The sequence below is a fragment of the Sprattus sprattus genome (assembly GCF_963457725.1).
Source record: "Sprattus sprattus genome assembly, chromosome: 13".
Classification (NCBI taxonomy): Eukaryota; Metazoa; Chordata; class Actinopteri; order Clupeiformes; family Clupeidae; genus Sprattus; species Sprattus sprattus.
The window spans coordinates 20,072,784-20,205,883 of NC_137911.1; the positions used below are offsets into that span (position 1 = coordinate 20,072,784).

Consider the following 133,100-nt stretch of genomic DNA (forward strand, 5'->3'; position numbering starts at 1 on the left):
TGAGTGATGCTCCACACAGGTGTTACTCATCCTAGACAACATGAAGTCATCTGAGCACTCTACTTACAGAACCTTTCGTATTGCTTTGTTTTCCTTTTGCCTTATTGTTGACCATTTACTTCATGGTACATTTCCTTTCCTCTCAAACTGAAACATCTGTGTTCAGTGAAGAGAATCGATGTGCTAAACTGACGTGTGTAGGGAATGCTGCGCTGATTTGAAACTTGTTAGGACAGATTCAGCCAGCAGTGCATTTTCTTGTTGACTGGAATTCCGAGGAGAAATTTCAAAAGGAGAAATGACAGATTGCTGGAAAAACGAGACACAAGTAGATTTTAATGAAATATTCAAATGATGAAAACATTGCATAGAGTGTTTCATTGCCAACTGACATCTCAGCATCAGCTTTTATAACAAAGAATGCCAATAGGTAACTAACTAGTAAACACAGCCTGGCAGCTGAACAGAGCCACACCTGTGAAGTGAAGGAAATAACTCCATTGCTGTGTGGGTAGAGGGATAGTGGGGATGTATCTAAATGGAAGCATTGGTTTAATTTGCTAATTACTCAACATCTCTCTCACTTTCCCTCTCTTTTCCTCTCTCACTCACTCCCTGTCTCTTTCTCTCATAGACTTCCTCATCATAAACAGAAATACTGTATATATGTGTATCACATAATGGATGTTTTTTGTCAGGAATTCGTAACAATTTAGAAAGTTTTACATTTTTTAAAGCAGTTGTAAAGATAACGTCATAATGAATGACACACCTTTGCACTTCCTGTCTGCTATCTCCCTCTGCCTTGAACTGAGTCAACTGGCCCCTGGGGTTATAAGTCTGGCAGGGCGTGGAAGCAGTGATGACGGAGTTCTGGGGAATTTTCAGCACGCCTCATAATAGCACAGGTACCCTCGTCATGTCAGTACACATCTGACAAGCAATGGATACACACCAGAACAGCTCGACCCTGAAGGAGGGATTTTTAGTGAAGCGGGTATGGACCTTCTCTTCTAACCTGTTCTATATCTATCTGCCAGACTAGAGTATGTGAAATAACTAATGTGTGGTCACAAATGTATGTTGTCTTGACTTTGGACCTGTTTATTTTCATGACAGGGCCATATGGTTTTAAACTGGAAAGCTCGCTGGTTTGTACTTCTGCCAGACAGGCTCATGTATTACAAATATGAGGGTGGTAAAAAGGATTCCTCTAAGCGTGGAACGATTCTTCTGGCTGGTTGTGTGATCACCAGTCCATTCCTAGTGCATGAAAACAGGCCGGTGAGTCCTTCAAATCCCCTTTACCGTTACCCTAGATTCAGTAACAACGTAACTAACGTAGGTTAGGTATATAGATATGTAGAGAGAGATGGAGAACCTCAGTATATTTCCTAGATACATTGTCTCTTCATACCCCTTAATTTCCATTATTGTTGGAACACGTTCTCCTGGGAGTGTTTAGATCTTTGTTCAGACCAGTCGGTGCCTGAGGATGTTTTTGTTCCCAATAAAGTGTCAATTATGTCATTGTAAATCTGGAGAAATATGTGGAAGTGTGCATGCATGAACTGCTGTCAAAGACAGCCATACCCATGGGTGTTTCCATAATCTATATTGAAAATGAGATGATAAACTGTAAAACAGTCAACTGAAAATAAGAGTCCGTATCTCTATAAATGGAGTAGTTTGCTGTTGACAAGAGTATGTAAATGATGCAAGGTATTGTAACTAACTCTCTTTTGTTTCCATATGTGTTGTATATTTGTGTGGGTCTCTTTCTGCATTGGTGCTGTACACTTTAGCTGGTGCTGAGGCTCCAGACGAACACGTCGGAGGAGTACTTCCTGGAGGCATGCTCCCGAGAGGAGCGCGACGACTGGGCTTCTTGCATTAAAGCTGCGGTGGAGAGGCTTCGCTCCAGCGATGGACAGTCCCCAGGCTCTGAGGCCCCAGCCCAGCCACAGCGCAAAGGGTCCAGCTCTCTCAAGCTCCATAACGTCAACCTCAGGTAAGCCCTGCATTGCTTTACAAGATCTGATGTGCCATTGCCAGTTTTGCTATGATGATCCATAACTCTGCATAAACAGTTAAACAGAGTGTGTTTGCATGTGTGTGTCTGTCTGTCTGTGTGTTTGTGTGTGTTTGTGTGTGCATGTTTGTGTGTGTGCGTGTGTGTGTGTGTGTGTGTGTGTGTGTGTGTGTGTGTGTGTGTGTGTGTGTGTGTGTGTGTGTGTGTGTGTGTGTGTGTGTGTGTGTGTGTGTGTGTGTGTGTGTGTGTGTGTGTTTGTCTATGTGTCAAAAGTACAATTAGTGTGCGTAATGGACATCACAAGTTCCTTCTGTCTCTTAAGTCAGGTGGTGGACTCCATGTATGATGTGCACAGTGGAATCAAACTGACCAGTCACATGGAACAAGCCAGTTCATTCAGCAACTGCTTCTCTGGTGAGTCTGCTGTCGCTCTCAGGGCCATGGGCATCAAACTATAATGTGATGATGTGAGCTCCATCACCGAAACAGACAAAGATTTGATCTGAGAGTCAAACTGCATGTCATTTGAATTATAGAAAAGAAAAGATGCAAGTGCCCCATTCATGCAAGCTCTAGGTTGCCAAAATCCAGAAGATCTCGCAAAGTGTGTGAAAGTACGCCAGCATGCAAACTTCCAGAACATCTTGCGAAAACAGGGTTCTTCACGTAATACAGGGTAATTCACGTTCCTAAGTAATCTCTGAGTGCCTTAGCCATAACCGCAGGCTCACTTTTTTCAGCAGCCACAGACAACTCCTTGATAGACAGCTTCTTTTGAGTGACTGTCCTCGAAAACAAAATCCAACGGAAGCAATGTCTATCAAGCGATGTGGTTGAAATTAAATTGAAAGGAATGTATAATTGCGTACGTGTGTATGTGTGTATGACCGTGTATTTTCATATATGTCTGCGTATGTGTGTGTGTGTATGTTTGCGTGTGTGTGTGTGTGCAGGCTCTGCAGTGGTAGACTGGCTGGTGTTCATGCAGCTGACACTGACGCGGGTGGAGGCGGTAACGCTTGCCTCGGCTCTCCTGGAGGAGGGCTACATCAGGCCTGTAGGGGTGCGGAGTGTGGAGGCCCTGCGAAATGTAGCCCTCGGGGAGCAATTTCTGGATGATTCCACAGCCCTCTACAGCTATGTGAGTGTCCCTAGGTCCCCTATCTCCCCTTCCAATTACTACATGTGCAGAGAGTCATAGTCATTTGTGCCTCTTTCTTTGTCACAACAGTTGTTACGGTTGCCATTTGATTAATAAGGGGACATTTACAATCCCACAATTTATCCCACAGTTGATTTGTAGAGCTGTTTGTAGAACTTTGGGCAATGAGCTTTTAGGCATTTAGCCTTCTCCAACAGTAATAAGCTCAACCCTTTTTTTGCAGGAATGTAAGATGTTTTACTAAGATTTTGAGTAATGCCACTTTCTTAGCAGCAATATAAATAACCTATATTTACTCTTACTAGTCTGAAAACCTCAAGAAGAGAGGAAGCGTGAAAGCAGAGACATCTCTGTCGGCTATGGAGCTCAGTGGCAAAGTGCAGAAGAGAGGTTACCTGCTGAAACAGGTGAGCACTGATGTGGTAGCAGCACACACACACACACACACACACACACACACACACACACACACGAACACACACACACACGTGTTGCATGGGGCTGTTGTTGTTGCACGGAGACTGATTTCTTCAGAACTAAATCTTTTACTGATAAGTTGACATGTATTGCACAGGGGCACAAGAGAAAGAACTGGAAGGTGCGGCTGTTTGTGCTGAGGTCAGAGCCCGGATACTTACACTACTATGATCCCAGCAAGGTGACTGCTTACTTCATAAATACCATGTTTGGCTGTTCTATTTTTAATCATCATTGTAGGTTACTTTTATGATCACCACAAAGGGAAAAAGTGTGCTAATTCCATGTTGAGTGTGCCAGTGTGAAACTTACAGTGATGAAATAAGAGATGCCTGTGTATTTGTTATCAGGTAAACACCTGTTCTCTCTAAGTAGAAAGACTTAGTGTGTGTCCTTTTGAGCACCCTTACTTGTTTGTGGTTTTTCTCTGACTTATCTTTGTTTCCTCCGTGACCTCACCATACAGGATGACCTAAGCCCTGTGGGCGGCTTCTCTCTGCGGGGCTGTCTGGTCTCTGCTCTGGACGACAGCGGCGTGCACTCAGGTGAGTCATAAACATAACAGTTACACCCAGCAGGTGTGTGTGTGTGTGTGTGTGTGTTTGTGCTTGTGAGTGTCGTGAATTAAGTAGTTTGCCATTGGTCAAAATAAAAGTACTGAGTCATGCGAACAACCATACGTGTTTCACAAATGCAGTTGAACACATATTCTTTATCCTATTTCCTCATATCTGACTGTTTGCCCTTATACTCCACAGGTGTGAAGGGAAAGGTCCAAGGCAATCTCTTTAAGATCATCACTCAGTCAGACACAGACTACTTCATCCAGGCCCCAAACAGGCAGGAGAAGATGGACTGGATAGAGGCAATCAAGCAGCTGACAAGCTGAACATAGACTGTTATTCAGAACACTGTCCATTGCCAACCAGCACGGAGCCACCCACAAATACTTCTAAAGTAGTTTGTTATCATTTCAGCTATTGGAGGAAGATTTCTGTCACTCTTTTGAACTACTTTATACTGTCAATGTTACAGTAATGATGACTGCATTCAATGAATGTCACAAGCAATATCATGGCACCTATAACCACAGTCTAAAACAGACATTAACATGTGGGTACTGCCCCGATTTAAATTAAATTGTTTTCTCAAGTGAAAGAAGTTGGTCCACTGGCATCTGAGACCTCTTCATATGAACACAGATAATTAAGCATAATTACACCTTGTTATACCAATGCATATATAGCCTACTTTATGCTTTATGCTTATGCTTCCACACTTCCAATACCATAAAGCATCATACACACACATCGTACAGAGAGAGAGAAGGAGAGAGAGAGAGAAAGAGAGAGAGAGAGAGAGAGAGAGAGAAATGTTACAAATGAATGTCACCTCCTCCTACTCATACACCTACATGCACACATACTTAACCCAACCTTGGTATATCAAACATTACAGTATAGCTACTCATAGCCAACAATGTTTTAACCTGACCTGTACACCTACCCACACATGAGCAGAAAACACAACAACCACCACAGATTTGGAAAAAGATTTTAGATATATTTGCTCATTAAAGTATGATTATCATGTCATTCCACTCAGCACTGTACAAACTAAATGAATGAGCCAATACAAGAAAGAACATTCAATGATTACCTTTTACATATGATTGCTGTGGCAGAAGATGGATTATAGCACCAATGCATGAATTAACCTGACACATAGCCTGACACATTCAGCAGTTTGGATGTTACCATCAAAAGACTTGCCAGGAGGTTTTCTACTAACTATCTAAGCTTTATTCTTGTCATCCTGTCAGGACTGCCATTTGGTTGTTTAAAAGATAAGGCAATGCTGTACATTCAATTTAATTAATTTAAGCACTGGAATTGATCTCATCTGTTATTGGGAGAGGTATTATAGCAGGTATTATTTAAGGTAAACAATTATTGTCATTAAATGACATGAAAAAAACATTTCTGTGCATCATCGGTAGCCTCATATATGTTAAAAAAACATTACGTCCAACAAAGCACTCCTCACCATCTAAAACATTTTTTTTTGCTAGCTACTGTTTAAAGATTCGGCCTAGGGAATCTAATTCACATTCTCAATGACTACATCTTAGCCTACCATTCTTCTGTGTACATTAGTCAGACCAAAGCATGGTATCCTATGAAGGCACTTTGCTCATATACCATAATATCAAAGGTGCCATGGAAACCAAAAACAACTAAATGGGTTTGCTACTCATCTCATCTCATCTGACAACATTAGGGCCAAGACTGAAAGTATCCAAGCTGTGTCGTCTGTCTCTGCTCCTTCCTCAAGCAACTTTAGTGATCTGTAAGTCCCCCATGATCCGCAAAGCATTGAGGGATGCTAGATGCTTCAGACGGTGGGCAAAGCCACACAGGGGCTGACCGTCCACCAGGATGCGGAACTGCTGGTGCTCACACATAATTTCCATCTGGATGAAAGCGGACACAAAGAAGAGAAGAAGAATAGAAGACAGGCAGCACATGGAGAAGAGCAGAGAGGAAAGTTATTGAACTGACGTCAGTTGAACTATATTATGAAAGAAACTGAATTATGAAAGAAAGACATTCAGCCAAACAATTTGAAAGGCAAACACACACTTGCTTTCACCATGTACTTTGTTGCCAATGCATTCATCGCTGAGGTAAAGCTTCAAAACCACTCTGTACCTTGAAAGGCTCTCCTGCTGTGAAGGGGAAATAAGAGAGGGCATTCTCAGAGGGACCCCATTTGCCTTCCAGCCGGGCGTTCCTCAGCACATCCCTCTCCCCGAAGCTGACAGTGACCTGGAGGCCAACATCTCCCTCTCTGTCCTCCTCGGATTGACATGCCAAAGCCACCACCATTCTGCAGGGACATGGCAAAGGTCAGATAGCACTGAAGCTCTGTCATACATCATGTCTCAGATTTCATGATGTGCAAGGATTGCTAAATTGTAGCGCCATCTGGTGTTTGACAGCGACCTCTACAGGTTTTATATAGAATGTCAGTTAAAGGAAATAAATTTCACTGCGCAGCGCAGTCACAATACTTATTTTTCTCAAGTAAGCACTAAAGACATGTTCAAAGTAGTGGTTGTTATCTTCACTTGCAATCTTGTGTTTACTTTATCCTATTCATTTAATGAATGTTTACAAAACAAAACGCCATTTAAAAGATTAGATGGCCACTGAACTGTGCAAACCTCAGTGACTTTCTTTGTAGACAGACTCCCAAATGGTGGGAAACGATGGTATCTCACGTCAGTCCCAAGCCTTAAATATAATCTAGATTCCCCCCAGTCTAGCTTTGTGTGTTTGTATGCTATAATTTGACCATGGGACTGGACGTTGATTTGTGCAATGCATGCCAAAAGTTCAAAACCAAATATCAAAATATACTAAAAGGATCAACAAAGATCACTCCCTGTGACCAAATTTGGTTGGGTACAAATTTTCGGAATTGTTTCACACGGGAGTCAAAAGGACACTGACACAGCGTTCACATTCTTTCCTGTTGATCATGGACACCACTGTGTCGCACAGTACAATCCCTACATTGTGTCTCATCTGCCCGCAGGCTCTCAGCTGTTCACTACCGTACATAAATCCATACCATCATCTAACGATCCCTTTGAGCTACCCAAAATTAAAGCCAAATATTAGCTCCGTCAGGTCTTGCGCTCATCATGGTATACACTTCATCATCCAGAGGTGCCAGATTGGCACAGGCCCTACCTCTTTGCATGTTTATGAACAATGCCCATCACTGTTAGCCTCATAGTCGGCCTCAGTCCTCCTTTGATCTCTCCAACATATTCTTCCCCCTGGAAAGAAAGAGAAACAGTCCACGGCCGGTATATGTTACTACTACTTTACAACCCACTGTTTTTACAGTTTAATGCTATAACCATTTATAGGCTAGGGAACGTGACGTCTGAATTCAGCTCCCGATTCCTCGTTAAACTTGAATGAGTCCCCGACATTAAAACACAAATTCATATTTAGCTGGCAAATGTAAAAGACCGCCAATAAGGAATTGATAGGCTACAAGAGAAAGCCGTTCATTCTATCATTTAAATCCATTGACTGCTCCATCATTTAAAAATGAAACTACAATGAAATAAGCCTACTGTAAGAATGACTACAGAATCAGAAGGTTCCATAAATAGCCACTTACATTCAGAATTTTGATGTCCACTGCCATCTCCCCCTCGATAGTAATTTTGGCTGTCGACGTAACCCGAAGAATACAGCGATGACAATGCCTGTCAAAGAACAGTATACACACAGCGCACTGCCTGATGCAGCTAAACCCCGCCTCGCCTATTTCATGCTTCTGTGTTCCCATAGAGACGGGCTCCTCTGTGTAGATGGCACAGGCACAGCATCTTATGCTGTAGCATCATCTTTGGTTATGACTGGTTGGTCATAAAGAACCACAAAGATGGTAATAATGGTTATGAAATGCACTGATAGAAGTGGCAATCGTTGTCAATTCAAAATGCTGCATTGAGTGCAAGGCAGCAGAATTTTCGTGGATATTCACTAGGTTTCACATTTCACCATGCAAACCTTGCACTTGTTGTTGGAAGCCAGCACAATCGACTGTCCCATAGGAACAAGACAGCCCAAGGCTTGGGATTCGCTGGGCAGTGCTCACACAATTGGGAACAGGACACGATAAGCATGGTATGCATTATTGTAAAAAAAAAAAAATAGGCTGAGGGTTGGCTAACTTACTTAATGAAATGTGTAGGCTACAATGTTGCTATTCCAATAAAAGTAATGTCCTTACACCACTCAGACACGTATGTACACAGTGCCCAAAACCCCATGATTTTAGTCACAGTCAGTGTCATGTTGTGGGTCAGTGCATTGTGCACCTATTTTCTACGTGAGTGGCCATGCATCTGCTGCCAGAATTGCAAACCAGTAGGCTTATGTGCATAACACCCTAACTTCCTTCTCTCTCAGTCTCGATCTGTGCAAAACCCTTTCATCACATGAACACTCATTTTAGAGGATAATGCAAGTTTAGATTCTTTGCTCATTGACTTGTAGTGCATGCTTGTAGTTTTGTCTCTGTAAGCAAAACTGAGAGCATAAGGTGCTGTTCGTATTAATCAGAACATTCTTAAAAGATAAAAAATGTATGTGTGGATTCAAGTTGGGATGGATCAGTTTTCCTCTGAACCTAATCCCCTTAGAGGTGACATCTGCATGTTTGGCTAGGTGTGTGTGTCACAGAAGTGGGCGTGTTTTAAAAACTTTTCTGGAGAAAACTAAATTCTTCACTGTTTTAATTGGAGGTATAGGAAAATAAAAACAATAGCCTCTTATGAAACACATATGTGTTAAATGACACACCCATTAACCACTGTGAGTTTCTTTTATCCACCTCCGGGCTCCACCATTACACACTCAACCCTATCTGTCTTTGGTAATGGCTGAAAAAATCTTTAATGTTAGACTGTATAGCCCTGGAAGCAGCCATCACATCACGTCCACTACTATTACACAATTACATAGCGGTTTGGACAGTAACTTCTACACAAAAAAAATATTACAAAAGTACCATGTTAAAATTAATTAGAAGTAGTGAATAAAATATACACGATCAAGAGGCTAAGAAAGCGGTAATTAACTGGTTAATATGGTTGTGTGAGAGAGGGGTAACAGGCTTTGAGGGAAAAAAGAAAGCAGATTATTCCAGCTAAATTTCATAGTTAAGTGAAAGAAGTTTATATTATGTTGATGCCATTTGCTGTATTTGGTGTATTATGATACAACTCTTTCCCCTTTTGTTCATGACTTCAGGAATAAACAAGGCCGTTGGATTTTGCTAAACAGACCCACATAAATACATACAAATATACAATTGTTACATATTTCATTTCATGGCATTTTTCTCATTTCTCCTTTATTTTGCCAGGGTAGTTGGATACTATTTACCAGGTGTGCCCTGGCTTAGGAGGCACAATACTTAGATATGTTAAACATACATAGACATAGATGTTTATCACACTCTTATACTGACATCAAATATTTCTTTATGTCCTATGCATGGTACCTTATTTTAAATACTATTTCATAATAAGTTGTAAAATAATAGCCAGTGCATCCCTCATTACACCTTTGTGGTGCCAAATCTATAACCCAAACTGGTACATTCATAACCTTCACATAGTACCCCGTCATGACTCCAGTTCTCTCAATAAGGGCCTAGTCCACCTGGGCCCCATCATTAGTCCATATGGACATCCACATGTGGGCGAAAAATGTGTCCTGTGCCAGCTGCATAACATTATGCTAGGTTCCATGGGAGTCTCCAAGGTAATGACCTCCAGGTGGGAACGGGACAAAAGATGTCATTTTTTTTGTGTGAGAGCAGATGTAAGAATAGAATATTGTGATTTTAGAAGTTCCAGGCAGAGGTCTACCTCTAAACCACAACTAGGGGCCGTTTGTAATCCCATTTCCCCTTTACTAATTACACCATGTGGTGTGGTTTAGATTAGAACACTCACATGCACACAACCAAGAAGTTCAAAATTGAAATATTTAGACAATGGACTCAGTTTGTACAAGGTGGACCAATATGGCAGCCTATATGCAGGTGAATGTGAAATATCTAAAAATAAAACTGTACATAAAATGCATTGGGCATTAGTTAGAAGCTTGTTAGATTGGGTGGTTAATGTTTCACCAAAAGTGATCTTTTAAAATTGGGCTTTGCATGAAGAGGTTTTGTGGGGTACATACCATTCGATTTAAATTAAAAAAAAACATGTTACTACATTCTTTTTACTCTATTATTTTTGCTGAGGTTTTGTAGAATATAACCATATATGGCACTTTTGCATCAATGTTTTTCGTTAGGTGAAATATACAAAAATATCAAGGCATGTCAGACTACCTACAAGAGTTTAACATACCTTGGACTCCCAGGAGTCATATGTTTCCGTTCAAATTGTGGCTGTGGCTTAACATGATGGATATTCTAGTGTAGGCTACATGTGGTTAAATAACCAAACCAGGTCTGAACACAACATCATTAAATACGAAGTGAAGTGCTTTCTTGTTCTTCTGTAATACTGCATTCAATCTATTAAATGTCTGTCCACTGACTTGGAATGACAAGAAATCCATATTCTCAAGTGAAAACATGAGCTAAGCAATTTCTGTTGGCTCCCTCTGTGCTCTGTCAACTGAGCGCGGACGACCTCTGAACTGCTTTTACATCAGCTGATTCAGTCACATGACCAGACTTGTGCATGGCTACAGTGAAGCCATAACAAGCAAAACGTAAGGAGAGTCGAATTAGGTGTTGGCCGCAACTTCGTGAAATTGGCTATACAACCTCATGCAAGAACAGTGAGTTCTCACTTTACTTTCGTTGTTTCATCGTTGCTATGCTAACGATATTCAAACTGAGCTCTATGTTGTCTGCTGGACAGACGTGTTTTGTCATTTTAGGCAAGATGTGTCATCCGCCTCCGTCTCAGTAACAAGTTAACATACACATATTGTCCTTCACCATTGTGTTTTAGGGACCTGAGTAACCTAAAGGTATAGTCAAACACGTTATTGTATTAAACGTTGTGCCGGAGGGGTGGGTTGGGGCTGTAATAGATAGTAGTGCTTGGGCTCTTAACAAACTTTCCACGAATCAATGACTTGACCGTTTAATACAAAGCCGAAAGTGTGATGAGGAACACATTACATAGACAGAGGGAACGTCTTGTTCTACTGGTCCCCTGCTCGTTCGGTTGGACTTTCCTTGTTTTGCACTTTCAATATCGGTTTCATCATGTCATTCGAATATTTGGCATTTGCTGTGAACCATGTAGGCTACATCAGCATATTATTTAACTGCAGCAATTTTACCGATTTGCTTACATATTTTAGCATAAAAAAATAACCAGGTGTTTCTGAAAAAGAACACCAGTCTTTGCCGGCTATATAAGGGGAGAACGATTAAAGCTAGTAGAGCAATTCTTCAAAAATGTTTCTGTCGTTTCAGTCATCAATTAATCCTTGTCGAAGAAACCGTCTCTGTGGGTAGACCGATTTGTTAATAGCATCAGGGCTTTATTTACTATGAATGCACTTATTCTAGTAGCCTACTGTCAACACAACCTTGTGTCTCACATTGACTAATGCTGTTAGATTAGGTCCAGCACCTGGTTTACCGATTTTAACCTCACTACCTAATGAGAATCCACCAACTCCTATTTTCCTCCGTCAGTCACTACTAATGAACGATCAGCCCCCTCTCCGGATGAGGAGAGCCTGTGGTGGTCACCTCTTGGTGCTGTAGTGCGGGGCTCTTCCCTCTATTGCTCCGCGTGAGGAGAGGGAGAGGGGAGCATGTTCCCGTTCGGCCGTGAGGAGGCGAACTCTTTGGAGGAGCTCTTCCGCTTCTTCAAGCGCTGCCTTAAGCATGGCGAGTGGGAGCTGGCCGCCGCCTGCGTGCCTCAGCTGGGACAGGCCCCCGGCGGGGTGGCCCAGGAGTTGCGGGACATCATCTGGGCCATCGTTAAACACCCCTACCCACTGGCGTGAGTACCTCTATAATCCACACACAAGACAGGTGGTGGGTTGTTCTGTCAAATGGACACCCATTTACGTGCTGGTATTTTTGATGATATGCAGACAATGTAGTGCATACAATGTCAATAATACAATAAGAACAAAATATTTAAATATTGTGTTTTGGATAAGTTTGCAAGTTAGATTAGAGTTTTTGTTAATTTTATTTGGTTTTATATATATTTTCAAAGTCTTGATCGATTGATGCATTTGAGACTGTAAGCATAGTTTTGGCTGCTCCTGTCTTCATGTTCTGTAGGTGGGGAAAGATGGGGAGCCCTCATAAACTGGCCTGGTTCTGGATGCTGGTCCTGGAGGATTGGACTAAAGAGAAGGTACAGCTCTTCTTACTCATCCAGTGTATGCATATGGTAAACTAATGACACAGTGACTGATACTGAGGGAGAGGAATGTGCTTTAGATTAAATCAGACCCCAATCACAAATATATTCAGATTCTTATGACTTGAATGAATCCCTCCATGACCTACTTTCCCATCATCAACGTAACCTTTTCAGTGCACTATATTAGTTTTTGTGTAAGTGTGTTTGACTGACCCTCTTTAGCGCAGATGAAAGCTGATTGGATGAAATGCCGGTCGGCTACCAATTTAATTAGGAATTGGTAGGGGGTTTTGACGCAGGCAATGGGTTGTGTTAAAGTTGCATAAATGCATTTTCAACGTTTTATCAGTGCAAAGAGAGTAGCTTGGCTTTTTGCAGGGGGCAAACAGTGAAATCCTTTTACTCTTTGAGAAGCCTCATATGTTATTTATGTTGGTCAATTATGTTTCATGTTCATGTACATGTTCATATCCTGAAAATCATGCAGCTGAAAGCTATTGTCTAATGCCCTTCAAACATTTGTCATGTGGTGTGATAAGAATCTGTGTTTCTGATCATATCATTCTATTATGAACTGCACCTAATCTGTAAGCGGTATTTTGTACCTTTGTCAGTCAGAAACACACATCAGTTTTACAAGGCCTCTGATGTTAGTGGAGCATACTCGGAGTATAAGTGTGTTTGCTGTCAGAAAGCTAGCTAGCTAGATAGATGGACACTAAAGACAGACAGAAGGATGTATAACTACTACGCTAGATCAACATAAAAAATACTGTACAAAGAGAATGTGCATTGTACACTGTCACTCAGTGGAGAAAAATACTGTAACAGTCATAAGCAGAGCTGTAATTATTAGAAGCATCAGTGTGCGCCATCCTTCAGGACTGGAGGAAGTAAAAATGTATATGCAGCAGTAATGATCCTGGTAGGGGAACTGTTTCTTGTCATGCAACTCTTGTGGTTTGGCCATGGCAGTTTGTGTCACATGGCACTCTGTCTCTGTGTTGGCATAGGTCCCAGAGGCAGTCAGGACTGAACTGGAGTTCATGCTGGTCCTGGAAGAGCTGGGGGATGATGTCCCAGAGAACGTGCTCAAGGTCAGACTCTCTGCACTGGTGGTCAGTGGAAGATGGGAAGATAGATACTGGCATAGTGCCAAAGATGTATCCCTTACATATTAATGGTACCTTATTTTGAGAGCTTGCAGAAATTAAATTTCAGTTTTCAGATTTATTTAGAATATTTGTATATTTATTTATCGGTTTTTGAACAATGATGATGTCCGAGATGGATTGTCCATCTTTTCTACCACACTGTCATACACACGGTTCCAATCGTCCGTCCCCCCCTTTAGGAGTTCCAGCAGGCCTTTTGGGACTCTCGGTCGGACAGGAAGACATCGGTCCCCAGTGCTGAGGTCCAGGCGTGTGTGAGAGATCTGCTTAAGCATGGGAAGCCTCGGCTGGCTGAGGCCCTGGTCTCCTTCCTGCGACGGGGCTCCAGTGAGGGCAGTGGCTGCCCATGGGACTACTCCTTACAGGACATCTTCATCCAGGACCTTCTGGAGAAGCTCCAGGAGCCCCCGTCAGAGCCCTGGGCTGGGGAGGTGGCCTCGGTCCTGGCCTTGATGCCCTGGAGTGCGGAGAGGCCCAAGGCTGAGCTGGAGGGCATCTGGGAGGAGCTGTGGAAAGCCAAGGAGGGGCCCCTGAACGAGGGCCGGGTGCTGAGCTCACTGCTGAGGCCCAAGGACTACACACTGGTGACGCACTACAGTTCCACCAGTCTGAGGTTACTCAGGGAGCAGATACTGAGGGAGGCCCCACACACTGAGGGTGAGACACACACACATATTCCCCATAGCCCATGTTCGATGTCTAAATGCATATAGTTCATGCATAGAGGATACATCCTAGCAGTCATTACCCAGCTGCTTCTTCACATCTCTGTGTGTCGTTATGATTGCTACGCGCTGTGGTGGAAGATCCGTCAGACGTCAACATGTGATCTACCCACTTTAAAATCCTCTTTTACCACCCACCAAAATGGCTCTGTTCATGTTTGTGACAATACATGTGTTGTGTCCCTATCCCTTCCCCACAGAGGAATTACCCGAAGCTGAGAAGTTAATGCTGGGGTTATGCTGTCATGGCGATCGGCCCACAGCGTGGAAAGCCATCTATTTTGAATGTCTTAGCAGTGGCAAGCACTTCCTTGAGCAAGTTCTGGTAAGCTAAGTGTTAATATCGCCCTCGAAGATTTTGAAAAAAATCAAGCCTGATTATCAATTATAACAAACTTGATGTAGTCAGACTACCATAGTGTTACTTCAGCGACATAACTGGAAAGAAATGAAGTAACAGTCAGACTCATTTTAGTCATTGTTGGTCAGTTAACATGGATACCAGCCTGAACCCCGCCCACAAAAAAATGTGGTCGGGAAGTTCAGTCTGGCTCTGCGACCGTTGGGGAGAAATTTTTCCTGGTCGAAAACAGTACAGCCAATTAAAGTGCCAGGGCGGGCTTTATACGATGATGGACAGATGATCAAGCGGTAGATTCGAAATCCAACAAAGATGGCGGCGTCTCGTAGGAAATATTTTATGTGAATTAAGCTATCTACACGACTTTTTAATGTCTAAATTGACTCGGTTAGTTGTGTATGTGCAATACGAATGTTGCAGAATATTGTTGGTCTTAACTAAAGCTCTCTATACCATTATTTTTAGGTTATTGCTAACGCTTACACCAAAAATCCATTGAAACACATAGTAGCTAGCTAGCCTCGCTGCTAAACGTATAGTATAACGTGATCAAGCATATCTCACAGATATTGACGGCGCATTCATTTTGAAAGAGGAACAGAGAAACGCGATTAAGGCATTTGTCGATCGAAAAGATGTTTTTGCCGTCCTTCCTACGGGATCCGGTAAAAGTTTAATGTATCAGATGGTCATACTACGTTGTTCTGATTAGTTCTAGGTATCCAATTGAGCGAAGAGGCATTTTCTTTCCTGGTTCGTTGAAACACGCCCTATAATCACAGCTCAATAGAGCAGACTCAGACTCATATTCTGACTAGAATTATGAGTATGACATCGTCAGGCTACAGTTAACAGCTTGTAGTTGTCCTAAATAGTTCTTAAACATTTGTAATCTGTTGTGTAACTCCCTTGTTCTGAGTCTTCATCTTCTCTTGTCTCTGCTGTTCCTCTCCCTCCCCTACTTCAGGTGACAGGCCTGGATCTGGTGAAGAGGCAGGAGTTTGGGCGTCTGGAGGAGATGCTCCGAGGCGAGTTCCAGCCTCTGGCGCGGCTGCTGCTGCTGCTAGGCTGGTCTCAGTGCCTCAACCCAGCCTCCGCCCACACCATGCTGCAGGTCCTCCACCACCAGCAGGTCAGACTCACAGCGCAGCACCATACATAGCCTGGCCTGACCACCAGTGTGCACATTACTCAGAAGAGATAAGCTAAAGCTATACATTAAGCTAAACAACCTTTTTATGGTTGTGTTTTAAACTACCTTCTTTTTTTGCTTAGACATGCCAGCCATGTTGTAGATATTTTGAAGACATGTTCCCTCGCTTTTGTTGCACCCATATTGTATGTGGTTCTGTACATTAGTAGCAAATTAACTGCATTTGAAAATTGTATGACTTGCTTTGTCAATCACTATCCAATGTTCCAATCCAATCCAGTCAGAGATTTTTGTCACATGCAGATTCAAAACGTCTGTGATGTAAGACATTTCCACTGATTTAAGAAGTTGAAAACCTTGTGACCTCAACAGTGTACAGTAAAACATCCGGCTGCGCAAGTTGTTCATTGTTGGCCAGATGCTTTACAGCTACAGTAATTGTGGTTGAGAGCATCCCGCAAGCCATAATTAATGTTCCAACAAAGCCAGCTTTGTGTCCACAAATGCCAAAATGCAACATGCTGCTTCATCAAATCAGTATAGGGCTTTTCTCTCATGCTGCCTCAGACTTTTTGGCAAAGCTACCATGAACTCAGGTGGTCACTCCAGGGGAGGTCAGGCTAATAACCTGAAGTTCTGTCATGACAAAGCCGTCACCGTACAGCGCTCCATGCTCACACCCATGTCTGACACTTAGCGGCGGCGGCCCCTTTGAAGACTTTGTTCCATACTGTGGTGAATGGGTGGATTAGACGCTAATCTGGATGTTAACTCTTCCTCAGCCCTCGGCCAGCGACTCAGTCCTGAGCCAGTTTGCCGACAGCCTGGCCTCTCAGCTCGGGGTGCTGGAGTGGTGTGCCAAAAACAACCCGTGAGTACCGCCAAACTAGCCCTCTGCCCAGGCCTAATAAGTTTGAGTCTGATTAGAATTTTTTTTTTTACAGAATAGCACATGTTGAACATGGCATGTTAAGAGACAAATTCAATCTTGTGTTCCTGTGCTTTGGTGTGTTTGTGTGTGTGTGTGTGTTTGCGTTTGTGTGTGTGTGTGTGTGTGTGTGTGTGTGTGTGTGTGTGTGTGTGTGTGTGTGTGTGTGTGTGAGTAGCAGTGTAGGTGAGGAGGCCCTCCAGTCCCAGTTGCTGACTCTGGGTCAGCACTCTGCTCTGTACGTGCTGCACTCCCTGACCCCGTTGGCCCAGTATGACGAGCGCCAGGTGCTGGACCTGCTGCACGGCCTCAGCCCCTCCAGCCACACAGGTGCTACACAACAGCAACAACACCATCTCCCTCTGTCCTCATTTCACTAACTCTCATCATATTATGATGTTACTCTTTCATCAGCTGAGGATCCTTTTCTCTGTCCATCCATCTTTATTTGAGCCTGTCTATCTATCTTTCTTAATTTCTGTTTTTCTTTCTTCGTTAGCCTTACTTCCCATCTTTCTTTCTTCCTTCCTTTCGAGCATATTTGTCAATCCTACAATCCTAACTCCCTCTCTCTGGTGTTTCCATAGCAGAGTTCTCGGATGCGGGGGATGCACGCAGCCTCGCCGCCCAGCGGAACATAACTCTGTTCCAGGGCTTCTGTGCCATGAGGTACGCGCTGTATGCCATCTGTGTGAATGCTCACACACACACTGACTGCAAGGAGTGTGGGCTTACATCACAACAGCACAACACCCCTGGGTCTCCGGAGAAGAGTGAGGCGTCCAGCTACTCAGAAGGTAAGTTAAGCATGAAGGACAATGTACATGGTCTTGATATTGTTTTTGACAGCACAGGTATTTAAAGAGGTGTAATAAACCGTCTACAAGGTATATCATGCAGAAAATATATACAATTTAGAAAATAAGGTTTAACAAATTCAAATTATGTGATTATTGTGTGTGTATGTGTGTCTGAGTTGTGATGTGTGCTAACATGTTATCCTGTCCTCCAGATGCCAAGAAGCTCTTTCAGCATTACCTGTCAGAGTGCCAGCTGTACCTGGAGGCGGTTCCTGCCCTGTTCCGTCTGGAGCTCCTGGAGAACATCTTCTCCCTGCTCTTCCTCTCCAGCACTGACCTGGCCTCGGTTACGGAACCGAAACCCTCTAGCCCGACTTTCAGAGATGCAGAACCCGGGAACGTGCAGAACAAAGGGACAAGCGAAAGTGTGGAGAACCAAGAGAGGACCTGTGGTGATGTACCAGCCTGCCAGCAGGAGAGACCAGAGGGGGTCCAGCGGGGTGTTGGTGAGCCCAGCCGAGCTCCCCTTGATCTGGGTCATCTGACACAGGGCTGCTTGGGCTTTTTGGCAGACGTGCGGGCCATGGAGGGCTTCCTGCGGCTGCTCAGGGAGGGGCTGGAGGGCCTGAACTTGCCAGCGCCGGGCCAGGACGAGCAGGCCGCCATCGCCTCCGAGAGCCTGGGGTGCTCTGTCACGGCCGAGACGTTCGAGGCACGCCTTCAGAGGCTGTCCAAGCGCACGGCCGAGGCCCAGTGGAGGCTGCAGGTGGTCACTAAGAACCAGCACAGTGGAGACGGAGGTGAGAGCAGTGGACAGGGATGCTACGGGGGGGGGGGGGGGGGGGGGGGGGGGGGGAATTGTTATTGATCGGAGAGCTATGAGAGGGGAACATGGTGTGGTCCTTGCATGAATTTTGTAGAGGCGCTTTGAAATTATATTTCCCTAATTTGCAATTAATTATAACAGGGTTGATTTGTGTGTTGCGACTAGGAGTGGGCGAAATTCTATCATGGGGTTTTCACCTCTATGTAAGGTATCATAATTAAGAAGAAGGAATGCAAACTTCTTTTTAATTAAGTTTCTCTAAATTAACAGAAAGGCCTCCAATAAAACAAAATCATGATTAAGGCCCCTATTTAATTATCTACAAGGAGTTTACCATCTATTTCTATGTATGACTGGGGGTGTAGACAAAATAGATTCCAGACCGTTGACAGGACCAGTTTGCTCCTGGCTATGAATGGAGCAGGCCCTTTAAACAGTCAGACCAAAACCGTATGAAAGACTGTATGGATAATATTATCGTTCAGAGTAGCCTACATAATATTTTTCTCCCAATATATAAAAATGTGCAAGTTAAGAATATTTTGAGTTTTTATAGCCTACTAAACCATTTATAATTCATCACACTAATCAACCTAAAACCTTGCCTCTTTTATGCTTTTTTATTATCTTTTATGCACATTGTTAAATCTTTCGTGCCCATTGTATCGTAGGCTATCTGTTTGCTCCGATATCTACCCTGTGGCCTCCTCTAGTAGCCTATCCTATAAAGGTCATAAGAACAAAAAACAGCCTGAAATATGTTCATAAACATTTACATGCAGAGATTGTGGGATTTATGAAGGACAACTAGACTGCATGCTCACAATTTATACTCAGTTGAAGTTGGTGATAAATTGCAAATGTCAAGGAAATGATTTTTGGAAGATGTTACTCCTGGGTTGTGCAATGAGTAACGTTATGAGTTGCTCACCTTTGACATATGTTTTGTGTATAACCGCTGATCTGTGGTCAGGCTCTGACTCGCTGCAGATGCCCTCTCCCCTGGCGAGTCCCGCTCTGCCTCTGAGGCGCGGCAGCACCACCTCCACCAGCAGCAGCAGCAGGAGGCGGCGGAGGCCCGGGCGCCATCGCCCTGAGCGGCACCTCCCCGCCGACAAACAGAACGGAGACTTCAGCCCCGGCACGTCTGGTGAGCAGCCGAGCTCTCGCCTCATTTCCCACCAGTCAACATTTATCAGACTCTGAGCTCTGAGAGGGCCACGGGTCTAATGCACATGTCACAGTGCATGAGCACTTGTAGATGATGGCAGTGCCTTCCTTGCATAGAAATGTCTTTCTGCCCTCTCTCTGTGATATTTTATTCTGCCCTCTCTCTGTTATATTTTATTAAGATGACTGCAAAGTTGGAACTTGTTGCAATCTTTTGAACAATAATGAATATACGTAAATTGGTGTTAGTATGCTCAAAGGACTCAAAGTTATCAAATGAATATGTGCAATTTTAGATGGAGGCGGAGGGACCGCCTCAGGCCGTCCAGAGCACGAGGCTTGTCCCTGTGGAGGTCCCCATAGCTGGCTGGTCCCTGCCATGCTGGCCCCCCCTGAGTCCCTGCTGGTGTCCTGCATCCGCAGGGGGAACTTTGTGGAAGCACACCAGGTGAGAGCAGTTTGTCAATTAGAGTGGTTCACTTTTAGATGAAAACCCATCATTTTCATAGGTGGATGAATTTGAATGATGGAACATTTGAGTATTTTGCTGAATGGATGAAAGGCAAAAGGGGAAGGGTAAGAGCCTGCGGTAGATAGCTTCATCTGACTTTAAGAAGTCTGGAAGCAAACAATGGATAGCTTCATCTGACATAACCAGTCTGGTGACCTCTAAATGAGGAAGCAAACAATGGAAGGAAACTAGGAGAAGGACAGAGACTGCTGGTCCTGAAGTCTCCGTTCTGTTTATCGTCGGGGAGGTGTTTTGGAGTGGCTGGGCAAGAGAGGAGTACATGAGTGGAGTAGGGTGTAGTGCACAAGGAGAGGCCAGGTCTAAAATGGGGATGGTGAGGGGCCAGTGAAGTATCTGATTAAGTGTGTGTTTTTTCGGGAGGCATGTGAAATAGTGAGAGCGATGTTAAGAGCCGGTGGAAACTACTGATCTGTGTGAATGCAGAGTGATAACTTTGGTGATGACTATCCATTAGGGGTGGGGGAAAAAATAGATTATTCGTTTTTTTTCCATTCTCTCTAAAACGATTCTGTCTCGATTCAGAAAAGTTCATAATCGATCTTGCAAAAAAAAAATGTACACATCCATTTTATGTTGAAATTCAAGCTGCATCGATTATTGCATTGTTCATTGAAAGTCAAAATTGTGACAAGGAAAAGCTTTTTCTCTAATAAAAAATAGAGAAGGTCTTTCATCTGTTGATTTTCTTTAATTATCAAACACAAAGTAGGAAGTAGGACTCTGAGTAACAAACTCGAATGTTTTAAAAGTCGAAAATGCATCGATAATCGTTTTATGGGTTTAAAATTGATAATCGATAATCGGTTTAGAATCGAATCGTTAACCTCTGAATCGGAATCAAATCGAATCGTAAGGTGCCAAGAGATTCCCACCACTACTATCCATAAGCAAAAAAGAACCGTGACAATACATAGGGTGCACCAAAAACATTCTCGGCTCAACTAGGTATAGATCTGGTGCATACTGCCACTTCTGTGTGCCTCTGCCCTGCAGGTGATGCTGATGTTTGGCCTGGAGACCTCAAGCTGTGCGGGGGAGCTGGTGTTTATGGAGCGCTACCGGGAGGTGCTGCAGGAGCTGGCTCAGGTGGAGCATAAGATTGAGAGCCAGTCTCTCTCCTCCTCCTCCTCCTCTTCCGAGGGGCTGGGGGCTGTGGCGGCCGTGGTGGCTGGTCAGGGGAGGAGCCGGCTGGGGAGCAGTGGAAGGTCCACCCTGCAGGCCATCGGGAGCGCTGCTGCTGCTGGTACTTCACCTCAGAACACACATACACACTGCACTGTGTTCGCTATACTGTAGACTACAAACTCGTTTACTGTCCATACTTTGAGAGAAAAATTAAGCAACATGATGAGAATATTAAGTTTAGTCAGTTCATCAAATCCGCATAATGCTTTTACTGTCTAAGAGGTGCCCTGCAGATCTCTCACTCCCTCTCTCTTTCTCTCCTCCTCTCTTTCTTTCTCTCTCCCCCTATTTTTCTTTCTCTTCTTCCCTCTCTTTCTTTCTCTCCCTCTCACTCCCCCCCTCTCTTTCCCTCCCTCCCTTCCTGCAGGTATGGCCTTCTACTCCATCTCAGATGTGGCGGAGCGTCTCACCAGTTCTCCCCAGCGACCCATCCCAGCTCTGGAGGAGGACTACTGGCTCTCTCAGCTCCCGAGCTCCGTGGGCTCCCCGGACCCCTCCTCGTCCGTCCGCCAGCTGCTGGAGGAGCTGAGCCCGCCGGCCATGGCTGCCTTCGACCTGGCCGTGTGTCACAGCCAGCTGTGGAAGAGCTCGCGGCAGCTACTGGAGACAGCCGAGCGCAGGCTCAACACCAGCCTGGAGGCAAGAGGTAAAGAATCGCCTATGATACCCAAACGTTAAGGCTAGACAATATTTGGGGGAATATTTAAGGATATTACAGGAATTCTACACTAAATACAGAAGTTTAATTTAGTCAAATGCAGATTAAACTGCTGACCGCTCACACTACTTTATAATGAATGTATGTACAGTTATTCTTTGTGTCCATGTCCTGTGTTCCGGCAGGACTGAGGTTAGAACCCAAAGTGCCTCACGCTGATGGGATCAGAGGCTTCCCTGCGGTGCTGCAGCAGATCAGTAAGATCCTGAACCGCACGGCCACTGGGAAAGGACCTGCTGTAGGAGGTGAGCATCTGGGAGACATACCTGAGGAGGAGCAAAGCTATGAACTGCATGTTGGAATGGATTCCATGTGTCATGTATTGTATATTGAACGTGCTCCATCCATTATAAAATGTAAAAAGTAGGTAGACAAGCTTCAGAGGATGGGACTGGTCCTCTTGTAAGCGAGAGATCTGTGGGAAGATCCTTGAATACAGCAGATTACAAACCTCTGCCTTTCTGTCTATCTCATCCATCTTTCTTTCTCTCTCTCTCTCTCTCTATCTCTCTATCTCTCTCTCTCTCTCTCTCTCTCTCTCTCACTCTATCACTATGTCCTTGTAGACGGTGCTGGGGAAGAGGGCACGTTGGGGAGCCCGTTTGGCTGCAGTGCCCAGGAGGTGCTGCTCTCATGCCACCCAGTCCTGACGGAGGAGGCCATCTCCAGCCGCCTGAGCCTGGGCCAACGCCTTGAACACATTGCCCAGATCCTCAACACTGCTGCTGATGCCACAGGTCAGATAGCCCACAGCTTACCTCTGTATCCTATCAAACTAAGCAAAAAGCGAGGAATCTTTTCCATGCTGAAGTGGGAGCATTTTTAGACCAATTCCTTCACCCAGGCCCACCTGTTTATTAGGTTGATCCACAGCCTTGTGACATGGGAGATTTTCATGTTAGACTTATAAAGTTGCAGCAACTAGCAGACGTGGGGAAAACCAAGTTTGAAATCAGTGTGTGTGTGTGTGTTTGTGTGTGTGTGTCACCCCCCGCAGCTGAGGGTCGTTCCTGCGGTGCTCTGCTAGTGGCGCTGGTGGAGCAGGCCAGCCTGAAGCAGGCGGAGCTAGATGCCCACCCAGTGCGCTCGGCCATGAAGCAGCTGCTGCGGGCGCTGGACCAGCTCTGCCCCTTTGAGCCCGACGGGGCCACCAGCAGGCCCGACTACGTGCGCACATTCCTGGACTACGTCAACACTCTGGCCTCTGTGCTGGTGCGAAGCATGGGATCAGATGGTAAGCTCTAACAAACACACAAAACCACACAAATCAATACATGGATGTAAAACATGGTGACTGTTTGAGAGGGTGAATCCATAACAATGTGGACATACCAGAAAAGGATTTTGTATGTGGCGCCTATTTGACTTAGCCATGTACAGGCTCCGTCTGCAAGCGCGTGAAACTGACTTTTTTTGTGCTTCTCCAGCGGACCAGTCTGCAGAGGTGAAGCTGGGGAACCCTCTACTGGTGCTGCAGCAGTCTCCCTCTCAGCTGCTCTCCTACCTGCTGTTTGAACGACAGGTTTCTGCAGAAAGGTATGAACACACACACGCTTTTACATACACACACACACACACACACACACACAGATACAGAGACTTTCATGTCGGATTTCTGTCGCCCTAGCGTTGTCATTCAAAGCAAATAGAGCCTGAACTTGGTTGATGACATAGATGGGAATGATCAGTTTCATTTCAAAATAGTAGGGTTGTAATGTGGCGCTGTTTGTGTTCTGTGTGTGTAGATTGTCATCTCTACTGCAGCAGGAGGGCTTGGGTCTGAGCGTGGAGCAGGTAATGGACCAGCACTGCTGTGAGCCACTCCTCCTCTGGGACGCCCGCAGGCGCAACGAGAGTGACGAGGGCGGGGCTTTCAGCCCTGCACGAATCGCCGCACTGCTCCAGAAACACGCCTACAAACACAACCTCATCCTGGACCTGCCCCCCTCCCTCTGCTCCGAGCTCAGCTCCCACGAGTCCTCGGAGTGCTCCACCGAAGAGAGCCGCACCTCCTGCGGCACCCTCTCCACCTCTCCTTCGTCCTCTTTCACCTCTTCCTCTTCTGTTTCGTCCTCCTCCTCGCCCTCTTCGTCCTTCTTGCTCACGCCGTCCGCCCTGGCCTTCCTGAAGTCACGCTCACCCCTGTTGGCCATCCTGGCGTGTCTCAGCGCCACGCGCGGCGGTGTGGTGCGCCCTTCCTCCAGTTGGCCCGGCCTGCCCTCCTACTTCCGCAGCGGCGGGCGCAAGGAGGCCCCGCTGGATGCTGAGCAGATCTCCCGTGAGGCCGAGGCCCTGCTGCAGGACTTCCCCATCCTCAGAGACTACCTGCACACCATGGCCGAGCCCGTGCTGGGGGCCCCTCTACAGGGCCTGGAGGCCGAGGCAAACGGAGAGGGTCTCGGAGCTGCACTCTGTGGGACACCGCTGGCAGCGCTGGTCCTCTCCGGGCCGCAGAGCGCAGCAGCCCAGGCTCTGGTGGTGGAGGCCTTCCAACAGGCGTTGAGTGGAGGGGAGCTGGAGCGAGCCCTTACCCTGCTGGAGCTGTATGGGCAGGGAGGCGACCAGCAGGAGGCACTGAGGGACCAGCTGCTGGCCTGTGCTGCACAGGAGGGTGAGTGGGTGGGAAAGCTGGGCATCAAGTCTCTCCAAAGAATGTCTCTTGATGGGTGTTGTTATTTGTGATAAGTGATATGTTTCTTCATATTCCTATCATGATGGATACGGTGACTTAAGTCTTAAAATGAATAGCAGAAGGAATTAAATCAAAGTATGAAATGTTTGTTGTGCTTTAAACCTTCGATTCTAACTTTCCCTCTTCTGTCTTTCCTCTCTCACTGTCAGCTGGTGAGCAGGGCTGGGAGCATTTGTTCCGGGTGCGGGACACAAACCTACAAGCTCGGGTGGCCCTGCAGGTACTGGACCAGTGGCCCTTGGGTGCCTGCCGGGAGCTGCTAGAATTCTGCCTGAGCAAATCCAACATGGACGCCTCGCTGGAGGACCAACTGCAGAAAAAGAAGCAGGAGATGGACATGTACCATACTGTAAGCCCTCCAACAGTCATGTCCAAAATGGCTTAATACAGATAATGTTTTGGCATGGATGTACAAATGTACCATGTAGTCAAAGATTTCTAAAATGTGGAGCTTCTTCAATCTAAATGTTAGGCAAGTTTGTCTGAAATACCACTTTACTATTCACAAACCCTCTTTAAATTTGGTGCCTTTGACTGAGAGAAGGTATGTCTGGCCATTAAGGTTTGCCCTCTGCTTTAGATAAGAGTTAGCATGAATCCATGCTGCACAAAGTTATGACTCCTTCCTCATTGCTATGGATCCTTCAGATGCTGGGCCTACAGCCCCCGTTGCCATGGGAGATGTGGCAGGAGTTAAGAGAGGAGTCGCAGAAGGATCCGGAGGCTGTGATGGCTCTGCTGTTGGAGACCAGGGTAAGTGTCTAATCAACACACACACACACACACACACACACACACACACACACACCACACAAACACTCATATTGACACACCACCATAGAAATCACCAATTGCATCAGCAGCACTTGCAACAAAGTGTTGCCAAAGTCCAAGACTTCTCCCTGTGCCCGCTTAAGCTTTTGTTACAATATACTCTTCTTATTCTTTAAAAAATAAAGAATTTGTGGACCCAAGTATTGTATGGTGTATTTCTGACAAAAATGTTCTAAGCACTTAATCGGGACCTCATGTGTGTGTTCAGGAGTTTGAGCTGTGTGCTCAGTGGCTGCAGCTCTATCCCGTATCGGAGCAGTCCAGACTACAGCTGCAGACTGAACACCTGCTCCACCTGCTGGAGAAGGGACTGACAGACGAGGCCTGCCAGGTGTGTGTGTGACTGAGCTGTCAAAGATCATTGAAAGTGTGGAGACCTGTGTTAAACCTATATGCCTTATGCATGAAATATGAAGCTGATAAAGTGTGGCATCGCCCTCTAGGTCTATGACTTTGACGATATGTAGTGTTAGAAACCAACACTGACAGTTGAAATTAAGTGTATCCACGATTTAAATATATATAATTAAGATATAATACATTTATATTTTGTAAATTTGTGTGGCTAGAGAGTAAGATTCTGATGTGATCAGTTCAGTTATGAGAGGAAATGAGAGATTAAACCTGAACTCTGTGACTGACACAGGAAATGCATTTTGAATTTTTGCAACATTAGCTTATAGGTGAGGGCAGTCCTCAGGCCTAATTGAAAGCCTAGCTATGATTTTAGTTGCTGGAATACCTGAAATTGTATGTTTGGCCCGTGCCTTTTCCATTGTTAGTGAGCTCACCTCCTGTTTTGTCTCTGCCTTTCTCCTCCAGCTGGTGGAGGGTTTGTCTGACCCATCTCGGGGCCTGGAGGTCTGTGAGCGTGCTCTGGATCGCCAGCCCACATTGGCTGCCTGTCACTTCCTGGCTGACTACCTCACTGTGCACTTTGAGAGCCGTGTTTCTCCCGCCCGCCGCAGGCACATCCACGCTCTCCACCTGGGCTCCAAGGTTTAACACTCCCTCTCGTCCTGCACACCTACACCAGAGCACGACAGCCCTGCCTTTATACACACTGCAGCCTTTGCATGTGCATGCATCTGAGTGTTTGCTTTGAAATTTAAGGATAAAGTTTGTTTGGTTTGGTTCAGGAAAGCTGATATTGATCTAGTTGTACATTGCCTACTGTATTGAGAACAGGGGATGAGTACTGAGGGCTGTAGCTGTCCATTTCTCCTTTTTGTTATTTTCATTAATTTACCTTTTCTGTCTTTCTCCTTTTCTTCTCTCTCTCTCTCTCTCTGTCTCCCTCCATTTATCGATCTCTTTATCCTTCTCTCTGTCTCTCTATCTAACTATATATCTATCTCTGTCTCTCTGCCTGTCTCTCTGTCTCTTTGTCTCTCTCGTTCAGGTGTTGTTGACTCTGCCGGAGGCGTCTCGGCAGAGCTATTTCCCGCTGCTGTCGTCCCCTCTGCTCATGCTGGAGCAGCTGCTGATGAACCTGAAGGTGGAGTGGGCCGACGTGGCTGTGCGCACCCTCCGGAATCTTCTGGTGGACCAGGAGGGCGGCTTCAGCAACGAGGACATAGACATGCTCCTGTCCAACTACGCCCAGAAAGCTCTGGAGTTCTCCTGCGCACCCAGAGAGAGGTTACGCTCAGGTGGGTCGCTCTCGCCTTCCCCCACTCCAAATGTTATTACAGCCAGCACTCAACCGCAAAAATCCATTGCACTTCAGACTTATGTAAAGGCTCAGAACTTATGAAAAGTGCTGAGTACCCTTTTCTCTACATTCACAACACAAAAGAATGAATTGAGATAATCAGATCAGGGAAGATCTAAGGCAGTTGAGGCAAACAAGCTTAATCAGATTTGTCCTGCTGCGGTTCTGTGCCTCTTGAGGAACTCGATTGAGAACCACTGGGTCTGTAGGTTTGAACGGGATCCATGTGAAGACTGTGTTTAAATGCCTCTTCTCGTTCTCTGCAGACTCGGTCATCAGTCTACAGGATGCATATCTGCAGTGCACTGCCCAAGGGAGCCTTCCCACGTCCCCCAACGTTACCCCACCCTCCTCCACAGGTCAGTTGAAGCCATAGTTAACCCCTACTTCCTGTGAAGTGGTACCTTCGTTGCAAACACAGAAACATGACATAAATGTCCTGTAATTTGTCTATATTAGTCTATTCTTCACTGTGCAGCAGTTTGCTGCTTCTCAATTGCTGTTCTGTTAATGCAGCTGTGTTTTAGTGTAATTGCTGTGTTGGGATATGGTGGTGGGCTGGTCAAGTGAATAGTGATGATTGATCTTGTTGGTTTCTTTACTGTTGTGGTTGCCCTCTCAGTCAGCACACCCATGCACACACCCTCCAGCAGCGGTTGGGATCGGGGCTCTGGCGGTAGGAGGGCGCAGACCCCCGCCACCCCATTCACCCCTCCACCCAAGCCCCCGGTTCGCAAGGACTGGATCCCCGACACCCAGGAGCCCGTCTGCATGGTCTGCCAACGCGAGAGGTTCACCATGGTGAGGGTCTGAGAAGACAAGAAAAACACTGTGCTCTCTCTATATAATTATAGCAACTAGCAGTAGCGCTTCTGCTTCTGCTTTTGCTTCTGCTTCCCCCAGAGCTTAAAGGAGTGGCCGGCGTGGGCGGTGGATTTTTTAGTCCCGCTCCCCCAGGATCCTGTCCTGCTCCCACAAAAATATGAAATATTTTGTCCCGTTCTCGCCAGTGTCTTTCATGTCTTGTTCCGTTCCCACCCACAAAATCCCACAGGTGGACTTTTACGTGGGATGGATTTTTCAGTCATGCTTCTGCCTGCTGTCTTAAAAATTTGCCATGTGTAAAAAAAAAAAAAAAAACCTTCAGCCTGTTTGTGTAAATCGATAGTTACGTAGGAATTTCGGATGACCACCAGAGGCTGACGACCAGTAGAGATGTACATGGGTTTTTACATGGGCTGCTCTCCTGCAAACAAGAATAACATTCCATACTTAAAGAACAAAAAACTCTTTCTCCCGCGCTCGAACACGCATCAGCCTGTTACCTCCCGCAGGGTACTCGCATGCAAGTGTTATGATGTCTAGGAAGTTGAAGGGAGGTGTTGAACTGAGGTTACTGTGTGTGTTGTCGTCTGTCATAAATATAGCAGGGTTGCGTAGGATGAAGCCTGCTGTGCAGTTTGTTGCGGTTAATGATGCCTTTGGCCTCCCCCTCTCTCTAGTTCAACAGGCGTCACCACTGCCGCAGGTGTGGGAGGCTGGTGTGCCATGCCTGTTCCAGCCACCGGATGGCAGTAGAGGGCTGTGAAGAGGAGGAGGAAGTGCGAGTGTGCAATCACTGTTACAACTTCTTTCACCCTGAGTAAGCCAACTTTCCTGCACAACACTAATCTAACTAAGTGTAATTATGAGGAACAACAGATATACCATGATATTCAGATTTATATTTTTATGGTTGTGTCTTTTCTGATTTCTTTTTTACAGTTCAGATGATGAACTGGAGCAGGCTGAAGGTAAGAAAAAAAAGCTATGCATACTCTGATTTATGAAGCTTGTAATTGGCATGGTAGATACACAAGGTTGCCAAATCTTTAATTTGTATGTTTGGTAGATAGTGTTTTTTAGTTGTTTGCCCAGGCATGTAGTTTACTGTGCAGTTGTATATATAGTATGTGAGTATGAGAGAATGTACCTCTGCATATGTGTCATGTTTAACTCACTTCCTGTCTGTGCGCAGTAGCTAGTAGTCCTGCTGCAGCCCAGGGTGCACTGGAAGGGGTGCTGCGACTCCCAGAAGTCCCTGAGAGGCGGTTTAGGCTCAGCATTAACCCAGAGGACAACCAGAAGCTTCTGAGCGAGTTCTACTATGAGCAGGTACACTATCAGTTTTCAAATGCTTTTTGTTTAGCTCACTCCAAGCGGACCCAGATGCTTTTTTGTATACTTCCACACACTCAACCTCACAATCAGAACACTCAAAAATAGTTCAGGCAGTGCTTTATATGTCTCATCACTACCAACAGACCACTATTATCACGGAGCAATTTGATGCCTTCATAATAGTGTTACAATACAAAGAGTTACTGCTTACTGCCATACTAACACTACCTTAGCAAATACACAAGTTCTTTATGGAACGGTCCATCATAATAACAATGATATTACCTTGCTACAGCAGCAATATCAGAATCTAAAAGAAAACCCCATCCTCCCTTTCTTTGGCCCTCCAGGCTCCGAGCGCGTCCCTTTGCGTATCGATCCTCTCGCTGCACAGCGACCCTGCCGCCTGCGGTCACCAGCTGATAGACCACTGCCGCTCACTCTCACGCACGCTCACCAACCCCGAGGTGGACGCCCGACTCATCACCGATGTTATGCGCCAGCTGCTCTTCAGTGCCAAGGTCATGTTCGTCAAGACAGGCCAAAGTCAGGATCTGGCCCTCTGCGACAGGTTGGGACAATGACAGATATCGCAGATGTTATATACAAACACACACACACACACACACACACACACACACACACACACACACACACACCTCATGGCAGGGTTAATCTGAGTTGGACTACTGATTTCAGTACAGTTATATCTTATAGAGATGCAGTGTTATATTTTTTGCACAATGTATAGCCATAGTATAGACTTTTAGCTTTTAGAGATTAATAGGATCAACATAACAGGAAAATGACATGTCATGTTGTTTTAATTCTTATTTGCTCACACAGCTACATCAGTAAAGTGGATGTGCTGACGATTTTGGTGACGGCCAACTACAAGTACATCCCATCTCTGGACGACATCCTGGAGTCTGCTTCTGTGACCCGGCTCAGAAACCAGCTGCTGGAGGCGGAGTACTACCAGCTAGCCGTGGAGGTGAGGCAGAGGGGGCACAAGGTTACAGACAGGGAATACAGGGTGATTGAAGGGATATTAGGCTTAATTAGGTCTCAGACATTACATCTCAGTTTTGTTAGACCCCAGTTACTAATCAGTAGCCATCATTATTGAATCAAGAATTGTTTCCTATCAGCATGATTGTTTAATTGAAAAGCATATTGTTGCTGCATAGTCAGAATGCATGTTAAAAACCTAAAACATCTTACCATATTATATCATCATCTTTTCACGCTTAACATACATGTAGTGTCAATACATATTCCCTGCATATGTGAATTATGCATGTGACCCAACTGCTGAGTGGTAATGTGTGTGTCGTCTGTCAGGTCTCCACCAAGAGTGGCCTGGACCCGTCTGGCGTGTGGCACGCGTGGGGCATGGCGTGCCTGAAGGCAGGCTTCCTGAGTAGGGCACGGGAGAAGTTCGGCCGCTACCTGAAGCCCCCGGTAGACCGCGGCCAGCACACCCAAGGCCCACGGCTGCTCCAGGAGATCCTGCAGCACCTGGAGGCCAACATCCGCCCAACCGCCATCCCCATGGTAACAGCTTCCTATCTCTCCCTGCAGTCTAGATTTCTTTTATTACAGCCAGCTTATAAAAGAGATTGATCTAAAAAAAAAAAAAAAAAGCAGATGGATGAATTGATTTATTTTCTACTTAACCGCCTTCTTTTTTTATCGTGAGTAAGTACAATGAAGTTCCTGACGTGTGTTTTGTATTTTTTTGCGAGTGTGTTGTAAGGTCCCTCTGTCGCCCTGCTTTATGTTTCTTCTCCTGTTGGTGTTGGACACACGGTGGTGCTGGGTATACAGGCCTCTGCCACAGCCATCCAAGCACACGGAGGCGTAATGTTCCTTCCCTCCTCTGTCTGTTTGTGTGGGAGGTGGCAAGGCCACGGAGACCGTCTCTGAGGAGAAGAAAAAAAAAAGCGAGCTGTTAAATGCTGTGATTCATTAGCTGTGCCCACGTCTCCCAGCAGCGCGTCTCCATGGCGAACAGTGGCAGCGCGGTTTGGATCGGTCTTGATCATGCCGACTCGTAGCCTCGGCCCCCGGGCGCTTCGGAACAGAATGTGTCTTGCAGCGAGGCCTTTGTCTGCTGTTCTGAATCTTCCCCCCATCTACCAGACACCTTTTGAGATGCAAGTGCCTGGCTCCCCAAAACTATTCTTAGGCTGGCCGAGATAAACTGTGTATCCCTCCCTAAATGTCACCTTACGTAACTTCAGCAGAAACATGCAGGGTATGAGGCTGAACACAAAAGACCCAAAGGCTTGACGTGGATCACAGCAGGTTTAATCAAGCAGAGGGATTATGTAATGCGTCGCTGTAAACTGTTACTCAGGCTGGAGGCTCACTGCACAGCTTTTTAGGTCAACAGCAATTGAGAAGCTATGGTGGTCGTGCATGCCTTGATCTCACAGTACAAGGAATGATTCATTATGTTTCTGGATTAATCCCAAAATGTTACTGTGTTAATAGGTTGTACTCATGTTCTGTGTGTGTGTGTGTGTGTGTGTGTGTGTGTGTGTGTGTAGTCAAGTTCGGAATGTTAATGTGTGTGTACATGTAGCGTGTGGTGTGTGTGTGTGTGTGTGTGTGTGTGTGTGTGTGTGTGAGAGCGAATAAGTGAGCAGAGCTGCATATGTGTAAGTGCATGTGTGCTCACCTGTGTGTGCATATGTGTGTGTGTGTGTGTGCGTGCGTGCGTATATGTGTGTGTGTGTGTGTGTCTGTGAGAGACAGAATAAGTGAGCAGAGATGCATGTGTGCTCACGTGTGTGTGTTCACCTGTGTGTGCGTGCGTGCGTGCCTGTGTGTTTGTGTGTGTGTGTGAGAGAGAATAAGTGAGCAGAGTTGTGTGTGTGTGCGTGCCTGTGTGTTTGTGTGTGTGTGAGAGAGAGAGAATAAGTGAGCAGAGTTGCATATGTGTGAATGCATGTGTGCTCACCTGTGTGTGCATATGTGTGTGTGTGTGTGTGTGTGTGTGTGTGTGCTCACCTGTGTGTGCATATGTATGTGTGTGTGTGTGTGTGTGTGTGTGTGTGTGTGCTTACCTGTGTGTGCATATGTGTGTGTGCTCACCTGTGTGTGCATATGTATGTGTGTTTGCAGCCTCAGCGTCCTGAGGAGGACATCCTGGCCTCCCTGTGGGAGCTGGAGGAGCTCCTGGCTGAGCCCCACCCCCTGGAGCGCCCAGAGGGCCATGTGCAGAACTGCCGTAACTACCAGGAGAGTCTGCACTACCTGCAGGCCTACGGCACACACCTGGGCCTTGTCAGCTTCTACATGCGCCATGACGGAATGAAGGAGGCCCTCTCACACCTGCTCAGTAAGGTGAGCTCAGCTCAGCTCAACTAGTCACCCAGCTCAGCTCAACTCACCTCATCTCAGAGGATGAGATCAATAAAAAGAAGGGTAAACAAATAAACATGATAATAAATGTTTATGAATAAAGTTATTGTTGCATACACTTTGCCTCCTTATAGCTGGTGATGCTTGTAGTAAGCAACCACAATGAAGAATCATGTACAGTATAGAATTTCAAACACCATAGGCTTTTGTGGCATATACAATATTACTGATTAGTGCTTAGTTGGTTGTTGGTTATATCTTTGAGACTGCAACAATGCCTCACCAGAGGATTCACACACGTTAAGCCTGTAAAGCCAGATGTTGCTATTCCCCTTTAAGTACAAGTACTGGTATGTTTATTTATCTATATGCATTCTGTTATAAACTCGCTGTTACGTGTTAGGAGTAAAAGCTGGTCCAGTTGGCTCCAGGCTGAGATTTGTTGATTCAAACGTGTCTGTTTTCCTCTGTGCTGCCCCCTCGTCAGGAGTGTCCTGAGGAGGTGTTCCTGGAGGCGGTGCTGATGCCCAGTCTGGAGCGGGGCAGGCTGGGGGTGCTGCAGGCCCAGCTGGAGAGTCTGGACCCCACGCTGGAGGGCTGGAGCCGCTATGTCATCGCCTCCTGCCAGCTACTGCAGCGCCGCGGCCACTTCCACACGCTCTACCAGCTGCAGCAGTTCATGACGGTCAGACCCGACGAGATACTGTGCAGGACAGTGTTGCATACTGTTGCAATATTGCCATGGATGTCTGGGATTTAGATACGCTTGATAATTCCGCTGTCACTATCTCCAACTGGTATTGACACAGTTGACATTGACACACTTGCAGTGTGGTCCTGCTGTAGACTAGGCTTTATTTGGGAACAGTGTGCACAGGGCTGTGAATACCATTAAGAGTGGTATTGTTAGAGGTTACTGCTCAAAGCTAAAGGAGACTCTTTGTATTTAGTATGTTTTTATTTTTTAATGTTTAAATAAAATAAATGTTTAAAAAAAAAAGCTTAAATGAGGAATCTTCCCACCATTTTGCAGGACCATGTGCGTGCTGCCATGACCTGCATCCGCTTCTTCACCCACGGCGCTCAGTCGTACCAGCAGCTGGGCGAGCAGCAGCGTTGGCTGGTCCGGGCCAAGGAGCACCTGAAGACCTACCTGCAGGAGCAGCAGGGCCGAGGCTCCGGCCGCAAGAAGTCGCTCTCCAGCAGCTTCCGCAAGAAGATGTCCTCCAGCGACGTGTCAAGGTGAGTGAGTGTGTTTGGATGGAGGTGCTTGGAGATGGTAGATGGAGTTGTAGAGGCTGGCATAACATGTTATTTTAGACATAATTATCTTTAAAAAAAGTTTAGTACAAGAACATTTATACTGTCCTTATCCTTCACACATTTTCCACACACATTTATTTCTTTTCTGCCTGGATACTGGTTGGCACGTCTGAGCATGTCTCACCCGTTTGAGAAGTCCATGGCAGCTGCTCATACATTTTTAACAAGGGTCCCTCCTCCTCCTCCTCCTCCTCCTCCTCCTCCTCCTCCTTCTCCTCCTCTGCCTCCGCCTCCTCCTCTCTCTTCAGGCACATGAACACCATAGAGCTTCAACTGGAGGTTACTCGCTTCCTGCACCGTTGTGCGACCTCCTCCCCCTCGAAACCCACTGGGACTCCCACCCCCACCTCCACAGGCAAAACCAGCGCTCCGCCAACTCTGTTTGGGGGAGGGCCCATGAAGATAGATGTGGCCTGTAAGGTGAGCCAGTCAGGGATTTTTCTGTGTTTCTTGTTTTCTGAGCAAAGCACTGTAAAATGGCTCAAACTATTATTGCTGAACTCATGGTGTTGAATGATCTGTGCTGCAGGTGATGCTTGGTGGAAAGAACATTGAGGAGGGATTTGGCATTGCATACAGAGTCATCCAGGTAACCAATGTCTGTTTCATTCATAGCCATTGTAGGTAAAAACCTTGAAAACTCGTGAATATTGTGTCACATATGCCCACGCAATCCTTCCCCTTCTATTTCTGCTTCTTCAGGACTTCCAGCTGGAGGCACTGTCCGTGTACGTGCGTGCCGGCCAGCGGCTGGTGCGCCAGCGGCAGTACAGTGCCGTGCGCCAGCTGCTGAAGTGTGTGGGTGAGTCGGGCACGGCCACCAAGAACGACTGCGACGCCATCGTGCTCAGCTGTATCTCCCTTGCTGACAAGGCCCCTGCTGATGTGAGCCCATATCGCCTATGTTCTGATAGCTTGGGTGGTAGTGGGGCTGCTTTTACTAAAAGTATGTGTTTTTGTTCTGTGCTCTTAGGCCAAAGAACTCGAGGGTCTCATTCTTGAGTGTAAAAGCCCGGAAAACAAGGTATGTGTCCAAGGAGCTCCCTAGGCTACGTTTTTCAACATAGATACCACTACCTTTCCCATCTTATGCGTGAATACTTATGTTGCCTCTCCTCTTTTTCTCTTTCTCCCCCCCTCTCAGATCAAGGCCTACCTGCAGTGCAGTAAACTGCGCGCTGCCTATTTGCTGGCGGTGAAGCTGGAGCAGGCCCGGGCGGGGCCCTTGGTGCAGGAGGTGCTCCAGGCGGCTGAGAGCTCGGGGGACTCCGTCATGGAGAACATCTGCCGCCAGTGGCTGGCTGAGCACCAGGACCGTCCGGCCAGACAGCGGCAGGGCCGACCCAACGCCAGGTAGCCGGCACCCAACTGCCTCGTCCCAGCCAGGCCCGCACAGGCCCTTGCCGCACCCCCAGTGGACCGGTTGTATGTTGGACTATATGCTGGTTGACCTCACATGAAAAACTCTGTTCACCGCAGTGCCATCCTCTCCTTCTGGTTTGGGCACTTAGTGTGCCAGTTTGCTTGGAGGGGGGAACAGTGAGAGTTACAAGTTAAAAGCCAGAGACTCAAGTATGCACATCAAGTACATATCACTCTATTCTGTCCTTTTTTTAAAGTTCACTTCTACATACTACCTCGCCAGAAAGGGATGCTTACAACACCCTGTGTTTTTGAGAGGACAAATGTACTGAATTGTAAGAGGTCACAATTTGTTTGCCGATGTTACAGTCGGCAAAAATCGCCGACTGGTGACGCAGGTGACGCAGACCTCGATCCCTAACTTACAGTCTTCTTAAAAGGCAGGAGATTTGTGGTAAGTTTTGTTCTGTCAGCTGGTATGGCACTGTGTTGGAGTCTGCCTGCAGCGTTTAGTTGGCTTCACTCATCTGTGTGGCCAGTGATTTCTGGCCTATCAAAGGGAAGCTGAAAGCCTTGTGTGTCACTTACGGGCATTAGCCACAGAGAGCAGAGAGGACATCTGATATAACTTTCATAAATAGAGGGGAAATTGGATTAGAAAAGGGACCTCGGCAGACTTCTGTGAACAGAAAGGACTTATGAATAGATGAAGTATTACACAACAACAAATTACCTATTATTAAGAAATATATATGAATGTGTGCTCATGACCTGTTTATGTACAGCATAAGTTTAAACACATCTTACCAGAAGAGTTGACTGTGTCAGTAATACCGTCTCTGATTCTTGTGCACTGTTTTCTCATCTATTTTTGTGTGTGTTTGTGCGTCTGTATGGACTCGAATGAGCACATATTTTGTGTCTGGCATCTTGCTGTGCTTAAAAGCTTGAGGTTAACCCTGTTTGTTAATGTCTCTTTCCCCAGACCATGTGAATACAATGGCGTCAATGTGTAGCCAGTGCTTAGCACCTGTTTTACTCACCATGGGAAGATAGCTCTGGAAAAGGGACTTGTTTTTGCAATGTTAACAAAGTTTAAAGATGTCTGCTCAATGTCTCGTTTACACTATCTCTGACATGTGTCTGGCTCCTCAGATATAGCACCCTTTTGGTCTCCAAGATTAAGATAGTGTTGCAATTGTAGCCATATTTGTATTTGCCTTTGAATTTTGTATTTGTAGTTGCCATGCAACTGAGCCTTGTGTGCCCCAATACTATAGCTTATTTGGAAGGATCCTTCACAACATATATGTATGTATGTATAATGGCCACTGAATCACTACACTGCCTTTAATAACAAAACCTATACCAACAAGGATCCTTTCGCTACCACTCTATTCTGTAGCGTAGATCCACTATTCCTCACGTACCTGCTCACAGACATCAGACTAATAGTGGCACTTTTTCATTTCGGTCCGAAGAAGAGATGATTAAGGCAGAAGCGCTAGGAGACTAGATCACTATGCTTACATCTGATGGAGCTGGATAAAACAGAAACAATTATTTTGTGTTTAAATGTATGTTTTGGCATAATAATTTCAGGAAATCAGTGCCGTAGATTAGTTTCAGGAACACCTCTTTGATTGAAATGGTCATTAAATGGTAAACAAAACAAGCCGTCAAGTCCAAATGTCATGTTGGAACTTTTCCAATTAGTGTTTGCTCCCAAGCCAGTCGGTAGTGTGCTCGTGGTCTGTAAAAATGCTCTGCTCATAGCAATGCCAATAATGTCAGTCTAACTGAATGGAAAAAAAGCCAAGAAAGTAAATAAATTGTTCGGTTATAAAAATCATTCTGGTCTGACTTTTGTATGGCTGTGTGTGAGGTGGAAGCACTCTGCTGTAACAAACCATTTCACTCAAGCGGCTGTCACTATTGAACAGTGGTTTTGTAAATATATATTTAAATATTCAACTCTGTAAACACAATGTAAAGGTAGTAAAAGTCATGTTCACATATCTGTATAAAAGACATCAGTAAAATCCTAGGCAGCTTTACATGTGGTGAATGCTGAGATGAATGACAAAAAAGCAACATTCAAGTTAACGGGGCAGGAGGTGAAGTGAAGGAGGAAAAACTCATCTTAAGATAGTCCATAAATCCATGAACAAACAGCGATTTACATTATTAACCCCAAAACTTGGTTTATAACACTGAACCCTTCACAGCTGTTCACAGTGGTTCAGCCATCCACTTATTTTGTGGGAGACTGAACGCACATAGATGGAATGGATGAAAAATTGGCAGATTTTGGCACATTTGAGGGGAGGAAATTCAAAATGGAAAGTCGGGGGAAGGGGGAGGAGGGTAGAAAGACCGATCAGTCCCACTCGATTCCCAGCAGATCACAGCTGATATCCCACAGTTTTCGCTTTGTGTCTTCACTCCTACCCTGAGGGGCTACAAAGGCTGGGGTACAGTCACTGTGGAAGAGTAGAGGGCACAGTAAGTAAAGCCTGCTGTGGCAAAGTTAATGTCCAGTAATAAACACAAGCTGAATGATGAGGTGTTATTGGGTGTACCTGAAGTGCTTGCCGGAGATGGAATCCAGCTCCTCAGCCACAGCGCAGTAGATGGAAGTCTGCGCTCCTTCTTGCGGAGTCTTCAGGAACATGCCAAAGAATGTGAACAGCAGGGACATTACCGTCGAATGGCGGACCAACTCTGAGCGCACTGATCCTGGGTGCACCGAGTTCACGGTCACTTTGGAACCTGCAATCAGTCATTTAAAAATTGACAGATCATCAGGTAGCAAACACTAAATCCTTGTTCCTAATGATATGATCAACACCTGATGAACTTTGGTGTTTGTTTCATTGAATTTTTACGGTGTATGTCCAGTTACTTCAGACCCACCAGTACCTTGTAGCCTGGGTCCCAGCTCTCGGGTGAACAGTATGTTTGCCAGCTTGCTTTGACAGTATGCCAGTCCACTGTTGTAGCTGCCCTGGCTCATTAGGTCGTGAAGGCGAATCCAGCCAAAATAGTGAGCCAGTGATGAGACAACCACAATACGTGATGGTGCACTCCTCTTCAGAAGACCAATCAGGAGGTATGTCAGTAGAAAATGGCCTAAAACAGAGCAGTGAAAGGATTGGGATGAGCTTTAAGTTATGGTGGAGGAAAATAGTATTAATGTTAAGTTTCAGTTTGCATCTGAATAAGTAGTCATAACTCAACACGCATCTAAAGAGCTCTGCTCCAGTTGCTGGGACCAAGACCAGTGCTGAGCAGCTCTCCACTGTAGTTTACAAATATAGTCCCTTTCTGTGTACTGACTCACCAAGGTGGTTGACTCCAAGCTGCATCTCAAAGCCATCTGCAGTTTTCATGTAAGGGCACATCATCACTCCAGCATTGTTAATCAGGATGTGCAAATGGTTGACCTCTGAACAATGGAAAACAAAGAGACAATACAGTTAACTTTTCTGTCCTGAATATAACTGGTTTATGGTTCACAGTGGTAGTTGTGAGAGCCTGGCACTACCTCTGAGGAACTTCTGAGCAAATGCTCGTATGGAACTTGTGTCTGCCAGGTCAAGCTCCCGAACCTCAACCTTGGCACCACCAACTCTAGTGCGGATCTCTGTTGCTGCTATCTCGCCTTTCTCCACATCCCGGCACGCCAGGATCACCCGGGCTCCTGCCAGCATAACAAGTGACAGATAAAGTAAAGCAGCCCAGTATAACTTGAGCATGTGATGATGATGATATGGTTCCTGATTAGAACCAAAGAACTACTATTCTGAAGTTCAAAACACTAATGTTGAGCTGAGGGACAAACCCTTCAATGTATGTTTAGTTCTTATTGCAGTAAACTTATAATTTCAAACACAATTAATTGAGTCAGCAAAACTGTAAAAACCTGAGGGCTGTAAGGACTTACCACGGCTTGCAAGATCTACTGCTGTCTCCTTCCCAATTCCTGTATTTGCACCAGTGATTAGTACAGTCTTTCCATCGAGGCGGGCCTTGGAACGACACACTCCGCCAGCCGAATATTTCCTGTACCAGAATAGCCATTTAAAGTGTAAATTCACCCCCAGCTCTGAGACGAATTCAACCCACTGCATATTTTTACAAACGCTAAGAGACAAGGGGCTGAGAGTTTAGTAGACTGAGAGTCATAGTACCAAAAGTACCAAAAGGTTGACTCTAGATCAGCATCAGCCTTGCAAGGTCTAGGAGGAACATTTTTTAATTAAAATTGAAATTTCGTCAATGCTAACCACAGCAAATAATTTAATTTACAGCTTTTTATTTATTTATTTTTTTAACTATAGTGGCCTATGGCTGAATGGTAACACATATTTTTAAATTAGGTCAAATGATTATTTTCAGCATGTGACAGGTTAATACTTGAATGAAAATGAGGGCATTAAGTATTTAACCGCAATGTATCAGCCGACAGCATGAAAATAATTCAACTGATTCCAAATGTTGACGCTGTGAGAAGATTATAAAACATAAGATTTTAAGATCATGTGAGCAAAATGTGTTACCACTGAAATTGAAATCACAACTTTTCAACTTGTCAGAACTTTCTGTAGCGTCAAGTCGCGCGGTTCACGGATAGAGATAACCTGAAACCTATGTAACCAATGATGAGTGGTTACATTATGGTAACATTGTAACTCCGCCCATGATCAGATCGCATTGGTGGATCTCCTGAAGCGCACTATGCAGGGCAGAGGCGGTTACTATCCCGGTCAAATCTCCTGTGTGCATTTAAATGCGCTATTATACATAAGATCATCAATATCAGTATTGATTTCACCGTTATTCTACTAGCTGTGGCTAGCCTACCTCCAATCTAGTGAGTGTATAGGCTAGATGTCTGACTACATTCTCATCAAAATAGGCTAAAGAATATTAGCAAACATAATTTCCTGGCCTCGCTCTACACATCTCAATACAGCGGACGGCAGTCTGTATAATGTCGCCTACATTACAATGCAAACGACTATCATTACTGCAGCTCTGCACTTAGATCAAGAAATAAAACATTAAGTCACCAACACGCCAATCCATTTCACTCACTGCTTACCTAATATGCGGAAACAGCAACATCATAAGCAGTCCAATTACCCCAAAGCTTATGCAAATGAATACGAGCACCATGATGACAAATATCTTGACGGCTGTTCTAGAGCTGCACCGCAGCTAGATTGTTGAATGAGCTTCTGCTGATCCGAAATGTGTAGATACTGCTGCACCTTCTCTCGCTTCAGAGATGCGATGTCCAGAATGGGATCCTGGGATTGTAGTTCCCCGAGTAGTCTGTAGGCTTTGGCAGAACTACACATTGGTTTTCCTATAGGATTTCTTGTTAATGTTTGACCGTTTGTGCGTAATTACAAGAAGGACCCATTCCATTGACAATATTAAGCTATTAGTTCCAGCTCACAAACAGGCAGTCAAGAATAAACCATGTCAAAACATTTAATTGTCTGAATAAGTATCAAAACACCTTGATGTTGTAAGGGGATATCAAGGATACTTCAGCTAGTAATAATGTTGTAGTAGAGCCAAAATCAGTTGAGACAAGCCTGTCAAGATTCTGGATAGTGAGCTACACCATTGACCACAATGCACCTCTTGAGAGGTCACTGATACCATGCCTGAATTGAGCATCATGATTGTTATTCAGGTAGGTCTATCCGTTGTGTTCTGTACAGTCATAATAAGTACGGTAAATTGAGAATTTTGACTGAGGTTGAAAAGCATGACTATAAATTCCAAGTATGGTTTTTATTGAAATATGAAATGTTAAGGGCACGGCAGGCAACGAGTAAGTCACCTAAAATCACGAGGTTCACGCGGAAGAGAACGCCCCGATGATTTTATGTTAGTAGGGTGTTTGTGTTTCTGCTTGTTTTATGCTAAATCTACTTGTTGTTGTTTTCCATGGACACTGGCATGATGTCATCAGAGGAGTTTGAAAAGTTACATGAGATTTTCACATCTCTGTATGAAGAACTCCAGCTGATACCTCAGCGGATCTTGCGATGTCACGGAGGTAAATACAAGTAACGTTATCCTAATGACATTAGCTAGTTTCATAGAAAGAAGCTTGGTAAGATCATTTTGCGATATTTGGTTGTACAAGGCAAGTATTGCGATTTGCTCAAGGCACATTTTGGAAGCGATCTTTTTTGTTATCACTGGCCCACACAAATACTAGTTACAAGCTAAATTGAATCCCAGCATATCGTTGTTCATTGGCGCATTGATGGCAAACTGTTGTGATAGGGGTAGCAACTGCTTAACATGACTACTTGTTATCCCCCATTAGTACTTAGTATTGTTGGTTAGCTTGGCTAATATGTGCAAGGAAAGCATGATTATATCTAGAACGTGTAATCATATTTTGTTGTAAACCGGTTTAAGAATGTCTTGTTTAAAGTTTACTCTGTAGTTTACTAGTTTACTCTTCCAGTCTTTCGTGTAATTTGGAGTGGTTAAGTATGTTCTGAAGGAGGAAGAAGTAAACTCCGTGTAGGGAGGTTACCTGTTCAAGAAGTCAAGATTTAGTTGAGGTTTTCTAATGGAAAATGTGCCTTCTTGCAATATCTTATTGCCCATTGAAAGCACAACGATTGGATAGGGAACTACTCATTATTCTAATACAATTATAAAATAATATTGACCCATCAGATCCCAAACCATCTGTGGTACAAGCCTCAAATCTGAGTTAAATTGTGCTGCTAACCCAACAAGCTGGTGTGTAAAGGACTCATAACGTACTTCTTTTTGTAGAAGAGAGAAAGCGGTTGGTGCGAGTCTTCGATGAGAGGATTGGGGAAGCAGAAGAAGTTGTGAGTACATTAATCCTTTAATAATTATCTGCAACAGCTCTTACAGATTCACATTACGGCATTTGGTATGCAGCCAGTATGTGGAGTTATTGTACCGTCCCTGATTACCCCTTCACTTCAAGCCAGCCTTAAGTCAAGCATCCAGCTTTAGACAGCAGGGGGCGCTCCGCTTCTGTCAAGACAGACCTGTCCCACTCTGGCTCACCATGTTTCTGTGCAGCCTCAGCATTGAATGATGTTAATTAATATTCCTGATGCTTTAAAATTACCAGCTGCAAAGTATGGACCGGGAACTCATTGGAGCCCCATCCTCCTTCCGAAACCCAATGAGCACCAAGGTCCGGATGTATAGGAGGGACCTGGGCAAGCTGCAGCGGGATGTCCGAAGCTCAGATCAGGGTTCTGGCCTGGCAGTCCGCCCTGGAGAGAGCAGGCAGGGCATCTATGCCACTCAGAATGACCATAGTGTAAGTAATTAAATCTGTATGCCATCTTACGATTCATTTACCAGAGGAGAATGTGGTTTGGCCAGACTTTTGGCTGCATTGTTTTTAATAAGTTGCTGGGACATGTTGATCTTGTCAGATACTGCCTATGTAGTAGTATGTATAGTGGTTGGTTGTTAACAACCAATTAATATGCAAGGATTGTGTATGATGTGTTACAATTTGTTATACAAATTTAATGTTACCCTCTCTCTGTTCTCTGTAGACTCACCTGCAATCACAGAGGGCCATGCTCATCCAGGGCACATCATCTCTTAACAACGCCACAGCCAGCATTGAGCGCAGCCAGCGACTTGCTGCAGAAACGGACCAGATTGGTAATGAAATCATTGAGGAGCTGGGCGAGCAGAGGGAGCAATTGGACCGCACACGTGACCGGGTGAGACGAAGAGAGAAAGGGAAAGAAGGAGACTGACAATGTTATGTGACAATGGGAATGACTGTAATAAGGAAATGTGACTGAAATTAGGATCGGAAGAGTCATAACCACAATAGCTCATTGTGTTCCGTTTTCGTTTTTACAGATGGTTCATACTGGAGAGAACTTGAGCAGAAGTCGAAAAATCCTCCGCTCAATGTCCAGACGGTGAGCACATTTTTGGCAATCCTCCAAATTCCAGTCTGCCAGTCTAAGCAGGTGGTGTTGATGTGTTAGGAGTGTTGATAAGCGTTATCAGTCCTTCCTGATGAATGTGTTTTCGCTTCCAGAGGTTGAAGTAGATTATGTGTATATAATATTTCATAACAGCGGAGGGGACTACCACACCCCTTTCTTTTAGCCAATGTAGGTCGCATGGACTTCCATAGAAAAACACTTGTCTCTGTCTTGTTTTTCTCAGGCTTGTGACCAACAAACTACTTCTGTCAGTCGTCATTGTAATGGAGCTGGCCATTCTGGGGGCTGTGGTGTACCTGAAGTTCTTCCATAAAAAATAGGTCACTTGGTACTCAAGAAGAGTACAGCCAAGAGACAAGAGGCACCACACTATCACTGTCATCTCCCCTCCTTCCTTCTGTCCCTCTTTATCTTGAGTGTACACTGATTCCAGGACACTAAAGAGACTCTATGTTACTCCCTATAAGCTCTTGCTCTCCTTCAGGGAGCTGCTGTTGTAAACCCGCAGCAGCAGTGGGAGGGAAAGACTCTGTGCTTGGATGGTGTGTAATTACATTCAATCAAAAGACTGATTCTGGGCCACATGGACAAAATCTCTCAGTGATTATAGACTGGGGCCCTTTTTCTTTGCTGGCTGTCTGCTGCACTCCTGGCCACCCTGGAGAACTGAGCCATGGGGAGCACAGAATGATGAAGACAGGGATGCCTGAGGAGCCTGTGGACTTGGGTCGAGAGAGGCCCAGAGGAGACCTCTAAGCCATGAATGTGGGTTCACTTCCTGAGGCACTGCTACCGGCTCTGCATTTTTAAAGAGGAGGATCCCTCTCCTGGCTCCCGTGTTTTTGTGTGGGTGTGGGAGATGATATATGGGGCAAATGTTTATACTAACAGAGACTGACATTAATCACCATGCACTAATAAATGTTAATGTAACTTAAAATATAATGTATTGTTCTAGGTTTGTAAAATAATTCCGCAATGATTTTGAAGAGGAATAATTGTTCTGTTCAGTCTTATTCTAGGTATTAAATAGGTCATTGAATGTCAGGTGTGGTACACATGGAGGTTTCTCATGGTGTATTTTTTTATTGGTGAAAACAAATGCAGGTCTGGCAAGAAGATAATTCTAATATAAGTAAGGTATTTTGGCCCTCAGATTTCTGTGTACAGGGCACCTGCTACTATGAAATACATTCTCATGGGTGTGTGCAGACACACAGACCTGTGCCCTGCTTGCCATCTTTGTTTATCTCAGTAGTAGGAGACTGATTTAATGGGTTTGAACCACAGCGTGCCACGTGCCATCTTTGTTTATCTCCGTAGTAGGAGACTGGTTTAATGGGTTTAAACCACAGCGTGCCACACGGCAGTTGTGGGACATCATATAAGAGGTGTTATATTTCACAGAGAATGCCAAGAACAATTCTTATCAAGGAATGAATCAGTCTGTAGTTCACTTATCAGTATTTTATTGAGTTCTGAATTATTCAGAAAGATAAGTAAAAGCAGTTCAACCATAAATCTGTAAACAGACATAGTATCTCTATTTCTGGTAGGAGGACAGTTACTTGCCATACTTTTCATGTAATTTCCAAGATAGGGATATGTCCCAGGAAAATTAAGCTCTTTACTTGGATTGGTTCATTACAACAAACGTAATAAAAAGATTTGCTCTAGGCTATATAAATTAAAACCATACTTTGCAAAAAGTCACTCAAGATAATTTTCGCACACTATAATGTACAACTATATAAAATAACTATATTAAAAAAACCGCACCTGGTCCTAAAGTGCAAACATTTCTCATTATTGCGAAGGGGTCCATGGCACAGCCAATGTGGACAGGCAGCCAAGGTTTTAGGCAGACAGCAAAATTTAAAGCTGTCTTTTTTTTTTTTTTTTGCTTTTGTATTTTTTTTGTATTTTCCAGGAAGTTTCACTTCCCACAGGTAAACTGTATTATTTTGTCCACATCCGACTAATCACCTGTTAACCGAGCTAAAACCAGCAGTCCTGACCGCCTGGATACTCAGCATACTGACACAAACACACACACTCACTCGCTCACCGGACCTTAAATGTAAGTACCTGTAACCAGGCAGTCATTTGTTGTAGTCATTGTATGAATTCGAGATGATGCACCACTTCTGAAATCAACACCTTACGTGGGCAGCAAAAATTGTTCCAGCCACATTTGTGATCTGGTCTCAATATACAGACTTTTAAAGAATGTTTGGAATGCAGAATTGTGTGATGTAACAGTTCATGACTTGTGCCTGCAGCTCTAAAGTCGCAGCTGCTCCGTGTCTTCCTTTGACGTGGACTCGTCCTGGTAGGTCACGGGGGCACCCTCACGCGTCTGTCCCAGTGATGAGACGATCACGTCCACTGCTAGACTGGCTGTAATCTCCACCGCCTCCCTGCTTGCACCCAGGGTAGGGTTCACTTCCACGAGGTCCATGGCAGACAGTAGCCCTGCATCAGACAGAGGCTTTCATTATCAACATATACCACCTTTATGATGTGTCTCGGCTTTCTGTCCATTTGATAAATAATTGAGAGTCAATCTTTAATGTTTACCTGTGTTGTGAATTTCCTCTGTGATGTAAATGCCCTCTCTGTAAGTGAGTCCTCCATTGACTGGGGTTCCAGTGGCTGGGGCCAGGGAGGGGTCGAAAGCATCGATATCAAAGCTCAGGTGTATCGGTCTTTGTTTCCTGTGTAAGAACAAGCAACATCCTGAATTTACAAGGCAACGGTAAGCAATAGTGCTCTAAATTACTCCTGCTGCTTTTAGCATGGCTGCATTAGAGCAGAGTATCTGTGAATTCATTTGTAATTTTTTGATCAGGTAATGAATTTACTTTATGCTCTACTTTTCTCTTACCTTGCCAAAAGATGATCAAAAGTCTCTTCCATAACTCTCTGAATGCCCATTCTATCAATGTCTCTCATGGAAAAATACTGGATTCCCAGGTTCTTCAGGATAATGCTGAGGAAAAAAATAAATAAGTAAGGACATTATCTGAATGTGCACACTTTGCCCAAACACAAATGACAAAATCGCCCCAATTAGATAAGATGGCCTTTGTCAGCTGATTGCAATTCCATGCTTACTGTTCACCAGGATCCACGTCTCTCAGGCCAATGTAGACCAAATCCCTGGCGGAGAGGAAAGGCTTCATCCAAGAAAAACCTGGGATATCTGGCATCTGTGAGGACAAATGCAACTGTTAATGTAAGTATAGACAGCATATTATGTAAGCTGGTATCATTCATTGACAGCACTTGCAAGACATTTCTAAGACAACAGGTTTCAAGAAAGAACAAATTCTTAGAACTTAATCAGATAACCCCTTAGGGGCAATGCTTGACTGGAACATGAGGCTTCCTGTTACAGAAGGTTACGTAACAATCAAGGGTACACAGAAGCACCTAAGGGCTTAAAGATAAGTGCTCCAATTACCTTGTCTTGGAGTTCTTTGAGCATGAAGGCCACCGACTGGCCGTGGAGGTTTCCAGAGGGGGAGGTTATTGGAGTGTTGATGTCCGCATGGGCATCAACCCAGATCAGACACAGATCGGGACACTGCTGGGCATGACCTTGCACAGAACCAATGGCCAGGCTGTGGGAAATGAGGAGCTGTTAAGTTCACATTTCTACCTTCAGTTTCTGAAGGATGTTCTTTCCTTCACTCAATAGGTGAGAAATAGTTCTCGTGTTACCTGTGGTCTCCTCCGAGCATAACGCTGGTGTGTCCTGCATCGATGGCACGGCTCACTGCGCTTGCCAGAAGCTTATTGGCCTGGCCCACAGTGCGTGGAAACGGCACGTGCCTGAACGGCTCGTCCTTCTCCAAATGCTGGAACTTTAAGTCTCCAAAGTCATGGACGGGGTAATCTAAAGATATGACATGTATGACAGTGAGTTTCAATAGTTGGTGTATAACTGTGTTGTTATCATCAATAAACCGCTCTGAACTTCATCACAGCAGTCTTTCCACCTGTAGCAAACCCTAGCTAAATCCTGTGATTGACAGGACTAGTGTTGGGAAGTGGGGGTGTCACTTAATATAGTCCCAAAGGTTTAGGGGGGCTGTGTGGTCAAAATAAACATTTTCCATGCGTCCCATTTTCCCATGATCAGGTTTCCATTTTGGTCTGACCAGCCCGTGCTCCATGTAAACAGACAGGAATTCCATGGAAACATTGGTTGCATTGCGAAGGCTGCTATGCATCAACACATTAAGTAAGGTAAGGGGAGTGGTGGGCAAGCATGTAGTAAACAAGTTATTGAGGGCAAAGGAGGCACCATCTGAAGACGATTAGTTTAGCAGCCATTCAGAGAGGTGTCGTATTACTCTGCCAGTGCTTAAGAAAACTGATGAGGCATCTTTTTACCATCCATCCATAGTCATCATGACAAAAATAGAATGGAAATGTTCTGTCTACCATAACGAAATGAGTAGACTGCATTGCAAGAGGACACTGATCCTCTGGCTTGAGATTTGTGCCATGTATCAGATTTATATTAAGATCTTCAAACAGTGAGTTAAAATTCAGTTTTAATATTGAAACTGAAACCACATCTACAAAGCCTTATCATCATATGAGCATCACCGACTTGTTGGACACTGACATGTTCGACTTGTGGTGAGACATTTTCTCAAGCTTTGTTGCAATGGCAGAGATGTCTAAGCAATTGTTTCCTAGTTCTGTTTTGAGTCACTTTTAAGGAAGGTATTCTGCTCAATTTGTATCTCAATACAGTCGTTTGTAAAGCTCAAAAAGCATGTTCAGTGCCTGCCGATGTGGCAAAAGTATGTCAGTCGTCCACATCCGACCACGGAAAAAAGTGCCCTCCTTATAGCTCCACTATCAAATTACGCGCTACAGTTCTTGCTCAACTATTAATACGAGACGGGCGACGCAATGTTTATCTGTTTCACAGCTGACTACTGTTGGAAGAGATGCACTATTTATACCTACAATGACTTGCACATTCCGAGGACCAACCATGGGTAGATAAGTTCAGACTGGGTGTGGAACTTCCCATGATTATTCACAATACTTCTTAATTGTACAACGAACATAATATTATGTATGCCGGTGATAATACACAACTTACTTGAATGTTGTTTAACTCTTACACACAAACCCATAATAAGTAGTTTTAGAGGTGCCAGAACACGTTTTTCCACCAGGGTGAGGAATCAGTTTGGTGTGGAATTATATAACATTAGCCCACCCATCCATTTTATGATCGTCTGGTTTTCACAAGGGAACATTTTGTGGGTGGTAACTTAAAATGACGATGTCTCAAGCAATTTTTTCTATGGCTCTGAATGGGACAAAACCGTGTGCGTCAGTGGGCGGGAGGTTGTGTATGACGCATGGCCGAACCCATCTCTCAGTCCATGTGGTCGCAACATTCGCCTAATTTCCCCCAATTTTAAACAATCACCTCTGTCACCATAATCCCCCTAAACTGTAAATCCGTTGTAATCATGTAATCACCACAACACGGAAGATCGAACAATGCCCATATTTGTTCAAATCGTTTTACTACTTTGCAAGCCTATGATGTAAGAGCCAGCTATAGCTTACTTCCGAAAGGATGTCCTACAGAGAAGAATTGTTATAAGGCTTAAGACTTTTAGTTCCATTTACATCTTAAATGCCTACTGTACTTACCTAGATTTGACAGTCTCTCAACTAGACCAGCATCCCGAATGGCTTTTGGTCCGTGCTCGACTCCTCTCCTTTTCTGAAACGTGAGAGTGCGACATGATGACCCGGTACCAAATAATAAAGGCCTAAATTTTAAAACATTACAGGTTTTACACATTCGCAGGATTTGTAACATTTCTTTACCTGTCCTTTTGAAAACGGAGCTCCCAAAATAGCGACTGAATGTGCCCGACTCTTTTGAATAGCATGAAGTTGTGTTCTAAGAAGACGAGAGAGCGGTCCTCTTAAAGCCATTGCGAAGGAGTTGGGAAGCTTTATGAAGCCTGCAAGTTGTCTTGAAACGAGAGTCGATGGTTTGGCCGAGCAAACAAAAGCAATACTGTCCCTTTCAGATGGATGCTGATTCTGAAATTGACGAGGGCGCGTTTTGTCTTTTGGACCAAATGTTATTAATATTCATGAGGAAAGGGCGTGACAAGGAAGCCCCTGTGAGAACAGAACAATTCTGACATGTATTTTCAAGAATCGTTGGCAGACCTAGTGTTTCCAAAAAGAGGCAGTACCTTAGAAGCACTTAACTGTTTCACCTGACCTTGACCTTCCTAAAATAAAGTTAGTTAAAGTTGTTTGGCATACATTCATTAATTATATTCTGTGTGCCCATTCATGGTGAGGGGTTGCGTCAGGTTTTGTGGCACACCTTCACTTCACAGCCAATGAAAAACCTAGTTTGCGAGGGTTTGTTCGGAGGGTGTGCTCACTAGGAGGGCCGCATGCAGATGTCTCCGATTGCTCACAGTGGGGAATTTCCAACAGCAATGCCTCTGATGTTTTCCCCATCTACACGTCCAGCTGGTCACAAAACAAAACCTAGTCAATTTCGATTTGGGTATTTTTCACCTCAACACATTTCGGCCCTTTCCTTTTCTGTAAAGTTGGAAGAAAATAAAAAAAAATACATAATTATTTATTTAAAAAAAAAATACACCATAAAGCTTGAACTGATGAGCAGAATTGGGCAAAAAAAATGTTTTATTGCAATAACAGAGCATGATGTCAAATAAGTCATATATCTAATTTAGCCTATAGATCGATGGTAAATGGGGGGGGGGTTACCTTTCTGAATAGTCACATGTTGATGGAAATGTACTCTATCCATAAGGAGTTTTCCACGATGGTTTGAATGTGCGCTTAAGGATGTAAATTAGGTCAAAGTATGTGTCGCCACCTGGTGGTACAAATACAGAAATACATTTTTGTCTCCATTTTTCCGTCAAAACACCCAAAGTGCATTGCGCCACGGTCACGGTGGTTACCATAGACATCATATAGGTGACAGACACAATACCAGAGAGCATTTCTCCGCTGCCGGCCCTGCTACTCATAGACATGTATGTGCCTATACATGTCTATGCTGCTACTACCAAAGATTTTAGATAGGCCGAGCTTCTTCATGGCAATGCATGTCTATGGGAGCAAAAGGGGGACAGTTCTGGTCTGTAAAAAGGGCGCGAATTCTGAGCCTGAATTGTCGTTGATAAAGGTCGAATGAGTTGGAGTAGAAATATATAAATGATAGAGTACGTCTACAGATCAATACATTATCAGACACCTCATCATAATACACATGTCGACAATGTGTGTCGTTTTTTCCCGTTTTGCCTTTGCTTTGCAGCTAACGTAGTTACATAAATTAGTGTTTGCTACTCCATTCTAGCTCTAGAGTTTTATTAAATTAGCTTTGCTATCTTTATTTTTTCCTCACTGGATCTAGTTCATTTCAAATGAAGCAATCCTTTCAGAGCTTCTTATGCTGGCTCCTAGTTATGAGACTGACTAATATCTGTTGTCAAAATAAACTTGTCTTTCTTCTAAGAAGTAGCTACCATATCCAACAAAGTCGAAATTTGTTTCAAAGAGTCAGAAGGGTTTGGGGATCATAACAAAGTATCCGAAATGTATGAACCTAACCACAGAGGGACAGGAAGTTATTACTTTATGAATTCTTGACATATTCCCATAGACTTGAATGGGGTCGTGGATTCCTCTGGTTTGCATAAAGGAATATTTGTGACTCCCCTCTCGCGATCTGGGCTCCAGGAAGTGGATCATCATGAAGTATCTTGCTCCGCCTATGATCTTTGCTACTACCCACTCTACCGACTGCTACTCAACTCACGTTCGTCCATCTTATGCTGTGCCTCATACATGCGCATATTGCTAACTGGCCGGCGTATAATATTCTAACGTTTTTGGGGGAATTTCTCATGAGTCTCTTATCTTGTTAGTTGTTAACACATACAGTTAACTACGTTATCAAACAAAATTGGTTGAAGTAACCCTGGGATAAAGGAAACGTAGGTAAGCTCAATTGTTTCTTGCTGTTAGCTTCATACTAGCTAGCGTTGCAATAGCTTGCTAACATGGTTAGGCAGTTGTGGCCAGATTGGTAGCACTATAGGTAGCTACTAACGTTAGCTGAACCAGAGACTAGTGCTCTTAGCGACAATGACATACATAATTATGTCCATACCGTTCCTTTAGTATTGCTGTCATATTCTGGATGGGAAAGTTGTCCAAGCAGAGTATGGTTTATTTGACAGCTATCGTAACTAGCTACCGGGGTAGCCAGGTTAAAATAATCTGTTGATTTATAGCGAAATAAAGCTAACCAACTAGCTAGCTATAGCTAGGTAATGTTTAGTGTGAATTAATGATGGACAACACTGTGTAAAACATACCTAACATTATATAACTTTAGATTGGTAGCACCAATATTCAGTTAGCTTGCTAAAATAGTGGTTGCAGTATTTTCAGATGTATTCAATTGGACCGGTTTAATTGTCAGGCTACACTATAGTTGTGAAACGCCGGTGAAGCTAATTTCCACGGTAGGGGCATCGAAAAGAGACTGGACAGTTTGACTGACATCACAAATAGTCTTAAGAGGTGTTAGAATTGTATTTTATGTCGGCATAAGCTATTTGACAGAATTGCTTGTGTAGGTGAATGAATGTAAACCTCAGTGATGTCTTATTAATTGGCTACATTATTTGCAGTGAGGTATCGCTACAGTAATGGTGAAAACAGACTAGACCAGCTAATAGCATGTGTGGTAACTGACTACCTCATGATAGGCCGATTTGCAGTGGCACTTTGTCCTAACTGAAATATAGTAGTAGGTGAAATTACTGATATCTTTACTTTAGGTTCCTTTCCATCAAGATGTCCTACCCCCCTCACCTAAATCGGATTCCACAGCTGCCTCCTGGAATCCCCCCTCCACAGTTTGGAGGGTATCCTCCCACAGGGCCCCCAGGTGAGTGAATGAGCATCACTTCATTATCTGATGGAGCATCACTTAATCTTTTAATGTGTTGGTTAAGAAGGCATTCGGGGTACTAGAGCTGATTAAATTGAAGTGGTTCTAGGTGAAAGTCAGGACAATACGTACAACCAGAGTTTTGTATACTACAGTTAGCCAGTGTGGTGTGAGGGTTAAAAAAAATAGCTCTTAAACTTGTTGTGTGTTGCCCTCAACCAAGTCACATTGAATATCTTTTGTCGTTTTATGTGAAGGAGCTCCAATGATCCCAGTTCACATGGGCATAATGACACAAGGACCAACGGTAAGCCACAATGAAATGTCCATCTGTCCTAAGACTTAACTTAGACTTCTAACTGTGCACATTTGTGGGATGTAGCCACTTCAGGCAAACACCTAATGTATGCGTTTTTTTATGTATTGGATGGGTGGCTGTAGGTCCTGCTACCTAACCCAGTGTCTATGACACAGAAGCCAACAGTTGTAAGAAAGGAGGCAATCACAGTGCAAGCGAAGGCGTCAGAGCAGAGCATCAACAACACCAACACTATTACTACCACCGGCGGCCCAACCACCACAGTGTTTGTTGGGAACATTTCGGAAAAGGCTTCAGATATGCTTGTCCGACAGCTTCTATCGGTGAGTAAAGTCTGATGCAAAGGTTCAGCACATTGATTGACAGATCTTGTCACAACAGCTAGGCGTGGTGAACTTACTGCAATGACTGATGGGACATTTTATGTTTTGTCTTCACAGAAGTGTGGCTTGGTTCTCAGCTGGAAAAGAGTCCAGGGAGCCTCGGGGAAACTCCAAGGTAAAAACAAAACAGGTAAAACCATTTCTGATATATTTATCACCCCTCCCCATCATTATAATTCACCATTCTCCAAATGGCCCCACCCCAATGGTGTCCCTACCCCCAAGGAGATGATGCATGCTGGGGTGGCCTGTGTAAGGGTTGGGAGGTTGCACAGTAGGACATGTGGAGCATGTTGCTTATGTGGGGTTTGGCCTGGGAGAGGGAAGGGAACCTAAAAGTTTTTATTTTTGTCTTGTCTTTGACTTTAAATGCCTTTTCAAACCACACCCCTTTTTCATTTCCAAAGCCTGTTCACTCCCCCTTCACACTTCGGCCCCTCACCATAGTGTGCTCATCATAGTGTAAGCGCAACAGGCTCAGTCCCAGGCACATGACTAACTCTTGCCCTCTCTTCTTTCTCCGCTCCCCATAGCGTTTGGTTTCTGTGAGTACAAGGAGCCTGAGTCCACCCTCCGATCTCTGCGGCTGCTCCACGAGCTGCAGATCGGGGACAAGAAGCTGCTGGTGAAGGTCGATGCCAAGACCAAGGCCCAGCTGGACGAGTGGAAGGCCAAGAAAAGAAATGCCAATGGGGTGTGTGTTCTGCCTGTTCTATTTGGTCTTGTGTTTTGACAATGCAACCTTAATCCAGGTGATTCTCCTTTCAGTCGCTATGAAGACACCTTTATCGTAACTCCCTCAGGGTTCATGCGTTTACATCATTTTAGCAATTTTTAAATCCAGAATAGCTTGCTTAATTGTGCAGATATACAGTCTCAGCAGTATGTGTGCGCCCTGGTATTTGTATACCAGGCCGCTGCCTCCTTGCAGGTTGTTGGCTCCTTGCTTTACTAGTTGAGCCATAGGATCACCCAGCAAAATATCAGCTTGATGTTTTAGGTACTTTATTCTAAAACTATTTATTTTGCACCCCCCCAAAATTTGTACTTGGGTTGTTTTTGTCCCCGAGCTGATACTTTAACCTCGTCCCTCCACACCTGTCCATTCTCTCTTGCTAGGCAGCAAAGCCTGAGGATGGTGCAAAGGACGAGGAGGACGAAGAGGAGAGCTTGGATGAAGATACAAAGCGCCGGGACCTGATAGTGAAAGGGGCAATCGAAAGCCTAATTCGTGAGTACTCCAGTGAGCTCAATGCCCCTTCTCAGGACTCGGATTCACACCCCCGCAAGAAGCGAAAAGAGAAGAAAGAGGAGGTACCATTCACACTCTATACGACCACATACCATTGTTTAGATTTTAACACTAGCTGCCAGTACCCATTACATAAAGGAACACAACACCAGTTTTTATGGAGGCGCATATAAACAGTATTTTTGGAGATGCCCTCACTTTATTAAAATGAGGCAGTATTCATGATAACATTGCAATGTTCATCATGGAATGTACTGTGTTGTCAACTGTTACATGTAATATGGATGGATGGTACCGCAACCTTGGGGTTCGTTGCTCAACTCTACTACTCTAAACTCTATAACTTTAAACTCGTAGGTGTGCTAGCCCTGCTCAGTCTGTTTACTTTGTTTCTGACCTAGGAGGATATCAATGCCATCGAGATGGAGGATGATAAGCGAGACTTAATTTCCAGAGAGATCAGCAAATTCAGAGACACTCACAAGGTAACCATTATTTCGTTTTATTTTTGGACTTAGCCGTGGGCTGTATAAACATTCACTGCCCAGCCGTGTGTTGCCTTAATAAGCATAAACACAATCTTAATCGCACCAGTGCAGAAAACATCTGACAAATAAAAGAAAAATGTAGAGCAGGACCAATTCAAAACACAAAAGTGCATGGTTATAATGTAAACTTCACTTAAAGCTAATCTATTCATTAAACCCCACCATTATGATAGAGATCATATGGTGACTAAAGCAAGATGAATCTCAGAGCTTTGGGAAAACTTGCAAGGATAGGATGTAAGTATGAGCTTCCTTTTCTTCTCTACACGTCTTGGGCGCCCCCTTCTGGAGGATCTGCAAATGGGGCAACTGGCTCAAGGGCCTCCCCTTGAACATCAACAGCCTCAAAGCACTTGGGATGCAATGGTAGTTTTGATTTAAAGAATTTTACCTCATGGGGTTGTGGTGGTTACTCAGTAGTCATGGACATTTTTGTCATCAGCCATAGAGCTTAGTGAACCATTGCGGGTCCTTCTTTATGAAAGATTTTTCCCCCATAATTTTTCCCCATTTATGAGTAATTGTCTTTTGGGGGGGACAACTAAATAACCACTGCGGCCATTTTGCCTGCAGTCTGTGCTAGAGTAGGGGGCGCCCTTCCACAGCACTCTGATGTTCTGAAGACCTGACAGGTAAGACCACAGTGTGTCTCCTAGCCTCTTGTCATTCTCCTTTATTTCCCACTGTTACCTGTTTTCTTACCAGTCCTCTTCACTCACTCTCTGTGTCTTCATTTGTGTCTTTGTCCATTCCATTTGGTCCTTTTTCTGTTTTAAGCTTTACAGTGTCCATGTGCTGCTTAGAAGGGTGCAGTGTAGATACTGGTTTAGACTTGCTGGAGGTCCATGCGTTATCCAGATGGTTTGTTCCATTCGCTGTTCGTTTATGTTAATATGGCATCTGTGGTCTTCTGTGATGGAAGGGTTTATATGTAACACAGTGGCTATGCTGAAATGAGGAGTCATATTTTCTCAGGAATAAGGTCCATTAATCAGAGGGTTCCTGCATTTGCATTATGACGAGCCATCTCATCAGTTTCCACGACAGGCAGACATTACTAATCCATTGAGACTGCGCTTAACAGTCAGAGGTGCAGCTTGAAACATAAAGGTTACTGTCAATAATGTGACCTTCAGCCCAAGAGGCCTTCTAAACATCCAGGACTGAATGGTCAGAACCTATTAATAATACTGATAACCCTGTTGATAGGCAGCAATGCATATGGGGCCTTTTCATTGCAACAGAAAATAAGAACGGCAGCATATTTAGAACCAAGTTACTGGCTTGACAAATAATCAGTGGTAGAGTTAAATTGCCCTCTGTATCGGCTCACTGACGGTAAGTCCAGACATGCACATAAGGAAGGATTTAAGTATCAGAGAAAGAGTCTCTTCTTATCCGGCTTTCTAGGGATATTCTGTCCCTGTGTTTGTGTTTCCTTCCCGATTGGCTTTCCTATCTTCCCATTCCATGTCTCATCTTCCTGACACAAGACCCCTCAACTCTCTCCTGTGGTCATTTAGGGCCTCTCATAGCTTTGGAACAGGAGAGAGAGAGAGAGAAAGTGATCCTCTTATATGTGAGGTCCTTTCTGAACGCTCTGATGAGTTGTGGGTTCTCTGGCTGGCTGGTGAGTTTTTGTCTGTGTGTTTTTAATGTTGGTATTGGAATCTGGAGATCCAGTTGAAGACGGGGTAAGACTGATTCTTATATGATTTCAAATGGGTTTTTTTCTTCCATAAAAGAAAACAAAGCAAAACATACCGTGGATTTAAGTGCTCCTACACACTTACTGTTAATCTGTGTGCCCACTGTCCTCTCCCTTCCTTGATATAGGTATTTCCCTGTGTGTGCACTTTTGTCATTGACATGGGTGGGTAGTGGTAGGGTTTACTTTTGTGTCCCCAGCCTTCAGTATGACTGAATGGTTTGACCTGCTCGCCCTCCTAGGCCTAGCATATAAGCAGCTAAAACGCAAGTGAAGTGCTGAATCCGTAGTTCACCGTCTGTAAGTCCCAAACTATTTGTTTCATCCAGATGAAGCTGTTCTCTTACTGCAGTGACTGAAATGCGTATCATGCCTTTCTGTATGTGTAGGTACTTAAAGATTGTAGACATTTTGTCCATCTGATCCAGTTCTGTTTCGGAAACCTATTATCTCTGTTGTTTGTTCATCTGAAATGGTTCATATTAAGGGGGTGGGGGCGGGGGGGGGGACACGCAAGTTTCGGTGTTTACGTAAAGTGGTTTCCAGTATCTGTGCGTACAGCTATTGTGTGTGGTAGGCAGACATATACGTATGGAAAAACAAACAAACTTCAACCCAGTTACATAAGCCTCTCAATGAAATGTTATTACGAGTAAGTGTGTGAGATGGCATACCATTGTGTAAGTGACCCACTGGGGCTCAGTAGTGGCAGGATTGTGTTCATGCCATTGTGTAAGCACAGGTTTTTGCTTGATGGGTAGCTGTTAGGGGCCTAATTCTTTTTATATTGAGTCACACTCACATGTGACTGCTGCAGCTTCTTCCCTTTGTTGATGTACCTCCAGTGGACTCCATCGCCTAACGAAGCTGAGCAGATGGCATCCAAAGGGGCATCTGTGGCCATCATTCAGTAGAGAGAAAGAGAGGGAGAGTGTGTGTGTGTGTGTGTGTGTGTGTGTGTGTGTGTGTGTGTGTGTGTGTGTGTGGGGTACCACTTTCAGAAAAATGTTAACAACATTACAGTGACACATATCCTCTTGTTGTACTGTTGAAGTCTTGTTGTATTCTCTTGCTTGTTTCTCTTCAGCTACCAAAGCTGGTCTGTTGTCCAGTGGCAAGTTAAGCTAAACTGCTTCCCTGTATTCTTCCTGGGTTCCTGACAGAAACTGGAGGAGGAGAAGGAGAAGGAACGGGTGGATCTGGAGCGCGAGCGCAGAGAGCGGGACAAAGAGAGGGAGCGTGAAAGGGAACGGAGGGACCGCGAGCGAGAGAAGGAGAGGGAACGTGAGCGCCTGAAAGAGAGGGAGAAGGAGCGAGAGAGCCAACGCGAGCGAGACCGAGAACGGGACCGGGACCGCGACCGGGACAGAGAGTGGGAGAGGAACAAGGAGAGAGACCGGGAACGGGAGAGGGAGCAGGAGAGGAGCCGCGACAGGAGCAGAGACCGCAGCAGGTCCAGGTAAAGGCACACGAGTGATTCTGTTCAACCGGGCCTCAATAAGTCAAAATGCCGTTGGCATGTGCTCTCTGAAGGTTTTTACACAACATTTTAAGTTTTTTTTTTTTGCCCAAAGGTACGGTGGGCAATATTGGAGAACCCAGCAAGAGTAAACTAGATTTTGAAAGTATTCAACTGAAAAAAATCCTCGCCCCCTTCCTTCAGGTTTCCCTCAAAAACATATGAGGCACACTGCCTTACTACTCCAGGAGGACGAGTCCACGATAGAGAGTGTTCTGCTACATAGTTCAGGGAAATAACAAATTCACCCTTACACGAAACAAACCGGATAATTCCCTGCCCAACAGAAATGGAGAAACTATGGCCCCACTTCTCAGCCCCTTCAACCATCGTTCAGTGCCATTGTTAATGTCACCTCCTGACTTGTGCAGGCTGCATTGGTTTGAAGAGCTACATTAACAAACAAACAAACAACTGCCTGGCCTCCTGCACCTGTGGTGGGTGCTTTTACTGAACTGTCAAAATTGGCTTCCAGACCCCTTCGATCCCATCTCTTTAGTTGCCCACAGACCACCTTGGCTCATGGTCGGCCAGACTGAGAGGAGGTGGCATGTCGGGTGGATGTGCTGTTACCCATATATTAGACTGTGCTTATACATTTTTCACCGAGTTGGTGTGTAGTAACCATGGAAACCTGTCTGTAAACAGCCATTGGTCCTTTGTGGGTCTTCTTCACCACTGAGGCAGGCACATAGGCCATCCAGTAATTTAATTCGGGTTGAATTAAAAGATTGAACAGGCTTTTAACAGCCATACGACTCTGTCAGAGCAATCGATTTATTTGTTGATGTTGGGACGTGAAGAGAATTTCAAGATATCTTCTGAAATACATTGCCTACCCCAAAAAAAAGTCAGCCTAGCAAAACCCTTCGAAGCAATGTGCAGTAGAAACCATTGTCTGGAAAAAACCTTTGATTGAAGCCTTTATGACTTAAAATGTTTAGGCAGCCCATGAACTGTCTACCCTGAGGCTACCCTCTTGCATCTGTCCGTCTTTGTGATGGAAATGCAGACGTCATCCCCATGTTCTGTCTGTTCTCAAGGGAACGTAACCGGGAGGACAAAAAGAGAGACCGGGAGGAGGATGAGGAGGAGGCGTATGAGCGGCGGAAACTTGAGAGGAAGCTCAGGGAGAAGGAGGCCGCCTACCAAGAGGTACTTTTTATACATTTTATCCCCCAAACAGGGAAGTATAGAGAAAGTGTTAGGAGTCTGGCTCGTAGGAGTTCAAAGAAAAAAGTTTTACCGTGAAGCATTATGAAAGCAGTAAAACAGCAGTAGAAAACAGAGTTTTGAGTTGAATAGTCAGAAGGATGGACAAGTCCATTGTTGAGTTAAAAGTTTTTACTGAAATGTGTGAAAAGTTGCACTTGAGAGCGATGCCAAGCTAACAGGGTGACCTGTGTTTCTAAAGCGCCTGAAGAACTGGGAGATCAGGGAAAGGAAGAAAGCACGGGACTACAGCAAAGATGCTGAAAGAGAAGACGAGCGACGCAGAGAAATGGTAAGAAAAAAAATCACACTGAAATGTATATCAGCAAGTTACATGTCCTGCTAGTCTAGATGCAGACGTACATATTTGCTTTTATGCTTGTACACCATTTGAACGCTTATGTTCTGATTCCTAAGGCTAAAGAGGCCAAGCGGCTGAAGGAGTTCCTGGAGGATTATGACGACGATCGAGACGACCCAAAATACTACAGGTGGGTCCACTCATTTGGCTTTGAGTTCCATAGGAGTTGTCTGAATGACAACGTTTCTTTGGCCACATGTATCAATAATGCATTCACACTAAAAGCGTATGTGGCCTATGCAAAATATTGGTAATTTTCAGATTGGAGTTTAAATGCTGATGCAAAGAGGCTAAACAGTCTGTGTATCGATCATTTCTGCAGTGAGAAATTCTTGCGCATGTAGTTGTGATTGTATAGGCCTATTATTGCCATACCTGAAGGGTAGCATCTACCATAGCTAGCATGCTAACTGAATGGGAAGGAATCACTTGGTTGACTTGAAGGTCTATTTAACAGTACGAAGGCTATTAAAAAGCATTTTGCATTTTGTCAGGTTTTCCCAAAGTGGTTGATACACCATTTAGCACCATTTAGCCTCCTTGCATTAGCATTCATTACTCCAATGTGCAAATCACCAATATGACCTGGTGGAAAAACCTCCACAAATGGAAAAAATTAAGAATCTTGGAATTGGGTGTACAGGTGTTGCCTAAGGCAGGTTGTACGCAAAGATTGACATATTTAGACCCAAGTCTTCCACACTTATTGAAAGAAAGGTATAAATGTGACGCACATGTTTAAAGCTCTAAGAGCACTTATACAGGTAGAAACTTTGTCTTGGGAAGAGGAGGAGGAGCCTCGTAGCAGCTCATGTAAGCTGACATGTTCCGTGAATTCTCCACCAGGGGGAGTGCTCTGCAGAAGCGTCTGAGGGACAGGGAAAAGGAGCAGGAGCTGGACGAGAGGGACCGCAAGCGAGAGAAGGAGGAGCTGGAGGAGATCCGCCAGAGGCTGCTAGCTGAGGGCCATCCAGACCCTGAAGCCGAGCTCCAGAGGGTGCGTATTAGAGATGAGCGCTCGGAACTCATGGGTAGAATTTGGATTGTAAGATTGTTTGTTAGTCTGTGTGAATCAGGCAGGTGCTGAGAAGAACACTTTGGATGGAAGACAGTAACTGGAGATTTTCAGCCAAGATTGCGATTCTATTTAAGCATATTATTACATACCAAAACACGATAGGTCTGTTTGAAATGCAAATGCATTAAGATTATGAAAGAGTGAGTGATGGCAGATTACATAGATTAGAAAAACGATTGATACCTGACAGTCTTTCCTTAGTTGCTTAATTGCTGTGAATTGCCTATAAGGCATCATATTGTAGGTACATGTTCTGTCCTCATGCAGGGGTATCAAATAATGTCAGTGCATTGGTGCCATGGTTGGGCGTCAAATAAATGTGGGTGCAGTTTAACATAAATGCTAAGATAATGCTGGTAGTGTCCTGAAAACGGCAAAAATAAGATGTTGGGGATCTCACCCAATTGAATAGGCACCGACTATTCAACTCAACAGCAGGTCAATTAAGTTGATCGCATGGAGGCGCCATGCAAAAAAAGAGGTCAGTTACAAATCAGTCTCATAAAAATATAATAAACTATCAAGTTTGAGCTCTGATTTAATAATTAAAATAATAACTACAACCGAAATGACCATATCCATCGCTAGTTCTGAGAGTTCTGAATAGTACAGGTTGGCAGCATTCATGCTGTAAATATTTATTCACACAACTGTCAAACTAACTAATGAACAAAATGGCTCCCGGCCGTGACTTTTATTGAACTTGATACAAGCACCCTGTGTGTTCTAACATCCATAGTTAAATTGTTCTGCAGCACTCCAGCTATGTTGCAGGGATGAGAGGGGAAATCTGTGGCATAGTTGTTTTGTTTCTTTGCCTTGGATGGTAGTTTGACGGTCAGGCCTGGTCTCTCCTCCCTGTGCAGATGGAGCGTGAGGCGGAGCAGCGGCGGCAGCCTCCCCCGAAGCCTGAGGAGCCCGAGGAAGCACCCAGGGAGCGCAGCAGCCACAGAGAGCAGCGTGACCGGGACCGCGAACGTGATCGCGAACGTGATCGCGAACGTGAAAGAGAGCGAGAGCGAGAGCACAGGTCTGGAGGCGAACGGGCCCCCCCTCAGCGCTCCGATCACAGCTCTGTGGAAGAGGAGGACGCGGATGACGGCCCCGACATGGACGAAGATCCCGGGGATGAGGAGGAGGAGGAGGAGGAGACGGCGGAGGTCAAGCCCTGCCTGAAGCCCACACTCAGACCCATCACCGCCGCGCCCTCCATCTCCTCAGCCAGTGGTAACGGCACCCCCCTCACGCCTGGCAACGAGTCGCCCTGCGGCATCATCATCCCCCACGAGAACTCGCCCGAGGCCCAGCCTGCTGAGGAGCACCGACCAAAGATTGGCCTCAGCCTCAAGCTAGGTGAGCGGAGCGCTTATGTAATGGGCAGCAAAGCCTTACTGCACTGCATACAGGTTGTTTTTTTGTGGGGTGGGTGTGGGTTCAAATGCAGCCTGGGTTCACAGCACTTCTGTTACTATAGCTTATATCACAACAACAATCTTGGCAAAATCAAAGCCGAATTAATGTCTGTGGGGAAGTTTAATGTTACCTTACACAAATTTAATACAGGTACCTGCCTGAAAGTTAATCGGTTGGAATTAGCCATCGCAAACATTAGCAAACGGGACAAAACAATACTGACCTGTTTATTCTGTGAAACATAATAAAACTATAGTTACCCACCTGTCAAACAGAAGCAGAACCTCCACATCAGTCTTCATGCCTATCTACTCTTGAGTTCTCTCCTCTGCTGGAAAGCTTCTCTGAAGCATTGCTTTTCACCCATGTCTAATTGTTTTCAATTTTTGTTCTTCTGACCTTCTTCTCTTTTCTGATTTAAACCACTCATGTCACTAAAAAATCTTATCTGATGTAGATTAAATCAGCTGAGAATCTAGGAACCAGAGTTTGGAGACCCCAGTAAGATAGGGTGAATGGTGTGGGGATTTAAACCTGTTACCCTGTACTCTTTTCTGTTCAGGAGCCACAGGCAGCCCTAGTCAGCCACACATTGTCAAGCGCAAGAAGCTTGCAACCGTGGAGAGCGTCTTCAACCGTTTCGATGAGGAGGAGGAATCGGAGGCGCCCCGCAAGCGCAAGCTGGTGCCTCTGGATTACGGTGAGGACGACCGCGGTGGCAACCTGGGATTGGACGGGCTCGATGTGAGTGCGACCAAGGGGGGCGCCAACAGCGAAGAAAAGCGCAAGCACATCAAGAGCCTGATCGAGAAGATCCCCACGGCCAAGGCCGAGCTCTTCACCTACCCACTGGACTGGTCCATCGTAGACTCGGTGAGGACTGGTTAAACTCTCGCTCTAAAGTGCACATAAGACGGCAAATAGTGGAATGGTGTTCTGATTGAGTGCATTGTGTCTCCTCCTCAGACTCTAATGGATCGGCGGATTAGGCCATGGATAAACAAGAAGATCATCGAGTACATCGGAGAGGAAGAAGCCACACTTGTTGACTTTGTGTGCTCAAAGGTCAGAATAAGAGTGATGAACAGATATTTGAAGTGTCATTATGTGTGTATGGAGACTTGATTTAGAGTTTTTTTTGTAAATACGGCATGCTTGGTGAACCGAGTCATTTCTGTTTCCAGTGACTGACTGGCTTTGTGAGAGCTGCCTTATACGTGCTATTAATGGATGTGGAATGTGTTCCCTGCTTCATTCTTCACAGGTGATGGCACACAGCACCCCGCAGACTATACTTGATGATGTCGCCATGGTGAGTTCCTTGTTCAGTTAGTTCCGTTAGTTGTTATGAAATTAATTAGTGCTGTCAAAATTAATGTGTGAATTTTTGTGATTTCATTTGAAATATTTAACACGTTTCAATTTGAGAAAATATCGCAATTAACACAACTGTTTTTGTATTAGTTCTGGTATTGTATGTAATGGTTAGGTTAAAAGCAATCACAGGAAATTGTGCGATGAATCACTTTTTTTTAATTAATAGATTGGAATTCATACAGAACATGTTTTTCTTTCATGTACATTATAACTTAGTTGAATCGTACTGTTCATTACGCCTTGTGTTTTGCTTTTCAGGTGCTAGATGAGGAAGCTGAAGTCTTTGTAGTGAAGATGTGGCGGCTGCTGATCTATGAAACTGAGTCCATGAAGATCGGGCTGGTGAAATAAAGATGAAATCCGGATAGAGGGGGAAGGCCTGTTTTCCCTGGCTTTGCCCTCTCCGCTCCTCTATCTCAGACTATTTATTTAACCCCGTGCAGACTATGGGTCCTGAGAAACAGCACGACCATGAGAGCGTTGGCCTACACACCCCTGTCCTGCTAGAGAGAAGGCTCCTGTACAAAGCTGTGGCTGCTGTGTGTGTGTGTGTGTGTGTCTGTGTCTGAGTGTGTGTGTGAGAGTGTGTGGGTGTGGGTGTGCGTGTGTCTGAGTGTGAGTGAGACATAAATGTGGAATTGCTAAAAATGTGACCTGACTGCACGGCCACTGCAAGTCTGTTGCCCAAACGGGGGGGGTGAGGGGGGACCGTGGGACAGTGTTGAGGGTTTTTTAAATATGGCACTTCCACCAAAGTTCAGCCTCCTCCGCGATTCACTAACTTTGATTTTGGACGATCGATAAGCACCCAGTGCAACTCTTCTGACAAGTGTAATTAGGAAGAAAGCACTGGTTTATCATGGCCTGTATTTATAATGGGCTTCACAGGAGGCCAATCGGGATCATTGGAAGGAAGGAAGGAATTAAAGTTTGTTTTGGAACGTGGGGTCCGTCTTTGAAATGTTTTGGTTTATGAAAATGTTGGTGCTTTGCACTCCGACCCACTTAAAGACTTTTGTTTCCATAGTAAGTGTCCATGACTATAAAATTAAATAATGTTTTCCTAAAAATGCTTTGAGCGTTTTATTCCCCATGGAATAGGTGTGATTTAATGGGCCGTCCAAGATGACATGACAACGAACATGAACTTCATTGCCTCTCTAATGAGGAGACATCTTTAATGGTGTTAAAACAGTAACACATAATGTGGAGACATCATTCACCTCACCACTCATCTAATTAATTACTGCAGAATTGCTCCAGGATGTTGGCTAATGAGACAGCTGGCTCAGCGTGAGTCATATGGCTATGGAAGAAAAAAATGGATGGGTTTGTGTTGAATATACGTTTGACATCTGTGAACTTAAACAGCAATACGTGATCCAAAGCCACATATACCAGAGGGGAGATGTACTTTTGTGTCATGTACCCCTGGCAGTCAAACCTTTGATCTTGTCAAAACTTTACTTTAAGCACAAGGGTTTTCAATACTGCTCCTGAGGCTGTGTGCTTAACCTGTTTGCCTTTTCTGCACACCTTGAGGCCGTGATCAGTTACAACTGATATTAGCTACTCAAGAGCATTCTAATCGCACTGTTTATCAGATGTGCACCAATCAAGGTTAGAGCTAAGATGTGTTAGCAGTGGACGCCGGGAGAAGCATTGAGATCACCTGCTCTATCAGATCATGGTACAAAGCATCGAACCCACTGCTTGTCTCTGGGAGGTGACTAATTATTTATTTGTGTATTTATTATTAGGCAGTTAATTTGAATTTGATTTTTGACAGAACAAGGAAAATCCTTGGTTAAAATTGGGACATGATGTATTCAGCAATGACCGATGCATTGGGAGCAGTTTGTCGCATTGTTTCCGATGAGCCAGTGGATGGCGCAATTTGCGTGAACTGGCATAGTTATGTCCTGAAAGATAGTCAACTACTGATTTTTAAATACCGTTAAAGCTTTTTGGTCTAACGCTGTCGTGCAAGTTATGTTCTCTAAATTATCCGCACCTAAAGGCAACACACATTTGTTTTGTCAACGATATAGGCACACATGCCACCCTTGGGTAACCACCAATTAACAAAACTTTGCACCATTTGCATCGAACTACACTAGCTACAATTGTGTTTTCAAATGTCTTCAGTTTAGATAGCCTATTGTGTTTGTCCTGGGTTTTGGCGCATAGAGCCACACTGAATAAATCAACTACTTCAACTGCGGCGGGAGGAGGGGAGAGGGGCGAGTCGATGATGAGTGAGTGAATAAGAAAGGGGAGAGAGAGAAGAGACCTGTTACTGGATGACAAACTGGTGTTGAACGGTGTCGGAAACACGCGCTCTTGTAACGCCAATAACGGGATTACATTTACTTTCCTATGCTTTTAATTTGATCTTGTTTTTAAACACTTTACTTTTTCTAAATATTATTCTTTCAGGACATTTAGTTATTTTTCATTTCTTATGGCTAAGAACGCGCGCTGGTCCTTGGTGAAACGACTGAGAACCTCTCTTAAACATTTGTGCGATTATTGAACGTAAAGAACCCGAAAAACGCCATCATGTGGACTTTACCTAAACCGCGATATGCCAACTGCAAAACATCCGAAGCGAGCGAGGACCCAGAAATAGCTGTCAACATCGGTGGTGTAAGGGTGGTATTATGTGGGGAAATGTTAAATCGCTATCCGGATAGTCGTTTGGCAGAGTTGGTGAACCTCTCCACGCGAAGTTTTGACGTGATCTCGGGTCTTTGCGATGACTACGACCCGGGTAAAAAGGAATTTTACTTTGACAGGGACCCTGATGCGTTCAAATGCATAATCGAGATCTACTATTTTGATGAGATCCACATGAAAAAAGGTATTTGTCCCATCTGTTTTATAAAGGAGATGGAGTTTTGGAAAATTGACTTGAGTTACTTGGATGAATGCTGCAAGTACAGTTTAAACGAGAAAGAGGAAGAGTTAGCTGAAATTGCCGACCAAGTTAAACTCATCCTGGATGATATTGAGGGGGATACAGAATTGAGCCGATCTCAGCGTTACCAAAAGTTCCTGTGGAAACTGATGGAGAAGCCAGAGTCCTCGTTTCCCGCGCGCGTTATCGCCATTGTATCTTTTTTGTTAGTTCTTGTGTCCTCTGTGGTTATGTGTTTAGGGACTATCCCAGACCTTCAAGTGGCGGACGCCGAAGGAAATCTTTTTGAGCACCCAACTCTGGATGCTATTGAGACTGTCTGTATTGGCTGGTTCACGGTGGAGTATGTGCTTCGCTTTGTTTCCTCTCCAAATAAAGTGCGCTTTGCGCTCGCCTTTATGAATGTAGTTGACTTTTTAGCCATCATGCCCTTTTATGTGGTGTTGATCCTGACCTACCTGGGCAATACAATGATGGAGCTGGCCAACGTGCAACAGGCAGTCCAAGCGCTGCGTATAATGCGCATTGCGCGGATCTTCAAGCTTGCGCGCCATTCTTCGGGGCTGCAAACCCTCACATATGCTCTGAAAAGAAGCTTCAACGAACTTGGTATGTTGCTCATGTACATGGGGGTGGGTATCTTTGTGTTCTCCGCTCTGGGATACACCATGGAACAGAGTCACCCAGAAACCCTGTTCAAGAGTATTCCACATTCTTTCTGGTGGGCTATCATCACCATGACGACCGTTGGATATGGAGACATCTATCCAAAGACCACGTTGGGCAGGTGCAACGCTGCCATCAGCTTCCTGTGCGGGGTAATCGCCATCGCGTTGCCAATTCATCCCATCATCAACAACTTCGTCATCTACTACAATAAGCAGAAGGTGTTAGAGACGGCTGCCAAACACGAACTTGAGCTCATGGAGCTCCAGTCTCTTGAGGTTGCGACGCGCAAATCTCCGAGGTTGGATAGCACCGCAGGGGAATGGGGGAGCAGCATACGCGCCACACGCAGTGATACCCACATTCCACTCCTGACAGAAACACACAGGACTCAAAAACAAGCCGTTAGGAGACATTGTTCATCATAGGGACAATGTTTCAGACTTTAATCATGTTACTAACTACTGGAAGCCCGTGCGTATTTGCTGCGCTTATGTTTGTGGTTTTTGTCTCAAAGAAACAAGTTGACCATCTTTACTGTATATTTTGGTAGATGTCTGTTTCTTAATCAGTGCGTAATGCTTACTGTAAGTTATTTCATGCTCGATCAATAAAATGCATGCAAAGCATCTCGGTGTTTTTAGAGGCAAATAACAGCAAGCCCACATCTCCATCACCGACATATTTGCGACTGCCCGTCAAATGCACTCACTCAGCGTAAACCGATGCGGTTTTCAGGTAAAGTCTGGCTAAACTTGTCTATAAATCATGCCGATTCAATATGATTTTCAGATCAAGGATCACTATTTTGGTAGTGCACTGTTTAGGTGCATGGGGTTTTATAGAAAAAACGAAGCAGCCTTCTAATCTCAAAAACGTCTGAGTATACTTATTTCCACTTCTAGTCAGCCAGATAATTTACTCTGGAAATGTGGGGTGTTAGTTTTAGTTTTAATCTGAGTTTTTGTCTGCAGTTTAATGTAGCCACAACACTCAATTCTATTACCAAGAGGACAATGAATGGTCTTAGTATAAAGTAGAAATGTGGGTGGAAAATAATGATCCTATTATCCAATTTGTATTTGAAACTATAGCATTTTGCCCTGCACACTCATACACATAAAGGGTAGCTCTGCTTACAAGTACATAGCAGAGATTGATATTTGTCATCCGCTTGTGTGTATGTTTGGGTGTGTGTGCTTGTGTGTATGGCATGAAGGCCTTTCTCCAGCCCCAAGCCCTATTGCTCCTTCAAACTGTTCACTGGTCAGTATCCCCTGAGTGCGCTACCTCTGCCTCGCATACACCCTTAATAATCCACATCAGCTGCTCTCCATTTTTAAAGGCCTGTTCTTAGTTCTGTGCTACTACTTTTCCACTTGCATGCGCACACACACACATGTTTCTTAATTTCTACATGCAGTTTATACATTTATATCCACATGATAACCAAAGAATATGGAACATTAAGGACCTGTACCCCCCAGGTGTCTATAGTAGCTCAGCATTGACTAAGGCAGGTTCTTGATAGTTAATTGGTAAAGACTAAAGCAGGTTCTTGATATTTAATCGTTAATGACTAAGTCAGTTTCTAGATATTTAATTGGTAATGACTAAGGCAGTTTCTAGATATTTAACTTGATATTAAGTTTGGATATTTGTGACAAATGCCTCTTCAAAGTTGTTGTCAAATATACAGCCTACTTAAAAAAGTACCTGAACATATAAAAGGCATATCTATATCCTCTAGTCCTTTTCTGTTTGTTCATTGTTATCTATATCAGCAGGACTGGAAACCACAGCACAGAGGAACAGTGTTATCAAGAGTATCTCGTTTTTATTGAGCACTGGCAGATATGGTAATGCCTCATAAGATGTCCCCGGATGAAACCTCTCCTCTCGCCTGAGTGCCGCTGCAGCTGTGACAGCTGAGCTTCCTGGACCCTGTTCAAGCCCACCCTTATCACACAGATGAGAAGAATGAGTTTACGCACCTGCGCCTACACACAGGCTGGAAACTATGTGCATGTAAACAACACAGTAATTAAGCAAACACATACACACACGCACAAGCGCGCACACCCACACACACTGCAGAGGTGCCCTGTAACTCTTTCAGTGTTTGGACCTGTCAGGTGTGTCTAGTTGTCTGTCTAGTTGTGTGTCTCACTCTTGTCTGATTTTGCTTCTCTTTTGTCCATCTGCTTTAACTGCGTGTGAGTGAACTCAGGGAACCCAGACTGCCATGACCTTCTATCAAAGATGATACAGCTCTGTCAATGCGGTTGAGCCAGTGCCTGGACGCTCTCCTTCGCCATTTGGCCGCATTTTTTTCCTGTGTTGTTTTTTGTGTGTGTGTGCATCCTCTCATCTTGTGCGGCTCTGTTTCCAGTCATCTTGGCTATTCCCTGCATCACCATGGGAACAGCCGAGCTGCTCTGGGCATGGCGTACAGCCATGTGGGAAACTTTCAATTAGCGCTGAGCTCTGGTGTGCTAATTAAGAGCTGCTAAATGACTTACAAAGCAGTGAAAGGCTGTTATTATCTGCATTATATTAGTCCATCTGGTGTTTCTGTGTGTGTGTATGTGTGTGTCCGCAGGAGCATGACACCACATTTTGAGCCATGTGCACAGTCTGAGGGCTCCCCTCTCCACGGACAAGGGCAGTGTGTGTGTGTGTGTGTGTTGAGGGGCGGGGGGGGGGGGGGGGGGGGGGTGTTGATGTGTATATGTGTGTGCGTTTCAGATTATTGGCATGAGCCTGCCTTAGGGTTCACTACTTTTTGTCCCCTCACAAAGGATTCGCTACAGTCTCACTTTGTCAATACAGTCTCAGTTACTACCCCTCTACTAAAGTATATGCATTTGTGTATGTATCTGCACTGTGGAGTATTTGACTGAAAAAGTGTTTCTTGAGTGTGGTGTCGAGCAATTAAAAAGCTCAATACCTGCTCTGCTCCCTACATCATGTTCTCCACTTCCTAATAATATATATATTTCCATGTATTTATATTCATTTAGATGTATTCTACCGGCTTATTTTCAGCTGAAATGATTTGTTCCTGAACCGGTGGTTAGCACAGGCCATCAAATCAGTCAAACACAGAACAATACTGGGTTCTAATTAGTTATGTTTGAAAGAGTGAAATGGGCTCTTGTCTGGCAGTTTAGGGAGTGTGTCTATTATAGAGTGCCAATCAGATTTATATAAGCCCCTCTTAGTCTCTGTGATTACAGCACAGAATCTTTAGATTTTTTCTTTTTCTTTTTTTAAGAAAGTAACAGCAAGTGATGGAACACGGCTTCAGTCTCTGAGGCGGGGGGGTGGGCTTCAGTCGGAGCGGAGCGGAGGTGGGCTACAGTCGCCTACGCTGCCTGCTTCTCATTAGTTCTCCCACAGCAAAAATAATTAGGGCCGCTGTTCTCTAATTATGGGTGCGCATAATTACTCAGCCAAAGCGGATGGTTTGAAAAGTTAAGGAGAACCTGACCTCTCTCTCTGGGGGGGGGGGGGGGGGGGGGGGGCAGAGGGAGGAGAATAAAAATGTGAAACAACCTCACACCTCAAAGCTATACATGTTCCTTCAAGGCTACATGTGAAATATATCTGACATATTGTACCAAGGCACATGAGTTAAGTAACTCCATGTTTTTACATTCCCTCAGATACTTGTTTTAATGCTCAAGAGAGTGAAGGACATTGCTCCATTCTTAAGGGTAAAAGGATAACCTGAAGATCTTATGCCCTCTTAAACCTTAGCTTGCTGCCAGCAGAAGGGATTCTATGGTGTATTGATAATCATTTCCAATTCAGTTGAATACAAATAAAATAATACTGTACAGAGGTGCTGATACCTTTCCCATCCCTCTGTCAGTCTTGACAGCCTTGTGAAAGCTCTGCCTTGTGTGAAACGGGACAGAGGTCCACTGAATGACCTTTTGTCTTCCAAAGAGGATATTACAATAGACAGAGGGCCCTTAACTTCACACATTAGCGTGATGAAAGGCAGTACTTCCAACATTTACATGGTGACTCAGAGTGAGAGTAGAGGGGTCAAGAGAGACCAAATGTATTTGACACCATCCATATGAAAAAGGACCAGGGAGAGAAATGAACTGCAAAGTCCACAGAGAAACATCCATCAAAGCTGTGGACATTTGCTGCAACACATTTCACACCATTAGGTTCATGAAATACACGCACACACATACGCATACACATACGCATACACACACAAACACACACAAACACACAATGCATTTACAAATTCCACACATCACACTGAGAGAACATTTTAGCACAGCCCATATCATTTAAGGTGTGATGTCGCGTGTGCCCTCAAGCAGTAAGTATTCCTAGTCACACTCATTTAGCCGCGTGTGTGCATCGCTCGTATGGATCGTCTCTATGTGTGAGCGCCAGTAACAAACAACAAAAATAAGTCTTTTCCTGCTGCTGTGCACATCTGCTCTTTACTGAGGACATATTTCAGCTGCCCAGGCCTCCACTAATAGCCCTGTCTGAGGCGCACACATAAATCACCTCAGGTCTCAATTAAGACACATCCTTTACGAAAAAGAGAGAAAGAGACTTGCATCACGCCATCCAGATGGTCCAGTAGGTAAGGTTAACCTAGGTCTTGGTGGACTGCACAACTATCTGGCAGCTAGCTCAGTCAAGATCTAGATGATGTGACAGTGGATACAAATGAGGAGTAAGGGGAGAGATGTGTTTAGGTTGAGAGAGAAACTGACAGTGCCATTGACAGACACATCAGTAGTTGAGGAGAGTTAAAAGAGCAGAGATTGAAGGCTTCAATGTCAGCGTTTTGCTGGATTGACTAAAAGACTGGTTTCACCTAATTAACACTGACCTCCATTCTGTTCCTTCTCAAAGAAAAAGATAAGGCTGGTTAGAAAGTGTGAAGGCGGCCAAAATGATAAACACCGGGCTGGAAGGTTTACACATGTCTGAACATTATGGAACAGTAAAATGTATTAGAGTGGCAAATATAGCAGGAAAATACAATAAATCTGACTCAAATTATTATATTACCTACAATATTACCACACTGTATATAGATAGTTGTGAGCAACAAACTTCCCTATTCAGTTATACAGGTTGCAGTGCTTCCCGCCTGCTTCTTGTTTAGATCTTCTGTACGAGACTTGTATATGGAGTTGTTTTTATTTAAGATGTCTCCAGGAGCTACCAAAAATGACAGTTACCGATGTCAATCGAATCTCCAAATTGACTTCTAAAACTCCTGCCACCAAGAAAGGGTTTAAGCTATAAGCCTAATTTTCCCAGTCATTGTGCACTGAGGCACACAGCAGAAATCACTGTTTGGATTTTCCTGCTTCTGATACTTCATTGGCCTTGACAAAAGCCATTTTTCTTCTAACTTACGCTAAAATATTAATTGAACGAAAAATGAAAAGCACCAAGAACCAACAACCGGATATGATGAGACCTATTATCAGGTTTGGTTGTGTGACTAAGCCTAGGGCATGGCACACAGGTAGCTATATATCATCTGTTGCTGGACAATTTCAATTAATGGACAGTTTATTAATACAAGAATGTAAGTTAAAAACCAAACAGATGAGTACGATTGTAAATAATAACAATTGAATAAACAGGATGAATACTAATTATTAGACCAAATACACAAATGACCAAATTTAACTGATAAACCTGAATGCATTAAACTGAAAGAACATAAACCCAAACCTGACATGAATGAATGAGAAAAATGGTGAAAAGAGAAACAAATAGACATGATTGAATGATTAGATCTTAAAGACAGGAGAAGAGAATAAGAGCAAAAAAGCAAGAAAGTGAATGTTACAAAATCTGGTCTGGTCTGATTTTAGATCTCATCACCCATTATATATTATATTCCAACATCCCTGAAACAAAGGCTGATTGAACTTTCGTAGGTTTCAGTGTCACTTCAAAAGTCTATGGATGTGCAATCAGCCCCTTGCTTTTGTGGACAGAGTGCATTCTGTAACCTGCTGACACAGAATGTATGGACCAAAGACCTTTCGTGCATATGATGCTTTCCGTAATATATCAGAACTGTTATGTGAACATGTGAAGATTTGATGGCCTACGATATCTATTACCTAGACCAAATTACTTTTGTCCATGGAAAATTGTTTATTTTGGCCAGACGGTGAGCACAGAATGCGTTCTGTATATGAAATAAGGTCTGTTACACTTGTTGCTCAAATGAGTGTGGCGCAGTCTGGCGCCATTTGACTTGTGATTGAAATTCAAATTGGCTTGGCACAGCCTGGCTTGATGTGGTCAAAAGTGCCAATGGAAAAACCGCACAGATGTGTCTTGGTGGGGGGTTGCTTCCTAAAAGTCCTGTGTTGTGATATCAGAGAGAAGTCCTTCGTTAAACTGCCCTCTGGACAAACCATTTTGAAGATTTGATCATTTTCAGAGTGCATTTCACATTACAATGGAAGACGGGAAGGACACTCTGGCTATAGTTTGCCACAAACTCCATTTATTTTACTCTTACTTGCCTTCATGGTAATTAAACAAATTGTGGATTCAGACAGAGCATTCACAGAGAGTACTTACTATTTAAGCAGGAATACAAGATAACAGCAAAGAAATGCATAGGTTCACTCTGTGATTAATCTCTCTCTCTCTCTCTGCGTCAGCATGTTAAGCTGAGTGCTCGTGAGCAGTAATAAGCAGTTCCATTAACTAGTGAGTTGAGCTGGGATAATCAATGAAGCATTACCATGGTACGAGAAAGTAAACACTTGTAACATCAATCCTCGGGTCTCACACTAGAGGACAAACACACAGTGACCAAAAAGGTCAAAAGCACAGAGAAGCAGTTTGCCATTTGTAAAATATATTTTATATAATTTATTTGTAAAATATATGTATCATTTAATGGCTCAACTTCCCTTCTACCCTCATCTTGTATGTTTCTGCATGCTAATAGAACCGGAGTGCTGTATTGAATATGCGCTCTTTCTCTGCCGAGATCCCTGATTCTGCATTGATGTGTTGACCAACAGGACCACCTCAGGGGATTGATGGTAGGCGGAATCCCACGATCTTTTGCTCTCTTCTGATCCACCTTGTCCACCCCTCATGCACCCCCGACCCCTTCAAGTCCACTGTTGCTTGTAGTGCTATGCAACTCGTGTGTGAACCCCCACTGCTGGTCTGCACTTTGATTCTACCATCTCATGCTTCACAGAGCAGCAGCTGGGCTGAGATGTGCTCTGATGGACTTATTCGTCTGCAGTGCTGCTGGTATTGACAACATGTTTCTCTCTCTCTTTCTCTCTATCTCTCTCTCTGCCGAAGATTCTCGTTCTCTTTGCAGATGATTCAGGGTCTGACCTGACTGACTAAAAGAAATTGGACCTGACTTAAATGTATCCTACCCTTAACTAGGCTAGCTCTGACAGCTAGGCTAGCACCCTCTCTCCTCTTCAGAGGGTATTTGGCTTTGATTACAGGTTAGCATAAACAACATAAACAGATTAACAAATAAACAAATAAATGGGCTGCAATCTATTTCTCCTTATAGACAGACATCAGTCATGGGCATTGCAATGCTGTGAACATTACCTTTGCATTCAGCCAATCACATGAACACTTTGGTGTTGCATCGCTCATGAATGCTGACCCAGTCTGAAAAAAAGGTCTTATGGATGTTTTCGCCCTTCTGTGTCTGTTATTTAAGTGACAGATTTAATCAATATAAACATAAATTATGGCCAGTCATTGATTCAAGGTGAAGAACAGCATCACATCTGTTGCCTCTTTCAGTCAAAGAATTAATGGAATTTAATTTACTTGATGTGGCGGTGACAGATAAAGAGTTATGTTTTTTTTTCTTTCGTCAGTCAACAATTCCATTGCTATAAATCCAAGGTGTCGTTCATACAAACCAAAAATCTTGAATTTCTAGGGCCCTCATAAAAACACAAGCCAAGACATTATTTATTAACTGTACAGTCAGCGTAAATGAATGTCTCAAGACTTGGTAGGTGGGCTTGACACACAACAATCATCGCCTTGCGCTGGCCATAGATGGCAGGTCTGGTATGAGGAATGGCAGGGGTATGGCAGGTGGTTCCCATTCCGAGTGCATCGTGGTTGAGAGGTCTTGGCAGCACAGCGGCTGACTGGATGCGTTCGAAGAACAACGGCAGCATGGTCACGATTGACACAGAGCCGGACGGCCATCCATCAGTGGGATTAACAGAGGGCAGTGCAGGTCCATGGTTAGTCTGCTTGTAATGGGCATTGATCCAGGCAAGGCCGGCAGACTGACAGATGAACACATCTGCGGATTGTTTCTTACAGTTTTTCACTGTTGCTAAAACCCGTTTTTCAAAACAGTAACGTCTTTCTCAAAACTGCACACAGAAAATTGAAAACCTCACACACAAAATGCTAAACCTGACACTCCCTTTGCAAGATGACTCTTTGCTATCAAATCTCTTAACTGTTCACAAAATGGAACTCGTGTTTTCATTTGGTACACACAGCCATATTTTCAAAACACACACACATACATTCATTTAGTACACACAACTAAGCATTAGCTGCACACTACCAAGCATTTACAGCACACAGAAGTGCAAAATTGAAAACACAATCATCGAAACACACCATATGAATGACAATGACTCATTGAGCCCTTTCTCCTTTTGTAAAATGTATCAGTGTAGGCCTACATTTTTCATAGTCAAACATAAAACAGCAATACCGTTGTTCTCACAAACCATATTTACAATTTTAGTCTCCTGTTCCACCAGATTGTATTGACATAAAATTGTATACAAAATGCTTATAGTTTTTCTAAATTGCTTACACACATTTTTTGAAAGCATGCCTCGTTCTCAAAACTCTAAACACAAATTCCAAAGCAACTAACTGAAAATGCAAAACCCTTTATATCTCCTGGAAAATGCTACTTTGCTTTCAAAAAATATTGAAAGTGTGTTTTCTTCCTCCACAGTGTGGTTATCTTTCAGTCCTGCAAAATACAAATACTGTGAGCACACTACGTATATTATATTGATATGCAGTATTACAGTACACAAGGCAAACAGATTTCGTACTTGTTCTACATCCTGAAGGTTCTAATGAAAAACCATGAAAACATGGTCTACCACAGCCGCCCAAATCTCATTAGAGATGACCATTCTCCTTCTTCTTTCTCCTGATCCTCCTCCTTCTTCACCTTGTCCTCATTCTGTTCCTCCTCCTTGTCCTCCTCTTCCTTCTCTCTGTCCTCCTACTCTTCAACCTCCTACTCCTCCTCCTTCTTGTCCTCCTCTTCTTCCTCCTCTCACTCTTACCCCTCTCCTTCTCTGGTTGTGGATCTTTTCAAAGTTTTCAATAGTTTATCCAACAAAACAGAGGCTCAAGACACTTTAATGGTGCAGTCCTCACTGCAAATTGGTCAAAAGACCTGAAAGTTTAGAGATTTGACTATTTGTGGTTTGCAGGTTGATGCTTTGAGATTTTACTTGAAAATTGTGTGCAACAACAGAACTTTGTGTACACTGTTTTGACAACAACGTGATGTGTAATTGACATCAGTGTGTTCACAAGGAAAATCGGACTCTAATGTAGATAAGGGAATCTTAAGTATTTCCCACTTGGGGCGAGCGATTGATACATGACGTGAAGGTTGTGCAGATTGTGCCGAATTTTCGCTTTATACTTTTTAACAATAGTGAAAAACTGTAAGATCAATGTGTAATGTGCGCACAGGGGCCAAGAGTTTTCAGTCATAATTTGCATGCAGAGTGCATGTTTGTGTATGTGTGTATGTGTTTGTGTGTGTGTGGGTGGGTGGGTGCATTCATTCCTCTCCCTCTCTCTCTTCCTGTGTAAGTGTGATTCAGTGATTAGCCACCAATGGGACAGTCTTCATTAGCATGTACTGTATGTGGCATACAGCAGCCTACGTGTACGTGCAACTGTGTGTGTGTGTAGTTCTGTGTGCTGCTGAGTGTCAATTTGAGTGTTTGTGCCTGGGAGACCATTTCTTCCGTTCGCATGATGGGTGTCCAGTGTGTGAGGGGGGGGGGGGCGGAAGTCGGTGCGTGGGCGGATGCTCCTCTCGTCTCCTCTCCGGAGCCCCTCATTCTAACACCTCCAGCAACCAGGGCAGCCAATGCCGGAGGTGGGCAGTGTGTGTGTGTGTGTGTGTGTGTGTGTGTGTGTGTGTGTGTGTGTGTGTGTGTGTGTGTGTGTGTGTGTGTGTGTGTGTGTGTGTGTGTGTGTGTGTGCGTGTGCGTGTGACAGAGTGAGAATGACTGAGTGTTGCACACACAGAAACACATTCATCACTTTGACGGAGCACGGACTGAGTTGTGAGTTGTGTCTTAATTTGCAGCTAAAGGCCTCCTGCTGCATTCCCTCCACCTCTGATCCAGACTTCACCCCTGGGGATCGGGTGTCCCCCTCTGCTCCACATCCTTATCTCTCCTCATTAGTCTCATACTTAACATGGCTCTCTTTGTGATAGTGTCCCCTAAAAGTTCGACACAGAGTTGAGGTGACCTGTGATGGTTTGGTTCATCCCAATCCTATGGTCTACACAAAAGACCCTTGAAATCTGATTCTGCAAATATATATAGAGAGGTGAGATGATTCTCTTCTACACTTTCTGTCATTGTTTTGCATAATGAATGCGGTTTAATGCAGTTCTCTCTTCTCAGCTCGGATACATCCATTTGTATTCTAAAACTTGTATTTCTCTCTCCATATCTCTCTCCTTTGTTTTACACACACACACACACACACACACACACACACACACACACACACGCAGACTCACTCATGCGTTGCGCTGGCAGCACACACAGTCACTCTCCTTGCGCTGTGGAAGCCTCAGCGGGGTTCTCGGGTCTCTGGAGAGCTCCATTGCGCTCGGCGTCGCCCTTCATCTCCTCTTTCCCATCAGGCACCCTGTTTCATCTATCCTCGGGAGGAGCAGACTGCGGCGCTGCCGGTGGTGTGTGTACCTATCCACACCAGCCCGCCGCTGACATGATGAGATGCAGAGGCAAAGGCAGGTACAGCAACAGTCAGGTACTGCCCATAGCAAAATCAGCTCCACAGGTCATGTGTCTGTGTGTTCACCAGGCGGGCAGGACTGAGTTGCTGTAAACACTATGATTATGGAGGAGATAAGGTGTGCGCGTGTGTGTGTGTGAGTGTGTGTGAGTGTGTGTGAGTGTGTGTGTGTGTGTGTGTGTGTGTGTGTGTGTGTGTGTGTGTGTGTGTGTGTGTGTGTGTGTGTGTGTGTGTGTGTGTGTGTGTGTGTGTGTGTGTGTGTGTGTGTGTGTGTGTGTGTGTGTGTGTGTGTGCTTGTGTGCTTGTGTGTGTGTGTGTTAGTGGGTGTGCATGTCACACCACAGACCCCTCTCTCCAGTGTCATCTGTCTTGGCAAAACACACCACACACTCTTATATCACTCAGAAAGTCATTGAGCACAGACACTCCCTTAACACTCCCCTTCTCCCATTCTAAACCCCAAGTGCAGTCAGGAGGGATGAGAGTAAGACACGCCCAGCGACGCGTGGTGAACACCACTCAAAGTTTGCTGCGCTTGAGTTGGACCAAAGATCTGGGGTAAAATTACTACACGATCTTGATTCCACAAATGATTGTGACTCATCCCTCTCCATTAACATTGCCCATCTGAGTGCTACATTTTAATATGAATCTGCATGTTTGATCTGCCGACAAGCTCCACTCAGTTTACATTTAGCGAACGCTTTCATCTGACGATACTTACAGATCAGAGAATTCACACATCCTCACAGTATGCCTGCTTCCTCTGGGAGTGACATCCTGCATAGATGCCTTGAGATGTGTTGTAAATAAGCAGCAATGTTGAGCGCATATCTTAACACAAAAATTATCTTTATCTTTTACAAAATTTCACAAAACTAAAATTCACATTTTATATAGGCCAGTTAATAGTATGTTAAAGGGTTATTTGTCCCTGTTTAAAGTATACTTTCTGTTTAAATGTTCTACAACATACAGTACATTCCTATTCCTTATATTCCTGAATTATTTAAAATGTTTACTCTGACTCAACAGGAAGCCACTGGATGTTAACTTGAAATGGCTCATTCAAAAAGGAATGTTGATGGTTGGAGACAACAACCTCGTTAAATGCAGAATAAAGTGTCTTTGATGTATTTCTTGAAAGTAAATAATCCCCCACAATTTAATCAAATACATCTCACTGTAACCTTGACCTTGAGGTCAAAATGCTTACCATAAATTAGACCGCCCAAGCATTTTAAACGTCTCCAGGGCATTCAAAGGTATAATTCCACCAATCCACCATTCTCTCCTCGCTCATATCTGTCAATTTCTCGTCCCTTCCATCCATCCTCTCTTTCTCTCTTTCTCTCTCTCTCGCTCTCTCTCGCCCTCTCTCTCTCTCTCTCTTTCTTTATCTCTCTATCTCTCTCGCTCCTTGCTCCCCTGCAGCATTCTTCTACCCCTATGCATGTGTCAGTTTCTCCTAATGAGGGCTTGTTACCAGCTCTCCCATGGTAGCGTCAGGCTAATGATTTCAGTTCCCTCACTGAGTTGTCACTCTGGCTGACAGACCCGCAGTGGGTTGTCTTCTCGAACAGAAGGCTCCGGAACACCGTGAGTCACGCTTGGCTCTGCTCTGAGATTTGCACCCTCACCAACAAGAGAGGGACAATTCCCAAACAGCAGGTGTCAACAATGGAGAGAGGAAAAAAAGAAACTGAAATTTAACACACGTGTGCATTCATACACATTCATACATATTTTATATTCACATTCACATAGTTTATCTGGGACACTGTTGTCTTTTGATTCGGAGATATTCAGTTTTCTCAGAATACACTTTAGAGCTACAGGTATAGCAGGATTTACCTGCATATAATTAATGATTTAATTCATCCTGTCAAGCTGTCTGGCCTCTGGTCTTTCTTCTACATCTATGAATATGCTTATGTAATGTAACCACAATGTAAAATCTGTATAAAAAAAACCCGCATTATACAAACACAACTGAGTGCCTTTTACAGTTAGGGTTGGAGATGAGCGAGCAAGCAAACAACATAAATGATGGGGGTAGGGAGCACTTTTTTTTCTCCTACAGGATGACACTAAACTTGTTTTTAATTAACTGAAAACAAATAGCTCCAAAGCAGAGCCATGTATCAGGAGCCCGCGGGCTGGAGCTGGGAAGTGTAATTACTAGGATGGGTCAGCCATTAAAAGGATCCGCTACAAAGCAGATATTTTCCCTATGAAGCCACCGTGAATTTTTCATGTTTTTTTTTTTAGACCAACTTTCTTAAAAACATTCACCCCCTAGATGAAATATTGAAGGGGAGGGGAGGATATTTCCTTTTCCAAATATCTTCAAATAAGTTAAAATATCTCCACAGAACTTTTGCTCAGTATAATGTGCTCCCATGGTTCAACCTTTGCTTTGAGGAACCAAAGTCGACCAAAGTCCCAGTGTTTTTCAGTGCATCTGTTACCCTTCAAATGAAAATATGATATTCCTTTAAGTATAATGATAAAAAGCAAAACAAGTCTGGCTTTTCATGATAGCAATTGTGTTTCCTTTGTGTTACCGCACTTTTACCCATCAATGTAGGCTATACTAGTGTTGTAACACAGAAGGTCTTTAATGACATGCACATACTATGATGGGGGAGGGGAGGGAGATATTAGACTCAATGTGACTTTGTTTGTTGTTTTAAATTCAACTTCAATTAAATCATATCAGTTTACATACAGAAGACATACTGTATGAACACATGTATTTATCTCTTTTCAAGCTTGAAACTGAATCTTCTCTGAAATGTCTTCTAGCTGAATCTAAATGCATTATTTAGTTTCCTCTTGCCTCACTTCATGCTCTCTGAGGCCCCGTCACCAGTTTCAAGCTATCAGACACTTTGTGTTGTCATTGTTTTCAAAAATATCAGTTTTAGCTTGTCCACACAGTGGCATAAAGGTTGCGTTTTCAAAAGTCTCCTACCTGGAACACGTTTTCAAAAGTATGTGTTTTCAGGTACAGGTCTGTGCAGGATCTTTTCAGTCCTGATCCCACATGCTAAACAATGTAATATTTTTAGGCCTTCCTTTTCAATGTTTTCCCTTCCATTTATCAAATAATTTCCCCCACTCTTGCCCTGCAACAAAAAACGAATTTAAAGCAAGGTTAGAGGTGTGAAATGAGAAAGAAACAGATTCTAATCCCAAAGAGACTAGAATTCTATGAAAGAACAAAAGTTGTTGTTTTGACCCATTATATGTTGTCAATGGCCAGAATACAATGCACACTTATAAATATTTATGCTTTGTTATTATCATCAATAATTACAGTGCATGAAATGCCCTGTATTGTTATTCCTATGCTTCTTCTTCTTCTTCTTCTTCTTCTTCTTCTTGTTAACTTTTTCTGTGATTAATTCAGCCCGAACCGCTTAACGTACAAACTTCATTCAAACTTTGTCGCGTAGGTCTTGTAAAGGACACTTATGCTATGTATTTTTCACTTTTCTAAACTTTATACTTTTTAAGATATTAAATAAAAACGAATCAAAATGTTCCCATTGACTTACATTGGGCCATTATGACATCATAATAGGGTCTTTAAACTGGCTTGCACCTGTGCTTCACTGACACCTGCGCCAAATCAAAGGAACCTCTTCTCTGTCCCTCTCAATTTAACTGTAACTAGGAACATTAAGACACCTTCCATTCTCTACTTTTTTTTCTCTCCATCTCTCCATCTTTCTCTCTATCCCTCTCAGTCTACTTTCTCTCACACTCAATCTCTCTTCTTCACTCCATTTTTATCTCCTTTTTTCAATATTTTCACTCTCTTTTTCTCTTTATCCAGAGCCACTCTTGTTCACTCTTCTTTCCTTCTTCCACTCTTCTTTCCTTTCTTTTTCCACTCTTCTTTCCTTCTTTCACTTTTCTTTCCTTTCTTCACTCTCCTTTCTTCTTTCCTTCTTTCACTCTTCTTTCCTTTCTTCTTTCCTTCTTTCACGCTTCTTTCTTTTCTTCTTTCCTTCTTCAACTATTCTTTCCTTCTTTCCTTTCTTCACTCTTCTTCCCTTTCTTCACTCTTCTTTCTTTTCTTCTTTCCTTCTTCCACTCTTCTTTCCATCTTCCACCCTTCTTTCCTTCTTTCACTCTTCTTTCCTTCTTTCACTCTTCTTTCTTTTCTTCTTCCTTTCTGAACTTTTGCATTTCATGCACTGGTATTTCCTTCAGGAAATGCATTTTCTAGTTTGCATATGTTGTTTGCTGCACCAATCGTTTTTTAGAAAAGTTATATTTTAACACAAGGTGCAACAGTATCTCTATTGTTTCTGACTATCCAAGCCTTTGTGAAGCCGTGTCATGAACTGTCAGATGTGATGCTGTATCTTATCTGTGCTGCTCTCCCTTGTGTGGTTCAACACCCAGAACAATCTTAGAAGGAGGATCGTATCATCTCAGAGGTCACCCGCCTCCGCATCAACTATACATGAGTAGCAGACACTGCATCCTCTGAAATGGTTTACACTACATTTCTGAGATGGAACATAGTGAGTGTGCATTTGCTTATGTGAGTAGCGTATGCAAACGAGCGTATGTAATCTCCTGAACCCTGACAGTGCCTCAACGTTCACCCATGATGCAATATTTATAAACACTGCCCCACCAATTGCATCTCGTGCAGAAAAGTCAAAGGACTATCTGTTAACGCCCACGGCCATGGTTTTTCTTTGAACTGGGCAGCAGCTGTCGCCATTCATTTTTGAGTGGCCATATGAAATTGGCCTTTGGAAAGATGGGTAGTTTGATGTTAGTAAGCTACTTGGTAAGGCAAGGCTGAGATTGATAACCTGTCTTTGAGATAAAATCAATATTGTGTTCACATCGCCAGTTTAACTGAGGTGGCAGAGGCTGTGGGGTCTCTCTGATATGTACCTGCATCCCTATCTGAAATGGATACCTGTGGCTGTATTTCATTATTATCTGAAAATGGAATCTTTAAAACGTCAGCCTGCTTACATCCAAATATGTATGATAATGTTGACATACTTGGGTAGGATACACTGAATGATCTTTCCATCCATCCACTTTGTATGTTTCAGTCAGTTCGGCCAAAATGACAGTACAGTTAATTACGTTTTGGAATGCATCATGCTACACATGCACGGTATGCATGTTTTAAAAGGATTTTGTCAGTCACTGCACGTTTGTCTTATCCATTTAGCTATTCTTTTGGAAAGTTGGGCGGAAAAGTTTGAAAGCAAAATGAGGGAAATAAGTAAAACAGGAGAAGCAAGGTCTTATCAGAGAGGAGTCAATTTTTATTTGCATACTGATGTGGCACTGAATGTCCGCCACTGTTTCTTCGTAACTTGCCGATGTACTATTTCCCTGAAGCGTGGCAAAAGTAGAAAATATCACAGACCGAGGAAACATAAATGCCACAGGGTTTTCATTACATGTCTGCATTTCAACTGGGACATTAACTTTGAGTCTTTTGCACTTTTCGCATTCAACATTCAAAAAAGAAGAAATGTTGTGCCTTGGTTAATGTCACACCCTGAAGGGCTGGAGATAGCCGTCACTGTCTGCTGAGCATTTATTCCTGGCCAGTTTCCTCGACTGAGCAGCAAGAAACTATTTCAATACATACAAATGAACATTTCCAAAGCTCCAATACCCTGAGGATGTTCAAGACCCTACACTTGTGTACACAGACAGAGCTGGAGAGAGAGAGAGAGAGAGAAAGAGAGAGAGAGAGAGAGAGAAAGAGAGAGAGAGAGAGAGAGAGAGAGAGAGAGAGAGAGAGAAAGAGAGAGAGAGAGAGAGAGAGAGAGAGAGAGAGAGGGGTGATGCTCATGGTAACAGGGCATGAATAAACTAACATTTCCTCTTTAATGTTGCTCTGTTACATGTGGGTGTAACCCGCTGGCTATGAAGGGCAAACTCTTGTCAGGCTCAAAGATACACACAGACACATACACACACACACACACACACGCACACACACACACACACACATAAACATAAACATAGCACAAAAAGTAAGAACATTTGTGTTTGGTAGATCATTTCTTTGTTGTAACAATGCTTCTTGGCAATAAATCTTATATCGTTGGGAAACCTGTTTATTTCCCTTTTAAATGGTGCCACATTTGTTGGGAACATGCATTTGGGGGATGAGCAGCAGAGCTGAGTATGTGGGTTGCGCCCATGAAGAATTTGCAAGTAGCAAATAAGGAAGTAGTTTGTCATGGTCTTGTAGAAGGGTTATAGCCTTTTTCATAAATCCATTTAAGGCAGAAGAAATCCAGGAAAATAGTCCAGATGTATGGGAATATGTTTTTTTTTTTCAGCAGCTCAGCATTGTATTGTTAAACCTGATAACAGACTTGGTCTACTTTACTGGAAGAGGGCCAAGAGTAAAAAGATCATTTAATCTAACGATGTGTGTCAAGTGGTTTGTGAAAATCATGTCAGGTATGTGTTTGGTCATGTCATTGTCAAGTGTCATGTCATTTGAAAATGCTGGGAAGTGAAATGGCCTGGTGTACTGCACTGACTTGTGAGTCACTGAAATGTATTGCTTCCTGGAGACTTAGTAGGAGAGGTGAATTGTGTTTATTCCCTGTCTGACCACTGTAGTTGGCATTACTGAAACACAAGGGATCGTGATCAGAGGGCTCATCTTGATCAAAGGAGGCAATCAGAGCAGGGCGATCAGGCACGGGGCGTGTAATAACCATCTGCACCACGAAAAGGCCTTGAATCATGACAATTACTATTACACACACACACACACACACACACACACACACACACACACACACACACCCATACACACACCCACACACACAAACACACACACACATGATTGCCATTGTCAGGATATGGAGATCAGTCGGGTGAGAAGGATAACTGCCGTCTATGAGATGCCACAGTGACATAATTTACCTGTGTCAGAGAGCACCTGCTATTTCCCTTCTGACTAATTTAGGATTGTCTTCTCCCTCATCTGTGCCATTGTCCTACGAGAAAAGAGACATTTTATTTGTTTGAATCTCACTACACACAAAACCAAAAGTTTATTTATTGTTTATTTAAATAAAAATGAATTTAATTGAATTAATCTGACCCCTTGTTGGGCTCAAGCTGACCTCATTACTCCAAGCAGGGTTAGTGTGTCAGCAGGTTTGGTTAGCTTCTATGTTACAGATGGGAGGCTTAGGCAAAATCTCCTCCCTGAAACAACACTGTCAGCTCTATAGCTCTGTATAGCTCCAGGGCTCCCTGATTCATGTCATAACCTTTAATAAAACATGATATTTTCTGTCCCTACTGAAATGAGTGAGGATAATCACTGAAATGTAATAAAATCTCAAATGTATGTCCTTGCTACACTCACTATGGCAGCAAAGCTATTTAAAAGAAGCTTGGAAAACACAGTGAGCTATCATGATTTGTAAACTATTTACTAGCTCCTCTGTGATAACTTCCTTCATTTCAGAGATGAATGGCCAGTATTTGTCGTAAACGGCCAAGGTTAAAATAGCCTGCAGTCTCCGGAGGACGCCCATCAGCTGTGAAATACTCTCATCGGTATTCCATCTCCTGCACACTGTTAAATTGGAGATAAGGGCTTGTGAGAGATGATTAGCAGCGCGAGGTTCAGGTGGTGGGTTCGCTCAGGCAGATCTGACCACAAAAACAAGCGTGTTTCTGAGCGGAGCCAAAAAAAAAACAGAGTGGAAATAAACGACAGAGACTCTTAACGGGGGTGAATAACCTTATCGCAGAGCAATCACCTCGCTTTAAGAAACTCCACATTCAGCACCGGCTCACGTGTAGCATCTATTAATCACCGGATGGAAGAAGAAACTGTAAGAGGGACCTGGAAGTTGTTCAGTAGTAATTGGGCTGTGATACAACATGACTGTGTAAGCTTTTGTTAAAGTGGAACACACTGAGCAGAACACTCTGTAATGAGCAGGCCTGGATACTTGGCACTAGTTTTAAACAGCTTGCTCCCTCCCGTTCAGAGCCTGTGTTTTTCATAGTGGAATAAACTAGAGCAGAATTAACCGCGTCATTTCAGCGCAATCTGATGTTCTGATTTACTGAAATCACATTGTTCCCCTAGATACGCTGTGACCCAGACTGTAGCGCAGAGAAAATAGAGACACCATTACATTAGGAAAAATACAACATTATGCAAGTCATTAGGTGGGGAAAAAAAATATGAAAAGTAATTTACTGCGGACCTAGATGTGCTTTGTGTAGTTAATGTTGCAGAAAAATAAAACACGTCTTTGACCAACACAAATGATCAAAGGACAAAATAAAAGAGAATGAATGTCTCTGGGCATCATGTTTCTTGTATATGATTGCATCTACATTTTATAAAAACACCTGCAAACATAAATGTAGAGGAATAATGCATAGGAATATTGGGAATTACACCACTCCCCATTATCATTGTATACACAATTTTCTGGTAGCAAAATCTACAAACTGCACATTTAATGAACATCAGGTTTTTGCAAGAGTTTTGCAAGGTCACCTGTTTTTTTTCTATACATTGCAGTTGGAAAAGTGTTGAATACCAGGGCACAGATATCTTCACAAAGTTGCACACAGTCTAATAAATGTCTGCATTGTTCTCCAGCCTGTAGGTCTGACTAATTATTATGATCAGACCGGCAACACATCAGCCTCCTGAGCACCCGAAGATTATACTCTTTCTGCTCTTGGCTTGCACTAGCTGTAATTCACCACGTCTAATTCGCCCTTCCATCAACATATCCTCCACAATGTAGCATTTAGGGTTGAGGCACTTCTCATTGTGAGATTAATGGAGTTTAATAACATTTTAAATCATTATTTAACCCAATTTAGCCTCCTAATGTTATGCTGCCTCATGGATTTGTGGACAAGGGTCATGCATATCCATGAGTGGTGTACGCAGTAATGAGATTTCGGCAAGCAGCTGATGCCTGCCGATGATTCACAGCCGACATTACAAGTGAGGCGACAGGTACTGGTGTCCAAGGCGCAGCATCTCTGCGGCAACCAGGAGCTAGAGGATGGATTCAAATCATTTTGGTGTGATCACTATGGTGTTTGTGGTGGGGGATAATGAGCTGGGTCAATTGTCAAGGTCGGAACTGTTTAGAGCTGGGTTCATGTTCACTGCCTCTTTGGGATGAGATTTAAAGTGGAGGATTTGGTTCATTAGGGGCTTATGGGACTTTAAGGGCTCAGGGACCGCATACTCACATCAAATTTCACTCACAACAGAGAGCTGTGGTTGATTTGAACCCAATTGAAGAAGGTGTACATAACTCTGCAGTAGCAGTGATTAACGGAATCGTTGTGGCTCAGTGCTCCGGGAGAATGCAGCTTGGACACACTTTGAAACAGAGCATGTTCCATGGCAAGCTGACACTCTCAGGGAATGATGCCACTGCCATCTGACTCGCCCCATACGATAATTTCATTAATTTATGGAGCGTCTATGAATAAGTAAGTGATGGAGGGGAGATAGGAGGTGGAAAGCAGTTGGGGGACGTCTGCCTCGGTGGGTAGCAGTGAACATGCCATTCAGCCCGTCGCCCGCACGTGTTATTAATTAAGGGCACCATAGTAATTATTATTAATCTGACTGTGACTGACGTTTAGAGACTCTACTCTTGTATGCATCTGAGGTGAGAGGAGTCATGTCATTCCTGCTGCAAGACCATGGCCACTAGAGAACTAGAGCATCCATACAGATGAGCTCTACAGCTTACAGAGTGGTACAGACAGTCATGTTTTTATAAGGAGTTGTTAGTGCGCAATCAAGATCTGGAAAGTACATTTTAAACAGAACATATTCCATTTTTTATGACATGTACAGCATGCTTTGTACTTATTGCTATGTATTTGCTTTCTCTATATCTCTCACTTCCACTTCATCTTCAGGCATTTCTCTTTTCTCATGCACATATATCACTGTCAGATATTTAAGATACACACTTAGTGAATCAGGGATGGGTTTTAAAGACCTGGTGGGAGTTTTCCTGCCTACAACAAATCTGTTCCCCAGTCCCAAAGGTACCTTGTCATCTGACAGCTATCGCAGCCACAAAGCGGATCTGACAGACAATGTGCAGCATGCCAATGAAGGGTGAGCCCCTTGGGTAGAGCAAGTGGTGGATTCCACCTATTGAGACTCCAGCTACTGTCGCAGAAACAAATCTCCAAGTGCAGAAACCGGCTTCGGTGAGATCCCCCCCCCCCCCCCACCTGTCAGTTAATTCAACGAGAACTTGAACAAGGAACACGACAAAGGGTCTGTAAAAAAGGAGCCACTTTTTTAGAAATCGTCCTGGATTTTCACAGAGCTGATACAAAAGTGTCAGTACCCGTGAAATGACTCAGCCGGCTGTTGCCATGTCCTACCCTCCCTGTTCTGTCTGTGATGAACCTCAGGATCTGTGAGATGTGAAGCGTGATCTTAAGTAAAGGTCACCTGACGTTGCTGCGTGTGTCACTGCAAGAATTTAATCTTCCAGGGCCTCTCTTCGTTCCTGACCTCATCAACCTCCGACGCCTGGTGAAGCTTCAGAATAAATAGAGTTGCCCTAGAGTGACAGAGTCCTACTCCTCCAGTCTGCTCCTCTCTGCTCCACATTGAGATCTTCCTCCAACAGGAAAGAATGGTGACATGTTTCTTCCTCACACACTACAAGCTAATGATTCAAGCTAATGACCCCCCCCCCCCCAAACACACACACACACATACACAGCCACACATACACATACACATACACATACACATACACATACACACACACACACACATCCACACACACACACACATCCACACACACTCACACACACACACACACACACACACTCACACACACAAACACACACACACACACACTGTACACATACACACAGGAAACGAGAGAGCGAGCGAGCGAGCACAAGAGCTGAATGCAGACGGCTAGCTGCGACATTGTGCTGTGACCTTTCATAGGGTTTACCTCATCTGTCCTGCTCAGCTTGAGGTATAGCCTTCATCGATCTCACTCTTTTCTTTCACAACCACCACTCTATTCTCACTTTCTTTCATTCTTTTCTCTCTCTCTCTCTTTCTTTCCTTCCTCCCACCAGTCTTCAGGTGGCCCTTGGCATACTGCTGAGCTGAGAAAGACAGTGACAAATCTTTAGAGGAGAAAGTATATAAAAGATATTCTGAGTGGATGAGGGGACCATTTTATGCACTAGCCTATATTTATAGAGAGCTTTGACATCAATAATGCATGAGGTCTAAAACAGGTGGAAGCAGGAGATGTGGTTCCTGGCCTTATAGGGATCCATGAAGTGAATTCTGACACAGTGAAATATCGCCTCGTCATATCAGCGTTCACCAGCCTTAAGATTGTATCCTTCAGGTTAGATTCTAACCTTTAATGATATACTTTTGTTGATATATTTGATCCATCTTGTACCAACCATTGACTCAGCCGAATACAACTTTAATTCACTTTAGTGGACTATAAAATGTATCAGATTCTCTCATATAGAATAACTAATGCTAACGTTCCATCATAAACAGACCATTTTACTTGTGATGAGGTTGGAACCGAGATGTTAATGGCTGTTTCGACATAAGGGAGGAGATTGCTTTCAGGCTGTGACTGTGGCACTTGTAGTTTAGTTTAGTTAAGTGTCACAGCTTGCTACTCCAGATAGTTAATATTTAAACTCGCCTGCACTGTAGATCCACCAAGAAAGTTCCACTCAGAAACTCACTCTGTCCAGAACAGATGGGGACTCTGACCTTTTCCAGGCAGCTTTTTGAGCGGTGGTGGAAAAGTGGATGCTGGCAGCCTGGTCTTTGTGAGAGGCCCAGCAGGAAACATTTGCTCTAAATGGGATTCCACAGATAGCATCTCTCTTCCGTGTCACGCATAACCCTGCAGTACATCAGCCTCCAAAGGACAGCGGGCCGCATCCCAACCCAGGAGGCAATTTCCTAAACCCGTTACGGAGAGTGCGCCACTCGGGGAGGCAACCTTTTCCCAGGCAACGGCTGCCCACCTGAGAGGGAACAAATGGCGCCGGCTTTTATCTGCAGCAGTGGATACAGATGGGTAATTAAGACCTTATCGAACGCTCAAGGAGGGGTGGGTAAGGAGAGCAGCCAATCGCCCACTGCCATCAGAGATACAACAGGAAAGGAGTGAGGTGCGTGTTGGGGAAGGGGGGGTGGGGTGCTGGAGGTCTGATATGGGTAGGTGGGTTGGTGACTCAACAGAATATCAAACATCCAAGATTGAGTTTCACCAGTGTGGAAGATCACGATTCACATTTAAAGGCATACAAATAAAATGGCAATGAAGCTGTCATGCATCTTTTGATCTGTATAATATTAGCTTTTTCCAAATCACAGTTTTTAACTATCTTAAGCTGAAATGATGTCAGACTGTGGTGCATGCATGACAGATGATGATGTGTTACACTAAAGCGGTCCTCATGCTTATCCGACCGTGCTCTCCGATCTCACGAGGCACGCCCTAAACGCCCTCCTTGAAGTGGGACCACACCTTTGAGCACCTCGGACAGCCTCCAGCCTCTGGAGCACCGCTCGAATTTTCTCAACTATCCGATCCGAGCTGTCCGACACCCCTGGCTAAAATCACGTTTCCTGTTTCGTTCCCTATATGACAGCACCCCCGTTTTAAAAAAATCGCTGAGAGATCGCTGGGAACCTGGGGCTGGAGGTCCAGGAGTGCATTAGGAGTTGGAGGAAGATCAGGGACAAGTTTGTAAAAATGAAAAAAACTTTGAAGGGCACCAGCGGCGATGCAGGAGGAAAACCGACATCTCCCTTCTTCCTTGCTCTATCGTGGCTCTTGCCGCATATAAAGCATAGGGAGACATCGTCTAATAATGGCAATAATAAAAACATTTCTTGGTTTTCTAACAGCCTCTTTGTGTTTGAGCTAGTAGAGCATGCAGTGTAAATGATTAAATTGTAAAAGAACCTGAATTGTAGACGTAAAAATGCAGAACTGTTTGTGTGGTATATAATAGAAAATATACGGCAATAACCGCCAGCTTGGTCATTGTCGTTAGTAATTCATTTCACAACAACAGCCTCTGATCATTAACGGAAAATACACAGGATAAAAACAAACGATTTCTTATTTTATAGTTCTACTGTTGTTGTTGTTGATGATGATGTAATGGCATTGTAACATCATAATAGCCGATGGTAATCTCCACAGACCTTCGTAGAACCATGCAGGTAAAGGTGAGTCGTACGATCATCCGATTAGAAAGGGCGTGTCTCTCGTGAAGTCGTACGAGGTGAGTTGGATAACCATGCAAAAGCCTTAAGAATATCATATTTGGAAGGTGGTGATTTACTCCCAGTGTTCTGAACGTAGAATGTTTATGTCTGTATATTTTATTTTAGTGTTCTAATTTCGAGTGTTTGGTGTTTCCACTGGTGTTCATGTCTGTGTATTTTTAGTTAGCGATTATCCTTGTGTTTTAGTGTCTTTGTCCATCCAGTCTGTATTATATGTCTGTGTATATAAGCCTGCTCCAGTTACCATTCTGTATCAGTGTCTGAATGCATGTGCCTGTGTTTTACTAAGCAGCAAACAGGCCAAAGATACGCCTGACTCCGTGAGATCGCCACAATACTGTACCTTACCCAAAATACATTAATATTATGTGAAACAAATGACCTACAAACATACATTCACAGAAATTTAATTTGCTAGCTTGTGTAACTCACTGATGTGTCACCTCTGAAAGAACGTTTTGGGAGTGTTGATAAACACTTTCATCACCAGGTCATAGAACAAGTGAAGAGATTGCCCAGAGTCAATTTGAACAAGCTGCTGAGCTCAAACATCGACAAACATGTCATAATACCATGAAGATGAGATTACACAATGAAAATTAACAGATGAATTCCAGACACAATAATAAAATCTACAGAGGAATTCCGGTACTTTGAGGCAAGTTGTAGTGCCAGTGAATAGTGTCCACAATCTCAACCACAAATCACAAAAAAACTCTGTAGTATACTGTAGTTAGTATACTGTAAATGGACAAAATCATGCACGGAAAATTAAGCATGTGGTAACAAAGAATGCTGCATTCTCAGAAGTCCCAAAGGGCCACAAGGCAAAGAAAACAAAACAAAGGTTTCTTAACCTGAAAATGAGTGAAAGTGATTGGAATATCACATATATGGCTATAATTTCCTACAGGAAGCTATGGTAGTTCTAAGGACAGAACAACACAGGTAGTCATCTAGCACTGCTTAAGATATCTGGGCAATGAATAAATTAAACTTAGCTGGCTGTCTAACAAGCATTACAGTACAATTTAACAATCTGCTTCTATGGTAGTTAGCTGGCTGATGGCCAGAAACACTTTGTATTGTAGTTACATTATCGAGCCTGGCACATTCAGTCTAATGACTGCTCTCACAGGGTTGAGCTGTCTAAAACTGACAAGCTAACAGCTAAAAGCCTTTGACAAAGAATAAGTCCAGAAAACACATCACAAATAGCTGTGAGGTGAGAGCTAACATGTAATTATTGTTAAAACAGCACACATATAGCTTATGCTAGAAGACCTCCTCAAAAAACCTTTGAGAAGAAGCTAACCTAATCTTGCTGTTAGGATATCTGTATGACTACGTGATATGCTGTTTGACTCTCTCTTTCCTCATGCAGGGTTCCATCTGGAATGCTATTCTCATTAAAGCATCAAGCTGACACCAAGTAGCTAGTATAGTAATGTTTGTGTTATTGATGCTTGTTCTCTTATTATGGCACACATTGTGGGAATAGTTTTTTTGTAACTTTTTTATTTTCATTTTCAACTGCTCTGTAGCATTTTACTCTATACATTATGTTTGAGCAAATTACCATGATCATCAAATGATCATCATCAATTACTATTCTGCATGCAAACTCTGTATAGTGATTGTCGCCTGACTGACTATATGCAAGCTGATGAATGAGGGCTACTGCCATCAAAGCAGTTTATATAAGCTTACTCAGCTCAAGGTGTACTGTTACATCTGTAGCCTGTCGATTTCTGCCTCTGCTCTGTGATGGTCAAGCTGAGGTCTACACATGTATCTAAGGCAACATGAAGTCAGAAGGAATCCTTAAGATCATGTGACTTGTGTTCTGTAGCACTGGAACCTCTGACTCTTCAGCTGCAGACGTTCTACTTGCAGAAAGGCTCTGTAGAAATGTAGCATGGCTATTCTTACTGTGTGGGCGATTACATCAGACGGATGGGTTCAGTATGTATGACTGACACCTGCTGCCCTGGCTTAATGCAGGACTTCAGTCCAGGCTGGTAATAAATGAATGAAGACAAGGATCTGAATTATTCACACCCACCCACCACAGTTTCATTAGTCTCAGGTTTCTCCGAAGGCCCTCATTGCTACCACCACAGTTATTTATAACTCTTCCTCATGCCGGAGGGCAGGGATATCAGAGTGGGAGCAGAAGGCTGTCATACAAGATACACTTTCTTCTGCCCTAGGTGCCACAGGGTAGAGTGCATACGTATCTGTGTTTCTGACCATATGGATCTAAAACAATGTTGCGGGGAGCACATCTTGCAATATACGTCATTGACAGGATATGTCATTAGTCATAGGCGCGGCACGGATGCTGGTTTTTCTCTAGGAGCTGCCATCAAGCCTGGGTGATAGGTGATTAGTGTTACAGTGTCTGCCACCTGACAGAGTGAAGGCATCTGCTGTTGAACTAACCCAAAGTGACAGGAAACTCTCATGACAGATGGCGACAATGGAGTGGAGTGGGCGCAGTGACAAAGGTGTCATGCAAAGCATTCAAGCACTCACTACAGTCATAAATAATACTGCTTTGGAGACGTTTTCTTTGCAGCACGCCATAGGCTCAAAAAGATGACATTTTCCTGGAGGCCCACAGATTTGGCAGGGGACTGGAAGGTTGAGACATTAAAAATGTATCGTATCTGCTCTCCTTGAAGACATTTGTCTACCTTTTTGCACGCCTGAAAGCTCAGGACAAAGAGCATTTAATATTGTACCACAGCCTGAAGCAGAACTCTGTGGAAGGCAGAGGAGGAGACCGAGATGGAGTGCGAATAAGGGTGCAAACAGTAGAGTGTGTGCCCTGTGTTGATAGAAACACAGGTGCTAGAAACCTGTCAGGTTTTCCCAGCAAAGCATAACAGGATCAGTTTCACCTTATTTGCGACATCAAAAATATCAATTAACGTCACATTTATAATTTGTTCCAAAGTATGGAATCAATGACACATTTTTCAGGAAAACTATTTTCCATAATTTTTGCCCATCAAATAAGATGCAAAATGTATGAAAAATATTGAAAATGTGAAGAAATAATAATTTCTGCTTAAAAATCTGCGCTTAAAAATTTGCTTTCGACGCAGAATCCACCATCTACAGCAGTTACAAACTTTGCTGCATTACACCTTGACCGCTTATTTAAGTAAGTTGGAGCAATGCTTTGGGTCTCTGTCTTGTTGTAGGATAAAATTGGCTCCAGTCAAGGCCATCCACAGGGTACCAGCACCAATGCACCTCAACACCATCACAGTTCCTCTACTGTGCCTACGGTTTCCTTTTGTCCTGTTATAGTCTTCTCTGATCTCGGATATGACTTTTTTTTTCAAAATCAAGGAAACTTCTCAGTGATTCCAAACTTTCTGAATGGAAGTATACACACTGTATGTATCCACAGTGCTGATTTGCTAACATGTTGTACACATTTTCATGCGCAGTGCTGCATGCCTGGGAATAATCTTTTCTTTACTACTCTCCACAGCCTTACCAAAATAGCATCCATGGCTACTCTGTTCACACGGGTACGTTTTCTCTGCAGGCAATCCATTGACGAGAGCCCATTAGAGCGATTAAAGACTTCCACTGGGCTCCATGACTGATTGACTTCCTCAGGCACACAGAGGCAAGGACACAATCAAAAGCTGGTCTTCGGATGAGCTCTGCTTCAAACTAAGTCTCAGGTCAATATCACAGAGTTTAATCGTAAAATCAAACATTCTCTCAATGAGATAAAAATGACCCTGACTGGAGGAGCTGCAGTGGATTAAGTAAAGCTTCCTTTTGAAATGAAGCCCTCAGTCTTTCAGCCACAGAGCATGCGTGGGCTTGAAGAATTTATGACTTTGAACTTTTGGATCCATATCCTATGATCAGAGACATATAGGGGCCAGAGTGCATACACTGTGTCAATTGAGTTCCAGTTCACACCTGATTGGTAGCACTTATTATTTTTGGAGAAGCAGAGATGCCTCAGGGTGTCTTTTTTAAACAGTGATCAATTTTAGTTTTTTAATAATTGTGAACCCTACGCTCTGAACAAACTGGGATGCCATAAATGTCTTTTTGTCGAAGGTCAGTTTGTGCTAACCCGTCGTTGAAAATCTGCCATTTCCCCCTGGAGGGACAATTAAAACAGAGAGAAAAAGATGCCCTGTCTTTCATCTCACAGGGAGGCAAAGGTGGTGAAAAGGTTAACTATGGCCTGAGGTTCCAAGCCGCAGTAGGAATCACTTCACAGATATCAGTTCCTGTCACCAGCTTCATACTTAGAAGAAATGACCTTAAATTATTTTTAGCCAATCTACTGACCTGTTTGTTGAACAGGTATGCACAAACTCTCTCATATAGACTTTGCATCATAGTGTCATTATGCAGTTTTACCATCTTGTGCTCAATGTACACCTTCATCAATGTAAGGTGTATCAATGTAAATACTTGAGGTAAAGGTGTTGACAAGTGAGTTCTGACACCAGTGCACAGCATTGTGCATCAAATTACGTTCTCCTGTCCAAGCCATTACATGCCCATGCTTTTCCCATTACTAGTCCCCCTGTAGCTTATGGTGAATTAATGCTGCCATATGTGATTAAATATTGCACACAGGTCTGTTACACCCACAAATGTAGTAACTTCTCACAAATGTAATAAACCACAAAAATAACTAATTTGGAAATGGAGCCCTATTGACTAGTGACGAATGGAAATGGAGCCCTAGTGACTAGTGACTGCTTTAACAGCAGAGATAGTGACACACACACACACTCTGAATTTAGGCTCTGCATTTTACCCATCCAGGGTAGTGAAGCACACAGTGAAGCACACTAACCCGGAGCAGTGAGCTACCTTCAGTGGCACCCGGGGAGCAGTGATCGGGGTTAGGTGCCTCGCTCAAGGGCACCTCAGCCGTGGATGTGGGCATGGGAGAGCAGTGCTCTATCACTTCCCCCGCCCACATTTTTCCTACTGGTCGGGGATCGAACCGGCCACCCTCTGGTTACCAGCCCGAAATCCTAACCAGTAGGCCACAGCTGCCCCGTAATTTCGCCCAAACATAACGTAACGTTTGCAGGAAGCTATTACCTTTGTGAGAAGGTCACTTTCTTTATTACATCAAACATAATAAATCACAACTATAGTGACGCCATGTCATGACACTTCCTCAAAATATAATCCTTGTATTGTGCATACTATGTCAAGATTATAGTAAGGGGCCAAGCAGAAGAATTCTGAAGCAAATTATTGTTATTGTCAGTTTTTAAATGTTTTGTGAAAAATGTAGGTATGCATATTTTCCCAACCTTCGTAAATAAAAGCTAAGTACAGTTATACAATGATGCTCATATTGTTGTTTACATGTAAATATTGCAAAATACTGAAATTTAGCACAAGACTATACTGTATATGTTATAAAGTCACACTCATCCTCATATTCACTCCACATGTATTGCTTCACACCCTATCAGTGCACAGCCTCCACATTCACAAACTAAACATTTTCACTCACAGTAAGATATACTACAACAAACTTTTTATTCAGTTATTGGCAGCAACATTATCATTAAAGACAACACACTTTTCTTGGAACGGAAAAAAATCTTATTTAACTAAATTCTTGCTCATTCTATCTCTTTCTGCAGCGGTCATATTACGCACCACTATGCGGTACATCTAGTTTTTATATTGTAATCTACCACATGGGTCCTACCAGCAGGAAGCACAATGGGTTGTACAGGTTGGTCTGAACCCCTGTTTTCTTAATTTTAGCTCTAAATACTGTCTGTAGAAGAAGTCAAGGGACACTCTTGGCACTATAGTCAGAGCTGGAGGTTGAGGTTGCCAGGACAACGCCATTTAGTTCAGTCTGCAGCCCTATTAGTGCCATTATTCTTCTGCTGTTAGAGATAGAGAGACTGCACAGACCTGAGGGAGTGCAGAAAAAAGCTTTTGTGTTATTTTGACAAAGTAACCATTTAATTCTTTAAAAAAATAATAATGCTGTGCAGGAAGGCTTGTACAATGACTAAAAGCTGTCATTTGAACCACTAATGGATTACAAACCTTAACAACTAAAAAGAGACAGATACGTCTGTTAGGGTTCATACTGTCATATGCAGCTTTCTTAACCAAAAATATTCGATGAATGAAACCTCCTCTAACAGAAAAGTCACAGTTCACTTTCTAAAACCTTTTCACATCATGAGCCATAGACCACCATCATTTTCTTGTATTTTTGTCACCAGTCTTTTCTTTACCCCACCAGAAAATCACAGGGCTTACCACAATTTCATGCCTGGCATGGTGCTGTAAAACAATGCAAAATTGTAGGCAACCTCTTCATCATGTGAAAAGAACATGGGCGGCTCCTGTATAAGCACTTCATCTGCAGTCCATGCAGCTCACCGCAGATCTAAAGGATGGACACGCACAGTGGGCAATAGTGCTTCAGCCACCTCTGCATTCTCTTCTGGCTATAGTGAGGTTTTTCCACTCTTGTATAGCCATACACCAGTAACGATGCATAGCATGTAACATTTCCCATAAGAGAAGTGACAATAGACTAGAATAGAAAGAATAGAAAACATTAAATACTTTATCTATTCTTTGAGTAGGACATTTGCTCAGCTCATAAACTGCTACTGGAAACAACAACAGAGGTACACTCACAAAAACAAAACAACTCAAATGTAATCACACAGTAGAAATTTAGTAAACTGGGTCATTATGCATGTGTGGATAAACTAAACACTAAATATTTTAAAGTTTCCTCCTATGGGTGTACAAAAACAAAGCCAAGACTGGTAAATAGAGTCTGTATCTTGCAACACTCATTAATTGTCTACATTACTTTGAACCTTCCTTGTTGCGCTATTTCACAGCGCATCTCTTTATATGCCTTGCAACCGAGAACCTTGACAGGAGCACCCCTGATGTTGCCCTCCAAGACTGGCTGATGTGTGATCTGTACACAGCCCATCAAAAGAAGCCCCCTATTCTTACCTCTGAGATGCATGTTTATTATTTATGTTTAAACACACATGCACGCACGCACGCACACACGCAAGCACGCACGCACACGCACACACACACACACACACACACACACACACACACACACACACACACACACACACACACACACACACACACACACACACACACACACACACACACACACACACACACACACACACACACACACACACACACACACACACACACACACAAACACACACACACACACACACACACACACACACACACACACACACACACACACACACACACACACACCAAATCCCATTGTTCTCTACTTCTCTGGGTTAATCTGGGGACTCCACTGTCTCGTGTGAGTGATTCTTCCATGCTGGGGCTCTTGGTGAGGGAGAGATGTTGTGCCTGGCAAGGACGTGATAACTCTAAAGGGATTAACCACAGAGTGAGCTGAGCACGGAGCAGAAGTGTCTTGTGAGATCCAGTCCTCAGACCCAAGAGGCAAAAGCATGGCACATGTCATGATGTCAAGGACAGAGTCTGCTGCCCAGCTCAAACAGCTTTGTTTATCTCCAAGGACAGCAAACACCTCCTTCCCTTAGCATGAAATGCATTCTCCCGTTCACACTGGTAGGAACATCAAATAGTTTACAGCCAAGTTTTATGCTTCAATGCAGAACTGAATGGTGATGAGTTTAGAATGACTGAAATGTTTCGTAGGGATTTTTCGGGTCACTCACAACAATGAGCCAAGGTATGTTTGAGCTTAGGTGCGGAAAAAAGGAACAATTCAATGCTATTGTGTTTGAGACATTTAATTCGACTCCATTTAAGGATAATCCCAAATAGAGCTAGTACTTTGGAGGGCTTTCAGCTACATAATTAATGATCTATCTGATACCATTCACAGACTTTAATTGGGATTAATTATGCATAGTACACCCTGAATGAATTGGCAGATTAGAATAATTCAAATCAGGTGCAGAGGTAATGAGATGAATGTCTGCAGTAATTTGAACTAGTGACTGGAGAATCTGAGAATCACAGTAGTTTTTATGTATATCACAGAGTGATCCTATGAAATAAATTAACCTGAGAAAAATAAAAACAACCTTATTCACTGTGGCCTCCTAGGTGAATAATGTATTTATATCATAAGTGGACAGGTGCATACAGATACATAGTTATAACACAAAAGGAAAAACTCCCTGCAGGAAACAGCTCATAAATCAAAACCTTCCTCTGTCATACATTTATTGTTTGTAAATATACATTTCTTCTATGTAAATCTTAACACTCACATAATGTATTACCCACACTAGCATAACGCCTGAAGACAATCTGTTGTTAATATCAGTTTAATACAACTGAATTAAAATGATCATTATAATAGTCTATTCTTAATCAATAATATCAACAGGTCAGGTGCAGCAGCCAGTGGTTAAAGAATGTTTGACACTTTGTCAATTTTTGGCCAGGTTCTTTACAGCGTTGTTAACCCACAATATACAGTTCTATTTGTCATATGAGACAGTGCCCTGGTGTAGTTAGTATGTCATGACAACCACTTTATAGCGTTGTGTGGAAGTGGAACACAGATCCAGGACTAGACTCATTGCACTTACGTTGCTGGTGGCTGACACCCAGTTTTTAAAGGGGACCATAAACATCTTGAACAAAGTAAGCTGTGCATAGCCTGCCTAACGTTAGCCGTGACAGTCTCCTCTAAATGTTTACATGTTTCCCTGCGGTATGCCATTACATGAAAGTTTTACTATGGGCTTCTCTATTCTGACCAGAAGCTTCTCTTTACGCAAAAAACAAAGGAGATACAAAAGCAATATTTGCATTTCTGGCAATATTGATTTTATCTCAAAGACAGGTTATCAATCTCAGCCTTGCCTTACCAAGTAGCTTACTAACATCAAACTACCCATCTTTCCAAAGGCCAATTTCATATGGCCACTTAAAGGCATTGCTTTTCTTCTTATGATGTAGTATGATTTCTGATGTTCCACTGATTTTGTTTGAGCTCATTTGACGTCATCACTTTTCCAATTTTAGAGCTTGGTTGGTACATAGTTGCCTGGTTACCAACCAGTATGTTGAAGCCCCCTGTCGCCTCAAGACAGCTTAGGCACCAATGGTGAAAAACAAAAATTGAAAGCAGATTCAGCTGAGGTGACAAACAAGAAGTCACTGGATGAGGATCTTGACATGTGACATCACTGTCCCCACCACATGCAAATGAATCCATTAACCATGCAGCCACCCCCTCCAAACACATACTCACTCAGACACACACACACACACACACACACACACACACACACACACACACACACACACATGCACATGCACACACAATCACTAACACACACACACGCACACACACACAAACACACACTCACTCAGACACACACACACACACACACACACACACACACACACACACACACACAGTCACAAACACACACACACACACACACACACACACACACACACACTGCACAAACATGCACAGTATGAAAGAACAGTGTGTAATCACCATCAACTAATAATGGCCCACTATCAACTCTAATAATGGCCCATAAAAGCAAATAGGCAACACAGCAACATGCAATTATGCAAGCTATTAACTGTCACTTCTGGATATGATAAAGCTGGAGCCCAGAAACAATGTGATACCCTGTACCACTCCGCTGGGAGCATAAGCATCCCGAGAGAATAACAGTCTAATGTTTTGACTTAGAAGGCCTCAGGAAACAGATGCCTGAGCCCAGCTAGAGAGCAGAACAAAACAGCATGACACCTGTCAGTCGGCAGAGCACAAATCACACAAAGCTTGCGCCCCATCAGAGATGTGCACGCTCCCTGCAGAGGTGGTGGGGGCTAGCAACTCAGGTCCACAATCGCCTGGCAAGGAAGGGATAATTACCATCATCATCATCCCACCGCCATCGCCGGCGGGCCAAAAAATACCGATTACATAAGCACTGCAGCCGCTGCAGCCAGCCGCGTGCGGAAGACAATGCGGCTCGCACAGGCGGAGACAGATGCAAAGTTCACCTTGAGGTCACCGCCGGTCACGTCTGAATGTCATGTCAACCTCCAGCTCGCTTGACAGACCTTTGTGAAAAGAACTGTGAACAATTTAGAGCTGTCAATCACTTCAGACTCATTCATCCAAACTAGCATACTTAATATCTCTCATTAACTTGACATTTGGGGGCTGGTAATATGTAAAAATGGCATGTCTTCAAGTTCCTCTGAAGTGTCTATCAAAGTGAGGTAATGGACCAGGAAAGAGAGGCTGAACATAGATTTTTTTAAAGAAATTTCAAGGTGGTTCAATAGAAAGTGATGAGAGATGTCCAAAGTGAATATCACGGGCTGTGTACACTGCAAGGGTACCTAGGAAAGCTCGGAGCAAACATTTCATGGGCTGCCACTGATGCGCGTGTGTGTGTGTGTGTGTGTGTGTGTGTGTGTGTGTGTGTGTTAGTGAATGTGTGTGCATGTGTGCGTGTGTGTGTGTGTGAGTGTGTGTGTGTGCGTGTGCGTGTGTGTGTGTGTGTGTGTGTGTGTGTGTGTGTGTGTGTGTGTGTGTTTGTGTTTGTGTTTGTGCGTGCGTGTGTGTGTGTGTCTGAGTGAGTGTGTGTGTGTGTGTGTGTGAGTGTGTGTGTGGGTGGTGGGGGCAGGGTCCACATCACCCACTTTCTCTGATTACCCACATGCTGCACTGACATCCATGTAAAGAACCAAAAGCCTGCGACAAAACCTATTCAAAGACAGTGCTGACATTCAAAGTGCACTTGCTGGAGCAGTGCTATCTGGCCCATCACAAAGAGATAAGGGCTCTGTAATTACCCCATAATGATGGATGACACAAGAGAGATCCTTGATTTCGCCTGGCCATGCTCTGCTTTTAGACCGTGTTATTTATGCAGTCAGTCAGTGTTGCACACGTGAATGTCAGTATTGATCAATGGCCTTTTCAAGGAGATCACTCTGACCGTGTCCTCATATAGATGCCTGATCAGACAAGTTTAACCACAGAAGCAGTGATTATTTCCCCCTTTTGTCAAACCAATTAATCATCAGAGGGTCCTTAATTACTATCCTCTGCCCATTACAGACAATCATGGCCTCAATGAAGCCTTTCAGCAATGTGTTTTCCGAGGACTTTAGCCAAACAGGAATGGATTCCCTTTTACATGGTAATTTCAGCTAGACACACTGATGTGAGTTGCAGTTTGTAAAGATGACACATCATTTATGATCTGCTCTCCATACTATGAAATAGTACTGATTTCTGACTGCAATGTGTGTCGCCGTTGCCCTGTTTGGTTTTTGTTGGGTAGTTCTCTTGTTTATAAAGAACTCCTCTTTAAAAGGAGGTACACATCGATCTGATCAGAATTAGAATATCTTTAACTTGTATTTATTGTGTTGTGGTATTATGAATTCATCTGAAACCCCACAGAGAGACATAACATTGGTCTAATGGTTAACAAAGCCAGCCAGCCACATGCAGACAAGACAGGTCTCATGATGTTCATTACATGTATAGTACGTATACATACTATAGCGCCTTGAGACAATTTTATTGTTTTGGCGCTATATAAATACAATTGAATTTAATTGAATGTATTGTATAAATCCCTTTCATGTACCAAAGGAAAGTTTTGAAAAGCAAACGTAAGCTTTGTTCGGTTCCCAAGTCAGTGCTGTCTATTTGTCAAGCGCATGTCCAGAGAGGTGGCTGACAGCTGTCAAAAACGATCTGAGCGCATGGCTCCACATGTGGCCCACTGCAGGTGTGAACCAGGAGCCTGGGGGGGTCAACATGCCATGTGCAAACACTAGACTACGCCACAACACACAACACACAACACAAAACCACTGAGGCCCTTAGATGCTCTCTTTTAATCACCATGTAGGCTAGGTTTCATCATGCTCTCGCTTTCCTGATATTAGACCCCATCCCACACTCACACACACACAAACACACACACATGCACACACACACACACACACACACACACACACACACACACACACACACACACACACACACACACACACACACACACACACACACACAGCAGCTGTGCTCAGGAGGGTCTAATGTTAACAAACACAAACAGCATGATCTAGTCTCCTGACTAGGAGGCTGTGGTTTCATTATAAAGACTATTAGATTATTTTATGGCTGACTTTATGGAGGTGGACAAGGAAAGAGCTTAGAAGACTGCTTTGATCTTCACATCATTGTATCCCATAAGGTCATAGCCTATTGTAATGTAGCATGTTACTGTAATACATGAAAATGATTACTATATTTTGTACTACATTGATGGGACCAAGTGAGCATATACAATATACAAATAACATGGCCGCAGATTGACTCACTCTTGTACATGATTTATTAATTAGGTACTAAGTCTAACCCACAATAAGTGCATTAGTATTATATTTACACATGTCCTGTCTCCAGATAATTACAAACATATATGTAAGTGAATTTATTTATAATTCAAGCAGTTCAATTGTTCTCAGAATTCAACAGTTGTGAAAGCCACGCAGGCTCATTTAATGTAGCAATCTTTGAAATAAGAGAAACTGGCAATTAGATCTGGCCTCCCTACCTTGCTCCCTTCCTTCCTGAAATCCATTTCACCTTTGCGGAAGGACAAGCGTGGGCGATGAGCTCCTGAGCTGTGGAAAGTATAGGACTGTACACAGGGGGAAGGGGGGGCACTAAGTGTTTCATGAAATGCTTTCATAGTTAAAAAAAAGGTGATCGGAATTCTGTGAGTGAGCCAGATTTAAAGCAGTTTGAGAAAGCGCTAAGCGTCATGGGGACTTTCCGTCCATTTAAATCAATGCAAGCATAGGCCCCATCAAAGGGTGCGAGAACAGAAGGATGCAAAGTGCTAGCCAAAGCTTTGTGTTTGGTGCTAGTGAGATAGTAAGGAGAGGGAGATACAGAGAAAAAGATTCACATGTCACCTTGAAATAAATGATGTGTGCAAAAGCGTAAGTTAAAATGCATACAAATGCAGTATAATCATGAAAGGGAATTACATTCACTGGTTGAGTACTTAATTGACTGAAAACATCCTTCCACAGCTCCTTTGAGGATTTCTGCCAGATGAATAGGGATGGAGAGGGTGACAAAATTGTAATACCAAATTGAAAAGGACAGCAGAGGCAGAAATAAAATGAGGGTGAAGATATCAGATGTGAAAATAGTACCACCAAACTGAAATGATACAGGGGCAAGTCTGGGGAAGTGACAGCATTAGGTGGGTGAAGATGGAAGCTGTGTTTGGGTGTTGGCTCATTAAAACATATTTTATCTGGGTCTAAAACTAGCCTGAACCAGGGTCACTCCATTCAGAGGCATAATCAGGTTTTTAAATCTTTTGTGTATTTGTTTGAGAATAAACTAGTTGAAATCAACTCTTTGCTTGTTAATGAGAGGGACAGTACAATGTCTTGTGTGTGAGAAGGGCAGAAAAGTAGACATAGGCATGTACAAAGAGTACTGGCAAATGGGGGAAAGCGTGGGATTGGAGATTGCTGGCTGATGTCGGAACACAAGTGCTAAGACACCAGATGTGGTGTTGTATTCTATGGTTGCTATGAGACCAGACGTGGTGTTGTATTCTGAGTGTTGGTGTGTTGTTTACTTTACTGAGTTAATGATTCCCTTTGAAGATGTAATTAAAGTAGCATTTAAAACATCCTTCTGTCTTCCAATTGTTTTCCTTACATGCTCTATCTCAGGTATCAATTATGTATGTCAGCATCCTTTCCTGCCTCTGTTTAGACCAGATATGTTACATTGTGGCTTGTGTCTGTCTTAAGGAGGTCTCCATGGTCCTGCTAATATGTTCCTCATTAGGACAAGGAATTTGTGTACGCACCAAAATGCATTTTGCAGTCCTGAGACCTCAGGGACAGAAAGGAAGAGCATGTCTCACAAAAAAAAACGTATCTCCACCACGCAAAAAGCAAGCCAGTGGTTGTAGCGGAGGTGCTTGCAGACTATTTGGGGTCATGAAGTAACCTGAACTAGCACTGAGATAGGTGAAATTCTTGTCGAGGTGTTTCTTGAGGTGTATCTGGTAGTGGCAGTCATGGGTATGGAGGACAGGTGGCTCTGGGATACCAGACACCACAGTTGAGCCTTCTGGAGGTGTTGTGGGACTAATTCAACATCAAATTGATGAAGGAAGGTTCCTGCTTGAAAACCCCAGTGGACCTCTCTATGATCTTCTAACACCATTGTGTGTATTCACTGCAACCCTATGCATTGAGTGACCTGCATGACCTGGCCACAGTTAGTAACTAATTACCATATCTCACATTCCTAATCTCTCCCATTGAGAGAACCTACGGATATGCGTGTGCAAAGTTATGTGCAAATGTATATGAATGGAATACATTCATGTCTGGTCCTTAATTGATCCTTGTTCTGTGAGCAGCAGTCTGATCATGGCTTCAGTGCAATCTGAAGTACCTGCCATAGTTGTAATATTTGAATATTTGAAAGAGTTTTCACTTTTGTTCTGCATATTAATCAGCTTTCAGAGCACCTCTGCATTATTCAGCTGCAAACAGCCAACCAAAGGGTTACTAGAGCCAACGGGCATTGGCCTTAAGACACAGGACAAAACCATTGGACTGGTTGGTGGAAATATATGGAAATAGGGATTATGGTATTTAACCCACCACTTAAAGGTATTTGGGCTTTAACTAATTCTCTCTGAAACTCCTTCTCACTCTTACTCTGTCTTTCTCTGTCTTCATTTCCCCATTATCTTTCCCCATCCCCATCTCTTTATTGTATTCATTCATTCTGTTTGGGTTTAATTTTTCATCTCATGCATTCATAGTGTATCAAGTCTTTTTGGTCATTAAAGTGTATTTGGTTTAAGTCGCATCTAACCTATTTGTTATTATTTACAGTTGTATATTCAGTTTGGTTGACACTTGTAACATTTAAGCTTACAGTTTATTGTAGTAATAAACTGTTAATTCATGAACCATCTATTTAACTACTTGTGTGCCATGCCATTACTGTGCCACTAGTTTATATACTGCTTAGTAATAATGGAGGTCATTTAATAATTGCATGGAATCAGATGAATCGTATTCTCAGCCATATTTATGACTCTAATGCATTCTTCTGTCCCATAAAGTTCAGACATGCTAAAGCCTTCCAACCTGGTGTTTTTCTTTTGATTTTGGAACACTTTTGGCTCTCTTGCACATGTGACAGTGACAGGACCAACAAATGTGGGTAGTCTGTAACCAATGGCATAAGGAATTTAACAACTTCTCCTGTGTATAACTTAAACTGAAATTCTCTAGATCAAATTTTCTCTGGTTACTATTTTCAACTGCTGTTGAAGGGAGACTGAAAAGCAGCAAAAGCTGTCAAAACTGTATCTTGCCAATGCTGAGGACTGTATTCTTGAATCAGTTTTTGTTTCGCTTCTCCTTACCAGTGTCTCCATAGATTCAGTGTATTTCTGCAAGTTCTTTCATCTTTCCCTACTGACACATTTCAGATGAAGTTGCTCATGTCTTTCTGCAGTACCGCATAAACTAAGGATAAAAACTAGATCACTGATGGAAAATGCAACAGAAAAGCTCCAGGCTTTTGTGACAGACTATCAGGCCTGGACTATAGACACACACAACTATTGCATTATTAATATGTCTCAGCAGTGACTAGCACTCCAAGACATGATTGAACTGTCAACATCTCACATGCACTTGCAATGGGTCACAGCTTCGGACTAAAGACGGCTAATAAAAATGCAATATGGTGCACCTGTATAGGTAATTTCCCCTTCTTATAGGTTTTTCAATTAATTGATCCACATACATTTTATATCCTGTGCATACAAATGGTGTGTTTAATATTTATTTCCACCTCACCCTAAAATGCACATCATTGACCTACAAAACCAGCTATGGCTATAGATTTCTCATAAGCACTCATAAACGTGCACTTAGCTGCACCATCAAAATGCTTAGGGGGACAAGGTTGGTGATACGAGGAGGTGACAAATACATTGTAGAGGTCATCCTGCAAAGGCTAGTGAGTATAAAGCAGGTGTCCAAATAATGGAGTCCCTAGGAATAAAATCAGACACTGTCTCAACCAACAGCCAACCTACCAACTTAGCTTAGTATTCAATAACTAGAATGTAACACACATCATATGATATGTGTGTGTACACGGTTGCTTGGCCGACTTTGAATTCAATGATACACTACAATACACACTTTTGAAGGCCAGGTCTGATCTCACAAACTAAAATACTGTGGAAATTTGATCATTCAGGTTGCATTTCATTACTATCTTTTACTAACGTGCACTAAGCTGTTGTCCATCTTCATGGTGCTCACAATCCGGACACATTAGAAGATACTGCCATCTAGTGAATTAACGAAAAAACACATTTTATTTTACAAAGACTAATCATGAGCAATCATCCTGCGCAATACTGTAATACTACCCAAATCCTTTGTTGGCTGGGTATGCGTGTAAATTATAAGAAAGAAATCATTACAAACAACAACATTTCATATTCAGCACACAGCCATTTACCTTGTCAGCATTTTCTACATCTCAATTAAACATTAAAATAGTATTTGGGAATTTCACGTGTGTCTATAATACAATGCAGGCCTAATACCTTCTAATAAGCTATGAATTGTTATACAAGGCAAGTTTTTATTGATTTTTTTGCTGCATGAATGCATTCAAATGCCCCCCACCCCCCTGCCCAGTACTTTCACTAGACAAAAGCCTAAACAGCCTCTTTGAGCCCAGCGGATGTGTCGCCTCCCGAAAATCAACAAAGGGTTGTGGGTACCGCGGCATTTCCCGGCTGTTTCTAAGGGAGACCAAGCCCACAAACAAGAGTGCACGAAGCCCTGTGTGGCCCGGGAGCGCCAGAGGCGCTTGTGTAGTGATTGGTATGGTGTTTCTCTTCGCCCGTGGGAATGTCGCCCAGTACGTCGTGGGCTTGCGTACCACAAATTAAAATGCGTCTACAATAGTTTTGTGAGAGAAAGTTGTCATGGATTTAGCAAAGTAAAAACATTTGTGAGTTTTTTAAAAGATGGAAAGGAAAGGCAACTCTAGGCGCGCAACTTCGGCTGGATACCGTTTAGTAGAGCGGCCTAGTGTTGCTTTAACATCACAGTCCTCCGTGTCTATATTCAGGCATCCACCGGATAGGACACGAAACACCGGAGGCGTTGAGACACCGGCACAGGACTCTGACACTCGAGACCCAGTCAAACAGGATCAAATATGGAGAGAATATGTACGCGCGGAAAGGATGGGGGTAAAAGAGTGGTAATGAGACAATTCGTTATTTTTATATCACTCTCTCTCTCTCTTGTACATCTGCTTTAAATAGACTTAAGTGCCCTTGCTTTCTCCTGCGCATGGATGACAGTTAAATGAGCCGTTGTCCAACCGATACTTGATAGGAGTGTATTGCGTTTGACCGAATGCCCCCCGGATGGTATAGTTTACTGTAGAGTTCTGTAGTTTCGTTTACGTGGATGGGCTCACCTATTCTTTTCATATAGCCGTGGAGACGGTACACAAAACCCTCTCCCATTCATCCATTAATCCTTTTCAAATTATGAGATTAACATGCATGTCAAATAGGCTACCAACAATGGACAGCAGTAGAATGAAGTTATTTTATGATAACATGCATGCTTACCATCACATGATGAGTAACCAAATATCTCGCTCTAGGGAAAAGAACTGGAGCTTTCTCAAGAACTTTGACCAGCTGGTAAGGCACATAAGTAGGCTAAATGTTTGCCTAGTCTGCCTAAATGTATATGTATGAAAATATTCTTATTTAGTGTTGAACACGATTTGCCAGGTCCAAATAGTTTTGCCAATATCTGCATAACAATAGATTTGCTTGCTAGTACTCGTGCAACCTTGACTCACTGTTTTTTTTTTATGTTTTTCATGAATGTTGAGCATGACTGTTTAATCAGTGATTAAACCAAGTGAACCCATGCTCGCATACAGGGTCGCCCCAGGACACAGTCTACCCTACCCAGCTATGTGCCTGTGTACTCTGACTGCCTGCCCAACACCACAAACCAGATGTTTGGGAGTCGCTTGTGCACAGAGCTCGGCAAGGAACTCATCCGGATGGACAAACTGCTACTAATGACCGGCAGTCATGGCAAAACGAAACAGGGTTCAGAAATGCAGCCCTGTTGAGACCTGTAACTCATCCATAAAATTATACTTTTATTACTCAAATGTTCAAGTAGTCCTTAGATGTTGACATTGCGCATCCTCAAGAGCATAGCAAGTTTATTGTTCGCCACTTCCCTAGTGCCCATGCTACAGGCGAGGTAACTGCACATCACATGCATGTTCGATTTTAGGCTACGGCTCCGTGTTTTATGTTTACTCAAAGCGATGAATTGTTTAATTTAATTGTTCTCGAATTGATCTAGGATAGTATGAATGTCAGTCTTTTTATTCCATGATTTGTTTAAAATTAGGCTACTCTTTTGAATAGGTTGTAGGCTACTGTAAATGTCCATAGAGATCTCAAAAACACGGCATATTGCCAAAGCAATTTTGTTTTGTTTATGCTCTGTACAAATAAAGTAAATGTAAATAGTGATCAAAACTTTGCCTGGAATTACTACTGCATTTTTTTCAATGACTACTGCATTATTTTCAATGAGTACTGCATTATGTCAGGCCACCTGATTTATGGCTACATAGTTGCAGCACACACTGTTCAAAAAAAGAAACAACTACGGATGCCCCGCAGGGTCATACATCGTTGGGGTGATGTGTGCGGAAGTGCCATGAAAGTTGTTCTGCAAATTGGGACGGACAGTCATCGGTGCAAAGATACCGCGTCGGGGTTTACGAACAGGTCCGAGAATCACCGTATTAGACGATGGAGGACGATATGATATTGCATTTCGCTAACTTCAGCACACTTGTCGTGTGCATGGTTCTCAAGTTTCCTCAGATATTTGTGCTGGTGAGAGCGAAATCAACTTCGGGTGTGAGCTTGAACAGTTTGCTCTTGGAAGTTATCGGGTAAGACAGTATTCAAAGTAGCACACTTTGAGATGAATTTGAAGCAAAACAAAAAATGAAATGACAATGTTACAGCGTGATCCTAGTTAATATTACGTTTTGATTATGCATGTTGTTTCAGATCAGGAGCATCTTGATTTTGAATGGCCATAATATATTGTTATGGCGGCATTAACGTTAGCCTATACGGTCCGTAACAAACTTCCTCTCTTATGAAATGTTCGTACTTTATTCGAGGTTAAACGCACCATCATACAATTGATCAACATTCTTTAAGTCAGGTTGCAAGTTATGTGAAGCTTTATGGGCTGTGTGCTAAAAATATCATCCTGAATATACCGTATATATATATAACTCCAGATAGGCTAACCATCACATTTGAAGTCCTGTGCAAATCAGTGCTCTCTCAAATGGTCCTCAAATCGAAGGGGATATGGACGTTCAGGAGGCTAGACAATATATTCATACTCATAGGCTACTCGTCCTTCAAAGCAAATGCAGGTGTTTGTGCGCTCACCTACAAAGGGCATATCAAGACAAATAAAGATTCATCACAGTTGTCTGAGTAGCCATTGCTCCAGCTGTCTTCATGTGGGACATATTTAACTCTGTCCAAACAGAAAGGGAGAGATGTTTTTAGTTTGTTTGTTGCTATGTGCAGGGAGCCAACAGTGCTCTCCATTTCACTCATTTGAAAAGGATTACTATGGGTCATTCACTTTTATGTACAGGGTATTTTAAGAGGAGGGTTTCACAGTTGTGGAACCTTCGAATGAACACGCCTCCCTGCACAAACAACCCACAAAAAACGGATAGATACAGATACAGAGATGCTCTATGGGCAGATTGAGGCTTGTTTTGCTTAACCATGGCATTGTTCGTTGTTTTTAAAGGTTCATTGTGTTCGTCCGCTATCAAATGTACTATGATTACCCACCTCCTACTTATCTGGAGTACCCCATTCTGATTGCTCAAGGTGAGTTCATAAATAAATAATCAGCTAATATTTGATCCCTGTGACCAAAGCATAACGAAGCAATGTTTTCCACACAGTCCTCTTGTTAATCAGTAAAATATTGTTAATGAGTAGAAATGATTGAAGTTTGACTAATACAGAATCTAGCATGTCATCCTGGAACGGTACAAAAATGATGAACCAACATACGAGTGAATTGTATCTGTTGGGCTGCAAGATAGCCTCACTGTCACAGTGCCATGTGTTCCCTGGGACCCACACCTCTCTCAGCTCTCTGCCTGTCTCTCTTCCTAGATGTTATGCTGTTGCTGCTGATTCTCCATTACAATGGCAACTTGAAGCAAGGACTGCTATATGCACTTGTGTATCCTTACTCAGCAACTTCTTTGACCTACACTTGCATTGTGTAATGATCACCACTCACATTCTACAAGGAGAGATATAGTATCACTGAGCACATCATCTTGTGTAACATAAGGTGGCATACTTCAGAGTCAGCACAATATCTTGATAAAACCAGACAAGCGAGGAAGTGAATTTTGTGAGCAAACGGTATGAATCCTTAAAACAACATGTAATTTCATAAGCTTAAATTTAATGAAATATTTCTCTTTTTATCGATATAAGGTTTGTTGTACCCTAGGTCACAAAGGTATCAGGTTACAACCTAGGCAGACACACCACAACAACTCCATGTTATGTTTTTATGTTCTTGTTGCTGTGCTGCCCCTTAACTTCAGCTGAATAGGTTTGTGGGAGGCTGGCACCTTCTGATTGTAAAGAAGTGGATCATTGATCTTGCAATGGTGAGTAATGTTGTCCTGAGGTTCATTTTGATTTCTCACTGTGTCAACAGGAGAACACGTTTGTAAGCGGCTTACCTGCTATATATCGATTAAATATATTTAGTGTAATCTAAATGAAAGGTTGATGTATAAGTAATTGAACTGACATAAACTAAGCGCTAATGCCTGACATTGCAAATATGAAAAACAAGGTGGAACTAACCTGTGGAGCCTCTAGTAAACATGTGAGGAGACAACTGTGAAAGACATGACTGAATATTCTACTGAGATAGGGGTTGATATGAGCTGTTTGTACTGTGTTGTGTTTCTCGTTAGGGGGTGGTAAGGTATCTAACGTTAATGACATTTTCATGCCTCTGTGCTTCACAACAAAACATATTGCTTTGGAAGTTTACTCTGTTGGATGTGCCCTGTATCTAAGCAATGACGTCTCTGATACCAGACTTATACTGCACGTTTTACAACACAGTATTTACTGAGGTGTTGGTCCTTATCCTCTGGGTCAAACTATATTGTTCTTGTCCTCTGTGTCTGTGCCCTCTCGCCATCAGAGCCTGTGCACTTTTATCAGTGCTGGCAGCAAGTTTGCACAGCTCCAGTGTCTGTGGGCATCCAAAGACTCCGGTCAGGTCAGCACCCTCACCTGGGCCATGGCAACCTACACCTGCATGGGTAAGACTATACTGAGGTTTCTCCATTGCCAGCTCTCGGTCACACACACACACACAGATCACCAGAGACAGTTTGTGTAGCTTTTATTAATGTATTTTGAAGTTAACTCATGCGTCACTATTCCGTAAGTAACTGCACCTAGAATCTCTGCCTGTGGGTTCGTTAATAATGGGCCAAGATTAATTTAATTTGATACCAACATCTCTTCCAGCAAGGATTTTCACCACACTTATGACAACTGGAGATACTCAGGGTGAGTAAAGATCTCTTTTTCTAATGTATTTTTCATCTCTTTAATAATTCATCTGGTATCAGACCTAGACATTTAAGTAGATCATTTCAGTTTGTTTTATTTTGTTGTGTCTTCTTTTGGTTCTCTTGGTTGCTTGCATTCCTGAGGACTTAAAACATTGCTCTCCCCCTCCTCTGTCAAAAGTTCTAATCAGGTTTATCGTCATGACGCTTCTGAACATGTGGGTTCTGGCAACAATAGTGTACTACAGGCCCAAGAGCTCCATGAAACAAGACTGAGGCTCCAGAAAGTTTACATCAGAGTGGGGGCTGCCTCACGCTCAGATCCAGACCTCTGCTCAGGTCATTTCCAAAACTCCCTTTTCTCAAGGTAAAGAGGTGTTAGGATTTACACACTGGAAAAAACACATATCAAGCTGTTTTGGTTTACATTCTTACCCTGGGATAACCCATAAGTTAACCCCTGGGCAGCTAATGACATAACTGGTGTTTCAGTATTATTTGGCAGTAAATAATTATGCTATTTAATGTATTGGTTTAATGGTTTCAAATGATTGACCAAAGCCTTTTTCTATGTGCAATAACTATGCATTGTTTCTGTTGTAAGTTACAATTGAGGTTTTCAAAGTTTTTTAACTTGGTACAGTATTTGTTAAAAGCTGGAACTATATTTAACAAAACGGTTACATGTCAAATATTGTAAGCAGCACCACATACCTTCCTAAGTCATTCCGTATATCATGCAGTGGTACTGTAGTGGTACTTCAAGAGCTTTGTTTGCTGAAGGTCATGTTGATCAGATCAGAAGAGCACACCTTTCCAAAGCATTCCTGCGGTTTACAAGAGAAAATGTATTCTTGTATTTCTTCTTTCCTGATTTGTATCAGTCCAGGAAAGCATTCAGGTACCTAAGCAAGCTGGGGTGGTATTCCTGGTACGTGGTTTAGTGACAAACCTGGATAAGTTAACTCAAGAGTAAGTAGTTAACCTCCTAATAGAAGAGCCCTCTGACGTGGTTTTGCTAAGAGAATGAACCAATAGGGGTTCTTTTATTAGGAGGTTTACCACTTATTCTGAGTTAACTTATCCAGGTTTGTCACTGAACCACATACAAGGAATACCCCCTAGGTATGCCTGCTGTTTTGGGACTGAAACAACTTCGTTGTACTTGTACTTTTGTTGTTAGTTGTGTCTTCATAGGGAAGACTGTAGAACAGACTCAATAAATGATTCTTTTCTGGAAAAGCATCAACAGTCCATCAGTCATTTCTCCTAATGGTCCGTAAACACATAAGCTTACAATGAATGAGGTCATGTTTTGGAACTTAAAATTCATATGTAAAGATTAACAATATAGCTCTTCAGACCACACGAAGTACAGACAGTTTTCTTTTATTGTCAAACAGGTTATCGTTTGGTTCAACGTAGCAATATAAAACATGCAATCTGGACATTGCGCTTTAAAATACAAAGTGCACAGGCCAGTATAAATAATACAAGGTGTTCTGTATGATGTCATGTTAAAATATACTGTGTATATTTATATAGAACATGCTTCCTCCAAACTCAATAGGGACTTGAGGGGAAAGTTCACAGCACATCAGTACAGTACTCCCAACAAACTGGAAGGTAGTCACACCATCAGCCGACATGGAATAACATAAACACAGCCTTCTCTCAAATTTGCAGTGAAATATTCTTAAGCAAAGTGGGTACATACACAAACAATTTGTATCTATTCTCCCCTGTAAAAAATAAAAAATATGTATATATATCTTTTTGAAAAACTTCATATTTTCGATCTCTCTCTTTCCCTCTCTTAAGAATAATATAAGAGCACATTCATATATGGGGGTGAACTACCCAGAAGGCATACAAAGCCACATTGCTTCCTTAAGCCCACAGCATCAAATCGCACACTTGCTAGCTTACGCAGAGGACTTGTCAACCAACAAGGACTCGGATGAGTCACCATGGGAGTTGTTCTTCACATACTGTGAAATGTACAGCATTTCCATTTTTTTTTCTTTTTATACAAGACACAGATGTCCTTCCTCTCAGGTATACATTCAACAAAAATAATACAGCGGCAGATAATGCTCTGAGGTGCACTGACTGCGTTTGAAACAAGTGCCGTAAACATTGCCCTTCCGGAATAGTCTGTGATGCATACATTTAAGGCATTACTATAGGGGTGAGCATGAGGTCAATACTGGCACTCCAAAATCCACACTTACGAGTGTTACTTTCAAATAACTAGTGTCTAGTAAACTACCAAAGCCCTGAATAACATTTGTTCTGTGTTAAGTACAACAATGAACCTACGAGGTGACCTTGCATCCACATCATGTATTTGTAGTGCACTGTTGGTGTAGTGTTAGGTACCAAAAATGTTCTTCAGAAAAAAGCACTTCCTTGAGCAGATCTTCCGGGTGACTGGTCATGTAGGCCATTTCCCCTCTCCCCGATGGTTATGGTCCCTCTCTGGGTTGCTTTGGTCTTTCCTCCGGGACATAATCCAGGTTTAAGTGCTTTGGAACACTCTGATCAAATCACTGGTGAGGTGTGTGTGTGTGTGTGGGTGTGTGTGTGTGTGGATGGGGGGGTTGGGGGGTAGAAGCTCCATGAAGATCCTGCACTCATCCATGGGATACAGTCTTTACACCAGTGGATGGGTCCCAGCCTTCAGCAAACCCTCTGCATCCAAGCTACTACTTCTCAGCTCAACTACTTTGAAGCCATGGGAGTGTGTGCTGGAAAATGTCAGCCTGGAAATAATGATGTTCTCTTGTTTGGGCCAACAGGTGCTCAATGAGGAAGCAAAAAGCTCTGCAAGCCCAGCAAAGAAAAATAGGTCCCTCTACAACAGCTTGGGGGAGAAAAAAAAAGCATTTTTGCTATTTTTTTTCTGTCTCACTACATCTTTCATCACGGTGGTAAAAAAGAGGAAACACCAAATCACCATGTAGTTTCACCACAATCCCAAGTGAGGTTAACTACAGAAGGAGGAAAAAAGAGAGAAGAGGAAGAAAAGACAACAGAGAAAGATGGGGTTAGTTTAGCTTCCCAACACAGTATTCAACTTCTAACCCAACACTTAGACAGCACTACACAGCAAGCTCTAATACATACACCAACCGATTGGTCATGCACCCAATTTAAGTCAGAAGTCATCGCACTTTTTTTCCACGAGTCAAAGGCATGTTTTATTGTGACATAAATCAATACAAAAGAAAGAACGTATGGAATATACTGTAATTTTAACATAAAATACTGTGTCGTAGGTACTTATTGCATGTAAACAAAACAGAGAAATTGCACTAAAGCATTCATGAGTTGTTTGGCTGGCCACTGAAGATCTCTCGCCTCATCTTGGGGGCATCCGCTCTAGGTGGGCTGGGGTGAAAAAGGTCAATGACGTCAGAGGAAGGTAGCAAAGGGCATGAGTGTACACTGTCTCTTCACTCCTCTCTTGACCAAACTCTAATCTCTCCAAAGCAGGTCTCCTCTGTCTCCCGGTCACTCCTATGCTTAACTTGATTTGGTCATTTCGACCATTAAAGTGCTCTAGCTGCTAGTGAAGAACTGTTGAGGCAATCTAACCCATGGTACAATTTTTCCTGTTGCGAATTGTCGTCTCAGTCTCTACAGAGCAATACTGGTGTAATCCATTTCAAAGTGGCAGCCAGAGGCATAGACAGCTTGTCTTTAACAAGAGGACAGTAAATACCACTAGAACAAAACGAGGTATACAAAGACAGTGTTGAGATAAAACACAACTCCGATAACTCGGGATAAAATTAAGTTTAAATAGATGAAGACATTCATCAACAGTCCACAACAATAAAATACTCACCAGTCTGGCCAGGAGTGCTTAAGAGTTCATTAAAATGGCCTACAATGCAATAACTTGAGTCATTCAATGAAAGGTCTGGTTGAAAGAGGTAGTTCTCCACTCCACTGAAAAGCCAACCAGCATGCTAAGCAAACCCACAGCACACACACAAACACCATTCGAGAGCCTTTACCCTGATTATGAACCTAGGGGCTCCTCAGAAATCAAATGCACCGTCAACAAAATCATCAACATCCTCCACATCATCCAGAGCCCAATGCCAATCCTGCAGACCCTCATCCAGCCATCTGCAAGGAGAGAAGGTGGGAGCGGAGACAAGACACTTCATAAAGTGCCGGAATCGGGTTACCCATCAGATACGCAGCCTTACGTCTCCAGCAACAGGTTATTGTGGTGCTGCATTTGAAGAGTGCACCTTCTTCCAGTTCAATATCACTTTCGAAACAACTGGATAGTACACTTATATTACACAGCTTAATAATGGAATTTGGTTGATTCATTTGAAATAGCTTGAAATTAGGTTGAATCGTTTGTGGGACGTGATTTAATTCTGTCTTCAGAGTAAATCAATGCTCGTCACAGTTGTGAGGTATCTAGGAAAGGACTTGAAAAGATTGTCCGGGGGTGCACCCTTCAAATAAATGTTAGCTCTCCCCTCCAAGCCCGAAATCCTTTGCCCATACTCTGTTGGTTAAGGCTTTGAAGACTGTGCGAGGGCCCTGTGTTTCAGGCAGAAGTCAACACTCTTTCTTAGCAGCATATATAGATCACAAGCTTTGTGATGAACGCCCAGCTGATTGATGCTAGCCGTGGTAGATGTTCTTTAAAAACAAAACACTTTAGCCAAGCTCAGACTGAGACTCGATTCTGCCTGGAGCACAGGGTTTCAGGACTTCTTCTTTCCCATCCATATGTTCTCTGTGGCACTTGATGTAACAGCGTTGGCACTCCAGGGCTACGGGTGGCTTGAACATGTTCCACAGGGGTTTGGTGCAGGCCTCGCAGTTGGTGGGGAAATGGTAGAGGCTGGGGATGAACTCGTGGCCCTTGTGGTGGATGAGGCTTATCTTCTCCCCCAATGACGGGGGATCGGCAGGCTCCTTGGTCAAGGCCCTGCATGTCACACACACTAGCACTCCAATCCATAACCTGCTACAATTACAGTCTATGTATATCTCTTTGTAAACAGCCAAATCATCATGCTAGCCTTTTACTAAACGAGCATAGCTTCAGACAAATGGAGGCAATTCCTCACTGAATAGGAATGTGGCTAGTTGAACAGCATCTGGTTGGCCTCAGTTGTCATTAAGTCTATAAGCCTTTAAATTAAATCTGATGGTTAGCATTGGTCATTGGGTTGATGATCTCTGAGACTCCAGGACATACTACTCACCTGGGTTTACTGGGGGGCAGCTGTCGGCTGGGTCTCCTCATTGACTGGCTGGCCAGCACTTTGGCGGGGGCCCGGGGTGAGGAGCGGTGAGCCGGGTCAGTGCCCAGGGGCTTCTTGGGGATCTTTTTGACCAGCCGGCTGACCCACTTCTGCTGCTCCTCCTGTGATATGGCCAGCAGCAGCAGGTTCTTTGCCGTGGAAACATCGTAGTTCACTGGTAAAGACACACACACACACACACACACACACACACACACACACACACACACACACACACGCGCACACACACACACACACACACACACACACACACACGGCTTAACATCCATTTTCAAACAGGCCGATATGCGCACTTTCATACCAAGATATTTTCCATAGAGGAATGCTACATTACATTTTTACGCTTTGTTTAATTGTTATTTAGAAACATTTGGCTACCATTTAATTCCCTTCACAATGTTCCTAGCTTCACCATCAGCAGTTTAAAACTGTGATACTTTCTGGAGGAGAATCTTAGCAATGGGTTCCTCATACTGAAACGTTACTCTAAGCTTTTTTAGTAGTTTGAACTGTAACCATTAAAGATGGCAGTATTTTGTAAAATATCCAACATAGGTTAGGCATGCCATTCTTGGCTCTTCACCAAGGTCCGTTGGTCTGCTTTGAGCTTAAAATCAGATAATGGCCGACATTGAGAAGCAACCAAAAAAGCCTGAGGGGTTAAGGGGGCAGTAAACCTTTTTTTTGTTCTTGACATGTCTTCATACTATTTTTCATTAGACTTTCATCAATACCTCTACTAATATAAGCATGACATACCTCTGCAAGGCGCAATGATCTCCTCCTTCTTGTCCATGTGGTCCTTGTGGCACTTGATGTGGCAGCGACGGCACTCGAGAGCTGGAGGCGGCTTGAACATGTTCCACAGGGGCTTGGTGCAGGCCTCGCAGTTGGCGGGGAAGTGGTAAAGCGTGGGGATGAACTCGTGACCCTTGTGGAAGATGTAGGACTTCTCGCCTACGGGCAGCGTCTCCAGCTCCTGCTCCCGTTTGCTCTCTCCTTCATTGGCATACAGGATCTGAGAGAGGGTGGTGGAGGTCAGACAGAGGTCAAATGTCAAAGGTCCTGGAGGTCTTATGCTTTTACACATCAGGGCACCTTCTATCAAGGCAGGCTGATTTGAGTGAGATCACTTATGTTTGTCATTTTATTCATTTTACAACTGGCCTGAATGTCAAAGGGATAACCGATTACATAATAGCACCATGTGTGTTTCATGATTACTACAAGTCCCTCTACATAAGCTCTACTTATGATTTATTTTTGGGATGTTTGCCCACCAACCTGGAATATCCTGGGGATTTCTTTGGCGTCGGCGCGGTACACATCCGTTTGGGTGACAGACCGCACGTGGAAGAGTTTACTGGAAAGACATACATGATAACAAACAGTCACTTTTTCCACCTGTACATTAAAACTCTTAAACTACTGGTGATGAACATGTCTGTGAGACAAGATTGATGTCTTGTATACATGGCTGAGTGTGTGTGTGTGTGTGTATGTGTGTGTATGTGTGTGTGTATGTGCGTGTGTAAATGCGTGTATGTGTGTGTGTGCTCCTTTTCTCAACTCACTCAATGTCTAGCACCATGTAGGGGTTGGACAGTTCTTTGTCCTGTTCGCTGTTGTAGAAAAGAATCTTCTTGCTGCTAACCACGACATACTGCAGAAAACCAATCAGACAAACCAGTTGATGCGTAAAATTAAATCTCCACTAATTTGCCTTTCAAATAAGGGAACATTACAACAAGTCAAAAATCTGGCAGTCAGACACTACAGCATCTAACATATACAGAACAGGAAACCTTCAGGGTACCTTTTTTTCCCATCCAAAACGCTTGGTGTTGTTCCGCACAGGCATTGAAAGCCATCCTTCGAGCCTCGATTCTGAAACAGATAGGTTGGGTTTTATTTCCATGCGAGTACTACCGTTGTTCTGCATTCACAACGCATTCCCAGTTGTGGGCAGCAGTTCCCCTTTGTTTCATGGTGTTCAAAAAGCTGGGTCTTGCAGACGGCAGGCAAACAGGCCCGAGGACTGAGGACTGTATAACCAGCATGAACCCAGGAAAGAATGGGGGTCTTTGAAAGCAAAGCAGCGTCTAGTTCTCCAAACATTGCGCAACCAGCAAGATCACATTAAAGTCCCCATGGCGTTCAAACCAGCAATTAAAACCCACCAGCACTCCATGTACGTCCAACGTATAACCACACTCAGTAAACATTATTAAGATTCCTCAAAAACAAGGGGGTTCTCGGACAGAGATCACATCTGGTTCAGGACTAAAATACTGTTTACAATAGACCAGATCCACTGAAAACAGAATTCAGGCCACCACAAATCAGTTTGGTTATTAATCCATTCCACAAAGTCAATCCACAAGGCTGAGGTTATGAGGTTATAAGGAGGGCAAATCGGGGTCAAAAGGTCAAGTCCAAACACCACCAGGCCCATGCAGATCACCTGTAGCAACAGGCTGAGAGGCAGGGAGAGGAGACCGATCACCAATCACAGAACAGAGAGCAGGGGCCAGGAAACCCTACCCTGGCAGAAGGTCAATGAGTGATCCAGACCTCTGCCTCAGAGAAGGAGAGAGGAGGGGAGGGAAACGGAGAGGAGGGAGAACAGCGCAGGGCAGGAGTAGACCTTTGTCAGAGTTAGACGAGGAGTGGTCGCTTTCTTTAGAGGTGTGTTCAGGGCGGGGCATCTGCTGGCGTTTTCTAAAAGACTGTTTGCTGGGCTTGACTTGGGACTTACGCACTGTGAGGAAGACATGCATTCATTCATTCCATCATTCATTCATTCATTCATTCAGGTGCCTACTCCTTAGAGGATTACAAAAATAATAATGGTAAAAAATGAATAATGTGAGGGCTCCCTAATGCTATTTAGTGCTATTGGCAAACTACTACAGACATTTACAGACTGATTACTTTCACAGTTCTATTCAAAGGATGTTATGTCACATCACTATAAGGTGCTGTCAATACATGTCTTCATATTTATCTTGTACTCACCAACATCACTCAGAAAGGAAGTTATAACAGAAAGCTTCTGGAAGCTCTGCCAAACAACTAGTGTGTTTTTAAGATACTCTGGCAGGCAAGAAGAATGTTTTTTTTTAAGGTGTTTTAGGGTCACATGAAATGTCAGAAGCATTGTTTTGCACATTGCTATGGCAACTGTACCTGTGAAGGCGTCATCTGTGTCGAAGTCGGGTCCGCTGGAGACGCTGGCGGAGTCAAGTGAGTGGACGTTGAGCGAGGTGAGGAGGCCGCGCAGCTGCTCGATGTCGCTGTCCTTACTGTCTAGCGCCATCTGCAGATCAATACGGGTCTGGCACTCGTCCAACAGTTGCTGCAAACACACACACACACACACACACACACACACACACAAGTGAGTAATTACAGATGAGGCTTTTGTTCTCCCCTCCCAACACACACACACTCAGAGGAGCCCTCTCTTTGTGTCTCCCATATAAACAACCTCTCTCTCACACACAATTGTTTGAGCCAGACTCTCCTGTCCCTCCTCTGGCTGATATTGGGTGATGATGGCCCTCTATCTACTGCATGTGTAGGTGTTTATGAATGCTAGCATTTTTCTTTCTGAAATTGCTTTTGCTCAATAGTGATAAGAGATATATGGTTATTGTGGTAGGAGTGTGTGTGTGTGTGTGTGTGTGTGCGTGCAGTGTTGAAATGTGATGCTGTGTATTTGCTTTTATTAGTGTGTGTGTGTGTTTGCTCTTTGCTAAGGGTTGCTGCGGTGGTGGAAAGAGTTGCCAAGCGCAACGTGCTCTGCAGCGTCACTGCCAGTATTCAACAAGCATCTGATGACCCAGCTTTTCTGGAACTTCTTATGAACTTGAATTATTCAAATACCCCTCTCCTCTTTTCCCTTACTGGCACTTATGTCCAACAAAACTGAAAGTGTTTTTTCTTCGATCAATCAACAGACCTCCATTAGACGACCACACTTGTAAGTCACTTTGGATAACACAGCATCTGCCATGTGACTAAATGTTGTATGCCTGCTTGAGTAGTGCGTGCATCTCAATCTCACTGTGGCAATGGTGCTGTTAGGGTGTGTGTATGTGTGTGTTTGAGCATCTGTACCGCTTGCATCTCGTTGATCTCCTTCTGGTACTTGATGATGGTGCTGTTGAGCTTCTCTTTCTCCGAGCGCAGCTCCAGCTGCAGCTTCCTGTTCTCCTTCTCCTTCCGTCGCATGTCGGTGTCGTTGCCGCGGCGACTGCCTCCGCCCCGCAGCTCCTTCCTGTTCATGATCTCAGCTAACTTGTTTACCGCCTGGACCAGACATCCACCCACGCGCACACACACACACACACACACACACACACACACACACACACAATCACACGAGACAAACATCACATGACTAATAAGCAGTGACCTCACTCTGGATAGAGGAGGCAGTGAATGACTGAGCAGAAAGACATCTGACCCCCAACTACAGGGTCATCTTCCGTTGGTGCAGCGTGGGCCTGATTGCTTGCCGTACCTGGGTCTTCAAAGTTCTCTCAGACTGAAGCTGCTTCTCGTAGGTGATCTTAGTCTGACTGATTTGCTGCTCCAAGTCCTTCATCTTCTGCATATCTGGAAGAAACACACACACACACACAGAAAAACTTTCAGAGGTCTCTCAGGACTGAACTTCAGAGGTCTCTCAAGTCAAAGAATCTAAACCCTACTCCTCACAGTTCATCAGGCATAAAAAAAAAATAAACCCATGAAAAATGATGGCAAGAGAGCTGGGATGCGTGGGTGGAGGACACATAATGGAAACCCATCTCCAGCACGCTGGTAAACAGCGCAGAGTTTCCGCTCCCTGCTTCCAACCGTGATTAGAGTGCACCGAACTTTCAAACAGGAAGTGAGAGTGGGAGGATAACGTGCCTTCTTGGTTATCCTTCAGTTTGTTGTTCAGCTCTTCCTTCTCATTGGCCAGGTTCGCTACGTCGCTAGTCAGTGTGCGATTAGCCTCCTCTAACTGTGAAAGAGATCAGAAATTGTTTTAAAACTAGGTAAGGGTGTCAGGGACATACCAATATCTTTAAAAAAAAAACGTACCTTCCCACTCTTCGTAGTATGTCGTAGGTACCATTTGAAAACCTCAATATGGTCATACAGGTGTTCATATTCTGTTTGTCTTTCATTGTGAATAAATTACGCAGGCAAGTGTTTTTATAGATCTACATCATGTAACAAAATGTCAGATTAGCAGAGACCGACACCGCTCATATGTGAAGCACGGCCAACATTCCGCCTTCTTCTCAGGCTGGTGTTGACTCACTGAGTTGATGGTGGTGTCCTTCTCGGCCAGCTCCTGCCTGTGCCTCGCCATCATCTCCTTGATCTCCAGCTCCTTCATGATCTTCTCCTTCTCCAGGTCCGAGTACTGCTCCTCGGCAATGGAGCGTGCCAGCTGCTCCGAGTCTGCCTTGGTCAGCGTGATCTCCAGCTGGGCTGCCAGGGAGTCCCTGTTCACATGGGGGGGGGGGGGGGGGGGGGGGGGGGGGGGTCAAACATGGCATCTTCTAACCAGGCTACCATCACCATCAATGATCAGAACATGGGTTGCATCTTCTAACCAGGCTACCGTCAATGATCAGTACATGGGATGCATGGTAACCCATTTCTACAGACCTACTTCTTCAACTGAGGCGAGTTAAGTGCATATAGTGTCAAAGGCCCAGACACGCCCAACTCGAAAGCTCATCTCTAGGAAGTGAACTGATGACCCAGAACTCAGAACAGTCATCATGCTTTGGATGGTGACAGTTATGAACTGCTGGCATTTATGCCTCAAAGTGTTAATTAGATATTTCTTTCAATAATAAGCACATGTGAGGGTGGTTGCCATCCCCTATCCAAAATGTCCATTTTTAAACATGGCTGTGCATTTCTCTGGGAGACACTGGGTGAGGCAGCATTGTTGTGGCTCCTACCGTTCTTCCTGTAACTCCTGCAGATTCTGCTGCATGTCCTTATATAGCTTATTCTTCTCTTCACACTCCTCCTTCAGTTCCCGTACTTGGGTCTTGTACAAAGTCTGCAAGGAGAGGGGAGACATTTATAAAACCTTACAAAGCATACTTACTAAACTCCCCACACAATAAGGATAGTCATCAGTTTAGACAGTATACTTCCATTATTGTCATCAGTGCCAATGCTTTTGGTGTGAAATGACACTGTGAGGAGAGAACGTACTGAGAAATACTGCTCAGCCTCCAGCTGGTCCTGTAGCTCCTTCATCTGGCCATCAGCATCCTGGCGTTCCCTGAGTAAAGGACACACAAAGTTAAGAGGCCTCCTCCATAAAGCCTTTCAGACTGTCATCAAGTGACACAATCACAGCGACAGGAACAAATGGCTTTGTTTCCAAACCGTCTGCTCTCTGACTAAGTCATGCTTCTACAACACTAAAAACACAGTATTAGGCTGCTGGTTTCATTGTACTGTTAAACTGTACCACTGACTACAGGCCAATGAAAGATTTGAAAGTCAATTTCCTGATACCTTAATGAGTTAGAGATCTAAGTCTGAGGTTTGACAGCGGGTCATTTTGGGGTGTGTGGTTAAATGTGACAGAGACATAAACAAGTGTGAAAATGATACAATACACTACAAGAACAGTGTGCGTGTGTGTTGGGCTTCATACTTGCGGAGCTCCTGGTTCTGTTTCTCCAGGCTGCGCTTGATGTCCAGCAGGTGGTTGGCCTCCTGCTTGAGCTGCTTCTCTGAGGTGCGCATGGTGTTCAGCTGCTGGACCTGGGTCTTCAGGTCGTTCTGCGTCAGCGTGCGCTTCTGCATCTCCTGCTCAATCTTCAGCGTGAGGTTCTTCACCTGGGTGTGTGTGCGCGCGTGTGTGTGTGTGGGGGGGGACATGGCACAATGGTCAGGAGAAGGTGCAAAAGTAAATGCAAAAGTAGCACAATGACTAGAACAATCAGATGTGTTCAGACTGTACTCTCCTTGCATGTTGCTCTGAATCACTTAAATGTAACCTTCTTTCTTGCCTTTAAAACTATATTTATGTTTTAGGTCAAATATTCAACCAGTTCAACCAATGTCCTTGTCAAATGTTCTGTACATTTAGTGCATTGCTGGCATGCCTTCCTTTTTGCATTTTCAAAGGTATTATAAACCACTACAGTTTATTTTTACAGAATATTCTTCTTCAGTACTCGGCTTTGTGTCTGATTGGAGATGTCCTTCATCTCCAATCAGTGCAAGGCAAGTACAAACAGCTTCACTGTATTCACAACTCTCTCTGCATTCTGCAATCTGGCTGCCAGTTCAACCGGTTAACAATTCACATCACACCCACTCGCTACCCTGTCAACAGACATGCTAAAAACAGCAGACAAGGGAGAGGCACAGCCCTCCTCAACAGCATGAGCCTCTACTCATCACTGCACCCTGTGTGTGTGTGTGTGTGTGTGTGTGTGTGTGTGTGTTTTCGTGTGTTTGAATTATTCTTTGGTGACTCAGAGCACAAATGGCTACCTGGTATGCAGAGGCCAGAGAGGCAAGAATGGCTAGATGAGGATGATAAACACAGAGGTTGGCAGACAGTACAATTCCCTGGAACTACCCTGGTGTTCCACTTAGCTCTGTGTGTATGTGTGTATGTGTGTGTGTGTGTATGTGTGTGTGTATATGTGTGTGTGTGTGTTAAATAAATTGTTGCTCTAATGTCGGAGGCGGTCTTCCCTCATCCTCCTAAATCCAGGCGGCTCCATTCAGTGCAAACATGCGAAGCCACTCGGAAATGTGTACAAAAGCTAGTGCAGGTTAGCGTAAACAAGCCAACCATAATCGTGTGCTTAGCGTGTGCACACGTTGATTCATGTACACCCACAGACATGCATGTTAGATACAGGCACATAACAGACTTAACACAAACACAAACCTCCTCTGTAAGCTTGTCCTTGTGTCTGCGCAGTTCATCTAGTTTTTGCAGTGCCTGCTTGTAGTCGCAGTCCAGCATAGAGCTGTGCTTCTCCAGCTCCAGGAGCTTGTTCTCCACACGCAGCTTAGAGGCACGCTCCTCCTGCAGCTTCTGCTCCAGCTCTGTACACGCACACACACACACACACACACACACACACGTAAATATACACCCTCGTATAAACATACCCCGACACACAAACATACAACCATAAACACAAACTGCAGACCAAATTACCCAGCAATGCCTGCCATGTTTTAGGGACACACACAAACACACACCCCTCACCAACAGAGGCCAACGTACACCCATACCATACACATAACAAACACATAATCCATAAATAAGCACCCAGTGGATCTATTTATCATACGTCTGAGCAGCGACGCTCACTCACACACCCAGACGGACACGGAGAGACAACACTACCGTGTTGTTTTTAGGATTTCGCTGACAAGGGACGGTCATGACTCTATTGTTGATTTACGGGCTCCCAGAGGGGCCCCTCCTTACCCTTCATGGCCTCGGACTTGGCCCCCTCGATGGACTCGCTGATCTTGCTCTTGTCGGCCAGCCGGGCCCTGGTGGCCTTGTGGGACGTCTCCTCCTGCTCCAGGCCCTGCTGCAGCACCTTCAGCTTGTACATCATGTCGATCTCCTTATTGTTCTTCTCCTACGGGACCCACCCAAAAAAAGAACAAAGAAATACCAATGAGAAATAAGAACTTCAGGTTCTGGGGGACACACTACTACCATAATAAACATGCCATATTAAGTAGTTTCTGCTTCTCTAGAACATCTAATTATGGGAAAAGGGGACAGACAGAGGTCTGCGGGTGGAGGTGGGGCAGAGAATGAATGGAAGAGATGAAGATGAAGCGTCTACCTTCTCCTGGTCCGTGAGCCTCTCCTGGAGCAGCCTCTTCTCCGTCTCGCCTTTGGACAGCGCCAGTCTCGACTCTTTCACGTCGTCCTCCAGACTGGTGATGCGCGCTGACAAAAAAAGAAGAGAGACGATCGGATGAGAGAGACGGATGGTCGACACGTGCGAAAGGACGTCCCTCACACGCACACATTCTCAGCTCCTAAGCGCACCGATTCCCCTTTATCGAAAAATATACTTTTGCCAGAGAAACAGTCCATCCCCTGAGAGTGAGTGTGTCCCCTGCTCTAGGGACCGTCACAAAATGAAAAGATACTAAAGCTAGTGGGCTAACACACATGAGATACCAGTAGGGGTATGGAGAGTGTACACACAGATGCACACACGCACCTTGTAGGTCTGTAATGGTCTCGGAGCCCTGGCTGCAGTCTCTCTTCTCGGCCTCGAGCGCGGCCTGCAGGCTGATGTAGTCCTTCTCCAGCTTGAGCTTGCCGTTCTCCAGCATGCAGCACTTGTCCTGCAGCTCACGCCCGTTGGACTCCAGCTGCTGCAGCTGCTTGCTGAGCTCCGTCTGCGACTTGCGCAGTCGCGCCGCCGCGTCCAACTCCGTCCGCAGTAGAGAGTTGGCCTCGTCCAGCTGAGGGGAGAAGAGGAGATGCCATAGAGTGGCACACACGGACGTATATTTACAAATATATGTGTACATACTCATATCATATTTTTAGACACCCTCTCTCCTTTTTCTCACGGACACTCCCATGCACACATACATAAACATACACTCCCATGCACACATTCACGCAGTCCCCCGCGCAAACATAAAAACTAGCACTCTCAACTACAGCAACATGCTGAATGAGCCAGAAGTCATATGGACACCTGCATCCAATTTCCTTCCCTGAGAGATGAATGTCTTATCCAGCAGAGCTTCATCACCTCACACATAAACAAGTCCACACACACTCAAATGCTAACCTGTGCAGAATGTTTTTCCCATATAAAGACAGACATACACATGCATTCTGTACACACACACACACACACACACACACACACACACACACACACACACACACACACACACACACACACACACACACACACACACACACACACACAGCATTGCTGCTGACCTGTCTCTGCAGGTGGATGTTCTTCTCATTGGAGATGTGAGTGTTCTGGTTCCTCTTTTTTAGTTCCTCTAGCTGGTCCCTGAGGCTGTTCACTAAAAAAGCCCAGACAGATACGCATGTGAAGTATTGATTCGACTCCACCATTACCTTTTTAATAACTCACATTAGTGCAAAGACATTGAGGACAAGAACTAAACGTATGAGAAGAGCGTAAACAGCGGCAGACGGGCGCTCACCCTCGTTCTCCAGACAGCGCTTGCGGTCGGCCTCGCTCTCGGCCTTGCGGTGGCTGTCCACGCTCTTGTGCTGCAGCAGTGCCTTCTCCCGCTCCAGCTGCCGCAGGGACGACTCCAGGTTCTTACGGCTGTTGATCTGTGGAGGCGGGGGGAACTCATCATTTAGCATTTCCCACACCATGCAAAGGTTTCCCCATCACAATGTGCAGTGGGACATTCAGGCCTCTAATTAGATTAATGACTTACTACCATGTGACTGAAATGCCAAGTGTGGCGTGGGCGGCTACCATGAGATACTTTCACATCACTGTATTCTCTTTTAGGAACTTTTATGTCAACGTGTTTGAGCACCTCAGTGCAGCAGTTGCATTAGAGAAGCTAATCACTATAATATTGTAAGTTGAATGAAAGCGTTTTAGAGAGACAGAGAATATGTATCAATGAACGCACAGAGAGAGAGAGAGAGAGAAAGAGAGAAAAAAGACAAAGGGGGAGATATAGCAGGTGCACACCTCCTCGTCCAGCTCTTTGGTGACTTTCTCCAAGCGGCTGGTGGCGGTGCGGGAGCGATGCTCCAGATCCTCTTTGGCCTGCATCTCAGCACTCAGCTGCTCCTCCAGCACGTGCAGCTGCTTCTGTAGAGCTGCTGACTGCACGGCACACACACACACGAGCACACACACAAACACGCACACAAGCACACACACAAACGAGCACACACACAAGCACACAAACACACACACACACAAGCGCGAGCACACACACACACACACACACACACACACACAAGCGCGAGCACACACACACACACACACACACGAGCGTGAGCACACGCACACACACAGGGTAAACATTCCTCTCCTTCAACAAGGGTACTCAACTCTTACGAAAGATTGATGAGTTACACAAACAGTTAAGGACATTAAAATGCCACAGGGGCTGTTCTTTTACTTCCCATTTACTTGTTTACCATCATCATGCCAACATTGTTTAATGTGCTCATAATGACTTTGCCAAGTCACATCGCAGGGACCTAATATACTATTTCAAACAAAGGCTAGCACAAACAAGGATAAAGGTCTTGCTTACCACAGAAGCATCCTGTAAGAAAGAAAGAAATACAAGGACTGAATTAGTGTCAGCAAATAAAGAAAATAAAACAAGTCCTGTCGCCCCTGTGGGGATTAGCCTCTTGTTTGGCCACTCACAAAAAGCTCGTTATGTTTTGATGTATCGTTAAGAAGTCAGTCAATTAGTTGCGGATTAACCCCTAATCCATCCGCCTCAGGGGCCTACTTCTACTGGGTTTTAGAAGGCCTTCACACTCCAGAAACACACTGGGTCTAACATCCGCTGGCCCAGCGCTACTTGACCAGACCAGACCAGACGGTTTCTAGCAGTCTGCAGTTTTACAAAGCAGTTATGATGTTATAGGAAGCAAATGTCTCCTGTGATCTACTGATACACTGTGACTGAATAGAGGTGGGTGTAGGTGCAGGTTGGGCTTGCCTTTATGGACACTAGCCGCTCATTCTCTACGGCTACGGCAGAACGATCTGAGGGTCTTAGCAACCTGAGAGTGGAAGAGAGACAAGACAGGGGCCACTTTCATTTGACAGCTATAGCACTCACTGGTTACTCTTCAGCCAGTGGATTGTCTAAAAGAACTCCTTTCCCAAACTATCAAATAGTCATTAAATCAAAAACAGCAGGATATTAAAAGCAAATGGAGAAGAGAACAAAAAAAGATGAAAAGAGAAAAAATGAAAAAGAAAGAGAGTGAGAAAAATAAGTGGAGCACTTACTGGTTTTCTTTGAAGTAGGTGAAGCCCACAAAGGGCAGCTGGTTTCCCACGAAGGCTTTGGGCGTTGGGAACGTCTCTACATCTCCCTTATCGTCCTCGATCTCGTCAAAGTTACTGGTGTCAATATCACTGCTCAGCTCCGGAACCACAGGGGCCACGGCTGGGGACACAGGGAAAAGGGGACAGAAGAAACCAAAGAGATTAAGAGGGATATCACTTCCAAAGTATGCATACTTTCATATCTACAAGTCTGCAAACATTAACATACTTTGTTTACCTTAGGTATACAGTTATATTCATCTGAAGGTAATTCATATAGATTTCCCGTGACCTTACAGCCGATTGAAATGTATAAAAACCCCAAAATGGACACAAGAGAGCTTTCCTCGTGGATATGTGGTCGTAATGAGAGACGGGTTAGGTAAATACTCACTGTCCCGTATGGTGTCAAAGGTCCACTGGTCGTTCTTGAAGAAAGGGTGGCGTTTGATCTCCTCCACCCCATTACGACCCAGACGCACTTCCCTAAGGGGGGGACATGGTTCAGACGGAGGACAATACAGCAGCATGAGTAAAGAGCTCAAGAAAAAACCTCCAGACCTACTGAACGCCCCTCATATGGTCCATAACTAGCCCGCATTTGAATTTTGTTAAACAAACAAGACACCTTGAAAATGCAAGTTAATGGCAGAGTTTTATCTTCTGATGAAAGAGCATGTCCATGTCTCAATTTCATCAGTATCCCTTCAATCCCTCATTATCTCATGTTCTTAAAGCAGCAGCTGCTGAGGGAGTTTCTCCCGTAGTTATTGACAGTTCCACACTCATCCCTCCAGTGGGAACAGCCAGCCAGCTCACCTGTCTGTGAGGAAGGCACAGATCAGACTCTTGGCATCCTTGGAGATCTCCACGTCGTCCGGAAAGTTTAGCGAGTTCTTGTGGTCCATGATTTTGCTGTAGGTTCCGACCAGCGAGTCAGCATAGAACGGGGTTTCACCTGAGGACGAACATGAACGCAACATGAAAGGTTCCTCGTGAGTCTTAAGAATATTGTTCCCCAATGGTACAGCGTGCCCAGCCGATGGTAAGAGGGAGGGTCACTCACCGACCAGCAGCTCATAGATGAAGACGCCCACTGACCACCAGTCACACTCCCGGCCGTAGTAACCGTCACCGCCTTGTGACTTGAGCACCTCAGGGGAGATGTAGTCAGGCGTGCCCACCGCTGTGTCACAATGCACCATGCCAGTCTGTGGGGCACAAATCAATTTCATTTAGTGTTTGAGTCTTTTCTATTTATATCATCACTAAAATCCACAGCCCAGACATCCTGACTACTGTATTATAAATTAATAGACACAAATAAATTGGGTTCTGGACCTCCACTGCTTTTCAGTCAATCATGGAGAACAACGTTTCAAACACTGCGTCCAATGCTCAAATCAACCTGTATTGCTATTCTTTTACCCCCCTGACAGAATTCTAAGTGAACTTTCAGACACATTTAGAACATTCTGTATTATAAGGCCACAACAGATTAGGCTACACCACAAACAAAAACGTTCAGTGATGACTCAAAGGTCATCACTAGATGGCGACAGAACACAAACACTTTAATATCTCCATATATGGGTAGCTTTCGCCCATTACGTAGAACATTCACATTAGTCACATTTGTGCTATTTCGTGAACATCACAACACTGCTCATAATCACCAAGTGTAATGTCAGCAGCAAGACTGCACAGCAACACCAATGACCAACACTCGTAGGAATGAGTGAATGACAAAAATGGATGACATTTCCTAAACCAGCACCGACAGGGAGAGGGAGGGGGTGAGGAAAGCTGACCGGAGCAAGAGGTCAAAGAGGGGTGACCCAGAGAGTCGTTTCAGCAAGTCACTAGGCGCCTCACGCATGGATAGTGGACGGACGGTGAGCCAGTGTTGGTAAGCTCTGAGGCTCTGCATATTCCAGCAGGGATGACTCACTCTCTGACTAACTCCACCGCACATACTTCA

General features: G+C 43.8%; 11 protein-coding genes across 14 annotated transcripts in view; 7 read left to right on the plus strand and 4 right to left on the minus strand.

The window, feature by feature from the left end:
- Nucleotides 1–943: 943 nt before the first annotated feature.
- On the plus strand, nucleotides 944–4,560 carry plek2 (pleckstrin 2; the record flags this gene model as incomplete). The annotated part of the gene is made up of 9 exons (XM_080850212.1): nucleotides 944–997; nucleotides 1,120–1,284; nucleotides 1,806–2,011; nucleotides 2,355–2,446; nucleotides 2,986–3,173; nucleotides 3,500–3,601; nucleotides 3,769–3,852; nucleotides 4,138–4,216; nucleotides 4,430–4,560. 9 exons carry the CDS (start codon nucleotides 944–946, stop codon nucleotides 4,558–4,560), a joined length of 1,101 nt encoding a protein of 366 aa, XP_080706338.1.
- Nucleotides 4,561–6,000: 1,440 nt separating this feature from the next.
- Nucleotides 6,001–7,898, minus strand: LOC308374159 (galectin-related protein B; the record flags this gene model as incomplete). Its single annotated transcript, XM_080849869.1, has 4 exons — nucleotides 6,001–6,144; nucleotides 6,383–6,560; nucleotides 7,430–7,518; nucleotides 7,872–7,898. 4 exons carry the CDS (start codon nucleotides 7,896–7,898, stop codon nucleotides 6,001–6,003), a joined length of 438 nt encoding a protein of 145 aa, XP_080705995.1.
- A 4,166-nt stretch (nucleotides 7,899–12,064) lies between these two features.
- On the plus strand, nucleotides 12,065–37,424 carry zfyve26 (zinc finger, FYVE domain containing 26; the record flags this gene model as incomplete). The annotated part of the gene is made up of 40 exons (XM_080849779.1): nucleotides 12,065–12,255; nucleotides 12,546–12,621; nucleotides 13,644–13,727; nucleotides 13,985–14,462; nucleotides 14,731–14,855; nucleotides 15,859–16,023; nucleotides 16,827–16,915; nucleotides 17,151–17,302; nucleotides 17,560–17,769; nucleotides 17,985–18,572; nucleotides 19,572–19,748; nucleotides 20,065–20,216; nucleotides 21,294–21,543; nucleotides 21,853–22,131; nucleotides 22,329–22,448; nucleotides 22,770–22,940; nucleotides 23,201–23,437; nucleotides 23,631–23,739; nucleotides 23,949–24,814; nucleotides 25,045–25,244; nucleotides 25,544–25,648; nucleotides 25,938–26,060; nucleotides 26,552–26,728; nucleotides 27,132–27,381; nucleotides 27,710–27,802; nucleotides 28,066–28,244; nucleotides 28,946–29,085; nucleotides 29,208–29,236; nucleotides 29,461–29,597; nucleotides 29,954–30,174; nucleotides 30,450–30,597; nucleotides 30,948–31,160; nucleotides 32,736–32,957; nucleotides 33,463–33,660; nucleotides 34,009–34,217; nucleotides 34,547–34,718; nucleotides 34,828–34,887; nucleotides 35,001–35,183; nucleotides 35,272–35,322; nucleotides 35,443–37,424. The coding sequence occupies 40 exons, from the start codon at nucleotides 12,065–12,067 to the stop codon at nucleotides 35,653–35,655; spliced, it is 7,842 nt and encodes a 2,613-aa protein (XP_080705905.1). The 3' UTR covers nucleotides 35,656–37,424.
- A 616-nt stretch (nucleotides 37,425–38,040) lies between these two features.
- Nucleotides 38,041–40,841, minus strand: rdh12 (retinol dehydrogenase 12; the record flags this gene model as incomplete). Its single annotated transcript, XM_080849702.1, has 7 exons — nucleotides 38,041–38,143; nucleotides 38,243–38,432; nucleotides 38,583–38,792; nucleotides 39,004–39,108; nucleotides 39,208–39,363; nucleotides 39,607–39,725; nucleotides 40,768–40,841. The coding sequence occupies 7 exons, from the start codon at nucleotides 40,839–40,841 to the stop codon at nucleotides 38,041–38,043; spliced, it is 957 nt and encodes a 318-aa protein (XP_080705828.1).
- A 741-nt stretch (nucleotides 40,842–41,582) lies between these two features.
- vti1b (vesicle transport through interaction with t-SNAREs 1B) lies at nucleotides 41,583–44,578 on the plus strand. Its single transcript, XM_080849737.1, has 6 exons — nucleotides 41,583–41,739; nucleotides 42,480–42,538; nucleotides 42,811–43,005; nucleotides 43,250–43,423; nucleotides 43,569–43,630; nucleotides 43,884–44,578. The coding sequence occupies exons 1-6, from the start codon at nucleotides 41,628–41,630 to the stop codon at nucleotides 43,978–43,980; spliced, it is 699 nt and encodes a 232-aa protein (XP_080705863.1). The 5' UTR covers nucleotides 41,583–41,627; the 3' UTR covers nucleotides 43,981–44,578.
- Nucleotides 44,579–45,112: 534 nt separating this feature from the next.
- Nucleotides 45,113–49,747, minus strand: arg2 (arginase 2). The gene is made up of 8 exons (XM_080850772.1): nucleotides 49,535–49,747; nucleotides 49,355–49,427; nucleotides 47,387–47,561; nucleotides 47,127–47,286; nucleotides 46,778–46,872; nucleotides 46,548–46,652; nucleotides 46,241–46,377; nucleotides 45,113–46,135 (listed from the first exon to the last, which is right to left on the minus strand). The coding sequence occupies exons 1-8, from the start codon at nucleotides 49,643–49,645 to the stop codon at nucleotides 45,945–45,947; spliced, it is 1,047 nt and encodes a 348-aa protein (XP_080706898.1). The 5' UTR covers nucleotides 49,646–49,747; the 3' UTR covers nucleotides 45,113–45,944.
- A 1,799-nt stretch (nucleotides 49,748–51,546) lies between these two features.
- On the plus strand, nucleotides 51,547–64,872 carry rbm25a (RNA binding motif protein 25a). 4 transcript variants are annotated; one of them, XM_080849527.1, is made up of 18 exons: nucleotides 51,547–51,712; nucleotides 52,561–52,670; nucleotides 52,931–52,980; nucleotides 53,115–53,315; nucleotides 53,433–53,505; nucleotides 53,909–54,069; nucleotides 54,495–54,689; nucleotides 55,029–55,112; nucleotides 58,047–58,342; nucleotides 59,446–59,557; nucleotides 59,817–59,906; nucleotides 60,032–60,105; nucleotides 60,822–60,972; nucleotides 61,920–62,406; nucleotides 63,029–63,339; nucleotides 63,433–63,531; nucleotides 63,731–63,778; nucleotides 64,102–64,872. In XM_080849527.1, the coding sequence occupies exons 2-18, from the start codon at nucleotides 52,577–52,579 to the stop codon at nucleotides 64,192–64,194; spliced, it is 2,619 nt and encodes an 872-aa protein (XP_080705653.1). In that variant the 5' UTR covers nucleotides 51,547–51,712; nucleotides 52,561–52,576; the 3' UTR covers nucleotides 64,195–64,872. The 4 variants fall into 4 exon arrangements, with proteins under 4 accessions (XP_080705653.1, XP_080705656.1, XP_080705654.1 ...); XM_080849530.1 differs by having other exon boundaries at nucleotides 53,433–53,490; XM_080849528.1 differs by having other exon boundaries at nucleotides 51,547–51,708.
- Nucleotides 64,873–66,405: 1,533 nt separating this feature from the next.
- On the plus strand, nucleotides 66,406–67,857 carry kcnf1b (potassium voltage-gated channel, subfamily F, member 1b; the record flags this gene model as incomplete). The annotated part of the gene is made up of 1 exon (XM_080850787.1): nucleotides 66,406–67,857. One exon carries the CDS (start codon nucleotides 66,406–66,408, stop codon nucleotides 67,855–67,857), a length of 1,452 nt encoding a protein of 483 aa, XP_080706913.1.
- Nucleotides 67,858–109,042: 41,185 nt separating this feature from the next.
- Nucleotides 109,043–110,181, plus strand: cimip5 (ciliary microtubule inner protein 5; the record flags this gene model as incomplete). The annotated part of the gene is made up of 3 exons (XM_080849821.1): nucleotides 109,043–109,281; nucleotides 109,696–109,735; nucleotides 109,984–110,181. The coding sequence occupies 3 exons, from the start codon at nucleotides 109,043–109,045 to the stop codon at nucleotides 110,179–110,181; spliced, it is 477 nt and encodes a 158-aa protein (XP_080705947.1).
- A 685-nt stretch (nucleotides 110,182–110,866) lies between these two features.
- slc66a3 (solute carrier family 66 member 3) lies at nucleotides 110,867–114,185 on the plus strand. Its single transcript, XM_080850027.1, has 7 exons — nucleotides 110,867–111,027; nucleotides 111,921–112,003; nucleotides 112,298–112,367; nucleotides 112,752–112,809; nucleotides 113,361–113,481; nucleotides 113,693–113,734; nucleotides 113,918–114,185. Exons 1-7 carry the CDS (start codon nucleotides 110,882–110,884, stop codon nucleotides 114,010–114,012), a joined length of 615 nt encoding a protein of 204 aa, XP_080706153.1. The 5' UTR covers nucleotides 110,867–110,881; the 3' UTR covers nucleotides 114,013–114,185.
- A 936-nt stretch (nucleotides 114,186–115,121) lies between these two features.
- rock2a (rho-associated, coiled-coil containing protein kinase 2a) overlaps nucleotides 115,122–133,100 on the minus strand; it is a 36,343-nt gene continuing 18,364 nt past the window's right edge. Inside the window, exons 6-31 of the mRNA XM_080850213.1 lie at nucleotides 132,186–132,330; nucleotides 131,939–132,077; nucleotides 131,514–131,605; nucleotides 131,081–131,240; nucleotides 130,785–130,848; nucleotides 129,788–129,925; nucleotides 129,276–129,411; nucleotides 129,040–129,131; nucleotides 128,297–128,543; nucleotides 127,910–128,016; nucleotides 127,537–127,696; nucleotides 126,985–127,145; nucleotides 125,731–125,915; nucleotides 125,280–125,349; nucleotides 125,018–125,121; nucleotides 124,363–124,549; nucleotides 123,966–124,059; nucleotides 123,571–123,665; nucleotides 123,165–123,356; nucleotides 122,232–122,400; nucleotides 120,859–120,929; nucleotides 120,617–120,705; nucleotides 120,327–120,405; nucleotides 119,802–120,060; nucleotides 118,983–119,196; nucleotides 115,122–118,702 (exon numbers count right to left, since the gene is read on the minus strand). Coding sequence (XP_080706339.1) covers nucleotides 118,429–118,702; nucleotides 118,983–119,196; nucleotides 119,802–120,060; nucleotides 120,327–120,405; nucleotides 120,617–120,705; nucleotides 120,859–120,929; nucleotides 122,232–122,400; nucleotides 123,165–123,356; nucleotides 123,571–123,665; nucleotides 123,966–124,059; nucleotides 124,363–124,549; nucleotides 125,018–125,121; nucleotides 125,280–125,349; nucleotides 125,731–125,915; nucleotides 126,985–127,145; nucleotides 127,537–127,696; nucleotides 127,910–128,016; nucleotides 128,297–128,543; nucleotides 129,040–129,131; nucleotides 129,276–129,411; nucleotides 129,788–129,925; nucleotides 130,785–130,848; nucleotides 131,081–131,240; nucleotides 131,514–131,605; nucleotides 131,939–132,077; nucleotides 132,186–132,330 — 3,723 coding nt within the window. The 3' untranslated portion in view covers nucleotides 115,122–118,428. The remainder of the gene's footprint in view (nucleotides 118,703–118,982; nucleotides 119,197–119,801; nucleotides 120,061–120,326; nucleotides 120,406–120,616; nucleotides 120,706–120,858; nucleotides 120,930–122,231; nucleotides 122,401–123,164; nucleotides 123,357–123,570; nucleotides 123,666–123,965; nucleotides 124,060–124,362; nucleotides 124,550–125,017; nucleotides 125,122–125,279; nucleotides 125,350–125,730; nucleotides 125,916–126,984; nucleotides 127,146–127,536; nucleotides 127,697–127,909; nucleotides 128,017–128,296; nucleotides 128,544–129,039; nucleotides 129,132–129,275; nucleotides 129,412–129,787; nucleotides 129,926–130,784; nucleotides 130,849–131,080; nucleotides 131,241–131,513; nucleotides 131,606–131,938; nucleotides 132,078–132,185; nucleotides 132,331–133,100) is intronic.

Excerpts from the sequence above, each read along its gene's own strand:
- vti1b (XM_080849737.1), top strand. The coding sequence starts at position 41,628 with ATGGACACTGGCATGATGTCATCAGAGGAGTTTGAAAAGTTACATGAG. Across the intron at positions 43,006-43,249 it reads CCACTCAGAATGACCATAGT|ACTCACCTGCAATCACAGAG; the intron begins GTAAGTAATTAA and ends TGTTCTCTGTAG. Across the intron at positions 43,424-43,568 it reads TGGACCGCACACGTGACCGG|ATGGTTCATACTGGAGAGAA; the intron begins GTGAGACGAAGA and ends TCGTTTTTACAG.
- arg2 (XM_080850772.1), bottom strand. The coding sequence starts at position 49,645 with ATGGCTTTAAGAGGACCGCTCTCTCGTCTTCTTAGAACACAACTTCAT. Across the intron at positions 47,287-47,386 it reads ATGCTCGGAGGAGACCACAG|CCTGGCCATTGGTTCTGTGC; the intron begins GTAACACGAGAA and ends CATTTCCCACAG. Across the intron at positions 46,653-46,777 it reads GACGTGGATCCTGGTGAACA|CATTATCCTGAAGAACCTGG; the intron begins GTAAGCATGGAA and ends TTTTTTCCTCAG.
- rbm25a (XM_080849527.1), top strand. The coding sequence starts at position 52,577 with ATGTCCTACCCCCCTCACCTAAATCGGATTCCACAGCTGCCTCCTGGA. Across the intron at positions 59,558-59,816 it reads AGGAGGCCGCCTACCAAGAG|CGCCTGAAGAACTGGGAGAT; the intron begins GTACTTTTTATA and ends GTGTTTCTAAAG. Across the intron at positions 62,407-63,028 it reads TGGCCTCAGCCTCAAGCTAG|GAGCCACAGGCAGCCCTAGT; the intron begins GTGAGCGGAGCG and ends TTTTCTGTTCAG.
- slc66a3 (XM_080850027.1), top strand. The coding sequence starts at position 110,882 with ATGGAGGACGATATGATATTGCATTTCGCTAACTTCAGCACACTTGTC. Across the intron at positions 112,810-113,360 it reads GGATCATTGATCTTGCAATG|AGCCTGTGCACTTTTATCAG; the intron begins GTGAGTAATGTT and ends TCTCGCCATCAG. Across the intron at positions 113,735-113,917 it reads GACAACTGGAGATACTCAGG|TTCTAATCAGGTTTATCGTC; the intron begins GTGAGTAAAGAT and ends CTCTGTCAAAAG.